The sequence below is a fragment of the Danio rerio genome, chromosome 1, assembly GCF_049306965.1.
Source record: "Danio rerio strain Tuebingen ecotype United States chromosome 1, GRCz12tu, whole genome shotgun sequence".
NCBI lineage: Eukaryota > Metazoa > Chordata > Actinopteri > Cypriniformes > Danionidae > Danio > Danio rerio.
Window position 1 is genome coordinate 55620203 of NC_133176.1, and position 108648 is coordinate 55728850.

The 108648-nt window shown below is 38.4% G+C and overlaps 1 protein-coding gene across 1 annotated transcript; it reads left to right on the forward strand.

The window, feature by feature from the left end:
* Window positions 1-45014: 45014 nt before the first annotated feature.
* On the forward strand, window positions 45015-102536 carry LOC108185957 (uncharacterized). Its single transcript, XM_073905896.1, has 39 exons — window positions 45015-45124; window positions 47533-47604; window positions 50184-53818; window positions 53955-54013; window positions 54189-54340; window positions 54568-55949; window positions 56086-56144; window positions 56321-56472; window positions 56700-59305; window positions 59441-59499; window positions 59677-59828; window positions 60056-62325; window positions 62499-62557; window positions 62722-62873; window positions 63083-65700; window positions 65874-65932; window positions 66104-66255; window positions 66451-68978; window positions 69162-69223; window positions 69395-69546; window positions 69756-72805; window positions 72989-73050; window positions 73222-73373; window positions 73541-76767; window positions 76957-77018; window positions 77190-77341; window positions 77508-81478; window positions 81629-81690; window positions 81866-82017; window positions 82177-86516; window positions 86703-86764; window positions 86929-87080; window positions 87330-96007; window positions 96097-96158; window positions 96237-96394; window positions 98170-100394; window positions 100518-100579; window positions 102101-102264; window positions 102375-102536. The coding sequence occupies exons 2-39, from the start codon at window positions 47565-47567 to the stop codon at window positions 102500-102502; spliced, it is 43269 nt and encodes a 14422-aa protein (XP_073761997.1). The 5' UTR covers window positions 45015-45124; window positions 47533-47564; the 3' UTR covers window positions 102503-102536.
* The last annotated feature ends 6112 nt before the right edge of the window (window positions 102537-108648 follow it).

The following is a 108648-nucleotide window of genomic DNA, read 5'->3' on the forward strand; positions in this document are numbered from 1 at the left end:
TTTTAGTCGACGTCATGCTCGCTCGAGAAAATGTCTACAATAAAGCTGCATATCATCAGAAAAGCACTTCTCACAAAACAGACGCTTTACACACATAAATACTTCTGTATAAATGTTTATTACTAACTTTTCTATAAACATGAGTTGATTATAACGGCAGATCAATGACAGTGCAAAATAGCCTACTGTAACATCTGTAATTATTTTAAATAAATAAATAAATGAACATATATGAACACATACAGACCCTTACAGTCTCTGATATGTTACCAACTACAAAAAAAGGACACACAGCAGACATTTCGTCCTTAATTAGGTTCAAAACAACACAAAGTATATCCTACAGTCAGGGAAAAACCTCTCATCTGTGTCTGTAATCTTCAGCAGTACATGTAGCCTCTGTTAGAGAGTCATTCCATCATTCCCAGTTCATATTAGTCCAAAAGGTGATGATACAAATTAAAACAAGGCAGTTTGTTCACGTTTGCTGAAGAAATAACGTGCTCCTTGGCTTTCCATTTTTTTTCCGCGCTCCACTCTCGCGTTTGTCCTTTTCTTTATGAATGTGTCATTCTCGGGTTTGTCAGCTTTTTATAGAATCGAGTTTCCAAAGCTTGTCAATAATCAAGCGCAGGTTATTATCATCAGCTCAAGAAGTTAGTTATTTCAGATATAGACGCGCGGCGAGCGCAAGTAATCTTACGCTTTGTATTTCAAACATATATTACATTCTGGCTTATTGCGTAAGCGAATGACGTATCTCTGTAAACTAATAGCGTTCAGCTGAGCGTCTAGCTCCGCCTTTTGGTACCCTTTCTTGTGTTTGGGACCCTTTCGAAAGGGTGCAGAAAAAGTGGTACGGTACGGTTTGGTTCGGTACGCCTTTTGACAGTGGAAACGGCCATAAAAGCGTACCAAACCGAACCGTACCGTACCACTTATTGGAAATGGGCCATTAGATGTCACTCATCAAACTCGAGTTATTAAACTGATTCTTTAACTATATTAGACTTGACACGATACTTATTAACAAAAAACGTCCATTTCCCGCTAACATTTGAGGCACTGTTGATGGTTTTTTAAAACAGCGCTGATTTGCCATTGTGTTCACGTGCTCGACAGAAACGCTTGTGATTGGCCGAGAAGGTCATCAGTTCACCCTCCTCTGTTTACCGAGCACAAACACAGACGAGCGATCTGCTTGATGACTCGACTGATCTTCATGGCTGCTCCGTGCTCCAGTCTCCGTGTATCTGTGTTTGCACGGGGTGAAGAGAGGAAAACTGAGTGCAAACACTGATACATGGAGACTGGAGCGCGAAGCAGCCGTGAAGATCAGTTGAGTCATTTGCGCTCAGCAGCGCTCCAATGTAAGTGGGAAATGGACGGTTTTAAAACTTCAGTACCGGGATAACAGGGTGTGCTACAGAGGACTGCAGTGTTTTATCACTCACCAGGTTACATAGACTGAAGCAGGAAAGCTTCCCCATGGTGTTTCACTAGTGCCATGAACTAAAGCCCAGGAGGACACTTAAGAGTATTACTCTTAAAGAGATTGTGATGTTGTTTGATGCTAAATTACTTTTAATTGTTTAAATTAAACTTACTGAATGATATTAAAGTGATTTTTACATCATATCTGCATTTTGAAATCTCTGCAATAGCTGGAGGTTTGAAGTGCACAGCATGTTACTGCAATGTTTACAGTGCTGGTCCTATACTTCCGGGTTTCTTCCCACCACAGTCTCGCTTTGGTTCTTTAAAACGGCGGCCGCGTGAAATAAGCGTATAAGACTCGAGACGTGTTTGGTGCAATTTGTTGATATTTTCAGACCAGTGCAACCCTAATTTTCAGATTTTGTGCCACGTTGTTTAAATAGCAAATCCATTTGCAACACTTTGTGGACTCAAGGGTGTGCTAAGGCACATTGTTGGCACAATGCTATTTTAAAGAACTGCAATAGATAGCATCATTGACCAACTTAAAGCTGGTCTAAAGTCCAGCACAAAGCATTTTAGTTATGCGCCTATGCGGGTCCAAAAAGCTTACACAATGCTCAATACACACATGTACAGCAATACACATATATAATGAGACCAGGGCCGGAGTGTTACTCCTTTTTAGCTCTGGAGTTTCAAGCCTTATGCTGTGTTCACACCAGACGCGGAACGCGCGGATAAATCGCGCTATTCGCGCGTAAATAGCCGCGTGAACATTTGAGTTTACTTGCTTCATACGCGCGTCAAACCCCGCTTCATTCGCGTGTCAAATTCACATCAGAAGAGACACGGATTCGCGTGATGGGCAGGGCTTCTGTCTGCCGGAAGACTCTAGCTTCATAGCTAAATGGCTAACATGGATTTTGAGAAGAAAATAACAGTGTTTATGTGCTTTATGAAGACTGAAAAACAGCGTTGATACGTTTAGGGTCGTGTCTGAGTCCACTATATTCTTTCAGAGGTGCATCCAGCTCTGTGAGCTCATAAACTCCTCTAGAAACTTAACCTGGATGACGGAGGCTTTCAGCGGTGCTTCTGACTGAGCCAAGCCGAGTTTGATGAACTGTTGTCGGTGAAGGCTGGAGGATTTCCCTCGGAGCACCAACAACGTGTTCTACGTCACAATCACACCCCCACAAGAGCAAGCTTCTGATTGGTTATTGCGGCGCGAATGTCCGCTGAAGTTCAGATTTTCGAAATCGAGAGATTCGCGCGAAACGCTCGTTAAGCGCGTCAAACACGCAAAACGCTCAATTCGCCCCGCGCCATTCGCGCAGTTTGCGTTTGCATTGACTTAACATGTAAATCACTCGCGCTTGACGCGTGTTCTGCGTCTGGTGTGAACGCAGCATTAGACCGGCCCACCTCAGTCGACGACTGACTATATTAAAATAACGTCATTTACAAATTTAGTTTCAAATGACACTAACACGTCTTTTTCAAGGACACAGCTCCTTTAGAACTTCAAATGTTTTTCATAAATATGAAAACATTAATTCTTTATAGATATCCAGTTCTTTGTAATGGTCGTCACACACACACACACACACACACACACACACACACACACACACACACACACACACACACACACACACACACACACACACACACACACACACAAAAGCACCCCTACATAAGTAACCCAAACAGTATTATATGTCTTAACACTAAAAATGAAAAAATAAAAATAAAAAAAGTATCCTGGTGAGGTTCAAACTCGGATTGGAGGCAATGTAATGCAACGTGCTAACCACTAGACCAAGATGGCAATTATAAAGTGATGTGTTCGGGATTAAAATATAAGTATTGCACTATTATCTGCTGCTATTGATGTCTACTCCTTTTCTCCCCTTTTTAGATTTCTGATCAAGTTATGTCAAATTTATTAATGTAGTGAATCATCTGATTTTCATTGAGCAGGTGTAATATTCTTTAATATTAATTAATATTCACTAACGTGCCGCCGTTTGAGGTGGAATGATAGTTACAACATTATTAACCAGCGGGCGGCATTTTGATCACAGGGCTGCGAGAAAATAAATAAAAAGAGCGAGGCTGCGGCAAAATAATGAATAAAAATGGTGTGGCTAGGTCAAATAAATAAATAAATGAAAAAAAGTGCAACTGCTGAGAGTGCAAGCAGCTAGGGACACCAGCCCTCGTGGCCAAAAAACGGACCGGCCCACCGGGAATTCTCCCGGTGCTCCCGATTAGCCAATCCGGGCCTGAATGAGACTAATAAAGTGGCCGGTGAGTGCATATTGCAAATGAAATTAATTATTGCAATGTCAGAATTCACAGCATTGCATGATGACATTGTGTTTATCATCAGCGATTACGTCATCCTTCAGATGCTCGAGCTGCGAGGATTGTGGTTGGTTGTAAAAGTTTTTATTGTTCAGAAATGTGCATTGCATTGTACGGTGCAGATTAACTTTTGTATAAGCTTGACAGCTGAACTCACACCCTAACTTTTTCTGATTGATTGTTATATAATAGCACGCTTCATTTGTAAAGCTGCTTTGGAACAACAGATCTTTTGAAAAGCATTATAAAAATAAACTCGCATTGAATTGAAACATTGTGTCTTTGGCATGATTGAACCTTAACAAGCAAATCAAGTTAGATTGTTTGAACACAAACACTTCTTAAAGCTACTCAAATCCAAAGTGACAAAGCAAAAATAAACACAGAAACAGAGAATTATATTTCACTCTTTCATTTTCTTTTCAGCTTAGTCCCTTTATTAATCTATACATAGACCCATTTCAAACCTGTATTAGCTTGTACACCCTGAAAATAATGGCGATTTTGTTTGATTTAAACATTTAGAAATGAAACTTATGAGACAGCTGTTGCTTAATTTTATTGGTGATACCAAATAAACGATGCAATCGTAAGCTAACAGTTTTAGAGGATTTGATGTTTCCACATTCAGACAGAATGCCCAAACATACTGCCTAAGAGGCGTTTCAAAGATGGCAGCCGAGGGAAATGACTTGCTTTAATGCTTTGAATGCTTGCTCAACCAAATGGTTGACCATATTTAGACTGTTTTAAATAATGACTGTAAATTCATTTAAATGATGACTGTTTTAAATAATAGTTTACACACACACACATCACTGTTGGTTCACACACAAAAAAAAAAAAAAATCAAACAAACATAATCCTGTTACACTACTACACCTGATTTTGGTTTTATTGTAAAAAAAAACAAACAACAACAACAACAGCAAAAAAAAACAACAAAAAAAAAACATGTTAAATGAGAATCCGATTTATTTTATGGCGTAAACCAGGGGTTTTCAAAGTGTGAGGCGCGCCTCCCCAGGGGGGCGCCAGAGCATGTCAGGGGAGGCGCGGGAAAAATATTATATAATAAAAATATAATGATTAAGTTTAATTATTATATGTGTTTTTTATTATTTTTAAACGTTTTAATTAAACAAAGCTTAAAAAATATTACGTCAAAAATAAGAAAACCTTTTTTACCCAGAAGGCCATAGCTGTGAATTCGCTTCTGTTTGGCAAGCCTGCCAATACAGGTATAAGCCTGCTAATCATGCTGCTAATATCGGTTTCTGAGACCGATCCATGATGAGGTAGCAGAAAAACCTCCAGAATTTTTTGTGTGTGTGTGTGTGTGTGTGTGTGTGCGCGTGCGTGTTTGGGAGGAGGGGGGCGCCAATGGATAAGTTGTGTCAAAAGGGAGGCCCACTGTCTTAGACTTTAAAAAACCCTGGCGTAAACCAAAAGTAAAGATAATTTAGTATTCAAAAATGTTTTATTTTTAATATATATATTTGTAATAATTTGGCCTTATGTTTCATATTTTCAGATTTTTCATAGTATATGTGTTAATTACGGTACTTTTACCATAAACCGACAAATCAACCATTTGGTAAAGGTTGATGTTTTAGAAATTATGGGATGTGTTGAACAAAAAATGCATTGAGTGCGTTAACTAGCGACATTAAGAGTTAAGTCTTGGTGGGGTACTTAAAGGCACTTTGATTATGTTTCTATATGTTTTCATTCAAATCTGAAAATCACTGCAGTCAACAAGACAATGAATGAACACAATGTACAATGAATGTTGAACACACATCTCTATACTGGTCGTTGAATATAATTTGTGGTGTGAAATATGCATAACTGCCAATCTCTAATTGTCAATAAAGCTGGACTCTGAACACACAAACTCTTTCTGACAATTGACACTCATGTTAACGCTACGGGACAGGTGTCATTACAGCCCAGACTCCACGGAGCCTGAAGAAAGGCTAAAAACAACACGGTCTGACTGTGGCCAAACACTCTCTCCACAGAACCCTGTAAAACAGCTACATTAAGACACACAGCAATGCTGGATTGTACAGTGCTTTTTACATGTTCTGTAAAATTCCTTCTGCATGCTGATTTTGCCTTCAAACACAATGAAAATGAAAAAATAACACTAAATTTGCTCTAAAGTATGTTTGTTTACATGCATAAGAACTAGTTATGCGCTATAATAACAACAATGCATGATAATATTAAACTACAATTCCATTAGGCTGTTGAGCTTGGACTAAATATCTCAGCTTTGCTTTAATGTTCTCATTTAATGACATTTCCGCAATAAACTCACAATCAGTGAATCACTGAATGAAGACTTGCTCTTTACAAATCAATTGAATCTGTGATTTGTTGACTGGATCGTTTTGGAAATGAGAAATCCAATTCAAATGATTCGGTCAGAGCAAGTCTCTATGTCCAAGTGATTCACCAGAAAATAACTCACTGATTCAAAAGATTCAGTTATAATGAATCTTGTTCAGGTTTAACTGATCCAGTCAGAACAAGTCTTGGGTTGCAAACTCTCTGTTTGAAATGATCTGGTCAGAGTGATTCTCTATGTAACACTTCAGTGATTCAATCTATCCGATCAAAGTGAGTCTTTAGGAAATGACTCACTGATTCAAATGATCCAATCAGAGGTAAACTGTTCACCATTTCAACTGATTCAGTCACAGCGAGTCTTAAGTTAATTATCAACTGATTCAACTGATCCACTCTGAACAAGTCTTGAGTTACAAACTCACTGATTTAAATGATCCAGTCAAAATGAGTCTATGTGCAACTCAAGGATTCAAATGATCTGGTCAGAGTGAGTCTTCAGAAAATGACTCACAGATTCAAATGATCCAGTCAGAGTTGATCTGTTCACTGTTTCTATTGATTCAGTCAGAGGGAGTCTTAAGTAAATTGTTTACTGATTCAATTGATCCACTCTAAACAAGTCTTGAGTTACAAACTCACTTATTCAAATGATCCAGTCAGAATGAGTCTATGTACAACTCAAGTTTTCAGGAAATGACTCACAGATTTAAAGGATCCAGTCAGAGTTAATCTGTTCACAGTTTCAATTGATTCAGTCAGAGAGAGTCTTAAGTAAAATTATTAAGTGATTCAACTGATCCACTCTGAACGAGTCTTGGCTTACAACTCACCAATTCAAATGATCTGGTCAGATCGAGTCTCTATGTCCAAGTGAGTCTCCAGAAAATAACTAACTAATACAAAAGATTTGGTTATAGTGAATCTGTTCAGTTTCACCTGATCCAGTCAGAACAAGTCTTTGGGTTACAAACTCACTGATTCATATGATCCGGTCACAGTGATTCTCGATGTAACACCTCAGTGATTCAAATGATCCGGTCAAAGTGAGTCGTTAGGAAATGACTCATTGATTTAAATGATCCAGTCGGAGTTGATCTGTTCACAGTTTTAATTGATTCAGTCAGAGTGAGTCTTAAAGTAATTGTTAACTGATTCAACTGATCCACTCCGAACAAGTCAAGTTACAAACTCACTGATTCCAATGATCTGGTCAGAGTAAGTCTTCAGGAAATGACTCACAGATTCAAATGATCCAGTAAGAGTTAATCTGCTTACTGTTTCAATCAATTCAGTCTGGATGAGTCTGAAGTTGATGGCTAAAGGATTTAACTGATCCAGTCAGGACAAGCCTTGGGTTACAAACTCACTGATTCAAATGATCCGGTCAGAGTAAGTGATCAGCAAATGGCTCCCTCATTCAAATGATCCAATCAGAGGGAGTCTCCAGTTTATGTTTTAGAGATTCAAATAATAAAGACAGAACGAGTGTCTATGTAACAGCTCAGAGATTCAAATCATCCAGTCAGAGTGAGTCTCCTGTAAACGTCTATTCAATAAGCATTTGAAAACACAATATGCAGCAATGGATTCCCTGCCCTTATTGATGACAAATGTACATCATGGAAATATCAAAACAACTGGGGCTCATTTAACTTTGACCAAATAAGTAACCAACTGTGTCACAGTCTGTAGTAAAGTTTGGTAAACAGTAATGTCAAATGAGGCTCCCAGGATACCATTCTTAATCAGTGAAGAACCTGAGTGATATAATGATTTTCTGCACTGTGATGATGGCAGTGCTGTGGAAGAATCGAGAAGCGTGGCTGCATATTTGAGGAAGACCACCAAGGTGCTGCCACCCACAAACACATATGACTGATGACCTGGCAACCTCTCCACTCAGCGTCTACGCTTCCAGCCAAAATTATATCATTATTACATGGTGCAAATGTCACATAAAATGAACTCATGAAAAGACAACAGTATTAAAACCCATCGTACTATTATAATATGCAGTAGAGTTAAAGACAGCTTGTTAGAGTTCCAGTGAAAATGTAATTCTTATTCAGTTATTTGTGTGCTGTTTAAAAGAGCAAGGACTGTTCATCTCTTTTAAAATAATAAGACAGGATGCTTTACAGTAATATATTTGTGCATAAACATTAGCCAGTACCAAAGCCAAAACTGCAACTAATCTAGCAAGAAAACGTAAGATCTCAGTCCAAAAACTAGTAAACATGAAATGATTATGTTAAGGAAAAATATTAAGTTCAGTAATGAAGTCTGCACTCGGTTTTTAAAACATTGGTGTATTAATCTTGTTAATAATGCCATTCGGGATGTGATTTGAGCTCGTTATTTTACATTCTTAGGAGATATAACAATAATAACAATAGAAATAAAAATAATAATAATAATTCTCATCATCATAATTCCTGACATTTATACGGAGCTTTTCTGGACACTCAAATGCTTTACACATTTTTGGAGTGAATCTCCTCATCCATCACTAGTGTGCAGCATCCACGTGAACGTGGGAACGGTGGGCGGGGATGACTAGCCTTAAAGGCCCAGTGCAAAAAACAGCAACAACCTTTTCCCAGCTATAATACAGACACTACAAACAGCTATAATAAATACTCTGATGGGTGTTTTGAGCTGAAACTTTACAGACACATTCTGGGGACACAAAAGACTTATAATAAATATGAAAAAAGGGGTAACCTATGTGCCCTTTAAGATCAATATTATTAGCCTCATATGCAGAATTATTTCAATAGTCTACAGATCAAACCATCATTGTACAATTAACCTAACTACCCTAGTTAAGCCTTTAAGTGTCTTGAAAAAGATCTAGTCAAATATTATGTGCTGTTATCATGGCAAAGATAAAATAAATCAGTTATTAAAACTATTATGTTTAGAAATGTGTCTGTGAAACAAAATCTGGTCCCACTTTATATTGTGGCCTTAACTAATATGTACTTACACATGAATTAATAGTTTGTTACAATGTACTTATTGTGTAAATACATGTATTTACTGTGTATTTATGCATGATTAAATACCTGTATATATATATACATCTTTTGTAATTACATTTGTAAATACACTGTTGACCATCCCTTACACCTTAACCCATCCTTAAACCTACCCATGCCACCAAACCTGTCCATAACCCAACCCCTATCCCAACTCAAAAGCACCACAAGTGTTCTTAAATACATTATGCACACAGTAAGTACATTGTATTTATTTTTTGATGTAAGTACATAGTAGTTAAGGACACCTAATATAAAGTGGGACCCAAAATCTTCTTTCCCTTTAACATAAATTGGGGGAAATATACAGGGGGATAATAATTCTGACTTAATATACCTCATAGATATACATCTCACAGATAAGCAATACTGATCAAATAGTAAGAGCTGCCATTGATATAATCATTTTCGTCAGAATATAACCAGAAGCTCCCAAACCGGTTCTTTTACTCTAAACTTGGAGGAACTCTCTGTGTTATCTGTGAGTCATGTTCAGAGCTATGCACCACTGCAGGTCAAACTGGTTACACTAGACCAAAACTCCTTTTAAACGGTGCATTTAGTTGAACAAAATTTATTGAAGGCATATGGTATTTTCCCGCATTTATGAGCATGTTTGAGATTTCTGGATTGGTTACCTGTTTACATGCCATTTAGCAGATGCTTGTCATTCATAAAGACCTCTCGTATCATCTGATAATTGAAGTGTTGGCTGGAGACACCTGAAGTTATGCGCTTCCTCTTTGGCCAAAGCTGTAATTTCAGAAAATCTTCCTTTCCTGACTCACATTAAATGCTTAAGCAGACTTTAAAAAGGCACATGACAAAATCCAATAACGGTAAAAGTTGTTGAACCGGGTCTTACGTCAGAAATGCAACCCGTCTAACAGTGAAAATGATTCATTGCAAATTGTTGCAAACAATTATTATAAGCTGAATTTAAACAAACAAGTAAAGTTGAACATTAATAACTTGATTTTATTAGTTTAATTTCAGCCCATATAAATTGTTTACAACCACTTACCTTTATAACATTTATATAAAATAAGCGCAAATGCATGCGAGTATTAGGATAAAAACTAAATGAGTTGTGGTTTGTTAATGTTATGACCCACATTGTTTTATAAAATAATAAAGGAAATTAAAGAGTAGTGCTGCCAAATGATTGATCATCCAAAACGTTTATTTGTGCAAATAGTACATATACTATGGTACTATGGCAAATGGTACATATATATATATATATATATATATATATATATATATATATATATATATATATATATATATATATATATATATATATATATATATATATATATATATATATATATATATATATGCATAACTACATTGTATAGAATGCAAATTTATGTGCATGTATGTGTGCATATATACATATATATATATATATATATATATATATATATATATATATATAACTAAAAATCGGCAGTGCCCCTGTAAATGTTTTGACATAGAATTTACTTTATATGCAAGTGTATTTATTAAGAGTGGTAATCCCGCGATAAAAGCGTTATTCTTTATGTGCAACCAAACCAACGCTGGTGAAAGCAATTTAGCTTAATCTAAAAGTAATCTGACGCATCTCTGCACGTGCGTGGAAAACCATACCTGCGCACCTCACACACTGCTCCTGTTGGACCCTGACGTGCTGCTTTTCTCCAGGGAAAGTGCCGGTTGTTTACCTACGCCAACACGGGGAGAACATGCAAACTCCACACAGAAATGCCACTGACCCAGCCAGGACTCGAACAAGCGACCTTCTTGCTGTGAGGCAACTGCTAACCACTGAGCCACTGTGTCACCTTACACAAACACACAAAAATATTCTTAAACAGCAGTTGTCTAAAGTAAAATTTAAAAAGTGAAAAAAGAGAAACTGCCACAAACTTTCCTGTGAAACGTATTTACCAAGTGATGTTTAACAAAGCAAAGAATAGTATTTCCACCCAAAAAAATGTCTTCTGGAAATTGTTTTTTTTTTTTTATTTGTCTGAAATTAAAGCATTTTATTGAAGATCTAGCCCGTTAAGATTTTTTTGTTTGATTTTGATTGTTTGATTTATTTATTTTATTTTATTTTATATACATTTGAAGTTAGAATTATTAGCCCCCCTCAATTATAAGACCGCTCGTTTAATTTTCCCCCAATTTCTGCTTAATGGAGAGCAAATTTTTTCAACACATTTCTAAACATAATAAACTGTTTTTATTCTAGCCAAAATAAAACAAATAAGACTTTTTCCAAAGAAAAAATATTATCAGACATACTGTAAACATCCGTTGGAAAACATTAAAAAAATTCAAAGGGAACTAATAATTCTGACTTCATTTGTATATATATATATATATATATATATATATATATATATATATATATATATATATATATATATATATATATATATATAATTTGTTTATTTATTAATTTATTTATTTTTGACTGGCTACAGAATCCAACTGCTGTCCAATGGTTTGTCCAAATTTACTTGGTTAGCCCAATTAACAACATTTAAATGTCACTTTAAGCTGAATACTAGCTACTATATAATATTACTTTACTACTATAACATATCATGTACTGTAATCATGCCAAAGAAATTAGTTATTAAAACTATAATACTTAAAAATGTGTTGAAAAAAACAATTCCACTAATAATTTTGCTTTCAACCATACACTATCTGACAATTGTCTTCCCGGTTGTATAAGCAACAAATAATAATAACTTCACTTCTAGTTGATCATCTGGAAAAGTGATTTTTCAGATGAATCATCTGCTGAACAGCATCCCAATCATCACAAATACTGCAGAAGATCTACTGGAACCCACACGGACTCAAAATTTTCAGAGAAATCAGTCAAAATTGGTGAAGGAAAAATCATGGTTTGGGGTTACATTCAGTATGGGGGCACGCGAGAGATCTGCAGAATGGATGGCAACATCAACAGCCTGAGGTATCAAGACATTTGTGCTGCTCATTACATCACAAACCACAGGAGAGGGCAAATTCTTCAGCACGATAGCAAGAAGGTCAAGGTGCTCCAGGATTGGCCAGCCCAGTCACCAAACATGAACATAATTGAGCATGATGGAGACTTTTATCTAAGCAAAGTCAGAGCTTACTGTCCTAATGAAATAATTAAAAATCAATGTATGATCCTATTATATTTTGGTAAAATAAGACTAGAGTCTTTTGGCTTTCACTTCTGATACCAAATGATCAACTAGAAGTCAAGTTTTTATTTGTTTTCCTAAAACTTGGATAGACCACAAGACTGTAGTCAGGCAGTGTACATATGCATATGTGTTTTTGCCTGAAGCACTTTGAAATATCATCAAACAGCTGTGTATCTGTGCTATCTGCATCAACTAATCCCACCTTATATTAAATGTTTTTTTGCCAATGTCCTTGATCACCTTCAACCAGATGTGGCATTTGTTTTCACAGCTGGAGAGGTGTTTCTTTAATATTGCACAAACACTTGAGCACGCATTCATACTGACACTCAAACACCGTTTAATCTGTGCTCGATCGCTAAACGGTAAATGAGGGCAGATCGCATCGCGCTAATGGTTCATAAACAACAGCACGTTCGCACAACTTTCCAAAGTCACCTGCCTCCCAACGCAGAGGAGCGTGAGATAAACACATCTACTGCTCAACACCTGGATTCGGTGGCATTTCAGGCACTCAAATTAGCCTGAAAAGCACTGCGCCCTTAAGCGTGCATTTTTTTGGCACTCGACACAGTGTTTGCACATGAAAGCTGCTGGAGTCTACGGTGGCAAAGCCAGGCTCTCTACACTGCATGGTATGGGAGGCCTGTGGTTAGTCTTAAGTATAGGGAAGGCATGAATTACATTACAGTGAATGGGTGTAGCAGTCGAGAAGAAGAGGGAAAAGCAAAAAATGGCAGAAGGAGACAGACTCAAAGGGGTTTTCGATGGGCTTGTCGGGACAGGACGTCTTCCAAAGTGCTTTGAAAACCTTAAAGGTGAACTGTGTAATTTCTGTGGTGGAAAAAAAAAATCTAAAGTAATCACTTTTTAAGTTTGGTGCCACTAGTAGCACAGAAATTACATGCTGAACCTTCAGAGTCATTAGCTGTTTCCATCCACCTATTTTATGTGCATTTTGCAAATGCGCATAAAAAAACCAGCATACATTTTGAAAATGTGCATAAAAAACTTATGCGCCTAACTGGGTAAGATAAACTTTTTATTTAATAAGAAAAGATGTGCATAAACTGCCATGGAAACACTTTTACCGCACAAACTCCAGCATGCGCATTAAAAAAGGTCATGTGATTTTGTTAAAAGAGATCATGTGATGCTTAAAATGTGTGAATGGATAAAACGTCAGGCTGCACTGCAAAGATTTTTTGTCTTGTTTCTTGTCCAAATATCTAAAATTTCTTATATCAAGAAGCATTTTCTAGACAAGCAAAACATATTGTCTTGTTTTGAGAAATAATATGCCAATATTAAGTGAGTTTTTCCTTAAAACAAGCAAAATAATCTGCCAATGGGGTAAGCAAATTAATCTAGTTTTTTCTTTTGACGAAAGATTATTTTGCTTACCCCATTGGCAGATTATTTTGCTTGTTTTAAGGAAAAACTCACTTAATATTGGCATATTATTTCTCAAAACAAGGCAATATGTTTTACTTGTCTAGAAAATTCCTCTTGATTTAGGAAGTTTTAGATTTTTGGACTAGAAACAAGACAAAAAATCTAAGTAAGAAAAGCATTTTTTGCAGTGTGAGCACATTATAAAACATCTGAAATGTTGTTTTGGTCATTATAAAACGTCTAACCATTTCAGTATTAATGTTATTATATTATTAATGACCTCCAGAAGAGCGCCTGTGCTCCGCGTCTGACACCTTCAAACGCCACTGCGCGCTCACTGCTTGTCAGGATTGTCCTCTGAGGCGCATTCATTTAGAAAAGACTGATGCAGCTTCTCCTACTGCAGCAAATGCAGTTTTTACTGTTGATATTTGCCGCCAGTTAATCAGGAAGTGACGATTTTGTTCGCTTTGACTCGTTGGATGGAAACGATGCTTCATTCGCACAACTTTTTTGCGATAATCCAGTTTTGCGCATAAAGTGTATTCGCATTTTTGGATGGAAACATAGCTAATGTGAAATAGTGTTCATACAAGTGAAACAAGATTCGCAACAATTAAAAACATTATAACTTTATCGGAAATTGACTGGGAAAAGTGGGAGAGTCCAGATTAGGGCACAGGTACAGTATAAGACGAATAAGCAGTGTTATCTCAAGTCATTTTAGAGCTGAAGGAGATTGTAGTAAGTTCAACTGTCGTGTTTATATGTGACCAAAGGTCTATTGCACAGAATGAATCATTTTTAAGGCAAGTCTCTTCACTCGGTGTTCATCTTTGAAACGCCTCTCGGGCAGTATGATCGGGCATTCTGTCTGAATAAGGAAACATCAAATTCTTTAAAACCGTTTGGCAGACTTGCGATTACATTATATATTTGGGACCTTCAATAAAATTAAACAACAACTGTCTCATAAGTTTTGTTTCTAAACATTTGTATCAAACAAAATCTGTATATTTTCAGGGTGTCCAGGCTATTGCGCATGAAGAAAGAAACGAGATCACGACACCAACCTCATTTATGGTCGTGTTATACATTGTCATCCTCTGGATATTGATCGTTAGATTGTGCTGATCTTCTAAAGTAAGTCACAACTTGGTCATGATGGTGAATCTCCTCCACAAATGACCGAGACTCTTTGTTTATAAGTTTGTGGGCATTTGAGTAGTGTCTGTCGTGTGATGTGCGTTCGACAAGACTAACTGCTCCTCGTGTTCGTTTCATACAGATTACAAAACCGAAAAAAACTTTTGTTTTCAAGTGTAGTTGGTTCATTTAAAAGTACAGATGTTAAGCTTCTTATGTCCCTGAAACAAAGTATTTTTTGAGATTCCAGTGTGTTTGTTGACCACCAAACTGTTGTAAAAGCACACGCCTGGTCTGAGCTACTCCACTGGAGAAACGTTTTATATATATATATATATATATATATATATATATATATATATATATATATTTGCTTAATATATTTATAAGTCATAATTTAATAGTAAAACGCTGTCAAACACACATGTTTGAGTAATATGGTAGGGTTGTATGCTAAACTAGCAGTATTCCGCTGTATTGTATAGACAAGCATAGTCATTTGAGTTCTGAATGACCCAAATAGGCTCAACAAACCTGCTTACTGTAGTAAAAGCGCTTTGTATGTTGAAGTACATTTTTTGTGTCTATTAAATGGTATAAATATAAATGTATATATTTTTTAAACCTACAGTCTAATTCACATATTTCATTGCCTGAATCATAATATTAAAATACGAAGTATTTTTTTATACTAGACAACACATGGGGCTCTATTTTGACAATCCATGTGCATAATTAAACAAATATAAATTTGAATATAATAAATAAAACTGCTAATAATAATAATAACATTATACAAAAGCAAATTGTCATGAATAAACTGAAAAGCCTCTTGAGATGAAGAAGACATTAAAGTATGTTTAATTTTTGTTTAAGATTTATGTAGGCTAGAAAATAATGTTTTGTAATATTTTAATTCTTTATATTTATATCCTATTTATATCCTTATTATATCATATATATATATATATATATATATATATATATATATATATATATATATATATATATATATATATATATATATATATATATATATATATATATATATATATGTGTGTGTGTGTCCTTAATATTTTAATTTTTTTTTAGGTTTAGGAAAGTGGGTGGCCGCTGGTCAATCTGTGCTTTTAAAAAACACCCTCGGCTGGGTTTAGGGACAGGGGTGGGTGAAGGAGATCGGTCAGTCAGTCAGTCAACAGCGGACTCTGGTGGATTTACAAAAAGCACTCGTGAGAGAAAAGCATACACAGTGACCTCTGGTAAATTTGAGAACACAAAAAAATGCCTAAGTATGTAGCTCCTGAGACTCTTACTATGAGTGCTCGAAGCAGTCAGCGACTAACCAAGAAACTAAAGATAAGTAGGCAAGGCAAGGCAAGTTTATTTATATAGCACATTTCATACACATTGGCAATTCAAAGCGATTTACATAAACAAGAATAAAAGAGACAAGTATAAGAAAATGAAAACAAATCATAAGAATTATAAAAAATCGGAATAAAAAATAGATAAAACAGATAAAAAATGTGTTAAAATATGTAATAAGATAATGAAAAAGAAGAAGAAAAAACACAATAGTGTGATCTGTAACAAAAGATACAATTAAATATACCTTGTGACTGTTCAGTGGGGCATTGAGAAATGTATAATCTGTATATCCTGCATTTTGCCATTCTCTTAAGTCGTTGCATAGTAATGGTGTGGTCACACAAGAGTTTGAGGATGCATATTTATGACATACGGTGCTGTGAAAATTGGCGGCATTGATTTGCAAGCAAGCGATTGGTCCATGTTTTACATTTATGTAAAAGAGGCCATGTTTTGATCTTCGTTTCGTCTTACGCAATCATGTATAATCACTGTTGTAATCTCAAAACAAAGCCTGGGGCAAAATTTATGATCCCTTGTTCAACACATCAGTTTGTCTTTTGGCTGACAATCTCCTTAGAATGTTCTTCAGGTCTTTATATGCAAATTTTTATGGTGTGCACCGTGAGCAATGCAACTATGTATTGATGGGCCTGCTTTTCTTTGGGGGTTTTACACTTGTGGAGTTTACATAAGAATGAGGAAACAATGGTGTTTGAGGCTCGCGGTTTGGCTATTTCTATGTACTGAACCCTTATTATTCAACTATGCCTATGGTATATCCAAATTTGATTATAGGGCACCTTTAAAGAAGGCAACAAAAAAAAAAAAACCTTTTTGATCTACATTTTTTATTCATCATAATGTAAAAAAAAAATGTTGTTGGACTTAAAAATCTGAATTTAGCTCTAGCCAAAGCAATTTAAATGCATCTGACATCATAATAACAGCTTGCCTACTTGTAAATACGTATTTAAATACTCATAAATACTTGCTAGAAGGACATGAACGCCCTATTATTTCATGTTTAAAGATTAAAGGGGCATTTACACAACACCTTTTTATCTAAAGAGTTTTTATGAGCTTTGGCTGTTTCTTCTGTGTTTCTTGAAGAAAACCTTTTGGGCAATTTATACAGATCAGTGTGAACGGAGACAGCTTTGACAGCCCTGACGTCTGTATGAGAAACGTTTCAAAAATGCAGGGAAAACGTTTCCATTTTTAGACCATTACCGTCATGAGAACTCACCCTAACATTTACCAAAGCATTTTCTTTTGAATATTTCTTGTAGACTTGTCAAAAATGACTTGTTTAAACCACTAAAAAGAGTTAAACAACACAATTCTTAAGGTTTTTTTAGGGGACAACTTAATTGTTTTATGTTCAATCCAATTAAATTTGTATAAAACAATCAAGCTAACTTGACAGCTTGAAGGAAATGTGTCAACATAGGCTCATTCTGAAAATGTACCCCTATATGCATTTCTGGAGATTGTGAATTATGTAACAAGAAGTACGTATGGCAGCCTTTTGTTTTTCAAAGGAACGCTACGGGGCAGTAAATATGCCGTTTCTTTTTGCACTAACCGGTGGCCCGCCATGTCGGTGGACTTAAGACACAGAGAGGAGTTAACCACAACGACGGAATTTGGCGAAGAACAGTTCCAGAAAGCAGTTAAAACAAAATCAAAAGCCAAAACACAAAATAAACAAGTAAATAACAGGGTGGAAATGTGGTTAAAATCAGGCAAGAGCTTTTCTTTTTCTGGATTGCTTTTTAAAACTGCTGGTTAAGTTTAGGGAAGTTGGTGATCTGGTCAATCGGTGTTTTTGAAAAAAACACTATTGGTTGGGTCAGTGATCTTTAGTGGATTTATGCAAGAATGGCAGGCGCGAATGGCACTCACGAGAGAAATTTGAGATCTGAAAAAGAGTACACAGCGCCCTCTGGTGTCTTCATGAAAACGAAAACTACAAAAAAAGTAACTTCTGGGATGTATTTGGCGCTCTCCAGAAATGTATATAGGGGTACATTTTTATAATGAACCTGGTTGAATTGTGGAACCCAGCATTTTTTACAGTGTACTAAAAAAGGAAAGGGTCGGTTCTGATTTCACTTTGATTCTAAGGTGCAAGGATAGCACACATTGAAACAGGCACGGACAGTAGAAGCATAAATCTCCAACTCCATTAAACATTTTTTATTGCAGTTAGTAAAGTGCTTTTATTATCCAATAAAGGCCAGTTGTTTAAACAGCTTTAATAATCATCAAAGCATATGACACACGGTTTCTCTTTTGCGCTGCCGTCTCAATGCTTTTCAAAGCAGCTTTTTTGTGAGTTGATTTAGTGTGTAAAGGCAGACATATGTTGCTTTGAGATCTTTATAAAAGAAAATACATGAATGCGTTTTTTCCCTCAGATAAATCAGGTTATTGCGATTTGAACAGTACAACTTTTAACCAATCAAACAGGAATTTATTTAGCTTTGCTATAAACATAATTACTCATCAACTAATTATGCATGTTTACTTAATATAGATTCATTCTTCTTTAACTGATTATATCTTTTCTCATTTTTAAACTACATTTAAAAACATTATGTTTGCTATCTGTTCAAACTACTTATTTAAAATGAGTTGAACACAATTCTTGAGTTTCTTTGAGACAACTTTTTTATGCTCAGTTTACTTTGTAAAAAATGTGCAAGCTAACTTCCTTCCTTCATGTTGTCCCAACACAAATCGCTTGTGGAACCCAGCATTTTTTACAGTGCATTAACAAAAGATAACTCCCTAAAATGAACACTGACATTTTTTTATTATAAGAAAGTAATAAAAAGGCAAAAAAAACAACAACTAGCTATTAAATATAAAGCATACAGCAACACCGCTCACAAATCTATGTTTTAAAATTATATTTAGCTCTACAATATTATATTTGTGCATATACAGTAGATTAGTCAGTACTGAAGCCAAATCTGGAGTTTATATAACAAAATACCTGATGATAACAGTCCAAAAACTACAGCCAAATTTAAATGTTAGAAAAAAAATTATTAAATAGAAATTTTAAAAAGAAGAAGCAAAAAAGAGAAGCAAAAAATAAATAAATAAAAAAAAGCAAAAAAATATTTATTTTTGCAATATTTTGCTTGAGTTTAATTGTATTATCTTTCAATATATAGATATGTTTGGTGACTAAAATATTATTTGAATAATTATATAAATCTAAATATATAAATCTGTTTTGCTTAAATGCACCAAAATACATTGCCTATATTTACAGAGAAATGGAGAAAAATATTCAGTTTCAAATAGCCAATTAATTCCAAACACTGACTAATAATATATATTTAAATGTTAAACTCTTAGTATTTCCATATGCGCAAGTGCCTCAAGAGATGAGACTTTATCCAATTTGATGGCACATTTAAAGATTGACAAAACAGTTTTCTTTTTGGCACTCCTTTCCTGTTATCATTCTCAGAGAGCGTTTGTTGTATTCTTGTCTTTGCTGAAATGTGCTTATCTATCTAAGATTCACATCTGCGGCAGGTGCAGACAGATAAAACTCTTCTCTCAAGCACATCTTTGAAGTGCAATATACACAAAAATACAAGTGTGTTTGTGCCTGTGTTGAGAGAGCGCGGATGTACCTGTATTGTCTCATCGCATGCCATGATCTTTGATCTTCAGCCTTAAAGGTGATGTTTACCTTTGTACTTGGGTGCCCAAAAAGGAGAAATAACTTTTGATGATAAATATGTATACTGCAAAATATGTTTATAAAGAGATTCATTTATTAATATATTTTTTGTATCAGTTAAATGTAAGTTTTTTTATATAGCACTTTACATACAATTTACAAGTAGACTGTGTCAAGCCGCTTCACATAGGATTACTAATAAAATCCAGAGTTCAGAATTGAATTTAAGAGTTAGTTATCAGTTACAACATATTCATTCTGTTTATTTAGACTTTTGTATTGTACAATGGGTCTATAACCTTTGCTTTGAGAACTTTTAAAGTAAAACAAAACTTTTATTGCCATTTTATTATATATATATATATATATATATATATATATATATATATATATATATATATATATATATATATATATATATATATATATATATATATGTATGTGTGTGTGTGTGTGTGTGTGTATACACACACACACACACACACACACACACACACACACACACACACACACACACACACACACACACACACACACACACACTTACTGGCCACCTTATTTTTTTAATTACATGGCAGCAACTCAATGCATTTAGGCATGTAAGCATGTAGACATGGTCAAGACGATCTGCTGCAGTTCAAACCGAGCTGCTTTGAGTATTTCAGAAACTGCTGATCTACTGGGATTTTCACGCACAACCATCTCTAGGGTTTACAGATTCTATGGGCACAAATGCCTTGTTGATGGCAGAGGTCAGAGGAGAATGGCCTGTCTGAGTCCAGCTGATAAAAAGGCAACAGTAACTCAAATGACCACTCATTACAACTGAGGTCTGCAGAAGAGCACCACTGAACACTCAACAGAAGACGACACCGGGTGCCACTCCGGTCAGCTAATAACAGGAAAATTAGGCTATAATTTGCACAGGCTCACCAAAATTGTACAATAGAAGATTGGAAAAACGTTCCTGGTCTGATGAGTCTCGATTTCTGCTGCAACATTCGGATTTTAGGGTCAGAATTTGGCCTCAACAACATGAAAGCATGGCTGGTGGTGGTGGTGTCTGGGGGATATTTCCTTGGGCCCATTAGTGCCAATTGATCGTGTCAGCGCTACAGCCTACCTGAGTATTGTTGCTGACCATGTCCATACCTTTATAACCACAGTGTACCCATCTTCTGATGGCTACTTCCTGCAGGATAATGCACCATGTCATAAAGCGTGAATCATCTCAGACTGGTTTGTTGAACATGACAATGAGTTCACTGTACTCAAATGGCCTCCACAGTCACCAGAGCTCAATCCAATAGAGCACCTTTGGGATGTGGTGGAACGGGAGATTCGCATCATGGATGTGCAGCCGACAAGTCTGCAGCAACTGCGTGATGCTATCGTGTCAATATGGACCAATTTTCCCTGAGGAATATTTCCTGGATCTTGTTGAATCTATGCCACGAAGGATTAAGGCAAAAGGGGGTCCAACCTGGTACTAGTAAGGTGTACCTAATAAAGTGGCCGGTGTATATAAACAAATTCAATTTGTATTTATTTATTTGCAAGGGTTCACCTACGACCCTGGAAAAGTGTTTTTTGGCTTTAGAATTTTTAAGGTTTAAAAGCTCAAATGATCACTAGGTGCTGACAGAGATATCCTCATGAGAGGATTCACAAAGTAACAAAGAGCAGAAAAATAAACGCCTACAGAGCCTGAATGTCATGATGAAAGGAATGTCACAAGGTTCCCCGAGTTGCATTCTTTGCTGGCATAACATTGCACAACCTACAGTATCGCGTTGACACCAATTTACTCCTGGATCATTTCACATCAATAGACGTGACGCATTCCCTCTGAATGCCACTACAAAGTAAGCAGAAATGTTGGTATTGTGATTATTACAAGTGTTTAGGGCAAAACTATTTATGTTAGTACAAGGAAAGAGCTGTCATTTTCATGTGAGAAGTCACATGGATTGAGTTAATCTGCTATCAATATTATTACATACCATATTACAGAGCAATCAAGCCTGCCCTCTTCTGGACAAATCCAAACGTGTTTGACAAGCTCAAATGAGGCACACACATGCATCCCAATTCACGTGCTTACTTGACACCCCAAAGGTTTGCATTCCTTAGTGCATAAAAATAGCTGACTTCGAGTATGAAAGCAAAATAATAGACTAGTCTTAGGACAAACATTATAAAATCTTCCACATACATACTTTCCATATACGACACACCAGTTGATTTAATAAAATGCAAGTGGTGCTCGCTGCAGAGCCATTTGGGCGAGCTGAGCTCCAGCGAGGGGGAGCTTGAGCTTGAGCTCCACCTTTTTTTTGCACTTCTTCTACTAGTGATGTCACTGGGGGTAGGGTTAGGGGTGGGGTTGGTGTACGCATTAAAACAGCTTACAGGAGGCAGAGCGAGAGCTCATGCTCTGCTCAAATGGCTCTGCAGCGAGCACCCTCTCATAAAATGTCCACCATTCAAGCCATTCTTCCTAATGCCCGTTGACTATTCATGTGAAGAACTCATGGTCTTACAAAAAAAGCAGATGAAATATAAAAACACTTTATCATCTGGTTAGATATTATAACTAACATTATACTGCTAATGTTATCAGTTGATATTTTTAACCAATATAATTACCAAAGAGTTAACTATTCCTAAATATTAAACAGTAATCAAAGCATCTCTAAAACATCTACTTGCCTTGTAGTTCTTTTATTTTTGTGTTTGGGGTTCTGAACCAAATGTTCTTCAAAGCAAAATGGAAGCAGAGTTGACTATTCAAATGTCTCGACTTTAAACTGTTTATGAACTAAACATCCATCATGTTTGTCGTTCTGTTTGAGTTAGCAAAAAACTAATGTTGCTGGTGAAAGGAATCAGCTTATATGAGCCTAAGGAGCAGGAAGGCGCATTATTAGTCCACCACGCTGTTTGTTTGTTGTTAAATGGTGTGGTTTGACCAACGTTGATTGGGCAGACTGAGACTGTGCTCATTCAGTTAGCTAGTAAGCCTGTCATTCAGGCACTTACTCTTGGCTGCATATTTCTGTTATATTATTTATATTGCGGTTTTGAAACTTCAGCTCTATTCTCCACCTCTACTGATCTACTGAGAGGATCTCAGGGTATCTATAATCCTGGACCAGGCCGTATCCCGAGCTGATGCTGTTGTCGACATGGAGGAAAGAAGTCCCTGCATTGATCTTGTGGCCCAGCCTGACCTCCTGCTGGAGTCCTGCTCACACCTGCAGCTTCTCCATGATAGACGTCCAGCAGTTTAAAGCTGCTCGCCTAGACAGGAAGTTTGGCCAAAAGAATAATGATCATGCCCAACAGAGCCTAGTCTCTGTCAAGGTTTTTTTTCCCCTTCACTTCATCAATTGGTGAAGCTTTTTTTTTTTGTCCTTGCCACTGTCACGACTGGCTTGCTTGGATCAGGACTTGTGAAGCTGTGCTTCGATGGATTTGCTCTTTGGTGTTTGAAGTTTCATCAATGAAACATAAACCACACTGAACTAAACGTAACTGAACGTCAGCTCTGAAATCTGGACTTTACTAGAACTATATTGAGCTGCTTTGACACAATCTACATCATGAAAGCGCTATAGAAATAAACATGAATTGAATTGAATACTGGAAAAGAAGCAGCAGTTTCTCACCAACACTGTTAATTGTGAAGGTGGGGAGCTGTTGACCTAAAATGGGGATGTTGTCAGACAATGGAAGAGATACTTATCCTGAAGAATAAAAGACGGGGTTGGCACATATTTTGACTTCACCATACCCCGAGCTGAAGCCTGTGAGGTAAGCGGCAAGGCATTGGGTGTGGATCAGATCTTGAGTATCTCAAGTCGAATGTGTGTTGGGGCTCTCTTGGGTGACATCCCTTTATAACATTGCGTGGGGGTCGGGGACAGTGCCTCTGGATTGAGCAACTGTTTATTTTTAAGAAGGGGGACTGGAGAATGTGTTCCAACTATAGGGGCATCTATGTCAGATCCATGCCAGTGTACTGGAGAGCAGAAACTGGCTGATAGCACAACCTCAAATTTAGGAGAAATCATATGGTGTTCACTTGGGCCGTGGAACATTGTAGCAGCTAAATACACACAGCTCTTGACAGCTCTACACCCTTAGGGTGCTTGAAGAATAATAGGAGTTTATCCGACTAGTCCAGATTTGTTTCATGGACCAAGAGAAAGTGTTGATTGTGTTCCTCATGGCATTCTGTGGGTGGCACTCTGGAAGCATGGGGTCGGAGGTTCTCTGTTAAGGGCTGTAAGGTTTATGTGTTAGTCCAACACAATCTCACGGCAATTCGTAACTTTTTCATTTAGTGGCTAATTCGTATGAATTCGTACGATCTAATTCGTACAATTTAGTATGATTTGCTCATCCCCCAATGACGGTTGGGGTTAGGGGTGGGGTCAGGTGCCACGCCTCCTTTTTAAAATCGTACCATTTCGTACGACTGAACTCGTACGAATTCATACGAATTTGCCACTAAACTGGCAAAACGTAAAATACTTACGTTTTCTCGTGAGATCAGGCTGGTTAGTCAATATTAGGTCAGTAATAAGTCAGACTTGTTCACAGTGCATCTTGAACTCTGGCAGGGCTGCCCTCTTTTCATTGGTTCTGTTCATTTTATTTTTGGACAGAATTTCTTGGCACATCCTGGGGGCTGGAGGCGGACTGATTCAGGGACCATATTTTGATCTCTGCAATATGCAGATGGTGTGGTCCTGTTGGCTTAATGGCCCGTTTCCACTGAGTGGTACAGTATGGGTCGGTACAGGTCACCTTTATCAGGCTTGCATTTCCACTGCCAAAATGGTACCAATGGCAGGGCCGGAGTGGGACTCCTTTTCAGCCCTGGAGTTTCAAGCCTCAGACCGGCCCACCTCAGTTCACGACTGACTATATTGAAATAAGGTAATTTCCAATTCAGTTTCTAATTACACTATCACATCTTTTTTTTTTTTGAGAAAACAGCTGCTTTAGAACTTCAAATGTTCAACAACCCTAACAGTATTATATGTCTTAACAATAAAAATGTACTCAGACGAGGGTCGGTGGCGTCAAAACTTAACGTGCTAACCACTCAACCACAACAGTTATATGATCATTAACCTGCAGGCTGCATGTTGTTCACGAGGCTGCGAGAAAATTGATAAAAAGAACAGAGCTGCGGTAAAATAATGAATAAGAAGACTGTCGTCAAGTAAATAAATACATTAATTTAAAAAGCGAGACTGCTGAGAGCAACAAATTCTGGACGGACCGGCGGACCGGCCCACTGGGAATTCTCCCGGTCCTCCTGATTAGCCAATCCGGGCCTGACCAATGGTGTACGACAGAGTTTGCAAAGGGTACCCAAAAAGTGGAATGTTATGGTTCGCTTTTAGATACCTTTTGACAGTGGAAACCATACCGCACCATTCAGTGGAAACAGGCCTTAATCGGACCTGGGTGGTCCAGTATACTCTAGAATGGTTTGTAGCCAAGTGTAACGTGGACAAGAATCAGTCCCTCCAAGTCTTAGGCCATGGTGCTCAATGGAAAAAAGGTGTCTTGCCCTCTCAAGATAGGAGAAGAATTTGTGCCTCAGGTGTTCAAGAGATCAAGTGGCTTGAGGTCTTGGTCATGAGTGAAGGAAGGATGGAATGTGAGACTAACTGACAGATCTGTGCAGCGGTATCAGCAATGCGCTCAGTGTACTGGTCTGTTGAGTTAAAGACGGCGCCGAGCTGAATGAAGATACACCGGTCAGTCGATGTTTCTACTCTCACCTATGGTCATGAGCTTGGATACAAACAGCTTAATTGAGCTTCCTTCACAGAGGGGACAGAGAGGGAGTAGATCCAGAGACAGAAAGTAGAGCCACTGCTCCTCTGCATCTAGAGGACGTAGATAAGGAGGCTCAGGCATAGATTTTAGATAAGTCCTGAGGAGCGTTCTGGTCTTGTCTAAATTGGAATAGGCCTGAAGGAAGACCCAGGACACCCTGGAAGGCTTGCCTGGGGATTTCCTAGAGGAGCTGGAGAAAGTGTCTAGAGAGAGGAAAGTCTGAGGCTTCCCGCTGAGACTGCTGATCCTACCACTGTAGTTAATAATGTAAGAATGAATGCATGTTATTTCCAGTAGGATGGACAGTATGGACATTGGAAAATAAGGGATGGTCAGTAAACAGGATATACTTGTATCTCTCTAAATTTGTAAATGTGCAGCAGCAATGAAATGCTTTTACAACGTAATTACAGTCGAACGCAGGTGTGATTTTTTTCAAAACTACTGCTACAAGAACTATAATTACCATTGAGGATGTGAGTTTACACCCTTGACGAATGACAACTGCAGTTGGAAGGGTTGCCAAAAGGTCAAAGACGAAAATAAATGTCTTTCTTAATTTCTTCATAATAGTACATATGTCTTTTCAGATGAAGTAAACCAATGGCACCAGGTAAATAAAAATGCTAAACAGCCCCAGTGAGCAGTGAAGCTACACGTTTTTTATGTTAAGTATATTTGTGTTGTAATTTATTTGTACGCAATTCAATAAAATAACAAACACAAACTGGTTTGGTTAACATATTGGTGGTCTTCACTTGCTGTAATACAGGGGTGACAAACTCAATTCCCGGAGGCCCGAAGCCCTGCACAGTTTAGTTCCAACCCTGCTCCAACACACTTACCTGTAGGTTTCAAACAAGCCTGAAGGACTCAATTAGTTTGATCAGGTGTGTTTAATTAGGGTTGAAACTAAACTGTGCAGAGCTGCGGCCCTTTTGGAACTGAGTTTGACACCTGTGCTGTAATACAAATAAAAATAAACTGAATGTGTGTGTGTGTGTGTGTGTGTGTGTGTGTGAATTCATATCTAAACCAAATGCATTCATTTTGAAACACACAGTGGGTTAGATATTATATTAGTATTATCCATATTGCAGTAATTGACAGATGCATAAATATGAAAACACCTGGATTTATTCAGTGCACATCCTTTGACATCAATAACAAAAAGGTTATGACAAGCTTTATCTCCACCCTTTTGAAGCTGATTTGCCTGTTTATGATGTTATGTCAGCTATGCTGAATGCAAATTATAAAAAGAACTAACCATAGAATGTGCAGAATCTGTCATCTATTTTCCTGCAGTTTGTAGCCATTTTCAGTTCATGACACACCGTTTGAGAAACAGTAGGCTACAACAGATGACCTCTGAATGTATAAATTTAGCCTTGATCATTATCTTCATTTTAATATTCATTTTGTTTATCACTTGTCTGCCAGGTTAAGAAGGGTGGAGTGGGCGTAGTGGACTGAGCTGGTAACCACAAGGTTGAATGGAACTTTTTCTGTGGGATTTTAAAGGTTACGAACCAGACAGAATGTGTTTTGACACATACACTCCTTAAAAATATTTATTTTTAGACACCACTAGAGGTGACTCAGTGGTTAGCACTGTTGCCTAACAGCAAGAAGGTCACTGGATCGAGTCCCAGCTGATTCAATTAGCATTTCTATGTGGAGTTTGCATGTTCTCCCACAGTTGGTGCGGGTTTCCTCCATGTGCTCCGGTTTCCCCCACAGTCCAAAGACATGCACTAGGTCAGTGATGTCCAGACTAGGTCAGTGATGTCCAGGTGTCCTCCAAAGTTTAGTTCCAACCCCAATCAGACACCTGGGCTAGCTAATCAAGCTCTTACTAGGCATTCTAGAAACATGCTTGCAGGTGTGTTTAAGCAAACTGGAGCTAAAATCTGCAGGACGCCGGCTCTCCAGGACCGAGTTTGGACACCCTTGCACGAGGTGAAGTGGATAAACTAAACTGGCTGCAGAGTATGAGTGTGCATGGGTGTTTCCACATATTGAGTTGCAGCTGAAAAGCATGTGCTAAAATGTATGCTGGATTAGTTGGCGGTTCATTCCGCTGTGGCGAACCATGATAAACAAAGAGACTAAGCCGAAAGAAAAGGAATGAACAGATAGCACTATTCAATCCAACAGAAGACTTTTGCTGCTTGTTAAAAATGAGTTGAAACATCACAATTCTTAAGGTGTTTTTAAACAACTTAATTTTTTATGTTCAATAGACTGCAATTTATAAAAATGCATTTTTTTTTTACAGTGTGTGTTTTGTAATGTTTCATCTTTCAGTCTAATTCAGCTTCTGTATACCGAATAAACACTGTGGGGAAACTTGCTGGTTATGTGACTCTGGGATTCCAGCTGTATTTATTTAAAGATGTATGCTGCTCATCAAGTTTGTTGACCTTTTTGAGTGACGCTAAAGACAGATTTTATTATTCATTCAAAGCGAAACAGAAAGTGGCTTCATGCCATTTAATTAAATTTATCATTAGTTCAAGGACAATACACAGATCACACCCATGCAATTATAATGCACAGTGTTGTGTCAGGTGGTATAAAAATGTATTGCAATTATTTGTGACACAACAAAGGACGGTCAATAGTGACTATACAACAACCTTCCAGTAAGCTTGCTTAAACTTGACATGACATAAAGACCAATTATGAAAACCCAAATCTAAAGGCATATAATAGCTAAAAAGCTTTTAGAACATGCATTTTGCAACAGTTCATGATAGCTCGCCCATCTTCTACTCATCCTCCACATTTTCTAAGCCTGTTTGGGTTTCATTCTTCTGTTGAACACTAAAGGAGATGTTTACAAAACATTTAAAAAGCAGAATATCCATAATATCTATGGAAGTCAATGGCTGCTGATGTCCAACATTCTTCTGAATGTCTTGTTTGTTTTCAACAGAAGAACAAATCTTACAGTTTAGAACCACTTGAATGCAAATAAATAGTGAAATATTTTGTCATGCTTTTCATTGGTTGTGCATAAACAACATGACTAAAGTCTTGTCGCCTATCTAAGTTTTAGGAAGTTGACCTCTAGTTGATCATTTGGAATCAGAAGTGGCTTATATGAAAGGTAAAGGCCTCTAGATTACGCTTATTTTACCAAAATTAAATATGATCATGCCTTGATTTTTAATGATTTCAATAAGACAGTAAGTTCGGACTTTGCTTAGACTAAAGTCTTGTCACTTAACAGAAATAATGTCCAGTATAGAATATAAACTCATGCTGCAGTGGAAAAAGAATGACTATTGTGTCTGACTCCATCATGAGCTTGTAGGACTGCATCCTTACATCTGCAACGACTCAAATCACTTATTAATAAAGTCATCTGGAATGGCAAAGAAAGCGTTCTTGCAGGACTTCCAGAGTTCATCAAGATTCTTTGGATTCATTTTTAATGTCTCCTCCTGTGTCTTAAGGCAGATTTATACTTCTGCGTCAAGAGCATGTGTATGCTTTGGCGCGGCCTACTCGTGGACGCAAAGCCCTCGCCGTGGCCATCGCTGACATGCACCTCTTAAAAAAATTTACCTACACGTCGCAACGACTCATAGCGCAAGCTCTGTGATTGGTCGGCTTGGTAGGGGTGATGAGTGTGGGCGGGACCGAGAGCCATACGAGCCCGATGGAGCGAATGTTTACAAGTGTGGAGTCCCGTGAGAGAGCTCTGGATGGAAAGTGTTTACCTCATGTTTAAAGTGGTTGCATGTCCGCCGGTTCCTGCTTCAAAATGAGCAAGTTTGAACCACTTGTACATCTAGGAAGTGTTCAGAAAAAACAAAACCCCAGCGAAGAAACTCGACACAGTGGAAAATAAACACTTCACTGCCAACTAGCGTTTCGGAAGTGTTATTGCAGAGCAACAGAATCAGCGTGCAGAAGTATCAATGCACAGCAACGCGCGTTGCATGCGCTATGAGTCACGTCAATCACTTGACGCAGAAGTATAAACCAGGCTTTACCTTAAACATGCTCAATTATGTTCATTTCTGGTGACTGGGCTGGCCAATCCTAGAGCACCTTGACCTTCTTTTGTTTTCAGGAGCTTTGATGTGGAGGCTGAAGTATAAAAAGGAGCGCTATCCTACTGAAGAATTTGCCCTCTCTTGTGGTTTGTAATGTAATGAGCAGCACAAATGTCTTGATACCTCAGGCTGTTGCTGCTGCCATCCACTCTGCAGATCTCTCGCACACCACTATACTTAATGTAACCCCAAACCATGACTTTTACTTCACCAAACTTGACTGATTTCTGAGAGAGTCCTGGGTGGAGGTGGGTTCCAGTAGGTCTTCTGCAGTATATGATTGATGATGATTGGGATGGATTTATCAGAAAGATCTACCTTCTGACACTTTTTCAAATCATCAACTAGAAGCCAAGTTATTTTTTGTTGCTCTTACAACTGGGATCGACCACAAGACTTTTGTCAGAAAGTGTATGTGTTATGGTAATTTTAGCACATGACAACTCCTGAAAAGCTTGTTTAGGAATAAAAAAAGTCCCAAGAACACCATCAAGAAATAGCATTTCCAAGACTTGCAAAGGTCAAAATTATGATTATAATGAGGAATGGTTGAATTCGGTGTCAACCTCGACTTTTTTTGGTTCCTCCATCTGATTGTTTGCTGTCCATCAAAGTTGAATGGCAGCATTCACTCATATTCAAATTATCCTCAATAAGAGAGCAATCACACCAATGTTAGTTCAAATCAAGCCAAACCTGCTTGGGTGTGAACACTCAGAAGCACTCCATTGGACTATTTTTACCAATGCATTCACCCACTCACCTGCTCTCACGACATAAGAGTCACTTGAATGTAAAAGCCCAACCTACGGTTCACTTATGGTCTAATCACCAACTCTGATTGCTCATCGTTTCTACTGAATTGTGGTAACTTGCCCATTATACAAGGCCTATGTTCTCTATTGCTCATTGGAAACAAATTTCCTCACAGTTTTCAAAGTCTCCTGTAAAAGTCTACAGTGATCTCCAGTGACATTTAGTGATTTTCAATGCACATCTTCACTGATTACTGCTCTCTATTCACCACCTTTTGTATTCACTGCCACTGTATTGCTCACATATCCAAAACTGTCTCCTACACATAATTACAAAACGATAGTCATATGACCGTCATTCAGACCTAGCATTAGGATGGTGAAGAAAGGTCATTAAAGGGATTCAGAGGGTGTAATGATTGTTGTTGTCAAGTCAAGTGATCTTTAGTGCTTTTACAATGTACAATAGATTGTGTCAAAGCTTCTTAACATAAATAAAAAGCCATAACATCGTAAAAACATTCCAGCATATCAAGCAGGCATGAGAGTTGTGGTGGAATGCTGCTGTAGTTGTAGTTAAATTAAAACTGATTCAGTTCAATTTAATACAAACGTCATTGTTGAAGTTGGGTTTAGTTTGATTCAGTTCAGCTTAATGCACATGTCGCTGTTAAAGAACATTCCATTGAAGCATAGCTCCAACCAACATGGGCTCATTCTGGAAACATAGCTCTATATACGTTTCTGAAAATCACGAATTATGTAGCCAGAGCTACATATGGCTGCATTGAGTCTTTAAAACGAATGCTACAGGGCGGTATAACACGGTTCCTTTTCTAACTTACCAGCTGACCACTTGTCTGCATGTGGATGGCTTTTCTGCTGTTATCAGTTTGTCCAGTAGCTCGACATGTACATCAGCGGAGTTGAGGTACAAAGCGGAGTTGAACGCAGTGAAAGAATTAGAGTTTGGAGGCTACTTTTAGCAGGATTATGAACCATATCAAGCTTAAACAATCCCAAACTAGCTTCGTGAAAATGACAGTGATTTTCTTCATATCATTCAGTGATTTTCCTACTGGGACGTGGTTGGGAAACACTGATATAGGGGATATTTTCTTGGCTCAACTTGAGTGCCTTAATACCACATTAGCATTGTTTACACCACAGCTGAACATGGTCATCCTTTTACGATCACAATACTAATCTTGTGATGGATATTTTTAGCAGGATAATGAACCATATCAAGCTTAAACAATCCCAAGCTAGCTTCTTGAAAATGACAGTGATTTTTTTATATCATTCAGTGATTTTTTACACCACAGTTGAACATGGTCATCCTTTCACAATCACAATAATAATCGTGTGATAGCTACTATTAGCAGGATAAAAAAAACATATCAAGCTTAAACAATCCCAAGTAAGCTTCTGGTAAATGACAGTGATTTTCTTCACATCATTCAGTGATTTTCCTACAGGGACGTGGCTGGGAAACACTGATATAGGGGATATTTTCTTGGCTCAACTTGAGCGCCTTAATACCACATGAGCATTGTTTAAATCACAGCTGAACATGGTCATCCTTTTACGATCACGATGCTAATCTTGTGTTGGCTACATTTAGCAGGATAATGAACCATATCAAGCTTAAACAATCCCAAGCTAGCTTCTTGAATATGACAGTGATTTTCTTATATTCAAATCACTCCACTTTGGATCTTACATTATAATCGGTTCTTGGATGTGTATGCCATAAACCTTCAATAACTGCACAATGCTCTGATGTCAATATGGATCAAAATCTCTGATTAATATGTTCAGAATTAAAACAGTTCTGAAGGTTAAAAATAGCCCAATGTGGTGAAGTCAGCAATTCACTTTAAACTTAATAAGTACTGACAGTAAATCTGTGCCCTCGAGATTTGAATCACATGATGCAAATAAAGGCATAGAGGATTTTTAACAATTTTTACTACCATCTTTTGGTATCATGTTAAACACAAGCACTTTATTTGAATTATGCTTGTATTATGAGCTTTGAGAGATTCAAGGAATGTCACTTTACAAAGTGCGCTATGAAACATAATGTACGTGACTCTGTCAATCAAGACGTTTAGTTAGGCCAGTCTGTCTACTTCTCTGCATTGAATCGAACAAGTAACAATTATGAGTGTCAAACTTCTTTGTAAGATGGCACGTTTTATAAGACACATTTTTTTGTCTTCTGTATGTACAGTACACGCAGTACACCCAAAGTGACCTACAGTAACTGCGAAAGTTCAGGCTTTATAAAACAACAAGCTAGTTCTCAAAGTTGTTATCTGCAATGCCCCCACCTTCACCCACATCTCAAAATGAAGTTTCAGGTTATATTCATTCATTCATTTTCTGCCACTTTTCTGGGGCTGAGTCACGGGGGCAGCAGGCAAAGAAGAGAACCCCTGACTTCCCTCTCCCCAGACACTTCCTCCAGCTCCTCCGGGGGAATCCCCAGGCGTTCCCAGGCCGGCCGAGAGACATAGTCCCTCCAGCGTGTCCTGGGTCTTCCCTGAGGCCTCCTCCTGGTGGGACATGCCTGGAACACCTTCCTAGGTAGCCGTCAGGAGGCATCCGAAACAGATACCCGAGCCACCTCAGCTGACTTCTCTCGATGTGGAGGAGCAGCGGCTCTACTCCGAGCTCCTCCCGGGTGACAGAGCTCCTCACCCTATCCATAAGAGAGCGCCCTGCCACCCTTCGAAGGAAACTCATTTCAGCTGCTGGTATCCGAGATCTTGTCCATTCGGTCATGACCCAAAGCTCATGACCATAGGTGAGAGTAGGAACAAAGATTGACAGGTTATATGTTTCAGGTTATATTGTATACAAAAAGCCAAAGATACGTACAGTTTTGCTATTCGAGCAGTGCGTCACGATGCAAGAAGGATGCTAGTTCGAGCCCCTGCTGAATCAGTTATCATTTCTGTGTGGAGTTTGCGTGGGTTTCCTCCGGGTGCTCATCCACAGTTCAAAAACATGCGCTATAGGTGAATTGAATAAGCTAAGTTGGGCATAGTGTATGTGTGTGAATGCAAGAGTGTATGGATGTTTCCCAGTGTTGAGTTGCAGCTGGAAGGGCATATGCTAGATATATGCTACAAAACATATGCTAGATAAGTTGGTGGTTCATTCCACTGTGGTGACCCCTGATGAATAAGCAGAAAAGAAAATGAAGGAAAGAATGTATTTGGCCAGCATTTTTGTTATCTATTGTAAAAGGTACAATATTGGACACCTCTTCATTGGCATGCATCATTGGAGGCCTATGTGTGTGTGTCATCTATTCAAAGTCGATCTGAAAACAAATATCTGTTTCTGATATGCCTGTTAACAATACAAGTATCCTGCTTGTCAAGTGTAATAGTTTCTGGCTATTATAAATAATAACAGCAGCAACAATACAATAGAACTGAACTTCCTGATGACAGTGCATGCAAATGAGCCATTCTTGTGAAAATGCGTCATGACATAATGGCGGCAAACAGTATGCGTGTCTTTGCAGTGAGTTTCTGCGTGGGTTTGTGGTGGTATTGACCATGGGTAAATCTGATTTAGAGGTGCTGTATATAAGTTTTTGACTCTTCTGAAGTATATAGTATTCACGGCGCTTCACTTTTTCCACTTTTTAATGTTACAGCCTTTTTCCAAAATAGATTAAATTAATTAGTTTCCTCAAAATTCTACACACAATACCCCTAAATAAAAATATGAAAAAAAATAGTTTTTTAAACTGTTGCAAATTTATTACGAATAAAAACCTGAAAAATCGCATGTACATCAGTATTTACAGCCTTTGCTCAATACTTGTGCACCTTTGGCAACAATTACAGCCTCAAGTCTTTTTGAATATGACGCCACAAGCTTGGCACACCTGTCTTTAGGAATTTTTGCCCATTACTCTTTGCAGTATCTCTCAAGCTCTATCAGGTTGTATGGGAAGCGACAGTGTACAGCCACTTTCAGATCTCTCCAGAGATGTTCAATAGGATTTAGGTCTGGGCTCTGGCTGGGCCGCTCAAGAACATACACAGAGTTGTTGTGAAGCCACTCCACTGATATTTTGACGATGTGCTTAGGGTCATTGTCCTGCTGGAAGATAAACCGTCGTCCCATTCTGAGGTCACGAGCACCCTGAAGCAGGTTTTCATTCAGGATATCTCTGTACATTGCTGTATTCATCTTTCCCTCTACCCTGACTAGTCTTCCAGTTCCTGCTGCTGAAACACATCCCTACAGCATGATGCATCCACCACGGTGCTTCACTGTAGGGATGGTATTAGCCTGGTAATGAGCGACGCCTGGTTTTCTCCAAACGCAACGCCTGGCATTCACTCCAAAGAGTTCAATTTTAGTCTCATCAGACCAGGGAATTTTGTTTTTTATGGTCTGAGAGTCCCTCAGATGCCTTTTGGCAAATTCCAGTTGGTGAGAGGCTTCCGTCTGGCCACTCTACCATACAGGCCTGATTGGTGGATTGCTGCACAAATGGTTGTCCTTCTTTAAGGGTCTCCTCTCTCCACAGAACAACGCTGGAGCTCAGACGAAGTGACAATCGGGTTATTAATCACCTCTCTAACTAAAGCCCTCCTCCCCTGATCACTCAGCTAAGATGGCCGGCCAGCTCTAGGAAGAGTCCTGGTGGTTCCAAACATCTTCCACTTACGGATGATAAAGGCCATTGTGCACATTGGAACTTTCAGAGCAGCAGAAATTTTTCTATAACCATCCCCATCCTTGTGCCTCGAGACAATCCTGTCTCTGAGGTCTACAGACAATTCCTTTGTCTTCATGCTTGGTTTGTGCTTTGACATGCACTGTCAACCCTGGAACCTATCCAATCAACTGAATTTACCACAGGTGAACTCTAATTAAGCTGCTGAAACATCTCAAGAATGATCAGTGGAAACAGAATGTACCTGAGCTTAATTTAGAGCTTCACGGCAAAGGCTGTGAATACTAATGTACATGTGATTTTTCAGCTTTTTGATTTTTAATAAATTTGTAACAATTAAAAATATTCTTTTTTTTTTTGTTCACCTTGTCATTGTGGGGTATTGTGTGTAGAGTTCTGAGGTAATAAATTAATTGAATCCATTTCGGAATAAGGCTGTAACAAAACAAAAAAAAAAAAAAAAACTTTCCGGATGCACTGTAAAAAATACCCAAATGTGTTTGCAGATATTTTAGAAAAATACTAAGTGAAACATTCTTGATTATCTGAAAAACAATGCCAAAGTCAGATATTCTGCTTTGAAAATGTGTGTTACCTGCCTGGGACGTCTGTTTTTGTTTTGGTAATTTAACCCGCCCACTGCCAATTATATTTCAGCACCCAGGGTCGTCTTTGTTGCCTTTTCATTCATTCAGTCAGGAAGGCTCTCTAAGTGTGCGTCTGCGACCAAAATGCAAACTCCGGCTGACAGTAGCAGATTCCAAGAAGAGATGCAGATTCAGAGTTCCACATGAGGTGGTTATTAATTAGCAAATAGTACAAATATTACGAATGTAAATATTAGGTGAGCAGGTTACATTGTAACCCCATGTCCTAACAACACATGACGTGACAAGATTTGCAGTGATTTGGCTGTTTGCATTAGACGAAACATGACAGAAATTCAAATACAGCAATTCAGAAGCACAGAACAGTGCCCTCACTGCACTTCAACGAAATGGTAAGGTTTATAATCTAATTAATACATATTAAACCTGTTTAACATTATTAAATGTAGATGCTGAATCACTGATGTGTGTTATTTAGCACTGAGTCACAGTTCTAAAGTTCAATTTCAGATGGTTTATTTTATTTACAAGATCAAAGATGAACTATCTGCTGCTGCTTTCAGGAGTATGGCAATAAATGTCATGTTAAATGCCATTCAAACTCACATCATTAGCATTTTATACTGAATAAAGCACATGAGGTGTACCTGAGGTGGTCGTTGTCTGTTGTTCAGCTGCAAAAAAAATAGTTTCTAAAATATAAATTTTAGACTTTGGTTAGGACAAGAACTCCTTTTAATATGGAAAATATTCCTTTTATCGCGTGCCGTTGCTTTTATGTAGAACGTGGTTTATATCAGGCATAAGACTCGATAGTCAGGCACACTGCTGTTAGTGTCGTCGATCTGGCAACCTGCACTTGCATGTGTTTTAAACCAGGTGAGCAATACCTAATTCCACCACTGGGTGTCAACTTACATACTGCACCCTTTAAGTCAAATTCCTAACCACTTTGCCTTTTCTGTGATGAATAAACCTGGAGGAAAAGATGAATAACAGCGTTCAGTGAAAAAAACTGTATCTTTTATGGGTCAGGGCTGTTTCTCAATGTGTGTTCTTAATCTGTCCTGCGTCATTGTGTTCTTGGATAAAATAATCAGCATCCACCGCCAAATATCAGATCCAATATTTAAAACAGCAAGAACAGAGGACATGTGACAGAACCCTGATGTGTTTATGATATTGCAGATGCATCTAATGCAGTCATTCCAAGTTCCAGAAATCATAACAGCTTAAGGGAAGCGCAATATTTTATATTCACTATTATGTGCAATTCAGAGATACAAGTCATTAAGCTCAGGAGTCTGTCTACCCTATGTTGTGCTTATGTTATGCCATGTAATTTCTTTGTTTCCCTTCCCATCAGTATTGGTGTTCATTAGTTTTACTTGTGTTCTTCCTAATGTTTGTTATCACTTAATCATGCCTTGTGTATAAGACATTTATTGTTTCTACTCTGTCTCCTTTGCTTTATGTATGCAACCATGACATTATTTATAGGTCAGATGACAAAAAGATAGCAACAACGAACACAATGTGAAATATGCTGGAAGGAAATACAGTATAATAAACTACGCTGCACCCACCCTAAATAACCATCTTAGTGAGTTGGCTCGTCAAACATGCCATAAGCTATGAGGAATAAAAGCGTTAAGTAACTTAGACTTGTCTTAGCATTTATATACTCACCGGCCACTTTATTAGGTATACCTGCCTAGTACAGGGTTGGACCCCCTTTTGCCTTCAGAACTGCCTGGATTCTTTGTGGCATAGATTCAATAAGGTACTAGAAATATTCCTCAGAGATTTTGCTCCATATTGACATGACAGCATCATGCAGTTTCTGCAGGTTTGTCAGCTGCAAGTCCATGATGCGAATCTCCTGTTCCACCACATCCCAAAGGTGCTCTATTGGATTGAAATCTGGTGACTGTGGAGGCCATTTGAGTACAGTGAACTCATTGTCATGTTCAAGAAATCAGTCTGAAATGATTCATGCTTTATGATTCATAGGTTTTACGCCACCACCACTAGCCTGAACTGTTAATACATGGCAGGATGGATCCATGCTTTCATGTTGTTGACACCAAATTCTGACCCGACCATCCAAATGTCGCAGCAGAAATCGAGACTCAACAGACCAGTCAACGTTTTTTTTAGATCAGCAGTTTCTGAAATACTAAGACTAGCCCGTCTAGCACCAACAATCATGCCACGTTCAAAGTCACTTAAATCCCCTTTCTTCCCCATTCTGATGCTCAGTTTGAACTGCAGCAGATCGTCTTGACCATGCATGCCTAAATGCTTTAAGTTGCTGCTATGTGATTGGCTGATTAGAAATTTGCATTAATGAGCAGTTAGACAGGTGTACCTAATAAAGTGGCCTCTCATCCTGTCTTGCAAGTCGCTTTGGATAAGTGGAAAAGTCTGGAAAGTGTCTGCTAAAAAAGTAAATGTAAATTTTACGGTTACTTCCTCAGTGGCATGTGCTGAACTAATGAAGGTACAGTTTTTTGGCTCATTTTTTTGGCACCCCCTTAGTATAGCCTTGAATTGGTTCTTGTCATATCTGAAGGATAGAACTTAAGCTTCGGTCACACTAGAGTTTGAGCTTGCGAAATTCTCTCGTACGGCTCTGCAAAAAGGGGCGGGATTAAACAAGATGATCAGACATTTAAAAAGCGAGCGATTGCTCCATATTTCAGGTCAGAGTTCACCAAGCTTGAACTTTGCACCGTAGCAACCTGCGAAACTTGACGCATGACTCTGCATTTCTGGTCTGATGCATTCGTATGAATGGAAGTCTATGGGAGGAAAAGCCCAGTGTGACCGCAGCTTAACTCAGTCAGTTTGGGCAACTCTTCTTCATCTGTCTTATAATAATTTGTGGGGATTTTGAAAAGCATGGCATAAATTACCATCTATATGCTGAAAAATCTCAAATCTACTTCCCTATAAAATCTAGGGATCAATTCTCCCTTCAGGCTTTGTGTTATTGTTGGCTGATGTGAAGTGTTGGTTAGCAAATAACCTTCACCAACTGAATGAGGACAAGTGTGAATTCATAGTTTTTGGTCAAAAAGGTTCAGATTGTAATGTTAAACTGTCATTGCTATCTGGAAAAATACATTCCTCTGCAAAAAGTCTTGGTTTCATCTTTGACTCTGAGCTTGAATTTGATCGGCAAATTAATGCGGTTATCAAAAATAGTTTATTTGATTTTATATATATTTCCAAGCTAAAATCTGTCCTCTCTTTCAGTGACTTGGAGAAGGTTGTTCATGCTTTCATCTCTTATTGTCTGGATTATTGTAATGCATTGTAATGGTGTGAGTCAGGCCTCTCTCTCATGACTCTTAGGCTCTTAAAAGGCACAACAAAACAAGAACACATTACACCTGTACTGGTTTCTCTACACTGGATGCCAATCCAGTTTAGAATTCTCTACAAAGTACTTCTGTATGTTTATAAATCCCTCCATTGCCTGGCCCCTTAGTATATTACTGAGCTAAATAATATATACCAACCTGTGAGATCTCTTCGCTCTAAGGATCGTATCTATTTGACAGTCTCACGATCGCACTTAAAATGTTGAGGTGATAGAGCTTTTTCAGAAGCAGCTCCAAGACTCTGGAAGGATCTTCCACTCTCCTTAAGAACAGCTCCATCTTTTGAGTCTTTTCAGAGGTCACTGACAACACACTTATTTTCTTTAGCTTTTAATCATGTGATGTGAGCTTATGTATTTTGGTTTTGTCTATATTTGCATGTGTTTTTAAGTGTTTTATGTACAGCACTTTGGTACCCATTGTGGTTTGTTGAAAGTGCTCCAGAGTTGTACAGTTTAACATGCAAAGTACAATACAGAATGCTAATTTCTTTCTTTGACTCAAAAAGATATTAAACAAAACAAGATATGTTTAAGAATATATGCTGGGTATAACTGAAAAACATCAGTTGGCATTTCTTTGGGAAATTTGCATGTTCTCCCAGTTTTGGCGTGGGTTTCCTCCGGGTGCTCCGGTTTCCCCCACGGTTCAAACACATGCGGTATAGGAGAATTGAATAAACTAAATTGGCTTTAGTGTATGAGTGTGTGTGTGTGAATGTGAGAGTGAATGGGTGTTTTCCAGTGATGAGTTGCATCTGGAAGGGCATCCATTGCATAAAACCCATGCTGGAGTAGTTGGCGGTTCATTCCGCTGTGGCGACTTCTGAAATAGAGACTAACTGACACAAAATGAATGTTGTCAATGCCACTTTTACAGTTAAAAATGACCTGCTTAAGGCAATGACCTGCTAAACTAGAGCTGTACACATAGCTCAAAAACAGCAAGTTAAAAGTTTCAAGCTAGACAGGCAACATCAGCTTTATTTTTGATGAGTAGATCTTGCCTTTCAGCAAAGGCAAGGTCAGCGATCTTGGGCTTAAAAAGGTTGGGTACCGCTAGAACTGAGGTTTGGAACAAGTAAATCATGAGAATTTTCATTTTTGGGTCAAACTCAAACACCAAGGCTGCAGGAGATAGGGGAAGATTGATTTTTTGGTCTCACGGTTTAGCTATCAGAGTAGAGCAATTCTTTGACTCATTATTCGGACATCTCACATCACTAATATTGTGAAATGGTTTTCTGTTGACATTGACTGGAGCATCTGTAATAGGAATGTCAATTGTATTATATGATATTTGTCAAAAATACTCCTCACAGTACTGTTTAAAAGAAGTATATTAAACCAATTTTTAAACACGGCTAAACATTTCTTTTCATTGCAGATCCACTACGCAGAGAATAAAAATGCAGTTCAAGATTTGTAAGGTAAAGTAAATAGTGAAGATTACTATATTATATTACTGATATTGAGTGAAATCTGTCTGTCCACACTTACTGAATACTTTCAGCAAGCATTTGCTTTGATGTTTTGTGACGTTCACTTCTCAGTTCTCAGGGCAAGTTAATGTCTCTATGGTTACTAACACACCCTGAAAATTAGCTTGCCTGATGTCAACATCTACGTGCTCTGCAAACGCAAATATGCACACACACACACAAACACACACACAGTGTAAAACAACCTAAGTATTCCTACATTTTGAGGTCATGTAGTCTCATTTGCAAGACTAACAGTAACAAGAGACCAGCTTTAAGTATAAATCAGTAGTTACATGTAATCTATAGACAATACTAATACAAATATAATTGACAGAGATCAACGCTAAAAATAGAGAAGTTAATAGCTATTTTAGCCACATATTTTAATGTGTCAAAATAATGTCTGTGAATTTAAGTATTCTAAAAGTGTTAATAAATGTATAATGAGCACCAATATTCTAAGAGTTATGCAAACAAAAAGAGCAGTAAGGAAAATGTGCAGGAGTTTTAAAGCAATTCAAAATAATTTAACAATTGGTGGCCGACTTGTCATACTGACAGCAAATTGTGCAAAACATCACTTCATTTTTTTGTTGTGTTGTACCCATGTAAATGTCTGCTTCTAAGACATTAGAAGCAAATGTTTTCTTGTACCCTTATAATTTGAGTTTGCCATCCCTTACTGGTTGTTACCAGGTCACAAAAAATAGCATACTCAAAACTTAAGTGACAAGGCAGCACTGTCCCCAGAAATGATCCTCTCTACTGTCCCAAGCGCCTCTCACACTGGTCACAGGCTTTATGCAACTCTTCAACTTGTGCCTAATTTATATATATATTTATATATATATATATATATATATATATATATATATATATATATATATATATACTAGGGGTGTAACGCTTTACAAAAATCACGGTTTGTTCGATACGACACAGTGGTGTCACAGTTCAGTATGTTTTCGATACAGCAAAAAAAGAAAAAAGCCAGAGGATTTTTCTGAATTAATTTTTTTTAATGTATTAAAACTAACATCATGTAACGGGGAGACTGACACGGAGGGATCCATTATGCAGTATTTATTAGTCACACTTTCACTCAAACAATCAACACGCACAAAGGTGCGAACATACAACAATAACAGCAATAGAGGTCTTAGGGCTGGTGGCTGACAGACACAGAGTGATTTACCAGGCATGGGTCAGAGGCAGGCGGCGTGATTCAGAGTCCGTGTAACAAGCTTGGGTCGAGGGCAGGCAGCGAGTTTCAGAGTCCGTGTAACAGGCTTAAGTCGTGGGCAGGCAGAAGGCGGAGCAGGGTCAGGAATGGGCTGGAGTAATACACAGGAGATCAGGCAGGATAGAACGCTCAGTAATGCTGGCCGGGGCTGAACAAGACTTCGCAAAGACTGAGTGTTTGAGTGCGGCTTATAAAGGGTACGTGGGTCATTAGCGGGATTCAGTTCAGGTGTGCTGGATCAGTGTAAGTGGATGATGTAATGCTTAGAAGTCCGGAGATGGTGGCCTCTGCTGGCCAGCGAGGGGAGTGACTGGGACCGAGTCGGTGACACATCATTAAAGTATGATCCTGTTTTTTTTTTTTGTTTTTAAACAGGGATAGAGCTATACTTCCGGGGTTTCTGCTTAGCAGCAAATAAAACAAATCCTTCTTTATACTCAAAACTAAAAAGCTGCTAATAAAAAAATAACTGTAATATTGTAGTAGTTAAACAAATAAAAAGAAAAGAATTTAGTTTCATATGGAACTCAGTTTCAATCAATTTTGAGGTAACTTTTTTATTTTCAGATGAGTGTCCACCTTTTCTTCAGACAGCACAGATCTGCTTGATTTGACTGTCGCCTGCCATTTTAGTGGATCTGAAAGCAGGAATTATCTGACTGAAATTGGCTCTTGATGGAATTATTTAATGGGGCTATTACATCTAACATTTTCTTAAAACTCGAAATTTCCACTACCGATTAAGGTCTCTACACACACACACACACACACACACACACACACAATATTAATAAATAGCATTATATTATAAATATTACATTTATTTGAAGCCCTGTTTTCACACCAACACTGTCCACAACATCAATTATTCAACAGGTAGATTTAAGAAGCGGTGGGTGGTTGAAAGTAACACCCACCACACCCATCTATTCATTTTAAAAACTTGATTGTAATGGCAAGAATGACAGCTGCTTTACATCACTTCAGAAGCAAAGTGTCACTTAGTACAAAAAGACTTGAAGGCTAAACGTTTTAACTGCATTGATTTACTGTAACCGCTTGTAATGGATCTGCTTGCTTGTCTTTAATTTACATTCAATACCTTATTTCAGCACTAGTCGTTTCTGTTTTTGGTTTTATTCTATATTTAATTGAACACATTTAACAACATGTTGACTACATCTATAGTATCTCATAATAATAAACTGTCAGCTCACTTTAATGATATCAGGTCAAAATGCTACATTTGATCATGCCAGTAAATATATTGTGGCTCATTCATTCATTCATTTTCTTGTCGGCTTAGTCCCTTTATTAATCCGGGGTCGCCACAGCGGAATGAACCGCCAACTTACCCAGCAAGTTTTTACGCAGCGGATGCCCTTCCAGCCTCAACCCATCTCTGGGAAATGTGGCTCATTATGAAACTGTGAAATCAAAAGAGTCTAATACACTGGAAGAGGAATGTTTGAATAAATGTCAGCTCGCATTGTGCTAAAACTTGATTCACCAAATGACGACTGACACAATTTCAAGATGTGTTGTGTAGGAAAGTTTGCCAGAAGCAGTGAATGTGAAGAATGTGTTGGTTAACCAGTTGCCTTTTGGCGGCTAGCATGTGCACCCCGCATGAACATTTGACAAAGGAATAAATAAACAAACACATTTAAAATGTGCTGCATGGTGACCTAAATAAGAACATGCACGCAGTTTTGTGAAGCACCTTAAACTATAATTTAAATATAGTTGCATATTTTTTAGTTTCACTCCCAATTTTCAGAATAAAAAATAATCAGTATCTTTTTTTTTTCAACGCAATCTCACGGCAATTCGAAACTTTTTCATTTAGTGGTTAAAGCGTACGAATTCGTACGATCTAATTCGTACACTTTAGTACGATTTGCTCATCCCTCAATGACGGTTGGGTTTAGGGGTGGAGTTAGGAGCCACGTCTCCTTTTTAAAATCGTACAATTTTGTCCGACTGAACTTGTACGAATTCATTCGTATTCGCAACTAAACAGGCAAAACGTAAAATACTTACGTTTTCTTCGTGAGATCAGGCTGTTTTTTTCACGCAGATGATTTGTAATGTTGCTGTAATTATCGCTGAGTTTATTCATTTACACTCTTGTAAACATTTAATTATATTAATTTTGATTACTGTTTGCTAAAACGCAGCAAGCATTGTTTGTTTTTAAAAGACGTCTAATAGATGTCTAATAGACATCGAAATATAGTCGTCTTGGCTAAAGCTAGGCTAAATGTGGGCTGTCAGTGAAAATCTAAAAGAATAGGTTAAATCTAGATTAGTCATTATTAGTCAAATAAACCAAAATGAATGACTACACATATACATGTCTAATCTGTCTATTTTTGGGCTATTCTTGGATATATATCAGATTTTCACTGGCAGCCCAAGTTTAGCCTTGTTTCAACCAAGCTGTCTACATTTAGATGTCTATTAGACGTCTGTTACACACAAAATTGTTTGAGTCTCAACAATATAACCAAAAACCGAAGTGAAAGCATCATGAAAAATGGCAACAATAGAAAACCCACACAATAACTTGAAACAGTACTATTTCATATTATATTATTCAATATCTATATTATTATCAATCTTTTGAACGCAGAGCTTGTTTAAAAGCCTATTTATCTGAACCTGGCCTTGTTCTTTAGCATAATATTACATTGATATATTGGAGTGCAAACAGCAGATGCTATTGACAGACACAATACAAAAATCACAGCCTTCTGCATTCCTTTGCTCATTTGTGCAGTTCAATACAGAAGAAAGAAAAAAAACTCACAGGACGTCACTGCTTTGTATTTAAGACCAAGTATTGCCACAGGTGAGTGAAGAAGAGGTAAAACCTGTACCCTAGCCATTACTAGTACTTGTGTGGATTATCAAGTTAACACAGTATTTTTGGCAGTTTGGGATAAAAACAAGTCTGCTGAAAGATTGGTAAGTACAGTTTTATGTTTATATGTTTAATTAATAGGTCAAATGTTTAATTGATAGGTCAATTTGAATTTTTATGAAGACATTTGTATAAATTTGAAAAAAAAAAGTGTAAAATAAGACATTTTATTCAAGAAAAACATCAGAAATCAGTTAAATAGATGCAATCAAGCCTGAATTATTAGAAACTCTTCAAAAAGTTTGTGTTCAAATGAAAATAAAAGCGGAGTTATTTTTTTCCACAATGATGCCTTATTGTCTTATTATTTTTAGGAGAATTGGCCTGTGACTTTTCCAGTAAAGAAAAAAAAAAAAAAAACTAAACTTGATGCTTGAATAATGTTACTTTAAGTAAAAATTTGCCAAAATTTGTGCAACCTAATTATTTCTGCTGATTAGCTTTTATTTTAGTAGTAGTAGTAGTAGTAGTAGTAGTGGTATTTGACAAGTTATTTTCTGTGATCTACCTCATGTTTTATCTGATTATGCAATAGATATTATATTATATTATATTATATTATATTATATTATATTATATTATATTATTTAAATTATATTATATTATATTATATTATATTATATATATATATATATATATATATATATATATATATATATATATATATATATATATATATATATATATTTATATATTATTTATATTATATTATTTTATATTATATTATATTATTTTATATTATAATAATAATAAAAATAATTAAAAATAATTTAAATTATGATTATATTATATTATTTTATATTATATTATATTATATTATATTATATTATATTATATTATATTATATTATATTAATGGTATGTTATGTTATGTTATATTATATTACATTATTTTATATTATATAATTGAACATCTGAAATGTTAAGAAATTATGATATGTGTAGAAATCAAATTAAAGTGTGGGGGGAAGCGTGATGAAATGCTAATTATTTTATGAAATTGTAGTAATGGTGTGATGTATAATGCAATGGGGTATATGCACAGTTAGTGTTTGTCAGCTGATGATACCGGTGAAAGCTTAAATGTGACTATTTTCAATTTCATAAGGTTCTTTTTACAGCATCGATTTTGTAATGTAATTAAAATACATTCAGTTAAATAGACTTAAGCATTTATTTAGTTGTTCAAGCGTAAAAGGAGGTGAAAAACTGCAGACAACCAGCAGGCAAGCACAGAAACTCCTTTGAAAATACTGGGGTACGATGAATTATCATATTTTAAATGGCGGGGGAAATTAAATTTAATGCAGTGCTTCTTGCCCAGTCTGAGAACCACTTTAATTGTATATCTATCAAGCAGTGAAAAATCACTGATTTTTAAAGAAATCAGATCTGAAACGTGGCTATTTTATAATGGAAAGACAGTTCACCGGAAGCGGCTGATGCTGACAAGCTGAACTCAAAAGTTTGTGTGCATAAACCTCATTCGAATGTGATTTTTTCAGTTTACAAATGATCCTGTTAGGTGTTTTATTTACACTATTTTACTTCTGATGGATGGGTAACAATTAAAAAATTTTCATAAAGTGAAAGCATTGTTTGTAGTGTTATTCTATAAAATACTGGTTATTCCTCCAGGTTCACTGATGCTTTAATTTATAAACTTTATATTTAAATGCATCTACACTGTTAGAAAATCCCTAAAATTAGCAGTTTTCCAAATTTTGTGATTCATACTTTAATTTGTTTATGCTTTTGAATTGCATTATAGCACCTCAAGCTTTCTTCCAACAACTTTTTACGTTGAAAAAATTGTAAAAGTGACTTTTATTATAGTTTTTAATAGTTTAAAGTGATATATTGTCTGGATTGGCTTTTTATATTTTTGTACAAGACCTTGTAATAAACTGCCAGCACATTTTCTGTTACTTTACAGACTTATTTCTCAATGTATTATAACTTATACAGTACAATGCAAAACAGTCTTTTTTATCTAGTAAAATGAGTGTAGTTTGAAAAGACTCATTTGAAAAGAGTTTTAAACTCTGTGTTTAAGATAAAGAGGTAACTAAATACCTCATTACTTCTACCTAAATGGAGTAACTTTACAGTACTCATATAGATGAGTTTTTTAACTCAAATGGTTTGTTGCAATTGGTTTCCTCAAACGGTTTGAGTTGCCTTAACTTATTGGGTTTTACAGTGTACATTATGTTATTTAAAATTACTAAATGTCAATAAAAGTCATTTTGTTAAAGTGTGGAGATGAATTTTCAACATAACTGAGCAGAAATCAACACCCACTAATGCAATTCACAACCATGAATTAACGGAAAACACTTGTGAAACGCAAAATATGGAAACTGTTCATAACAGATTTTTTTATACTGTATGTCATTGTGTGTATGTTTGTGTGAAAAAAAAACTCAGTTGAAGTATTACTTTCTTTGCAGATTTACCTCTTCGTTGCTTTACCTTTTCCAGAATGGAGAGGAAAGCATTTATTATACTATGGATTTTTATCTGTAAGTATATCATTACTAGTCTCACTATTCAGATATATTTGTATTTATTTTATATTAAAATCAAAGTAATTTTGCTCAGTTGTTGTTTTGTTACTTCAATATCTGAAGTGAGAGTATAGAAGTTTTGATGATAATTTGACCTCATAGCGCCCTCTATTGGTGCAAATGTAAGAATGTATACAGATATTTTTACACTATACTCTTGTCTATGTAAAGCAAGCGTGATAGTATGACCAAAGTGTACATGCATGTAATAGACTCAGACAGTCTTATGTTTAGAATAGATGGTAAAAGCATTTTGTTTGTAATATTTATAGGGGAGTGCTGTGTGATAATTTATAAGGCCTTAAAGATGATGCCAATTAGAAATACAAATATAATATTTGACAATTTTTACTATAAATGTATATACAGTTGAAGTCAGAATTATTAGCCCCATTTATTTTTTCCCCCAATTTCTGTTTAACAGAGAGCAGATTTTTTCAACACATTTCTAAACATAATAGTTTTAATAACTCATCTCTAATCACTGATTTATTTTATCTTTGTCATGATGACAGTACATAATATTTGACTAGATATTTTTCAAGACACTTCTATACAGCTCAATTTGACATTTAAATGCTTAACTAGGTTAATTAGGTTAACTAGGCAGGTTAGAGTAATTAGGCAAGTTATTGTATAACAATGGTTTGTTCTGTAGACTATTGAAAAAATACAGCTTAAAGGGGCTAATAATTTTGACCTTAAATTTGTTTTTTTTTTTAATTAAAAACTGCTTTTATTCTAGTTGAAATAAAACAAATTAGACTTTTTCCAGACGAAAAAAATATTATCAGACATACTGTGAAAATTTCCTTGCTCATTTAGAATTTTTTTTTTAAAAGGGCGCTATAGGGTAGGGGGGTAATAATTCTGACTTCAACTGTAAATAAATATACATATTATATTGAGTTTATAATTATAGCATCTCATTGAAATAAATAAATGAAAAAATAAATAAATAAATAAAAATCTTTGCTTTAATTGACCCTTCGCTAAGCCCCGCCCTCCTTAGTTACTGTTGCTACGCCTGTCAAGCTTTCATGCCTGGCTCGTCTATTACAATACGTATGCGCCAGTGTCAGACATTGCCAGGGATATAATAAGTCATTTTTGGCGAACAGGTAAGATATCAGAGAAAGCCAGATAAAAAAAAGGACTGCAGTCTGCATTACAGGAGTATATTCACAAAATAACAGGCGACCGATTAGAAAATAACTTAATCAAAATTGAAGCTAAAGCCTAGCCGCCTCATACGCTGACCATTCAACAGTTTAGTTCATGCACAGCAGGAGAGAGGAAAATTTGAAGTAATCGAATAATACCTGATTAAAACGTGATTTCACTTCTTTAGCCAAAAAGCCTGATAGATTAATGTTGTGCAATGAAAAATAGCGTTACTAACCGACCAGGAAACACGCATGGACAGTGCTTCTACATCATTCATTCATATACAGAGAAGCCAGAAAGGGGAAACTGGTGGATTTGTGCTGAATATTAGCATCATTGACCCATAACAATGTACATTAACTATATCTGTCAGTATGTTTGTCTGCTCTTTATACCGTTTCTATTCTAATTTGCAGTTAAGTGGAATAAATAAATAAATTAAACTGCAAATCAAAGTATAAATAGCAGAAGTGAACAAATAGATTTTCCCTACCAGCAAATATTTACCAGACACCAAATATAACTAACCCGCTACAACACCGTCATCAATGACTAAATCTCCAAAAAACAGACGAAAACATCAGTGATTTGTAGCTTGTAGCTTTGTAACATGGACATCGAGGCTTATAAATTACTAAAAAACAGCTGCAGATGAAGTATAGTGATTGCAAGTTTGAGATCATATCTCTGTTTTGTTCTGTTAATATTGAATTTAAAATATTTGTAGCTTGAAACAGATGGAAATATGATTGCTATTAATATGACTACTATGGCGAGGACTTAAACGAAGCAGTGCTCATAATATCGAGTGAAAAAACAAAAGCACAGCTGGGAAACATAACCTACTTTGTATTTTTGTAGGAAACACAGTTTAGATCTTTTTAAGGGTAAGAGGTGTGTGAGTTATTGCTGTCTTTGACTATGTCAGGAATATAGAACCAAAACCAACTTAGCTCCGCTCCTTTAGCGCCCCTCACACAGCTTGATCCATGCTGGCATTTCTCCTCTTGGGTTTTTGGTTTTGAAAAGGGAAAACATTCCACCACCCTGTCCAAACTTTTAGGATATCGGGTGTCAGATTTGCACAATCCATATGCACAACGCTTTGGTCAGTTTACCTCGCTCGAAAGCTTGACAGAGCTCCTGCGCGTAGCTACGGTTGCTAAGCCACGATTGGTGGGTGGAGGTTTTTGGGTGTGGCTTAGCGAAGGGTCAATTTGCTCCAGGTAAAACTTTTACCAATTTTACATAATTTAGATAAAAGCCTAGAGATAAAAGTGTAAAAACAATTGTGGGGCTTGCTTTTGCAATTTGCTCTTAAATATGTACAGTACAGTACTTTCTTTCTGCCTTATTTACAACAACAGACCTCTCTAAGACAACGGCTCAAACATATAGCACGACAGAAGCAGTGTCAACAACTACAACAACTGAGCCCTCAACGACCGCTGCTGAAACATCCACCTCTGCTGCAGAAGCAATATCTACAACAACAGAGGCCTCCACAGCACCAGCTGAACCATCCACCAGTACAGCAGCAATAACATCTACAACAATAGAACACTTAACAAAATCTCCGCCTGAGACATCCACTAATGCTGCAGAGGTAACATCTACAACTGCAACAGAGGCCTCCACAACAACAGCTGAACCACCCACCACTACAGCAGCAGCAACATCGGCTACAACAACAGGGCCCTCAACAAGAACTCCTACTGATACATCTACCACTGCTGCAGAAGAAACATCTACTGCAACATCAGAGCCCTCCACAACAACAACTGAACCATCCACCACAACAACAGAACTCTCCACAACAACAGCTGAACCATCCACCACTGCGGTAGAATTAACATCTACTACAACAACTCCTACTGAAACATCTACCACTGCTGCAGAAGAAACATCTACTGCAACACCAGAGCCCCCCACAACATCAACTGAACCATCCACCACAACAGCAGAGTCCACCACAATAACAGCGAAATTATCCACCACGACAACAGAAACTTCCACAACAGCTGAACCATCCACCACTACAACAGAACTCTCCACAACAACACCTGAACCATCCACCACTACAGCAGCAACATCTGCCACAACAGCAGAGCCCTCAACAACAACTCCTACTGAAACATCCACCACTGCTGCAGAAGAAACATCTACTACAACATTAGAGCCCCCCAAAACAACAACTGAACCATCCACCACAACAACAGAACTCTCCACAACAACAGTTGAACCATCCACTGCAACAACAGAGTCTTCCACCATAACAGCTGAACCATCCACCACTGCGGTAGAATTAATATCTACTACAACAACTTCTACTGAAACATCTACCACTGCTGCAGAAGAAACATCTACTACAACATCAGAGCCCCCCACAAAAACAACTGAACCATCCACCACAACAACAGAAGCCTCCACAACAGCTGAACCATCCACAACTACAGCAGAACTCTCCACAACATCAGAGCCCCCCACAACAACAACTGAAACATCCACCACAACAACAGAAGCCTCCACAGCAGCTGAACCATCCACCACTACAGCAGAACTCTCCACAACATCAGAGCCCCGCACAACAACAACTGAACCATCCACTACAACAACAGAAGCCTCCACATCAACAGCTGAACCATCCACCACTACAGCAGAACTCTCCACAACATCAGAGCCCCGCACAACAACAACTGAACCATCCACTACAACAACAAAAGCCTCCACATCAACAGCTGAACCATCCACCACTACAGCAGAACTCTCCACAACATCAGAGCCCCCCACAACAACAACTGAACCATCCACCACAACAACAGAACTCTCCACAACAGCTGAACCATCCACCACTACAGCAGCAGTAACATCTGCCACAACAGCAGAGCCCTCAACAACAATTCATACTGAAATATCTACCACTGCTGCAGAAGAAACATCTACTACAACATTAGAGCCCCCCACAACGACAACTGAACCATCCACCACAACAACAGAACCCTCCACAACAACAGTTGAACCATCCACTGCAACAACAGAGTCTTCCACCATAACAGCTGAACCATCCACCACTGCGGTAGAATTAATATCTACTACAACAACTTCTACTGAAACATCTACCACTGCTGCAGAAGAAACATCTACTACAACATCAGAGCCCCCCACAACCACAACTGAACCATCCACCACAACAACAGAAGCCTCCACAACAGCTGAACCATCCACCACTACAGCAGAACTCTCCACAACATCAGAGCCCCGCACAACAACAACTGAACCATCCACTACAACAACAGAGGCCTCCACATCAACAGCTGAACCATCCACCACTACAGCAGAACTCTCCACAACATCAGAGCCCCCCACAACAACAACTGAACCATCCACCACAACAACAGAAGCCTCCACAACAGCTGAACCATCCACCACTACACCAGAACTCTCCACAACATCAGAGCCCCGCACAACAACAACTGAACCATCCACTACAACAACAGAGGCCTCCACATCAACAGCTGAACCATCCACCACTACAGCAGAACTCTCCACAACATCAGAGCCCCCCACAACAACAGCTGAACCATCCACCACTACAGCAGCAGTAATATCTGCCACAACAGCAGAGCCCTCAACAACAATTCATACTGAAACATCTACCACTGCTGCAGAAGAAACATCTACAACAACATCAGAGCCCCCCACAACGACAACTGAACCATCCACCACAACAACAGAAGCCTCCAAAACAACACCTGAACAATCCACCACTACAGCAGGAGAAACATCTGCCACAACAACAACTGAACCATCCACTGCAACAGAAGAACTCTCCACAATAGCAGCTGAACCATCCACCAACACGGTAGAATTAACATCTACTACAACAACTCGTACTGAAACCTCCACCATCGCAATAGAAGAAACATCTACTACAACATCACAGCCCCTCACAACAACTGAACCATCAACCACTACAACAGAGGCCTCCACAACAACAGAGACTTCCACAACAACACCTGAACCATCCACCACTACAGCAGGAGAAACATCTGCCAAAACGACAGAGCTCTTAACAACAACTCCTACTGAAATATCAACCACTGCTATCGAAGAAACATCTACTGCAACATCAGAGCCCCCCACAACAACAACTGAACCATCCACCACAACAACTGAACTCTCCACAACAACAGCTGAACCATCCACCAGTGCGGTAGAATTAACATCTACTACAACAACTTCTACTGAACCATCCACCACAACAGAAGCCTCCACAACAACTGAACCATCCACCACAACAACAGAAGCCTCCACAACAACACCTGAACAATCGACCACTACGGCAGGAGAAACATCTGCCACAACAACAGAGCCCTCAACAACAATTTATACTGAAACATCTACCACTGCTGCAGAAGAAACATCTACTGCAACATCAGAGCCCCCCACAACAACAACTGAACCATCCACTGCAACAACAGAACTCTCCACAACAACAGCTGAACAATCCACCAGTGCGGTAGAATTAACATCTACTACAACAACTCCTACTAAAACATCTACCACAGCTGCAGAAGAAACATCTACTACAACATCAGAGCCCCCCACAACAACATCTGAACCATTCACCACTACACCAGCAGTACCATCTGCTACAACAACAGAGCCCTCAACAACAACTCCTGCTGAAACATCTACAATTGCAGCAGAAGAAACATCTACTACAACATCAGAGCCCCCCACAACAACAGCTGAACCATCCACCACTACAACAGAGCCCTCCATAACAACTCTTGAAGAAACATCCACCACTACTGCAGCAGTAACATCTACTGCAACAACAGAGCCCTCCACTACATTATTCACAACTAATTCCAATAGAACACCTGGAAATGAAGTATCAATAACTCTTGTGTTTCGCTCTGAAGAAACATTTATAGATGAACTCAGTGATAAAACTTCTACTGCTTTCAAAGAAAGGGCTAGACGTGTTCAAGACCTCGTGAGTATAAACTGATATTCTGAATTCTTTGTATAATCCTTGAGGGATTAAGCTGTAATTGCAATTATTTTTAACACTTAAAATCTGTTCAACAAACGTTTAGATGTTTATTGTAACTGCCTGTATTTTGTTACAGCTTAAAAATGGTTACAAATCCTACACATCTTTGGTAGATGTCATTGTTGTAGAATTCAGGTAAATATACTATATTGCGATACAATTAATAAATGTCCCATTCATGTGTGTTTGAAACTGTGAGACAAAAAAGAGAAAGAGGCCATTAATGCACTGTTTTCAGTAAAATATATTAAGATAAGAATCAGATTATGTTGTAATACTAATATAATGTTTCCAAAATATATTTTTTCAGGAAGGGGTCAACCATTAATATAGCAGACCTGGTTTTCAATAGTTCGCAGAGTGTGCCTTCAAATAAAGAAATTACCAACACGCTACTAAACGACCCAAATATTGTCAGTGCCCTGAACGTAACTTCTGCTTCTGTTGAAGTTAATGGCACAGGTAAGGCTTACAACAACTGAAATAAAAATATCTTTTAAAATGTTATCCCATATAAATGTATAAGAATGTAAACAATGACAAAAATACATTTTTAAAAAAGAACTAATACTATATTAAAGTAAGCTTGTTTAGTACTTACTACATGACATACATATGCAAATACGTAATTTTATTCATCCTTTCCATCTGAAATATGTAACTAATTAAAAAACTTTTTTTCTATCAAGTAACAACTGCTCAACCAACAAATGAGTACTCAACAGCCAAATCAAATCCTGCTGAGACGATAATTAGTACTGCAGAACTAACATCCACTACAACAACAGAGCCCTCCACAACAACAGCTGAAACATCCACCACAACAGCAGAAATAACATCTACTACAACAACTGAGCCCACCACAACAACTCCTCCTGAAACATCAACCACTATAGCAACAGAAACGTCAACAACAACAGAGCCATCGACAACAACAGCGAAACCATCCACCAGTACCGCAGAAGTAACATCAACTACAACAGAGGCCTTCACAACCACCCCTCCTGAATCATCCACCACTGCTATAGCATTAACATCTACAACAACAGCAGAGGCCTCCACAACAACAACTGAAATATCCACCACTGCTGTAGAAGTAACATCTACTAGAACAACAGAGCCCTCCACAACAACTCTTGCTGAAATATCTACCAGTAATGCTGCAGTAACATCTACAACAACAGCATTTACAACTACAACAGAGCCATCCACAACAATTCCCGTGGAAACATCCACAACTGCTGCAGAAGTAACATCTACTACAACAGAGCCCACAACAACTCTTGCTGAAGAATCCACCAGTACTGCAGTAGTAACATCTACAAAAACAACATCAACTACAACAACAGAGCCCTACACAACAACTCCTCCAGAGACATCCACTAGTACTGTAGCAATAACATCTTCTACGACAACAGAGTCAGCAACAACAACAACAACAGCTGAAACATCCACCACTGCAGCAGAAGTAACATCTACAACAACGACAGAGTACACCACAACTACTCCTGCTGAAACATCCACCACTACTGCAGCAGTAACATCTACAAAAACTACAACAGAGGCCTTCACAACAATTGAAACATCCATCATTACTGCGGCAGTAACATCTACTAGAACAACAGAGCTCTCTACAACAACTCCTGCTGAAACATTCACCAGTAATGCAGCAGAAACATCTACAACAACTACAACAGAGCCCTCCACAACAACTTCTGAAACATCCACCACTGCTGCAGCAGTAACATCTACTACGAAAACAGAGCCGTACACAACAACAAGTGCTGAAACCTCTACCACTAATGGTGCAGTAACATATACAACAACAACATTTACTACAACAACAGAGCCCTCAACAACTCTTGCTGAAACTTCCACCACTACTGCAGCAGTAACATCTACTGCAACAACACAGCCCTCCACTACATTATTTACAACGAATGCCAATAGAACACCTGGAAATGAAGTATCAAAAACTCTTGTGTTTCGCTCTGAAGAAACATTTATAGATGAACTCAGTGATAAAACTTCTACTGCTTTCAAAGAAAGGGCTACACGTGTTCAAGACCTCGTGAGTAACAACTGATATTCTGAATTCTTTTTATAATCCTTGAGGGATTAAGCTGTAATTGCAATTATTTTTAACACTTAAAATCTGTTCAACAAACGTTTAGGTGTTTATTGTAACTGCCTGTATTTTGTTACAGCTTAAAAATGGTTACAAATCCTACACATCTTTGGTAGATGTCATTGTTGTAGAATTCAGGTAAATATACTATATTGCAATACAATTAATAAATGTCCCATTCATGTGTGTTTGAAACTGTGAGACAAAAAAAGAGAAAGAAGCCATTAATGCAATGTTTTTAGTAAAATATATTAAGATAAGAATCAGATTATGTTGTAATACTAATATAATGTTTCCAAAATATATTTTTTCAGGAAGGGGTCAACCATTAATATAGCAGACCTGGTTTTCAATAGTTCTCAGAGTGTGCCTTCAAATGATGAAATTACCAACACGCTACTAAACGACCCAAATATTGTCAGTGCCCTGAACGTAACTTCTGCTTCTGTTGAAGTTATTGGCACAGGTAAGGCTTACAACAACTGAAATAAAAATATCTTTTAAAATGTTATCCCATATAAATGTATAAGAATGTAAACAATGACAAAAATACATTTTTAAAAAAGAACTAATACTATATTAAAGTAAGCTTGTTTAGTACTTACTACATGACATACATATGCAAATACGAAATTTTATTCATCATTTCCATTTGAAATATGTAACTAATTAAAAAACTTTTTTTCTATCAAGAAACAACTGCTCAACCAACAAATGAGTACTCAACAGCCAAATCAAATCCTGCTGAGACGATAATCACTACTGCAGAACTAACATCCACTACAACAACAGAGCCCTCCACAACAACAGCTGAAACATCCACCACAACTGCAGAAGAAATATCTACAACAACAGCTGAAACCTCAACCACTGCTGCAGAAATTACATCTACTACAACAACTGAGCCCACCACAACAACTCCTTCTGAAACATCAACCACCATTGCAACAGAAACATTGACAACAACAGAGCCTTCGACAACAACAGCAAAACCATCCACCAGTACTGCAGAAGTAACATCAACTACAACAGAGGCCTTCACAACCACCCCTCCTGAATCATCCACCACTGCTATAACATTAACATCTACAACAACAGTAGAGGCCTCCACAACAACAACTGAAACATCCACGACTATTGTAGCAATACCATCTACTACGCCAACAGAGCCGTCAACAACAACAGCTGAAACATCCACCACTGCTGTAGAAGTAACACCTACTACAACAGAGCCCACAACAACTCTTGCTGAAGAATCCACCAGTACTGAAGTAGTAACATCTACTACAACAACAGAGCCTTCGACAACCACTCCTGCTGAAACATCCACCAGTAATGCAGCAGAAACATCTACAACAGCTACAACAGAGCCCTCCACAACAACTTCTGGAACTTTAACCACTGCAGCAGCATTACCATCTACAACAACAGCATTTACAATTACAACAGAGCCATCAACAACTCTTGCTGAAATATCCACCACTGCTGTAGAAGTAACATCTACTAGAACAACAGAGCCCTCCACATCAACTCTTTCTGAAATATCCACCAGTAATGCTGCAGTAAAATCTACAACAACAGCATTTACTACTACAACAGAGCCATTCACAACAAATCCTGTGGAAACACCCACAACTGCTGCAGAAGTAGCATCTACAACAACAGAGCCAACAACAACTTTTGATGAAGCATCTACCAGTACTGCAGTAGTAACATCTGCAACAACTACAACAGAGCCCTCCACAACAACTTCTGGAACCTCCACCACTGCTGCAGCATTAACAACTACAACAGAATTGTCCACAACATTTACCATGGAAACATCCACCACTACTGCAACAGAAACATCTACACCAACAAAGACCTCCACAACAACTCCTCCTGAAACATCCACAACTGCTGTAGCAATAACATCTACTACGACAACAGAGCCATCAACAACAACAGCAGAAACATCAACCACTGCTACAGAAGTAACATCTACTAGAACAACAGAGCTCTCTACAACAACTGTTGCTGAAACATCCACCAGTAATGCAGCAGAAACGTCTACAACAGCTACAACAGAGCCCTCCACAACAACTTCTGGAACATCCACCACTGCTGCAGCATTACCATCTACAACAACAGCATTTACAACAACAACAGAACCATCAACAACTCTTGCTGAAACATCCACAACTGCTGTAGAAGTAACATCTACAACAACAGAGCCAACATCAACTTTTGCTGAAACATCCACCAGTATTGCAGTAGTAACATCTGCAACAACTACAACAGAGCCCTCCACAACAACTTCTGGAACCTCCACCACTGCTGCAGCATTAACAACTACAACAGAATTGTCCACAACATTTCCCATGGAAACATCCACCACTACTGCAACAGAAACATCTACACCAACAAAGACCTCCACAACAACTCCTCCAGAAACTTCCACAACTGCTGTAGCAATAACATCTACTACAACAACAGAGCCCTTCACATCAACTCTTGCTGAAACATCCACCAGTAATGCACCAGTAACATCAACAACAACCGCATTTACAACTACAACAGAGCCATCCACAACAATTACCATGGAAACATCCACAACTGCTGCAGAAGAAACATCTACAATAACAACATCAACTACAACAACAGAGCCTTTGACAACCACTCCTGCTAAAACATCCACCACTGCTACAGAAGTAACATCTACTACAACAACAGAGCCCTCCACAACAACTCCTCCAGAGACATCCACTAGTACTGTAGCAATAACATCTTCTACGACAACAGAGCCAGCAACAACAACAACAACAGCTGAAACATCCACCACTGCTGCAGAAGAAACATCTACTAAAACAACAGAGCCCTCCACAACAACTCTTGCTGAAACATCCACCAGTAATGGGGCAGAAACATCTACAACAGCTACAACAGAGCCCTCCACAACAACTTCTGAAACATTTACCACTGCTGCAGCATTACCGTCTACAACAACAGCATTTACAACTACAACAGAACCATCAACAACAATTCCCATGGAAACATCCACCACTACTGCAGAAGTCACATCTACAACAACAACAGAGCCCTCAACAACTCTTGCTGAAACATCCACCACTACTGCAGCAGTAACATCTACTGCAACAACACAGCCCTCCACTACATTATTCACAACTAATGCCAATAGAACACCTGGAAATGTAGTATCAAAAACTCTTGTGTTTCGCTCTGAAGATACATTTATAGATGAACTCAGTGATAAAACTTCTACTGCTTTCAAAGAAAGGGCTACACGTGTTCAAGACCTCGTAAGTAAAAACTGATATTCTAATTTTCTTAATAATCCTTGAGAGATTAAGCTGTAATTGCAATTATTTTTAACACTTAAAATCTGTTCAACAAACATTTAGGTGTTTATTGTAACTGCCTGTGTTTTGTTACAGCTTAAAAATGGTTACAAATCCTACACATCTTTGGTAGATGTCATTGTTGTAGAATTCAGGTAAATATACTATATTGCGATACAATTAATAAATGTCCCATTCATGTGTGTTTGAAACTGTGAGACAAAAAAAGAGAAAGAGGCCATTAATGCACTGTTTTCAGTAAAACATATTAAGATAAGAATTAGATTATGTTGTAATACTAATATAATGTTTCCAAAATATATTTTTTTCAGGAAGGGGTCAACCATTAATATAGCAGACCTGGTTTTCAATAGTTCTCAGAGTGTGCCTTCAAATGATGAAATTACCAACACGCTACTAAACGACCCAAATATTGTCAGTGCCCTGAACGTAACTTCTGCTTCTGTTGAAGTTAATGGCACAGGTAAGGCTTACAACAACTGAAATAAAAATATCTTTTAAAATTTTATCCCATATAACTGTATAAGAATGTAAACAATGACAAATATACATTTTCAAAATAGAACTAATGCTATATTAAAGTAAGCTTGTTTAGTACTTACTACATGACATACATATGCAAATACGAAATTTTATTCATCCTTTCCATCTGAAATATGTAACTAATTAAAAAACTTTTTTTCTATCAAGTAACAACTGCTCAACCAACAAATGAGTACTCAACAGCCAAATCAAATCCTGCTGAGACGATAATTAGTACTGCAGAACTAACATCCACTACAACAACAGAGCCCTCCACAACAACAGCTGAAACATCCACCACTACAGCAGAAATAACATCTACTACAACAACTGAGCCCACCACAACAACTCCTCCTGAAACATCAACCACTATAGCAACAGAAACGTCAACAACAACAGAGCCATCGACAACAACAGCGAAACCATCCACCAGTACCGCAGAAGTAACATCAACTACAACAGAGGCCTTCACAACCACCCCTCCTGAATCATCCACCACTGCTATAGCATTAACATCTACAACAACAGCAGAGGCCTCCACAACAACAGCTGAAATATCCACCACTGCTGTAGAAGTAACATCTACTAGAACAACAGAGCCCTCCACAACAACTCTTGCTGAAATATCTACCAGTAATGCTGCAGTAACATCTACAACAACAGCATTTACAACTACAACAGAGCCATCCACAACAATTCCCGTGGAAACATCCACAACTGCTGCAGAAGTAACATCTACTACAACAGAGCCAACATCAACTTTTGCTGAAGCATCCACCAGTACTGCAGTAGTAACATCTGCAACAACTACAACAGAGCCCACCACAACAACTTCTGGAACATCCACCACTGTTGCAGCAATAACATCTACCACGACAACAGAGCCATCAACAACAACAGCTGAAACATCTACCACTGCTGTAGAAGTAACATCTACTACAACAACAGAGCCCTCCACAACAACTCTTGCTGAAACATCCACCAGTAATGCACCAGTAACATCTACAACAACCGCATTTACAACTACAACAGAGCCATCCACAACAATTACTATGGAAACATCCACAACTGCTGCAGAAGTAACATCTACTACAACAGAGCCCACAACAACTCTTGCTGAAGAATCCACCAGTACGGCAGTAGTAACATCTAAAATAACAACATCAACTACAACAACAGAGCCTTCGACAACCACTCCTGCCAAAACATCCACCACTGCTACAGAAGTAACATCTACTACAACAACAGAGCCCTACACAACAACTCCTCCAGAGACATCCACTAGTACTGTAGCAATAACATCCTCAACGAAAACAGAGCCAGCAACAACAACAACAACAGCTGAAACATCCACCACTGCTGCAGAAGAAACATCTACAACAACCGAGCCCTCCACAACAACTCTTAAAGAATCATCCACCACGACAACAGAGCCCTCCACAACAACTATTGAAGAAACATCCTTGATAACTGCAGAAAAAACATCTACTACAACAACAGAGCCCTCAACCACTACAGCAGAAATAATATCTACCACATCAGAGCGCTTAACAACTCTTTATGAAACATCCACAAGTAATGCAGCAGAAACATCTACAACAAGTACAACAGAGCCCTCCACAACTCTTGCTGAAACATCCGCCACTACTGCAGCAGTAACATCTACTTCAAAAACAGAGCCATACACAACAACAATTGCTGAAACATCTACCACTACTGGTGCAGTAACATATACAACATTTACTACAACAACAGAGCCCTCAACAACTCTTGTTGAAACATCCACTACTGCAGCAGAAAGGTCTACTACAACAAGAGAGTTATCCACAACGACTCTTGAAGAAACAAACACAACTGAATACTCAACATCCACCGCTACTGCAGCAACATCCACAACAACAGAGCCCTTCACAACAACTCTTGATGAAATGTCTACTACTACCATAACAGTAACATCTACTACAGCAACAGAATCCTCTACAACAACTCCAGTTGAAACATCAACCAGTACTAAAGCAGTAACATATTCTATGACAACAGAGCCCTCCACAAGAACCCTTGAGGAAACATCCACCACTAATGCAGAAGTAAAGTCAACAACAAACTTTGAAGAAACATCAACTATTACAGTAGATTTGACATCTACCACTGTAACAGAGCCCTCAACAACAACTTACACTGAAATATCCACCACAACCACAGCAGTAACATCTACTACAATAGAGTCCTCAACAACTCCTGCTGAAACAGCCACCACTACTGCAGCAGTAACATCCACAACAACAGAGACAACATCTCTCTCTACTACTGCAAATACAGTATCTGAAAATGTAGTGGTAACAACACTGTTTTTCACCTCCCAAGACACATTTACAGATGACTTATATGATAAGAGTTCTCCCGCTTTCAAGAAAAGGGCATCATTTGTGCAAGGACTTGTGAGTAAAGACATAAATTATCTTTTCACTATAGTGTATTTGTTTTTAGTGTATAGTTTTCTGTTGTGTACAGTGAATTCTGCTGAATGAAAGTCATTGGGATGTTTTAAAGGCCTTTACATATGAACAACAAACGCATGTGGCTTAGTTGTAATAATTTGTATTGGTTACAGTTTGTCAACATTTTCAAACGGTTTGATGCCTTCCTACAAGCCATTGTCAAGAGATTCAGGTGAATACACTATATTTCAATGTGGCTTATTTTATTCACACAGCTGATAAATATTTTGTGAAACAAATTTGTAATTAATGGATTATTGGACAGGTTGCAATATTGAGAAATTGTTCTTAATATTTCATAACACTAATATGATATTTCTGAACTATATTTTTCAGCAAAGGATCAGTCAAGACTGAAGTTGATCTGCTTTTCAACAGTACAAATGTTGTGCCATCAAATAATGAAATTGGCAATGCAATATTGAACAACGTACAATTTCTAAATGACCTAAACGCAACTGCTAATTCAGTTGACATTAATGGAACACGTAAGTCTTTTATTTCAATGTGAACAAAATTACATGTCTTACAGGGAAACCAGTATGAAGGAAAAAACTGACGAATAAAACCTTGTTTCACAGTAATGATTATTTGAAATGAGTATTTGAGAAAATGTAAAATCATTGTTTACATTTTTGGTCAAAAACAGCACAAACTCAAAACAACTCAATATTTATTTATTTATTTTTTCTCTTAGAAATATCATCAATTACTGAACCAACAACTGAATACTCAACACCCACAACAACACCTGCTCAAACATCCACCACTACTGCAGCAGAAACATCTACAACAGAGGCCTCCACAACAGAGGCCTCCACAACAGAGGCTTCCACAACAACTCCTGTGGAAACGTCTACTACTACCACAGCAGTAACATCTACTACAGAAACAGAATCCTCCACTGCTCCTCTTGTGGAAACGTCTACTACAACCACAGTAATAACATCTACTATAGAAACAGACCCCTCCACAACAACTCCTGTTGAAACATCAACCACTACTGAATCAATAACATCTACTATGACAACAGAGTCTTCCACAGCAACTCTTAAAGAAACAGTCACAACTGAATACTCAACACTCACAACAACACCTGCTCAGACATCCACCTCTACTGTAGCAGAAACATCTACAACAACAGAGCCCTCCACAACAGAGTCCCCCACAACAACTCCTGTGGAAACGTCTACTACTACCATAGCAGTAACATCTACTACAGCAACAGAATTCTCCACAACTACTCCTGCTGATACATCCACCACTACTTCAGCTGTAACATCTACTACACCAACAGAGTCCTCTACAACAACTCTAGGAGAAACATCCACAACTGAATACTCAACACCCACAACAATGCCTGCTCAAACATCCACTACTACTGCAGCAGAACCATCTACAACAACAGAGCCCTCCACAACAACTACTGTAGAAATGTCTACTACTAACATAGCAGTAACATCTACTACACAAACAGAGTCCTCCACGACTACTCTTGAAGATACATCTACTACTACAATAGAATTAACATCTACTACTATAACAGAGCCCTCAACAACCACTCCTGCTGAAATATCCACTGCTACTGTTGCAGAAACATCTACAACAGCAACAACAGAATCCTCCACAACAACTGCTGCTGAAACATCCACCAGTACTTCAGCTGTAATGTCTACTACAACCACAGAGCCCTCAACAACTGTTGTTGAAACATCTACCACTACTGCAGCAGAAACATCTACTACAACCAGAGAGTCAGCCACAACAACTATTGAAGAAACATTCACAACAACAGAGCCCTCCACAACAACTCCTGTGGAAACATCCACTACTACCATAGAAGTAACATCTACTACACCAACAGAGTCCTCCACAACAACTCTTGGAGAAACATCCACTACTACAGTAGAATTAACATCTACTACTATAACAGAGCTCTCAACAACAACTCCTGCTGCAACATCCACAACTTCAGTTGTAACATCTACAATGCCAGAGTCCTCCACAACAACTCTTGAAGAAACATCCACTACTACAGTAGAGTTAACATCTACAACAACAGAGCCCTCCACAACAACTCCTGTGGAAACGTCTACTACTACTATAGCAGTCAAATCCACTACAGCAGCAGAATCCTCCACGACAACTCTTGAAGAAACATCCACAACAGAACAGTCAACACTCACAACAACTCCTGCTGAAATATCCACCACTAATCCAGCAGTAACATCTACAACAACAACAGAGCCCTCCACGACTACTCCTGAAGAAACGTCTACAACTACAATAAAAGTAACATCTACTACACCAACAGAGCCCTCAACAACCATTTCTGCAGAAACACCCACCACTTCAGTTGTAACATCTACTACATCGGAGTCCTCGACAACAACTCTTGAAGAAACACCCACAACTACAGTAGAGTTAACATCTACTATTATAACAGAGCCCTCCACATCAACTCCTATGGAAACGTCTACTACTACCACTGCAGTAACATCTACAACAACAACAGAATCCTCCACAACAACTCCAGTTGAAACATCCACCACTGAATACTCAACACCCACAACACATGCTCAGACATCCACCACTACTGAAGCCGTAGCATCTACTACAGCAACAGACTCCTCCACAACAAGTTTTGAAGAAACAGCCACTTCTACAGTAGAACTAACATCTACTACTATAACAGAGCCATCAACAACAACTCTAGCTGAAATATCTACCACTACTGCAGCTGTAACTTCTACAACAACAACAACAACAACAACAACAGAGCCCTCCACAACAACTCTTGATGAAATGTCTACTACTACCATAACAGTAACATCTACTACAGCAACAGAATCCTCTACAACAACTCCAGTTGAAACATCAACCAGTACTAAAGCAGTAACATCTTCTATGACAACAGAGCCCTCCACAAGAACCCTTGAGGAAACATCCACCACTAATGCAGAAGTAAAGTCAACAACAAACTTTGAAGAAACATCAACTATTACAGTAGATTTGACATCTACCACTGTAACAGAGCCCTCAACAACAACTTACACTGAAATATCCACCACAACCACAGCAGTAACATCTACTACAATAGAGTCCTCAACAACTCCTGCTGAAACAGCCACCACTACTGCAGCAGTAACATCCACAACAACAGAGACAACATCTCTCTCTACTACTGCAAATGCAGTATCTGAAAATGTAGTGGTAACAACACTGTTTTTCACCTCCCAAGACACATTTACAGATGACTTATATGATAAGAGTTCTCCCGCTTTCAAGAAAAGGGCATCATTTGTGCAAGGACTTGTGAGTAAAGACATAAATTATCTTTTCACTATAGTGTATTTGTTTTTAGTGTATAGTTTTCTGTTGTGTACAGTGAATTCTGCTGAATGAAAGTCATTGTGCTGTTTTAAAGGCCTTTACATATGAACGACAAACGCATGTGGCTTAATTGTAATAATTTGTATTGGTTACAGTTTGTCAACATTTTCAAACGGTTTGATGCCTTCCTACAAGCCATTGTCAAGAGATTCAGGTGAATACACTATATTTCAATGTGGCTTATTTTATTTACACTGCTTATAAATATTTTCTGAAACAACATAAAATCTTGTGATTAATGGATTATTGGACAGGTTGCAATATTGAGAAAGTGTTCTGAATATTTCATAACACTAATATGATATTTCTGAACTATTTTTTTCAGCAAAGGATCAGTCAAGACTGAAGTTGATCTGCTTTTCAACAGTACAAATGTTGTGCCATCAAATAATGAAATTGGCAATGCAATATTGAACAACACACAATTTCTAAATGACCTAAACGCAACTGCTAATTCAGTTGACATTAATGGAACACGTAAGTCTTTTATTTCAATGTGATCAAAATTACATGTCTTACAGGGAAACCAGTATGAAGGAAAAAACAGACAAATAAAACCTTGTTTCACAGTAATGATTATTTGAAATGAGTATTTGAGAAAATCATTCTTTACATTTTTGGTCAAAAACAGCATAAACTCAAAACAAGTCAATATTTTTTTTTCTCTATTAGAAATATCATCCATTACTGAACCAACAACTGAATATTCAACACCCACAACAACACCTGCTCAAACATCCACCACTACTGCAGCAGAAACATCTACAACAACAGAGTCCTCCACAACAGAATCCTCCACTGCTCCTCCTGTGGAAACGTCTACTACAACCATAGTAGTAACATCTACTATAGAAACAGACTCCTCCACAACAACTCCTGTTGAAACATCAACCACTACTGAATCAATAACATCTACTATGACAACAGAGTCTTCCACAGCAACTCTTGAAGAAACAGTCACAACTGAATACTCAACACTCACAACACCTGCTCAGACATCCACCTCTACTGTAGCAGAAACATCTACAACAACAGAGCCCACAACAACTCCTGTGGAAACGTCTACTACTACCATAGCAGTAACATCTACTACAGCAACAGAGTCCTCCACAACTACTCCTGCTGATACATCCACCACTACTTCAGCTGTAACATCTACTACACCAACAGAGTCCTCTACAACAACTCTGGAAGAAACATCAACAACTGAATACTCAACACTCACAACAATGCCTGCTCAAACATCCACTACTACTGCAGCAGAACCATCTACAACAACAGAGCCCTCCACAACAACTACTGTAGAAATGTCTACTACTAACCTAGCAGTAACATCTACTACGCAAACAGAGTCCTCCACGACAACTCTTGAAGATACAGCTACTACTACAACAGAATTAACATCTACTACTATAACAGAGCCCTCAACAACCACTCCTGCTGAAATATCCACTGCTACTGTTGCAGAAACATCTACAACAACAACAACAACAGAATCCTACACAACAACTGCTGCTGAAACATCCACCAGTACTTCAGCTGTAATGTCTACTACAACCACAGAGCCCTCAACAACTGTTGTTGAAACATCTACCACTACTGCAGCAGAAACATCTACTACAACCAGAGAGTCAGCCACAACAACTATTGAAGAAACATTCACAACAACAGAGCCCTCCACAACAACTCCTGTGGAAACGTCCACTACTACCATAGCAGTAACATCTACTACACCAACAGAGTCCTCCACAACTACTCCTGAAGAAACGTCTTCCACTACCATAGAAGTAACATCTACTACACTAACAGAGTCCTCCACAACAACTCTTGGAGAAACATCCACTACTAAAGTAGAGTTAACATCTACTACTATAACAGAGCTCTCAACAACAACTCCTGCTGCAACATCCACAACTTCAGTTGTAACATCTACAATGCCAGAGTCCTCCAAAACAACTCTTGAAGAAACATCCACTACTACAGTAGAGTTAACATCTACAACAACAGAGCCCTCCACAACAACTCCTGTGGAAACGTCTACTACTACAATAGCAGTCACATCTACTACAGCAGCAGAATCCTCCACAACAACTCTTGAAGAAACATCCACAACTGAACAGTCAACACCCACAACAACTCCTGCTGAAATATCCACCACTAATGCAGCAGAAACATCTACAACAACAGAGCCCTCCACAACAACTCCTGAAGAAACTTCTACTACTACAATAAAAGTAACATCTACTACACCAACAGAGCCCTCAACAACCACTTCTGCTGAAACATCCACCACTTCAGTTGTAACATCTACTACATCAGAGTCCTCGACAACAACTCTTGAAGAAACATCCACTACTACAGTAGAGTTAACATCTACTATTATAACAGAGCCCTCCACATCAACTCCTATGGAAACGTCTACTACTACCACTGCAGTAACATCTACAACAACAACAGAATCCTCCACAACAACTCCAGTTGAAACATCCACCACTGAATACTCAACACCCGCAACACCTGCTCAGACATCCACCACTACTGAAGCCGTTGCATCTACTACAGCAACAGACTCCTCCACAACAAGTTTTGAAGAAACAGCCACTTCTACAGTAGAATTAACATCTACTACTATAACAGAGCCATCAACAACAACTCTAGCTGAAATATCTACCACTACTGCAGCTGTAACTTCTACAACAACAACAACAGAGCCCTCCACAACAACTCTTGATGACACATCCACCACTACTGCAGAAGTAACATCTATTATAACAACAGAGCCCTCAACGATTCCTGTTGAGAAATCCACCAGTACAGCAGAAATAACATACACTACTACAGCAGAGCCCTCAACAACAACATTTGAAGACACATCCACCACTACTGAAACAGTAACATCTATTTCAACAACAGAGACACCCACAACTACTCTTGAAGAAACATCCACCATTACTGCAACAGTAACATCTACTGCAACAACAGAGTTCACCACAACTACTTCTGCTGAAACATCCTCCACATCTGCAGCAGTAACATCTACAACAACAAAGACAACATCTCTCTCTACTACTGCAAATGCAGTATCTGGAAACGTAGTAGTAATAACACTGTTTTTCAAATCCCAAGACACATTTATAGATGACTTCAATGATAACAGTTCTCCCGCTTTCAAGAAAAGGGCATCATTTGTTGAGCAACTTGTGAGTAAAGACAAAAATTCTCCATTCACTTTTGCGTATTTGTTTTTAGAGTATAGTGTATATAGCGTTCTGTTGTATATAATGTAATCAAGTGAATAAAAGTCATTGTGCTTTTTTTTAAAGACCTTACGTATGAACAAAATATGTATTTGGCCTAACTGTAATAATTTGTATTGGTTACAGTTTCATGAGCTTTTGAAAGGGTGGTTTAAGTCTTTCCTAGGAGCCATCGTCAAGAAATTCAGGTAAATACACTATATGTATTAATTTAACGCTGCTTATTTCATATAGAATGTGTATGGAAAATTAAATTAAACTACTTTAAATATTTTTAATAATGTTTTAATGATCAGGTTGTGATATTGAGAATTTAAATATTTCATAACACTAATATGATTTTAACCGATATTTTTCAGCAAAGGATCAGTCAACACTGAAGTTGGTCTTCTTTTTAACAGTACAGATGTTGTACCATCAAATAATGAAATTGGCAATGCAATATTGAACAACGCACAATTTCTAAATGACCTAAACGCAACTGCTAATTCAGTTGACATTAATGGAACACGTAAGTCTTTTATTTCAATGTGATCAAAATTACATGTCTTACAGGGAAACCAGTATAAAGGAATAAATTGACAAATAAAAACTTGTTTCACAGTAATGATTATTTGAAATGAGTATTTGAGAAAATGTAAAATCATTGTTTACATTTTTGGTCAAAAACAGCATAAGCTCAAAACAACTCAATATTTATTTACTTATTTTGTCTATTAGAAATATCATCAATTACTGAACCAACAACGGAATACTCAACACCCACAACAACACCTGCTCAAACATCCACCCTTACTGCAGCAGAAACATCTACAACAACAGAGTCCTCCACAACAGAGGCCTCCACTGCTCCTCCTGTGGAAACGTCTACTACTACCATAGTAGTAACATCTACTATAGAAACAGACTCCTCCACAACAACTCCTGTTGAAACATCCACCACTACTGAATCAATAACATCTACTATGACAACAGAGTCTTCCACAGCAACTCTTGAAGAAACAGTCACAACTGAATACTCAACACTCACAACAACACCTGCTCAGACGTCCACCTCTACTGTAGCAGAAACATCTACAACAACAGAGCCCTCCACAACAGAGTCCTCCACAACATCTCCTGTGGAAACATCTACTACTACCATAGCAGTAACATCTACTACAGAAACAGAATCCTCCACAACTACTCCTGCTGATATATCCACCACTACTTCAGCTGTAACATCTACTACACAAACAGAGTCCTCTACAACAACTCTAGGAGAAACATCCATAACTGAATACTCAACACCCACAACAACGCCTCAAACATCCACTACTACTGCAGCAGAAATATCTACAACAACAGAGCCCTCCACAACAACTACTGTAGAAATGTCTACTACTAACATAGCAGTAACATCTACTACACAAACAGAGTCCTCCACGACAACTCTTGAAGATACATCTACTACTACAATAGAATTAACATCTACTACTATAACAGAGCCCTCAACAACCACTCCTGCTGAAATATCCACTGCTACTGTTGCAGAAACATCTACAACAGCAACAACAGAATCCTCCACAACAACTGCTGCTGAAACATCCACCAGTACTTCAGCTGTAATGTCTACTACAACCACAGAGCCCTCAACAACTGTAATTGAAACATCTACCACTACTGCAGCAGAAACATCTTCTACAACCGGAGAGTCAGCCACAACAACTATTGAAGAAACATCCACAACAACAGAGCCCTCCACAACAACTCCTGTGGAAACATCCACTACTACCATAGCAGTAACATCTACTACACCAACAGAGTCCTCCACAACAACTGTTGAAGAATCATCCACAGCTGAATACTCAACAACACCTGCTCAAACACCCACCACTACAGCAGCAGAAACATCTACAACAACAGAACCCTTCACAACAACTTCTGTAGAAACATCTACTACTACCTTAGCAGTAAAGTCTACTACAGCAATAGAATCCTCCACAACAATTTTTGAGGAAATATCTACTACTACAGTAGAATTAACATCTACTACGATAACAGAGCCCTCAACAACTCTCAATGAAATGTCCACCACTACTGCAGCAGAAACATCTACAACAGCAACAACAGAATCCTTCACGACAACTTTTGCTGAAACATCCACCACTTCAGTAGAAACCTCTACTACACCAACAGAGTCCTCGACAACAACTCTTGAAGAAACATCCACTGCAATAGTTGAGTTAACATCTACTAGTATAACAGAGCACTCAACAACAACTCCTTCTGAAACATCCACCACTACTGAAGCAGAAACATCTACAACAACAAAGCCCTCTACAACAACTCTTGAAGAAACGTCTTCTACTACCATAGAAGTAACATCTACTACACCAACAGAGTCCTCCACAACAACTCTTGGAGAAACATCCACTACTACAGTAGAATTAACATCTACTTCTATAACAGAGCCCTCAACAACAACTCCTGCTGAAACATCCACAACTTCAGTTGTAACATCTACTATGCCAGAGTCCTCCACAACAACTCTTGAAGAAACATCCACAACTACAGTACAGTTAACATCTACAACAACAGAGCCCTCCACAACAACTCCTGTGGAAACGTCTACTACTACAATAGCAGTCACATCTACTACAGCAGCAGAATCCTCCACAACAACTCTTGAAGAAACATCCACAACTGAACAGTCAACACCCACAACAACTCCTGCTGAAATATCCACCACTAATGCAGCAGAAACATCTACAACAACAGAGCCTTCTACAACAACTCCTGAAGAAACGTCTACTACTACAATAAAAGTAACATCTACTACACCAACAGAGCCCTCAACAACCACTTCTGCTGAAACATCCACTACTTCAGTTGTAACATCTACTACATCAGAGTCCTCGACAACAACTCTTGAAGAAACATCCACTACTACAGTAGAGTTAACATCTACTATTATAACAGAGCCCTCCACATCAACTCCTATGGAAACGTCTACTACTACCACTGCAGTAACATCTACAACAACAACAGAATCCTCCACAACAACTCCAGTTGAAACATCCACCACTGAATACTCAACACCCGCAACACCTGCTCAGACATCCACCACTACTGAAGCCGTTGCTTCTACTACAGCAACAGACTCCTCCACAACAAGTTTTGAAGAAACAGCCACTTCTACAGTAGAACTAACATCTACTACTATAACAGAGCCATCAACAACAACTCTAGCTGAAATATCTACCACTACTGCAGCTGTAACTTCTACAACAACAACAGAGCCCTCCACAACAACTCTTGATGACACATCCACCACTACTGCAGAAGTAACATCTATTATAACAACAGAGCCCTCAACGATTCCTGTTGAGAAATCCACCAGTACAGCAGAAATAACATACACTACTACAGCAGAGCCCTCAACAACAACATTTGAAGACACATCCACCACTACTGAAACAGTAACATCTATTTCAACAACAGAGACACCCACAACTACTCTTGAAGAAACATCCACCATTACTGCAACAGTAACATCTACTGCAACAACAGAGTTCACCACAACTACTTCTGCTGAAACATCCTCCACATCTGCAGCAGTAACATCTACAACAACAAAGACAACATCTCTCTCTACTACTGCAAATGCAGTATCTGGAAACGTAGTAGTAATAACACTGTTTTTCAAATCCCAAGACACATTTATAGATGACTTCAATGATAACAGTTCTCCCGCTTTCAAGAAAAGGGCATCATTTGTTGAGCAACTTGTGAGTAAAGACAAAAATTCTCCATTCACTTTTGCGTATTTGTTTTTAGAGTATAGTGTATACAGCGTTCTGTTGTATATAATGTAATCAAGTGAATAAAAGTCATTGTGCTTTTTTTTAAAGACCTTACGTATGAACAAAATATGTATTTGGCCTAACTGTAATAATTTGTATTGGTTACAGTTTCATGAGCTTTTGAAAGGGTGGTTTAAGTCTTTCCTAGGAGCCATCGTCAAGAAATTCAGGTAAATATACTATATGTATTAATTTAACGCTGCTTATTTTATATAGAATGTGTATGGAAAATTAAATTGAACTACTTTAAATATTTTTATTAATGTTTTAATCATCAGATTGTGATATTGGGAACTTAAATATTTCATAACACTAATATGATTTTAACCGATATTTTTCAGCAAAGGATCAGTCAACACTGAAGTTGGTCTTCTTTTCAACAGTACAGATGTTGTACCATCAAATAATGAAATTGGCAATGCAATATTGAACAACACACAATTTCTAAATGACCTAAACGCCACTGCTAATTCAGTTGACATTAATGGAACACGTAAGTCTTATTTCAATGTGAAAAAAATTACATGTCTTAGATGGAAACCAGTATGAAGGAATGAACTGACTAATAAAACTGAAATTAGTATTTCAGAAAATTTGCTTATTTTTTTGTCAATGCCATCCTAAATTCATAACAACTCAATATCATTTTTTGTCTATCAGAAATATCATCCATTACTGAGCCAACAACTGAATACTCAACACCCACAACAACACCTGCTCAAACATTCACCACTACTGCAGCAGAAACATCTACAACAGAACCCTTCACAACAACTCTTGAAGAAACATCCACTACTACATTAGAGTTAACATCTACAACAACAGAGCCCTCCACAACAACTTCTGAAGAGACGTTTGCTACTACCAAAGAAGTAACCTCTACACCAACAGAGTCCTTCACAACAACTCTAGAGGAAACATCCACGACTGAATACTCAACAGCCACAACAATGCCTGCTCAAACATCCACCACAACTACAGTAGAAACATCTACAACAGCAGAGCCCTCCACATCAACTCCTGAAGAAACGTCTTCTACTACCATAGAAGTAACCTCTACTACACCAACAGAGTCCTCCACGACAACTCTTGAAGAAACAACCACTACTACATTAGAGTTAACATCTACAACAACAGAGCCCTCCACAACCACTCCTTTGGAGAAGTCTACTACTACCATAGAAGTAACATCTACAGCAGCAGAGTCCTCCACAACAACTCTTGAAGAAACATCCACCACTACTGAAGCAGAAACATCTACAACAACAAAGCCCTCTACAACAACTCCTGTAGAAACGTCTTCTACTACCATAGAAGTAACATCTACTACACCAACAGAGTCCTCCACAACAACTCTTGGAGAAACATCCACTACTACAGTAGAATTAACATCTTCTTCTATAACAGAGCCCTCAACAACATCCACAACTTCACTTGTAACATCTACTACGCCAGAGTTCTCCACTACAACACTTGAAGAAACATCCACTTCTACAGTAGAGTTAACATCTACAACAACAGAGCCATCAACAACAACTCCTTTGGAAAAGTCTACTACTACCATAGAAGTAACATCTACTACAACAACAGAGCCCTCGACAACAACTCTTGAAGAAACATCTACAACTGAACACTCAACACCAACAACAACTCCTTCTGAAATATCCACTACTACTGAAGCAGAAACATCTACAACAACAGAGCCCTATACAATAACTCCTGAAGAAACGTCTTCTACTACCATAGCAGTTACATCTACTACAGCAGCAGAATACTCCACAACAACTCTTGAAGAAACGTCTACTACTACAATAGAAGTAACATCTACTACTATAACAGAGCCCTCAACAACAACCCCTTCTGAAATATCCACCACTACTGAAGCAGAAACATCTACAACAACAGAGCCTTATTCAACAACTTCTGAAGAAACGTCTTCTACTACCATAGCAGTCACATCTACTACGGCAGCAGAATCCTCCACAACAACTCTTGAAGAAACATCTACAATTGAACACTCAACACCCACAACAACTCCTGCTGAAATATCCACCACTAATGCAGCAGAAGTATCTACAACAACAACAGAACCCTCCACAACAACTCCTTTGGAAAAGTCTACTACTACCATAGAAGTAACATCTACTACAGCAGCAAAATCCTCTACAACAGCTCTTGAAGAAACATCCACCACTACTGAAGCAGAAACATCTACAACAGCAGAGCCCTCTACAACAACTCCTGAAGAAACGTCTTCTACTACCATAGAGGTAACATCTACTACACCAACAGAGTCCTCCACAACAACTCTTGAAGAAACATCCACTACTACAGTAGAATTAACAACTACAACAACAGAGCCCTCCACAACAACTCCTGTGGAAACGTCTACTACTACCATAGCAGTCACATCTACTACAGCAGCAGAATCATCCATGACAACTCTTGAAGAAACATCCACAACTGAACAATCGACACTCACAACTCCTGCTGAAATATCCACCACTAATGCAGCAGAAACATCTACAACAACAGAGCCTTCTACAACAACTCCTGAAGAAACGTCTACTACGACAATAGAAGTAACATCTACTACTATAACAGAGCCCTCAACAACAACTCCTGCTGCAACATCCACCAATTCACTTGTAACATCTACTACGCTAGAGTCCTCCACAACAACTCTTGAAGAAACATCCACAACTGAACAATCAACACTCACAACTCCTGCTGAAATATCCACCACTATTGAAGCAGAAACATCTACAACAACAGAGCCTTCTACAACAACTCCTGAAGAAACGTCTTCTAGTACCATAGAAGTAATATCTACTACACCAACAGAACCCTTAACAACCACTTCTGCTGAAACATCCACCACTTCAGTTGTAACATCTACTACATCAGAGTCCTCCACAACCTCTCTTGAAGAAACATCCACTACTACAGTAGAGTTAACATCTACAACAACAGAGCCCTCAACAACAACTCTTGAAGAAACATCCACAACTGAACAATCAACACTCACAACAACTCCTGCTGAAATATCCACCACTACTGAAGCAGAAACATCTACAACAACAGAGCCCTCTACAACAACTCCAGTGGAAAAGTCTACTACTACCATAGAAGTAACATCTACTACAACAACAGAGCCCACCACAACAAATCCTGAAGAAATGTCTACTACTACAATAGAAGTAACATCTACTACACCAACAGAGCCCTCAACAACCACTCCTGCTGAAACATCCACCCCTTCAGTTGTAACATCTACTACATCAGAGCCCTCCACAACAACTCTTGAAGAAACATCCATTACTACAGTAGAGTTAACATCTACTACTATGACAGAGCCCTCCACAACAACTCCTTTGGAAACCTCTACTACTACTACTGCAGTTACATCTACTACAACAGAATCTTCCACAACAGCTCTTAAAGAAACATCCACCACTGAATACTCAACACCCACAACAATGCCTGCTCAAACACCCACCACTACTGAAGCCGTAGCATCTACTACAACAGATTCCTCCACAACAAGTTTTGAAGAAACAGCCACTACTACAGTACAATTAACATCTACTACTATAGCAGAGCCCTCAACAACAACATTTGAAGACACATCCACCACTACTGAAGCTGTAACATCTACTTCAACAACAGAGACACCCACAACTAGTTCTGCTGAAACATCCACCAACTCTGCTGCAGTAACATCTACAACAACAGAGACAACATCTCTCTCTACTACTGCAAATGCAGTATCTGGAAACGTAGTAGTAATAAAACTGTTTTTCACCTCCCAAGACACATTTATAGATGACTTCAATGATAACAGTTCTCCCGCTTTCAAGAAAAGGGCATCATTTGTTGAGCAACTTGTGAGTAAAGACAAAAATTCTCCATTCACTATTGTGCATTTGTTTTTAGAGTATAGTGTATATAGTTTACTGTGTACTGTTGTTCATAGTGTATTTAAGTGAATAAAAATCACTGTATTATTTTAAAAGACTTTCCGTATGACCAAAATATGTATTTGGCTTAACTGTAATAATTTGTATTGGTTACAGTTTCATGAGCTTTTGAAAGGGTGGTTTAAGTCTTTCCTTGAAGCCATCGTCAAGAAATTCAGGTAAATACAATAAATTTTAATGCTGCTTATTTTATATACACTAATTATGGATATTTTACCAAGCTACTTTAAATCTTGTGAACAATGTATTAATGGTCAGGTTAGCACATTGAGAAAGTGTTCTCAATATTTTATAACACTAATAAGATATTTCTAAACAATATTTTTCAGGAAAGGATCAGTCGGCACTGAAGTTGATCTTCTATTCAACAGTACAGATGTTGTACCATCAAATAATGAAATTGGCAATGCAATATTGAACAACACACAATTTCTAAACCAACTGAACATAACGTCTAATTCGGTTGACATTAATGGAACACGTAAGTTTTTTGACAAAAATGTAATATTAAAAGAAAATGTTTTTATGTCTTACATGGAACGACTGTTTGTAATCAATATTTCTGAAAATAATAAATCATTGTTTACCTTTTTGTTTAAGTCATCTTAAATTAAAAAAAAGTTTAACAAATATATATTTTCCATTAGAAATATCATCGATTACTGAACCAACAACGGAATACTCAACACCCACAACAACATCTGCTCAAACATTCACCCCTACTGCAGCAGAAACATCTACAACAACAGAGTCCTCCACAGCAGAGGCCTCCACAACAACTCCTGTGGAAACGTCTACTACTACCATAGCAGTAACATCTACTACAGCAACAGAAGCTTCCACAGCTCCGGCTGAAACACCAGTGACCTCCACAACAACTGGTGATGAAACGTCCACAACTACCAGTGGAGTGAAATCTTCTACGACAACAGAGTATTTAACAACAACTGTGGAAACATTCACCACTATAACAGATATTCTATCTACCACAACAGAGCCCTTAACAACTCTTAATGAAGCATCTACCACCACTGAAGCAGAAACATCTACTATAAATACAGAGCCCTCCACAACAACTCCTGCTGAAACATCTTCCACTGCTGCAGAAGAAACATCTACTACAACAGAGGCCTCCACAACTCTTGAAGAAACATCGACCACCACTGAAGCAGTAACATCAACCACAACAACAGAGGCCCCCACAACAACTTTTGCTGAAACATCTACCACTGCTGCAGAAGAAACATCTACTACAACAACAGAGGCCTCTACAACAACTTTTGCTGAAACATCTACAACTGCTGTAGAAGAAACATCTACCACAACAACAGAGGCCTCCACAACTCTAGAAGAAACATCCACCACCACTGAAGCAGTAACATCAACCACAACAACAGAGGCATCCACAACTTCTGCTGAAACATCTACAACTGCTGCAGAAGAAACATCTACCACAACAACAGTGGCCTCCACAACTCTTGAGGAAACATCCACCACCACTGAAGCAGTAACATCAACCACAACAACAGAGCCCTCCACAACAACTTCTGCTAAAACATCTACCACTGCTGAAGAAACGTCTACTACGACAACAGAGGCCTCCACAACAACTTCTGCTGAAACATCTACCACTGCTGCAGTAGAAACATCTTCTACAACAACAGAGGCCTCCACAACAACTTCTGCTGAAATATCTACCACTGCTGAAGAAACATCTACTACGACAACAGAGGCCTCCACAACTCTTGAAGAAACATCCACCACCACTGAAGCAGTAACATCAACCACAACCACAGAGCCCTCCACAACAACTTCGGCTGAAACATCTACCACTGCTGAAGAAACATCTACTACGAGAACAGAGGCCTCCACAACTCTTGAAAAAACATCCACCACCCCTGAAGCAGTAACATCAACCACAACAACAGAGCCCTCCACAACAACTTCGGCTGAAACATCTACAACTGCTGCAGAAGAAACATCTACCACAACAACAGTGGCCTCCACAAGTCCTGAGGAAACATCCACCACCACTGAAGCAGTAACATCAACCACAACAACAGAGGCCTCCACAACTCCTGAGGAAAAATCCACAACCACTGAAGCAGAAACATCAACAACAACAACAGAGGCCTCCACAACAGCTGCTGAAACATCTACAACTGCTGCAGAAGAAACATCTACCACAACAACAGTGGCCTCCACAACTCTTGAGGAAACATCCACCACCACTGAAGCAGTAACATCAACCACAACAACAGAGCCCTCCACAACAACTTCTGCTGAAACATCTACCACTGCTGAAGAAACATCTAATACGACAACAGAGGCCTCCACAACTCTTGAGGAAACATTCACCACGACTGAAGCAGTAACATCAACCACAACAACAGAGGCCTCCACAACTTCTGCTGATACATCTACCACTGCTGAAGAAACGTCTACTACGACAACAGAGGCCTCCACAACTTTTGAAGAAACACCCACCACCACTGAAGCAGTAACATCAACCACAACAACAGAGGCCTCCACAACTTCTACTGAAACATCTACAACTGCTGCAGAAGAAACATCTACCACAACAACAGTGGCCTCCACAACTCTTGAGGAAACATCCACCACTACTGAAGCAGTATTATCAACCACAACAACAGAGCCCTCCACAACAACTTCTGCTGAAACATCTACCACTGCTGAAGAAACGTCTACTACGACAACAGAGGCCTCCACAACAACATCTGCTGAAACATCTACCACTGCAGAAGAAACATCTACTACAACAACAGAGGCCTCCACAACTCTTGAGGAAACATCCACCACCACTGAAGCAGTAACATCAACCACAACAACAGAGCCCTCCACAACAACTTCTGCTGAAACATCTACCACTGCTGCAGAAGAAACATCTACCACAACAACAGTGGCCTCCACAACTCTTGAGGAAACATCCACCACCACTGAAGCAGTATTATCAACCACAACAACAGAGCCCTCCACAACAACTTCTGCTGAAACATCTACCACTGCTGAAGAAACGTCTACTACGACAACAGAGGCCTCCACAACAACATCTGCTGAAACATCTTCAACTGCTGCAGAAGAAACATCTACTACGACAACAGAGGCCTCCACAACTCTTGAAGAAACATCCACCACCACTAAAGCAGTAACATCAACCACAACAACAGAGGCCTCCACAACAACTTCTGCTGAAACATCTAAAACTGCTGCAGAAGAAACATCTACCACAACAACAGTGGCCTCCACAACTCTTGAGGAAACATCGACCACCACTGAATTAGTAACATCAACCACAACAACAGAGGCCTCCACAACTTCTGCTGATACATCTACCACTGCTGAAGAAACGTCTACTACGACAACAGAGGCCTCCACAACAACTTCTGCTGAAACATCTACCACTGCTGAAGAAACATCTACTACGAGAACAGAGGCCTCCACAACTTTTGAAGAAACACCCACCACCACTGAAGCAGTAACATCAACCACAACAACAGAGGCCTCCACAACTTCTACTGAAACATCTACAACTGCTGCAGAAGAAACATCTACTACAACAACAGAGGCCTCCACAACTCTTGAGGAAACATCCACCACCACTGAAGCAGTAACATCAACCACAACAACAGAGCCCTCCACAACAACTTCTGCTGAAACATCTACCACTGCTGAAGAAACATCTACTACGAGAACAGAGGCCTCCACAACTTTTGAAGAAACACGCACCACCACTGAAGCAGTAACATCAACCACAACACCAGAGGCCTCCACAACTTCTACTGAAACATCCACAACTGCTGCAGAAGAAACATCTACCACAACAACAGTGGCCTCTACAACTCTTGAGGAAACATCCACCACCACTAAAGCAGTATTATCAACCACAACAACAGAGCCCTCCACAACAACTTCTGCTGAAACATCTACCACTGCTGAAGAAACGTCTACTACGACAACAGAGGCCTCTACAACAACATCTGCTGAAACATCTACAACTGCTGCAGAAGAAACATCTACCACAACAACAGTGGCCTCTACAACTCTTGAGGAAACATCCACCACCACTGAAGCAGTAACATCAACCACAACAACAGAGCCCTCCACAACAACTTCGGCTGAAACATCTACCACTGCTGAAGAAACATCTACTACGAGAACAGAGGCCTCCACAACTCTTGAAGAAACATCCACCACCACTGAAGCAGTAACATCAACCACAACAACAGAGCCCTCCACAACAACTTCGGCTGAAACATCTACCACTGCTGCAGTAGAAACATCAACCACAACAACAGAGTCCTCCACAACAACTATAAAAGAAACATCTTTGACTACTGCAGAAGTAACATCTATTTCAACAACAGAGCCTTCCACAACAACTTCTGTTGAAACATCTACCACAGCTGCAGAAGAAACATCGGCTACAACAACAGAGGCCTCCACAACCACAACATCCCCCACTACTACTGCAATTGCAGTATCAAAAAATGTAGTAGTAATAACCTTGACTTTCAGCTCACAGGACACATTTATCAATGACTTCAGTAATAACAGTTCTCCGGCCTTCAAGGAAAGGGCATCATTTATTGAACAACTTGTGAGTAAAGACTAAAAGTTTAAGTGTTTTAAGTGAATAATTTGTATGCATTATCAGTGTATGTAATAAATAATGTATTATTTTTAAACAATTTACATATAAACAGCAATCTTGTTAGACTTAACTGTATTTCTTTATGTTATATTACAGCTTGGCATCATTTTCAAACGACATTTTAAGGCTTTCCTAATAGCCATTGTCAAAAGATTCAGGTAAACACACTATTTTTCAATGCTTATTTTATTCACACTACTCATTGATATTTTGTCAAATTACTTAAAATGTTGTGATAATTGCTTATTGATTATTGCACAGGTTGCCATATTGAGAAAGTGTTCCTAATATTTTATAAGACTGACGTGATACCTCTAAACATACTTTTTTCAGCAAAGGATCAGTTGAAACACAGGTTGAAGTGATTTTTGACATAACAGAAGGGGTCCCATCAGAATTTGACATTGGAAGTGTATTATTAAATGACCAGCAAACTCTAAATGCCCTAAACATAACTTCTAATTCAGTTGACATCAATGGAAAAGGTAGGTCTTATGACAAAACTTCTAAATGAAAAAGTCTTTTACAAACAAATGTATATTTTTAAAGTATCGATCATTTGGAATTATTATGTCAACACACACAATTATTGTAAAAGCCATCAGAAATTCAAAACAGCCTGATGAACATTTTTTTCCCACCAGTAATATCTACATCTAGTACAGCAGAACCCTCCACAACAACTCCTGAAGAAATGTCTTCAACTACTGCAGAAGTAACATCTACAACAACAACAGAAGCCTTTACAACAACAGTTGAAACATCCACCACTACTGCAGAAGTAACAAGTACAACAACAGAACCCTCCACGACAACTCTTGAAGAAACAATCACCACTTCTGCAGAAGTAACATCTACAACAACAACAGAGTCCTCTACGACAACTCTTGAAGAAACATCTACAATAACAACAGAACCCTCCACAACAACTCTTGAAGAAACATCCACCACCACTGCAGAAGTATCATCTACAAAAACAACAGAGCCTTCCACAACAACTAATGAAGAAACATCCACCACTAGTGCAGAAGTAACATCTACAACAACAACAACAGAGCCCTCAACGATAACTCTTGAAGAAACTTCTACAACAACAACAGAGCCCTCTACAACAACTCTTGAAGAAACAACAACAACAGAGCCCTCAACGACAACTCTTGAAGAAACAACAACAACAACAGAGCCCTCCACGACAACTCTTGAAGAAACAACAACAACAACAGAGCCCTCCACGACAACTCTTGAAGAAACAACAACAACAACAGAGCCCTCCACAACAACTCTTGAAGATACAACAACAACAACAGAGCCCTCTACAATAACTCTTGAAGAAACAACAACAACAACAGAGCCCTCAACGATAACTCTTGAAGAAACAACAACAACAGAGCCCTCCACAACAACTCTTGAAGAAACAACAACAACAACAGAGCCCTCAACGATAACTCTTGAAGAAACTTCTACAACAACAACAGAGCCCTCCACGACAACTCTTGAAGAAACAACAACAACAGAGCCCTCAACGATAACTCTTGAAGAAACAACAACAACAACAGAGCCCTCTACAACAACTCTTGAAGAAACAACAACAACAACAGAGCCCTCTACAACAACTCTTGAAGAAACAACAACAACAACAGAGCCCTCTACAACAACTCTTGAAGAAACAACAACAACAACAGAGCCCTCTACAACAACTCTTGAAGAAACAACAACAACAACAGAGCCCTTAACGACAACTCTTGAAGAAACAACAACAACAGAGCCCTCCACAACAACACTTGAAGAAACAACAACAACAGAGCTCTCCACAACAACTCTAACAACAACAACAACAGAGCCCTCCACGACAACTCTTGAAGAAACAACAACAGAGCCCTCAACAACAACTCTTGAAGATACAACAACAACAGAGCCCTCCACGAAGACTTTTGAAGAAACATCCACCACTCCTGCAGAAGTAACATCTACAACAACAACAACAACAGAGCCCTCAACAATAACTCTTGAAGAAACTTCTACAACAACAACAGAGCCCTCTACAACAACTCTTGAAGATACAACAACAACAACAGAGCCCTCCACGACAACTTTTGAAGAAACAACAATAACAACAACAGAGCCCTCCACGACAATTCTTGAAGAAACATCTACAACAACAACAGAGCCCTCAACGACAACTTTTGAAGATACAACAACAACAAAGTCCTCAACGACGACTCTTGTAGAAACATCTACAACAACAACAGAGCCCTCAACGACAACTATTGAAGATACAACAACAACAGAGCCCTCCACGACAACTCTTGAAGAAACAACAACAACAACAAAGCCCTCCACGACAACTCTTGAAGAAACAACAACAACAACAGAGCCCTCCACAACAACTCTTGAAGAAACAACAACAACAACAGTGCCCTCTACAACAACTCTTGAAGAAACAACAACAACAGAGCCCTCAACGACAACTCTTGAAGAAACAACAACAACAACAGAGCCCTCCACGACAACTCTTAAAGAAACAACAACAGAGCTCTCAACGATAACTCTTGAAGAAACAACAACAACAACAGAGCCCTCTACAACAACTCTTGAAGAAACAACAACAACAGAGCCCTCTACAACAACTCTTGAAGAAGCAACAACAACAACAGAGCCCTCCACGACAACTCTTGAAGAAACAACAACAACAGAGCCCTCCACAACAACTCTTGAAGAAACAACAACAACAACAGAGCCCTCTACAACAACTCTTGAAGAAACAACAACAACAACAGAGCCCTCCACGACAACTCTTGAAGAAACAACAACAACAGAGCCCTCCACTACAATTCTTGAAGAAACAACAACAACAACGGAGCCCTCTACAACAACTCTTGTAGAAACATCTACAACAACAACAGAGCCCTCCACAACAACTCTTGAAGAAACAACAACAACAACAGAGCCCTCCACGACAACTCTTGAAGAAACAACAACAACAACAGAGCCCTCCACAACAACTCTTGAAGAAACAACAACAACAACAGAGCCCTCAACGACAACTCTTGAAGAAACAACAACAACAGAGCCCTCCACGACAACTCTTGAAGAAACAACAACAACAGAGCCCTCCACGACAACTTTTGAAGAAACATCCACCACTACTGCAGAAGTAACATCTACAATAACAACAGAGCCCTCCACGACAACTCTTGATGACACAACAACAACAGAGCACTCAACGACAACTCTTGAAGATACAACAACAACAACAGAGCCCTCCACGACAACTCTTGAAGAAACAACAACAACAACAAAGCCCTCCACGACAACTCTTGAGGAAACAACAACAACAACAGAGCCCTCCACAACAACTCTTGAAGAAACAACAACAACAACAGAGCCCTCAACGATAACTCTTGAAGAAACAACAACAACAGAGCCCTCCACGACAACTCTTGAAGAAACAACAACAACAACAGAGCCCTCCACGACAACTCTTGAAGAAACAACAACAACAACAGAGCCCTCTACAACAACTCTTGAAGAAACAACAACAACAACAGAGCCCTCTACAACAACTCTTGAAGAAACAACAACAACAACAGAGCCCTCCACGACAACTCTTGAAGAAACAACAACAACAGAGCCCTCCACGACAACTCTTGAAGAAACAACAACAACAGAGCCCTCCACTACAATTCTTGAAGATACAACAACAACAACAGAGCCCTCAACAACAACTCTTGTAGACACATCTACAACAACAACAGAGCCCTCTACAACAACTCTTGAAGAAACAACAACAACAACGGAGCCCTCTACAACAACTCTTGTAGAAACATCTACAACAACAACAGAGCCCTCCACAACAACTCTTGAAGAAACAACAACAACAACAGAGCCCTCCACAACAACTCTTGAAGAAACAACAACAACAACAGAGCCCTCAACGATAACTCTTGAAGAAACTTCTACAACAACAGAGCCCTCCACGACAACTCTTGAAGAAACAACAACAACAGAGCCCTCCACGACAACTTTTGAAGAAACATCCACCACTACTGCAGAAGTAACATCTACAATAACAACAGAGCCCTCCACGACAACTCTTGATGACACAACAACAACAGAGCCCTCAACGACAACTCTTGAAGAAACAACAACAACAACAGAGCCCTCCACGACAACTCTTGAAGAAACATCCACCACTACTGCAGAAGTAACATCTACAATAACATCAGAGCCCTCCACGACAACTCTTGATGACACAACAACAACAGAGCCCTCAACGACAACTCTTGAAGATACAACAACAACAACAGAGCCCTCCACAACAATTCTTGAAGATACAACAACAGCAACAGAGCCCTCCACGACAACTCTTGAAGAAACAACAACAACAGAGCCCTCCACAACAATTCTTGAAGAAACAACAACAACAAAGCCCTCCACTACAATTCTTGAAGATACAACCACAACAGAGCCCTCCACAACAACTCTTGAAGAAACAACAACAACAACAACAGAGCCCTCTACAACAACTCTTGAAGATACAACAACAACAACAGAGCCCTCAACAACAACTCTTGTAGAAACATCTACAACAACAACAGAGCCCTCAACGACAACTTTTGAAGAAACAACAACAACAGAGCCCTCCACAACAATTCTTGAAGAAACAACAACAACAGAGCCCTCCACGACAACTCTTGAAGAAACATCCACCACTACTGCAGAAGTAACATCTACAAAGACAACAGAGCCCTCCACAACAACTTTTGCTGAAACATCTACCACTACTGAAGAAGAAACAACTACTACAACAGCAGAATTAACTACTACAACAAATACAAGATTTCTTCCTACTACTGCAAATACAGTATCTGAAAATGTAGTAGTAGTAACGCTGTATTTCCGTTCCCAAGATTTATTTATAGACGACTTCAAAGATAACAGTTCTCCTGCTTTCAAAAATAGAGCTTCATTTATTGAAAAACTTGTGAGTATAGACTAAAATGCTTCATTCACCATAGTGTATTTGTTTCTAATGTAGTGTATGTTATATAGAGTGTACTATACTATATTATATATGTAAGTGAATAATATTTCTGCATTATTTTTTAACATTCTAGTATGAACAACAAGCCTATATGTGCTTAATGTAAATATTTGTATTTTGTTACAGCTTGACATCATTTTCAAACGGTGGTTTAAGTCTTACCAAAGAGCCATTGTCAAAAAATTCTGGTAAAAACACTATATTTCAATGCTGCTTATTTTATAAATACTTATCATAAATATTTTGTGAAACTACATAAAATCTTGCAAACATTGTGGGCTATTGGTCAGGTTGGCATATTATCTTAATGTTTTCTAATGCTAATATGATGTTTCTAAATAATATTTTCCAGGAAAGGATCAGTCGATACAGACGCCGATCTTTTTTTCAACAGTACAGATGTTGTACCATCAAATTATGAAATTGGCAATGCATTATTGAACGACACACAAACTCTAAGTGACCTAAACATAACTTCTAATTCTGTTTACGTTAATGGAACAGGTAGGTCTTATGGCACTTTGTAAATCTTAATATGAAAAATATGTTGGTTTGTTTTTGTCTAAAACAGAAAACAGTGTAATGAATAACTATTAAATAAAAATCATGTTTTAGAGTAAAAATTACTACTTAAATAATGATTTTTTTAATGTAAATTGTTATAATGTTATTAAAAGTTTATCCAAAATTATTATTACTTTGTCAAAGCCTTGTTAAATTCAAACGAATCTAATCAACATGTCCTTTTATCAGAAATATCATCAAATGCTACAACAACAACAACAGAGCCCTCCACAACAACTCTTGAGGAAATATCCACCACAACTGCAGAAGAAACATCTACAACAACAACAGAGCCCTCAACGACAACTCTTGAAGAAACAACAACAACAGAGCCCTCCACAACAATTCATGAAGATACAACAACAACAAACGAGCCGTCCACGACAACTCTTGAAGATACATCTACAATAACAATAGAGCCCTCCACAACAACTTTTAAAGAAACAACAACAACAGAGCCCTTCACAACAATACTTGAAGAAACAACAACCACAGAGCCCTACACGACAACTCTTGAAGAAACAACAACAACAACAGAGCCCTCCACAACAACTCTTGAAGAAACATCCACCACTACTGCAGAAGGAGCATCTATAACAACAACAGAGCCCTCCACAACAACTCTTGAAGAAACAACAACAACAGAGCCCTCCACGACAACTCTTGAAGAAACAACAACAACCATAGAGCCTTCCACGACAACTCTTGAAGAAACAACAACAACAGAGCCCTCCACAACAACTCTTGAAGAAACAACAACAACAACAGAGCCCTCCACAACAATTCTTGAGGAAACAACAACAACCATAGAGCCTTTCACGACAACTCTTGAAGAAACAACAACAACAACAGAGCCCTCCACAACAACTCTTGAAGAAACAACAACAACAACAGAGCCCTCCACAACAATTATTGAAAATACAACAACAACAACAGAGCCCTCCACAACAACTCTTGAAGAAACAACAACAACCATAGAGCCCTCCACAACAACTCTTGAAGAAACAACAACAACAACAGAGCCCTCCACAACAATTCTTGAAGATACAACAACAACAACAGAGCCCTCCACGACAACTCTTGAAGAAACAACAACAACAACAGAGCCCTCCACGACAACTCTTGAAGAAACAACAACAACAGAGCCCTCCACAACAACTCTTGAAGAAACAACAACAACCATAGAGCCTTCCACGACAACTCTTGAAGAAACAACAACAACAACAACAGAGCCCTCCACAACAACTCTTGAAGAAACAACAACAACAACAGAGCCCTCCACAACAACTGTTGAAGAAACAACAACAACAGAGCCATCCACAACAACTCTTGAAGAAACAACAAAGACAGAGCCATCCACAACAACTCTTGAAGAAACAACAACAACAACAGAGCCCTCCACAACAACTCTTGAAGAAACAACAACAACCATAGATCCTTCCACGACAACACTTGAAGAAACAACAACAACAGAGCCCTCCACAATAACTCTTGAAGAAACAACAACAACCATAGAGCCTTCCACGACAACTCTTGAAGAAACAACAACAACAGAGCCCTCCACAACAACTGTTGAAGAAACAACAACAACAACAGAGCCCTCCACAACAACTCTTGAAGAAACAACAACAACAGAGCCATCCACGACAACTCTTGAAGAAACAACAACAACAGAGCCATCCACGACAACTCTTGAAGAAACAACAACAACAGAGCCCTCAACGACAACTCTTGAAGAAACAACAACAACAACAGAGCCCTCCACAACAACTCTTGAAGAAACAACAACAACAGAGCCCTCCACAACAACTCTTGAAGAAACAACAGAGCCCTCTACAACAATTCTTGAAGATGCAACAACAACAACAGAGCCCTCCACAACAAATCTTGAAGAAACAACAACAACCACAGAGCCCTCCACAACAACTCTTGAAGAAACAACAACAACAACAGAGCCCTCCACAACAACTCTTGAAGAAACAACAACAACAGAGCCCTCCATAACAATTCTTGAAAATACAACAACAACAACAGAGCCCTCCACAACAACTCTTGAAGAAACAACAACAGAGCCCGCCACAACAACTCTTGAAGAAACAACAACAACAACAGAGCCCTCCACAACAATTCTTGAAGATACAACAACAACAACAGAGCCCTCCACAACAACTCTTGAAGAAACAACAACAACCACAGAGCCCTCCACGACAACTCTTGAAGACACAACAACAACAACAACAGAGCCCTCCACAACAACTCTTGAAAAAACAACAACAACAGAGCCCTCCACAACAACTCTTGAGGAAACAACAACAACAACAGAGCCCTCCACAACAACTCTTGAAGAAACAACAACAACCACAGAGCCCTCCACAACAACTCTTGAAGAAACAACAACAACCATAGAGCCTTCCACGACAACTCTTGAAGAAACAACAACAGAGCCCTCTACAACAATTCTTGAAGATACAACAACAACAACAGAGCCCTCCACAACAACTCTTGAAGAAACAACAACAACCACAGAGCCCTCCACAACAACTCTTGAAGAAACAACAACAACAACAGAGCCCTCCACAACAATTCTTGAAAATACAACAACAACAGAGCCCTCCACAACAACTCTTGAAGAAACAACAACAACCATAGAGCCTTCCACGACAACTCTTGAAGAAACAACAACAACAGAGCCCTCCACAACAACTCTTGAAGAAACAACAACAGAGCCCTCCACAACAATTCTTGAAGATACAACAACAACAACAGAGCCCTCCACAACAACTCTTGAAGAAACAACAACAACCATAGAGCCTTCCACAACAAATCTTGAAGAAACAACAACAACCACAGAGCCCTCCACGACAACTCTTGAAGAAACAACAACAACAACAACAGAGCCCTCCACAACAACTCTTGAAAAAACAACAACAACAACAGAGCCCTCCACAACAACTCTTGAAGAAACAACAACAACAGAGCCCTCAACGACAACTCTTGAAGAAACAACAACAACAACAGAGCCCTCCACAACAATTTTTGAAGAAACAAACACAACCACAGAGCCCTCCACAACAACTCTTGAAGAAACAACAACAACAACAGAGCCCTCCACAACAACTCTTGAAGAAACAACAACAACCACAGAGCCCTCCACAACAACTCTTGAAGAAACAACTACAACAACAACAGAGCCCTCCACAACAATTTTTGAAGAAACAACAACAACCACAGAGCCCTCCACAACAACTCTTGAAGAAACAACAACAACAACAGAGCCCTCCACAACAACTCTTGAAGAAACAACAACAACAACAGAGCCCTCCACAACAACTCTTGAAGAAACAACAACAACCACAGAGCCCTCCACAACAACTCTTGAAGAAACAACAACAACAACAGAGCCCTCCACAACAACTCTTGAAGAAACAACAACAACCACAGAGCCATCCACAACAACTCTTAAAGAAACAACAACAACCACAGAGCCCTCCACAACAACTCTTGAAGAAACAACTACAACAGAGCAATCCACAACAACTCTTGAAGAAACAAAAACAACCACAGAGCCCTCCACAACAACTCTTGAAGAAACAACAACAACAGAGCCCTCCACAACAATTCTTGAAGATACAACAATAACAACAGAGCCCTCCACAACAACTCTTGAAGAAACAACAACAACCACAGAGCCCTCCACGACAACTCTTGAAGAAACAACAACAACAACAGAGCCCTCCACAACAACTCTTGAAGAAACAACAACAACAACAGAGCCCTCCACAACGACTCTTGAAGAAACAACAACAACAACAGAGCCCTCCACAACAATTCTTGAAGATACAACAACAACAACAGAGCCCTCCACAACAACTCTTGAAGAAACAACAACAACCGAGCCATCCACAACAACTCTTGAAGAAACAACAACAACCACAGAGCCCTCCACAACAACTCTTGAAGAAACAACAACAACAGAGCCATCCACAACAACTCTTGAAGAAACAACAACAACAACAGAGCCCTCCACAACGACTCTTGAAGAAACAACAACAACAGAGCCCTCCACGACAACTCTTGAGGAAACAACAACAACAACAGAGCCCTCCACAACAACTCTTGAAGAAACAACAACAACAACAGAGCCCTCCACAACGACTCTTGAAGAAACAACAACAACAGAGCCCTCCACGACAACTCTTGAGGAAACAACAACAACAACAGAGCCCTCCACAACAACTCTTGAAGAAACAACAACAGAGCCCTCCACAACAATTCTTGAAGATACAACAACAACAACAGAGCCCTCCACAACAACTCTTGAAGAAACAACAACAACAGAGCCCTCCACAACAATTCTTGAAGAAACAACAACAACAACAGAGCCCTCCACAACAACTCTTGAAGAAACAACAACAACAACAGAGCCCTCCACAACAACTCTTGAAGAAACAACAACAACCATAGAGCTTTCCACGACAACTCTTGAAGAAACAACAACAGAGCCCTCCACAACAACTCTTGATAAAACAACAACAACAACAGAGCCCTCCACAACAACTCATGAAGAAACAACAACAACAACAGAGCCCTTCACAACAACTCTTGAAGAAACAACAACAACAACAGAGCCCTCCACAACAATCCTTGAAGAAACAACAACAACAGAGCCCTCCACAACAACTCTTGAAGAAACAACAACAACAGAGCCCTCCATAACAACTCTTGAAGAAACAACAACAACCATAGAGCCTTCCACGACAACTCTTGAAGAAACAACAACAACCATAGAGCCTTCCACAACAACTCTTGAAGAAACAACAACAACAACAGAGCCCTCCACAACAACTCTTGAAGAAACAGCAACAACAACAGAGCCCTCCACAACAACTCTTGAAGAAACAACAACAACAACAGAGCCCTCCACAACAATTCTTAAAGAAACAACAACAACAGAGCCTTCCACGACAACTCTTGAAGAAACAACAACAACAACAGAGCCCTCCACAACAACTCTTGAAGAAACAACAACAACAACAGAGCCCTCCACAACAACTCTTGAAGAAACTTCTACAACAACAGAGCCATCCACAACAACTCTTGAAGAAACAACAACAACCATAGAGCCCTCCACAACAACTCTTGAAGAAACAACAACAACAACAGAGCCCTCCACAACAACTCTTGAAGAAACAACAACAACCATAGAGCCTTCCACGACAACTCTTGAAGAAACAACAACAACAACAGAGCCCTCCACGACAACTCTTGAAGAAACAACAACAACAACAGAGCCCTCCACAACAATTCTTGAAGAAACAACAACAACAACAGAGCCCTCCACAACAACTCTTGAAGAAACTTCTACAACAACAGAGCCATCCACAACAACTCTTGAAGAAACAACAACAACCACAGAGCCCTCCACAACAACTCTTGAAGAAACAACAACAACAACAGAGCCCTCCACAACAACTCTTGAAGAAACAACAACAACAGAGCCCTCCACAACAACTCTTGAAGAAACAACAACAACCATAGAGCCTTCCACGACAACTCTTGAAGAAACAACAACAACAGAGCCCTCCACAACAACTCTTGATAAAACAACAACAACAACAGAGCCCTCTATAACAACTCTTGAAGAAACAACAACAACAACAGAGCCCTCCACAACAACTCTTGAAGAAACAACAACAACAACAGAGCCCTCCACAACAATTCTTGAAGAAACAACAACAACAACAGAGCCCTCCACAACAACTCTTGAAGAAACAACAACAACAGAGCCCTCCACAACAACTCTAGAAGAAACAACAACAACCATAGAGCCTTCCACGACAACTCTTGAAGAAACAACAACAACCATAGAGCCTTCCACAACAACTCTTGAAGAAACAACAACAACAACAGAGCCCTCCACAACAACTCTTGAAGAAACAACAACAACAGAGCCCTCCACAACAACTCTTGAAGAAACAACAACAACAGAGCCTTCCACGACAACTCTTGAAGAAACAACAACAACAACAGAGCCCTCCACAACAACTCTTGAAGAAACAACAACAACAACAGAGCCCTCCACAACAACTCTTGAAGAAACAACAACAACAACAGAGCCCTCCACAACAACTCTTGAAGAAACTTCTACAACAAAAGAGCCATCCACAACAACTCTTGAAGAAACAACAACAACCATAGAGCCCTCCACAACAATTCTTGAAGATACAACAACAACAACAGAGCCCTCCACAACAACTCTTGAAAATACAACAACAACAACAGAGTCCTCCACAACAATTCTTGAAGATAAAACAACAACAACCACAGAGCCTTCCACGACAACTCTTGAAGAAACAACAACAGAGCCCTCTACAACAACTCTTGTACAAACAAAAACAACAGAGCCCTCAACGACAACTCTTGAAGAAACAACAACAACAGAGCCCTCTACGACAACTCTTGAAGAAACAACAACAACAACAGAGCCCTCAACGACAACTTTTGAAGAAACAACAACAACAACAGAGCCCTCCACAACAACTCTTGAACAAACAACAACAACCACAGAGCCCTCCACGACAACTCTTGAAGAAACAACAACAACCACAGAGCCCTCCACGACAACTCTTAAAGAAACAACAACAACAGAGCCCTCCACAACAACTCTTGAAGAAACAAAAACAACAGAGCCCTCAACGACAACTCTTGAATACACAACAACAACAGAGCCCTCTACAACGACTCTTGAAGAAACAACAACAACAGAGCCCTCAACAACAACTCTTGAAGAAACAACAACAACAACAGAGCCCTCCACGTCAACTTTTGAAGAAACAACAACAACAGAGCTATCCACGACAACTCTTGGAGAAACAACAACAACAATAGAGCCCTCCACAACAACTTTTGAAGAAACAACAACATCAGAGCCCTCCAAGACAACTCTTGTAGAAACAGCTACAACAACAGCGCCCTCCACGACAACTCTTGTAGAAACAGCTACAACAACAGCGCCCTCCACGACAACTCTTGAAGAAACATCCACCACCATTGCAGAAGTAACCTCTATGACAACAACAGAGCCCTCCACGAAAACCTTTGAAGAAACAACAACAACAGAGCCCTCCACAACAATTCTTGAAGATACAACAACAACAACAAAGCCCTCAACAACAACTATTGAAGATACAACAACAACAGAGCCCTCCACAACAACTTTTGAAGAAACAACAACATCAGAGCCCTCCACAACAACTCTTAAAGAAACATCCACCACTACTGCAGAAGTAACATCTATTACAACAACAGAGCCCTCCACAACAACTCTTGAAGAAACAACAACAACAACAGAGCCCTCCACGACAACCATTAAAGAAACATCTACAACAACAACAGAGCCCTCAACAACAACTCTTGAAGAAACTACAACAACAACAGAGCCTTCCACAACAACTCTTGAAGAAACAACAACAACAACAACAGAGCCCTCAACGACAACTCTTGAAGAAACATCCACCACTACTGCAGAAGTAACATCTACAACAATAACAGAGCCCTCCACAACAACTCTTGAAGAAACAACAACAAAGCCATCAACAACAACTCTTGAAGAAACATCTATCACCACTGCAGAAGAAACATCTACAACAAGAACAGAGCCCTCCACGACAACTCTTGAGGAAACATCTACAACAACAACAGAGCCCTCCACGACAACTTTTCAAGAAACATCCACCACTGCTGCAGAAGAAACATCTACAACAACAACAGAGCCCTCTACGACAACTCTTGAAGAAACATTTACAACAATAACAGAGCCCTCCACAACAACTCTTGAAGAAACATCCAGCACTGCTGCAGAAGTAACATCTACAACAACATTAGAGGCCTCCACAACATCTCTTACAGAAATGTCCAAAACTACTGAAAAAGATACATTAACAACAACAGAGCTCTCCACAACAACAGTTGCTGAAACATCCACCACCACTGTATATGTAACATCATCCATGACAACACTTGAGGAAACATACACAACTACTGCAGAAGAAACGACTACTATAAAAACAGAGCCATTCACAACTCCTGCTGAAACATCAACCACTACTGAAGCAGTAACATCTACTATGACAACAGAACCCTCGACAACAATTTTCGAAGAAACATCTACTACATCAACAAAGCCCTCCACAATAACTCCTGCTGAATCATCCACCACTTCTCAAGAATTAACATCTACTACAACAACAACAACGGATTCGTCCACCACAACTCCTGCTGAAACACCCACCACTACTGAAGAAGTAACATTTGCAAAATCAACACAGGCCTCTATGACATTTTCTGCTGAAACATACACCCCTACCGAAGTAGCATCTACAACAACAACAGAGTCCTCCACGGTTGAAACATATACCACTACTGTAAAAGTATCTTCTTTAACAACAACACAGCCCTCCCCATCCATTACTGGTGAAACACTTGCCACAACTCTTCTGACCTTGGCCGCTTTGTCCACAACAGCCTTTGAAAATAAAACTCTTACAACAGCTACAATGCCCACATCACCAACTAAGGAACTGTCAGCAGCCACCTCAACTATCACAAGTGGTGGAATAGGCACAGAATCAAGTAGAACAACTTCTGTTTTCGCTTCAGTGACTCCCTCTTTAAACACTGCTTCAATCTCTGATGTAACAACAATAATCACAAGACTATTCCCAACTAAAGCACCCATTACCACAACTACAAAAATACCTGCGTATCTAACGGATCTAGTGTTCCACTCTTATGACACATTTACAGCTGACCTCAATGATTCAAACTCTCAGAATTACAGGGACAGAGTTCATCTTGTTAAAACCCAGGTGAGATACCATCCCTAAGACAAGGTTTTGCTAGAGTACATTAAACATCCGCGTTTATGGTTGTGACCACCAATTTTCCTCTGTTACAGCTTACCCCAGTCTTCAGACCCAAATATCCATCCTTCATTGAAGTGATTGTCTTAGGTTTCAGGTAAATATGCAATGTTGCAGTGCTGAATGTTTCCATTTAGTTCATTAAGAAATCTTAACAATCTTTTATGTATTCTAGGCCAGGCTCAGTCGTCACAAAAACACAACTAGCTTTCAACTCCTCACAATCGGGTCCATCAGTGGTGGAGATTTTAGACACTCTTATGACAGCCGTGACAAATGGGAGTGTGAACCCACTGAACATAAATCCTCAGACAATTTCAGTCAATGGTTCAGGTGAGTTTTAAACATGCATAAATACTGACAAAACGGTGCATTATTTGTTCAGTAGCCTTGTTCGTATATACCAGGGCTCGAAATTGCGACCATTTTGGTCGCATATGCGCCCGAAATTTTACCTATGCGACTTCAAAATATATTTGGGAGCATGTGTGCGAGTGCAAAAAATTGTTGTATGCGACCAGTTTTTACTGCAAAATGTTCACCACATTCGGGAGACATTCACGCAGACTGCATCTCTGCACTTGAAACACAAAACGCAGCGTTCAGGAATGGTTTAAAACAGTTGTCATGTCAACTTGCTGCAGTAAACAAAGCCAAGTCCGCAATGCTTGCCCCGCCTTCGCGCTCTTCTTATTGGCCCACCACTGCTCTAGCACTGAAATATCAGCTGTCAATCACTCAGTCAATGCCTTCTGGCTTGGGATGACAGAGAGAGCTACTACCGCGAAAAACTGTAAAGCGCTGAAGATGAGAATGAAGATAACACTGACAGATTTTCTTTCAGAAACCATGGCATCAATGACACATCTTACTAGTGATCATGAGCTAAATTTGAATCCACCATCTACACTTTAAAAGACTTCTATTGGCTTCAAGTCCGCTATGAAAAGTCTGTGGGATGGAATTTTTAGGTAACTGTTTGCCACATCTAGCACGAGAGCTTCTGTTTAATCCTTCATTCAATCGCCAGATGCTGTCCGCCATGAAAGTGGCAGTTATATGTAAAATTTAACACCACGTACACCAACGCAAACGGGCTTACACTGAGTAAATTAATATTGCTACTCATAAAAAAGTACTGCTATTAACATGACATATGCATATAATAAGTTACAGTATATGTCAAAAACATCAGTGCAATATCAGACAGCACCCGTGAGAACAGCACAGTTATACCGTTAACAGATTCATTCATGTCAAGCAGTGTGTGCAGGGCCAATGTGCGTCCTGTGTACCTTTTGGTCACTCAGTTATGTTATAAAAATCTATTTTCTTGTGATAACGGGATTTCGTTGAGACATATTTTCCTCACGCTTGCATATAAATATATATTTTTTGCTTGTTAGCTTGATTAGTGTTGATTTCAAATGCAATTAACATGTTTGTAAAAAAACTTGTAGTAACAGTGCTTATAAGTGTGACTAAATTTTGGCTGATGCGCCTAAATTTCTTAAGTTAGGAGGACCGGTGATACCAAGCAAAAAGGTTAATTTCGAGCCCTGTATAATGTATAGGCTAATCTTATCTAGCTCTTGTCTTATGAATATAAGTATGATGCCACACACAAGAATAACACGTCTATTACAATTGCATCATGTGACAATGAGGATTCAATCATCTTTACATTTTTTCAAAACAGCATTGATAACTCAAAACAGAGGAACAGCTGATCATAGCAATAGGAATAACCAGAAATGTATGATTTGTCAAACACCAGCTATTTCATCTCTAGCTGGAGAAAACACTTGAATATAAATCGGGGTCTACGATAACTAGAGTTAATCAAGTACAAGACTATCCTATACTATATATCTTAGTCATAGGATCACACCACATTGCAAATTTTGTCTTTTTATTTTATTTTTTACACCTTAAGATAGTAAGCAGATAGCTACCCAAATACTGAAGTTAGCAACCACTGTGTTAGCTAAGTGTATTTTACTTAGCAAAATGTTACATATTTAACTCTGCTTATTAAAGTTGCTATTAATATGAATGGGGAATATGGCTTATAGCTTCCTAATTAATTTGATTGTTTTTTCTTACAGTTATAAATGCAACAACAGCACCAACAACAGTTACAACAGCAGCAACAGCACCTACACCAACAACAGAAGCAACAACAAATACAACAGCAGCAACAACAACAACAACAACAAATACACCAACAGCAACAATAGCTATGATATCAGCAATAACAAATACAACAGCAACAACAACACATACACCAACAACAACACCTACGACATCAGCAACAACAAACACAACAGCAACAACACATACACTAACAACAACAACAACCGCGGTAACAACAACACATACACCAACAACACCTGCAACAACAACACCTATGACATCAGCAACAACCAATACAACACCTACAACAACAGCAACAACAACAAATACAACAGAAGCAACAACACATACAACAACAGCAATTACAACAGAAGCAACAACACATACACCAACAGCAACATCACTTCTGACATCAGCAATAACAAATACAACAGCAACAACACATTCACTAACAACAACAACACTTGCAACACCAGCAACAAATACAACAGTAGTAACAACAACACATACACCAACAGCATCAACACCTTTGACATCAGCAATAACAAATACAACAGCAACAACAACACAGTCACTAACAACAACAACACTTGCAACACCAGCAACAAATACAACAACAGTAACAACAACACATACACCAACAGCAACAACACCTATGATATTAGCAACAAATACAACAGCAACAACAACACATACACCAACAACAACACCTACAACATTAGCAACAACAACAAATACAACAACAACACATACCCCAACAGCAACAACACCTACGACACCAGCAATAACAAATACAACATCAGTAACAACAACCCATACACCAACAGCAACAACACCTACAACATCAGCAACAACAAATACAACAACAGTAACAACAACACAAACACCAACAGCAACAACACCTATGACATCAGCAACAACAAATATAACAGCAGTAACAACAACACATACACCAACAGCAACAACACCTATGACATCAGCTACAACACATACAACAACAGTAACAACAACACAAATACCAACAGCAACAACACCTATGACATCAGCAACAACAAATACAACAACAACAACAACACATACACCAACAACAGAACCTATGACATCAGCAACAACAAATACAACAGCAACAACAACACATACACCAACAACAGAACCTATGGCATCAGCAACAACAAATACAACAGCAACAACAACAACACTTTCACTAACAACAACACCTTCAGCACCAGCAACAAATATTTTAGCAGGAACAACACCACACATACCACCAGCAACAATGCCTGTGACATCAGCAACAACAAATACGACAGCAACAACAACACATTTACCAACAACAACACCTACGGCATCGGCAGCAGCAACAACAACACCTTCACTAACAACAACACCTTCAGCACCAGCAACAAATATTTTAGCAGGAACAACACCACACATACCACCAGCAACAATGCCTGTGATATCAGCAACGACAAATACATCAGCAACAACAACACATACAACAACAACACCTACGACATCAGCAACAACAACAAATACAACAGCAACTACATCACATACACCAACAGCAACAACACCTACAGCAACAGCAAGAACAACAAATACAGCAGCAACAACACCTACGACATCAGCAAGAACAACAAATATAACAACAACACTTACACTAACAGTAACAACACCTACGACACCAGCAAGAACAACAAATACAACTGTAACAACACCTACACCAACACCAACAACAACTACAACATTAGCAGCAACAACAAATACAACAGCAACAACACCTACAACAACAGAAACAGCAACAACACCTACAACAACAGAAACAGCAACAACACCTACAACAACAGAAACAGCAAATACAACAACAGCAACAACACCAGCAACATCAACAAATAAAACAGCAGCAACGCCAACAACTAAAACAGCAGCAACAACACCAACAACAACAGCTACAACAACTACATCAGCAACCACAACAACAACTAAAACAACACCCTCAACGACTTCCACAACTAAAGTGACATCATCAACTTCAACATCTACTACTACAACTACTACTACAACAACTACATCTATACCAAAAATACCGGTGTATATAACATTTTTGGTGTTCCACTCTTATGATGTATATACAGTGGAACTCGATGATCAAACCTCTCAGGTTTACAAGAAGAGAGTTCAGCTGGTCACAGCAGAGGTAAGTTCAAGTACAATGACATAAATGGTTTTCCCCTATAATAGATAGGGAAATCAACAGCAATCAATGCAATTTCATAAAAAAATGTATGAATTCTCATTAAGGTCTCATTCTCTGTTACAGCTTGACCCAATCTACAGAGCCAAATATCCTGGTTTCATCGAAGTGATTGTGTTGGGTTTCAGGTAAATGCAGAATTATGCTGTCGTAATAATTTTTCTTAAAATAAATACTCCACTTTTTTTTTTTTTTTGTAAATAGACTAATTTTACAACTGCACTTCAGTTTAATAGAAGAGATTTGACATTTTTGGAGTTTTGGCCTGTTTAGGCAAATCTCCAGGCCCAGCAGGAGCACTTTTAGCTTAGTTTAGCATAGCTCATTGAATCACTGAACGACAAATCAGAAAAATATTATCGCAATAATCGTATATGCAATATCCATATACAGAGAACGTTTTATAAACTAATAGGATCATTTGCTTATGATTGGCCATGGCTGGTCTCGCATTAACAATAAAGGGTTCATACATATTTTTTTCTACAAAAAATCCTTGACTTTTCCAGGACTTGAGTAAATTTTTATGACCTAATATTTCATGTAATTTTTCTGTATATTCCATTTATCTGATTGGTTTATGATGTGATGGGCTGCAGCTGGAAGGGCATCCGCTGCGTAAAACATATGCTGGACAAGTTGGCGGTTCATTCTGCTGTGGCGACGCCTAATTAATAAAGGGGCTAAGCTGAAAAGAAAATAAATTAATGAATGATAGCTATGTGACTGTTAATACGGCACAATCTACATCCCAAGCGTGTGATCCTTTTGAAATTAGTTTATAAAAACTCTGGATATAGCATATGCTATTATTGCGATAATGATTTTTTCTTATATGTCAAACAGTGATTTAATAATATATATATATATATATATATATATATATATATATATATATATATATATATATATATATATATATATATATATATAATATAAAAATATATAAATAATATAAATATATATTATAATAAATAGTTAATAAATTGAAAAAACCCCACAATCGATACTGATATTTTAAAAACATCCATTTCCCGCTAACATTTAAGCGTGTTCTTAAATAGCGCTGATTTGCCATTGTGTTCATGTGCGCAACAGAAATGACTGTGAAGGTCATCAGTTCACCAAACTCACCACTGTGTTTACTGTGCGAAACCACAGATACAGGGACACTGGAGAGTTTCAAAGCCACAAAGATCAGCTGGTTTGTCTATAAGCTGACATACAAGTGATTCGCTGATGAATCGTGGCTTTCTTTTTTTTTAATACCAATTTTTTGACTGTATTTTTAAATTATTTATTCATTTTAAATATTTTGTTTCCAAAATTCTTTAGTTTTAAGATGCTCTGTGGTTAAATGTGAATGAAACAATTATGCTTGAGAATAATAGTAACTATACTTTCATTCACATTTAATATTTAATTAACTTTGCTGCCATACCATGGTTGTAGCCAGAACAATGATATTACACAGTGCCTGAGTATCAGCAATATAAGCAACATTGCAACCACAAAGACATTTAAAAGTTACATAACTCGGGGCTATTTTCAGGCGCTGCAAATTATCATTGCACCTGCTGTGATATTGAGCCTATTTCTAAAGCAAGTCCTTTAAGGAATCCTGTTTGACACTCTTTTATGTTTTCCAGCCGAGGGTCAGTCGTCACAAAGACACAACTCCTCTTCAACACCACAGTAGTTGAGCAATCCCCAACAGTTCAAGAGATATCAGAAACTCTACTGGCAGCAGTGGGAACAGGAGTGGTCAGTCCACTCAACATAAATCCTCAAACGGTTTCAGTCAACGGTTCAGGTATGTTTGAACCTCTAAACATACATGGCATTTGGGCTGGAATGAAAGGAAAGCAGACCTTACATTTTGTCTAATGAGTCTAATCTAATGTGTTCATCTTTTTCTTACAGTCATTGCTACAACCGCAGCTCCTACAACTCTTATAACCACAGCGTCAAGCGGATTAAAGATTGAATCAAGCTTGCAACAAGTAACATGGTTCATTATTTTGGCGAAAATATTAAGGTTTTTCTTTTAGATGCCATAAGAATAAATCAACTATGTTCAGGAAGGATTTCAGTAGCATGTTATATTCTTTCTCTCTATGTATTAATTACAGTTCTTAGCATGCTATAAAAATAAGGCAATTGCAATATAAATGTAAGCTTAAAACTTGAATTGATTGTCAAGAGCACAATTTATTTATTTAACAGCAGCTTGTTAAAATTAATGCTACTGTTGTCCTTTTCAGGAAAGTATTTTAGATGTAACGCTTTTAATCATCTGTCTGCTGGTTAAAGACTATTTATAACTCTTCTTTGTCTAGTATGTGTTAATAATAAGAGATGGTATTATAATCAGGTCAATATATTTATTGAGATGGCATGAATTGTGTAAAACGGAGATTATTTATAAACAAATAAAGGATTTAATATATATTTGCACAAGAAATTTGGAGATGACGTTGGTGTTAAGCTACAAAAAGTATGTATATTTATTCAAAATGTACAAGATATTTATGTTAATTTAAATAAAATCTTAATGTTATTAAAAAAAACTGTGTATGATGTTTTCCTTTGCAAACATACTTTGTCAGGGCTTCTTATAGCTTAATTTTAAGGTTTCAATGAATTTCAATGTAATTGATTGATCTATTTAGGTGGCACGGTGGCTCAGTGCTTAGCACTGTCGCCTCAAAGCGAGAAGGTTTCTGGTTTGAGCCCCGGCTGGACCTTTTGGCATTTCTTTTTGAAGTTCGCATGTTCTCCCCGTGTTGGTGCGAGTTTCCTCCAGGTGCTCCGCTTTTCCCCTAAGTCCAAACACAGGCGGTAAAAGTGAATTAAATTAGCTATGAATGAATGATTGATCTATTTAAATGGAAGGAATATTTTAGATACTATATAAATAAGAATTACATTTAGTATTGGGTTGTGTCGATTCTGGAATTCAGTACCCTTTGGTACTGAAATGTAAAAACCGTCAACATCGCTCAAATGCTAGCGTGAAATTAACGTTTTTAAAATTTCAGTATTGATTGGTAGCGAATTCCAGTTTCATGACGACCTTAATTTAGCATTTTTTGTTAATCAAATTGCATGATAATCATTAAAAAACTTAAAACAGGAAACATTCTAATTTATTAAAAATTTAAAGAATATGAAATATGGAGCCATTAATTTCGAAAAGGAACTTGTTTAAGTGTAATTTAATATATTTCAAATAAAAAAAATTTATGAAGGCTAGAATAATATTCACATCACAAAGATATCCAATGTTGAGTCTGAATTATAGTTGGGGAGGAGCTACGGATTAATTTAATCTTTGTATCTGTACAGAATTATATAATTTATGCAAAATTCAAACTTAAATTTTTGCCCTGTTTCTAGTCCAAATATCTACATTTTAAAGTAAAAACCAGATTATTTTACTTACCCACCAACAAATAATTTTGATTGTTTTAAGGAAAGTCTCTTAATTGTGACTTATTTCTTCTGATGGTGAACACCAAGCTATATTTCTACTTGCTCTAAGAATTTGTTAATATTTGGATTGAAAACAAGATGACACATTTTTTTTTCGATTGTGGTTATTCACTTTCTATACATGAACACTGCTAGACTCCCCAGAAAGCAATCGCTATTAAAATTAACTTGTGAAACGGTATTCATATCGCAATATTTATCGCAGAAAAAATTTAATACCACAATATCAGATTTTTACAATATCATGCAGCCCTAGCTGAAACCCTCTTTTTGACATACTTGACATATCATTCTGAGTAAAATATGTTTAATGTCATGTTTAATGTATTTTATAGTGACTTACTTTGTTTTAAAAGCATTATCTTCAACAAACAGAATCAAATAGTGTTTCTTTTAATATTATCTTCGCTAAGTACTGTCAATCCTAAACTTACTCTCTGTAGGGCTTAAGTTGTTAGAAGCTGAACATCTGCCATGACCAGTCTTTCTTGCTTGCTTGCATTACAAACTTGACTCGAAACTTAAAGATTTGTCATTTGTGATTTATGACATGCAATTTGGTCTTGTCAGTGGTAAATATAAGTTATGGAACAAACCTTTAAATGTCACCTTTTATAATCACAATCATAACATATAATCAAAATAAGCTATTAAATGCTGCAAACATTATAATGAAAGTGATTATTTTACTTCAGTTTTAAATCACTTTGAATTTTTGATTGACTTTCATAAGAGGTTTAAACACAATTGTGTGGCAACAGTGCGTGAATATAACCAGCTTTTAATAATTAAAATATATATTAATTCCATTTTTTATTACACCTCATAAAAACAGTCTGCAGAAACAGGTTGACTGACATTCTCCCTTTGTAAGTTTCATCAGAAGGGGAAATCCCCGGCATCCATTATTAACAATCTCTCCCTCATAATTATAAATAGCCCTAAGTGAAAAGCAGCCATCCGCCATTCTAATTTTTTACAATATTTCTGCTGAAGATAGTAGCCCCTTTCACACAGTGATACCGGTAAATATCCGGAAAATTTCTGGAACGACTTTACCGGTATATTCAAAAAAGCGCTGTTCTCACAGGCACGGACGTTACGGAAATTTTCCGGAAAAGAGCATTCACACATCCATTCCAAAATACCGGTAAATTCTGACATCATTAACCAGAAATGAGCTTTAAACGGCTGCGCTTGTATTTGTAAACATTTGACTAAATTACAAACTCTGCGGATGATCAATATTGTGAACAACTTTCGCAGGATCACTTTCGCATGTCGAGATGTTCATAATATGTGCGTGTGCAGGCGCTCACAGGCTGTTTCGCAGGCACACACAAAGCTTTAAGGTAAACAAACAACGGCTTGTCATAAGCATCTCATCGATGATTATTTACACGGTTGGCATTAAGAAGAACATATAAACGTGATCTGACTAACTTCTAGCAGCTAAATGTGTCTGGAAAAATATTCAAAGGCTTTTATTCTCATAAACCGCGCGGACGTAAATGCATCTGACAGTTGTGATTGGCTAAAGCAGACGTCTCACGTCAGCACGTTCTAGACGCGCACGCGCTTATTACGGCAATCTTCCTTCTGCATTCACACAGCGCAGCATTCCGGCAAATTGCCGGTAATGTTACAACTTCTCTTTCCGGAAAATAGCCAGAACGAATTTACCGGTATTTTCAAAAAGGACCTGTTCACACATACAACCTTTCCGGAAAATTGCCGGTAATTTTCCGGAAAGGTCTGTATGTGTGAAAGGGGCTAGTGTCAGGAGTTTTAGGACACACAACTTAACTCTGTAGTCACAAAATGTCAAAAAAGCACTTTAGTTAATATAAAACAACATTTTCTAGTTATTTTTAAATATTAAAGTGCTCACACTTGGCTGATGATTGGTAGTAAAGCTTGTTTAGCATGGTGGAGAGAGCCTTGAGGTCATACGATCCTCGAGCCCGAGGCTCCCTCCTGTTTGCAGGGCAAGAGGGAAGTTTGAGCTCAGAGAGATCTCGAGAACCCAAACCACCACCATGTTTTGGATTGTGGGAGGAAACTGGAGAACCTAAGGAAAACCCACACGAGCACAGGGAGAACATGAACTTTACACTAAAATGTCAACTGACAAGGTTAAGACCCGAACCAGAGACATTCTTGTTGTGAGGCAACAGTGATAGCCACTGGGCCACCGTGCAGCCCAATAGAGGAAATCCTAATATCAATCATATGTCAATCATAAGCACGTGATACTCTCGAAATTAGTTTATAAATAAACTTCACTTACAAAATAATTGAAAATATACCAATGACAGCTATATTTACTCTCTGCCCACTAGCATCGATCAAGTTTGCTTTTTGGCCTTTCATAAGAAAAAGTTTGTGCACCCCTCTAGTATAGGACATTGATTTTAATTGGCTAAACTGTTTATTCTAATGGTGACAAAGTGGTGCAGTAGGTAGTGCTGTCGCCTCACAGCAAGAAGGTTGCTGGGTCGCTAGTTCGAGCCTCGGCTCATATGGCATTTCTGTGAGGAGTTTGCATGTTCTTCCTGCGTTTGCGTGGGTTTCCTCCGGGTGCTCCGGTTTCCCCCACAGCCCAAAGACATGCGGTACAAGCGAAATGGGTAGGCTCTTGTCCATAGTGTACGAGTGTGTGTGTGTGTGTGGATGTTTCCCAAAGATGGGTTGTGGCTGGAAGGGCACCCGCTGTGTAAAAATGTGCTGGATAAGTTGGCGGTTCATTCAGCTGTGGCGACCCCGGATTAATAAAGGGACTAAGCCGATAAGAAAAGGAATGAATGAATGCTTATTTTAATGTCGATATTGTCTATTGTTTCCTATGTATTCATTTGAAGCTAATTGTTGTCCCATATTTTTACATCCCAATGTTGACATGCTCTAGCGATATCAGAGACTTCTTTTACATCTTGTAAAAAGGGGCATAATAGATCTCCTTCAATAATCATGCACGTGTTCTAAAATGACTGGAGATTTAATTTGAAGGTATACAGGAGACATCTTACATAACCGTGTTGCTTTTTATAACTACGCACGTCCTCTTATTGTTCAAGAGTGAAATAAATTCTGCCTGTAACATTATGCAGGGTTTTTTTTTTGCCAAAGCATTTCTTTTTAATAAAACTTAGTATTGTTGACACAAGCAACTTTTTAAATCACTATGAGGGATACTGCTATTTTAACATTCTTCCGATTTCACGTCTCTGTATTATTCGGTGCTGACAGATTGCTTTATAAAAACGATTTAAGTTGAAGAAGATACAATCAGTGGTAAATAAAACACCCATTTTCAGAATGTCGCGCAGTCACATTCCTTGCTGTTGAATAACATTGCGCAACCAATCATGTTTTCAGCAGATAATTTTAGAATCCCTTTATCTCTCTCTGAATGCTCTTTAAATGGGGCTTCTATGTGATCTTTTTAGTCTTTTCTTATTACAAATGATAATTTATTATACTAAGAAGAGACTATAATAGTATAATAGAGTATATATTGAGAGAGTATAATAAAGCTTGTGATCAGCTAAAATAAATTTTTAATGAAATTGGTATGCTTTTACTAGCTCTATGAAATTTATTTTTCTGGATTTATTGGAATATAATTTCTCGAAAAATCTGATTTTAATCACTGTACTTAAACGCTGTACTGTTTAATTAATGGATCTGATAAAAGTGTAAAGTCCTCCATAAAAAAAGTTATATATTTTTGGAAAGAAATTACAGATGTTGAGTTAACAACGTGTTATAGTGTCATTATTTTAAGTGTATACAGGTGCATATTGTCACGTTGATGTGAGAAACTAAACTTAGAGGCGTATTCAACTCATAGTAAATTCAATCCTGCCCTCTGCTGGTTATATATAAGTATATCTCTTAAAAGAGCTCAAAAGAATGGGTCACATTAGGTCGGAAAAGATTTACAGTCCTTTCTATTTCATTAACTGACTTTTGTTCTCTAATTCAGTGTCCAAGAAAAAACTTGCATGGACTCAACCATGTTAAATTAAAAATGCCTTTTATACTTAATTAGAATTTTCAATATGCCATGAGAGAAAAATGACTGAAGATAAATAAAATAATATAATCATTAATCCTGCTATAATATGCTATTGTATTAATAATAATCGATAAAATGATAAAGAAAAAAGAAAAAATATATATTTTGTGCATGCATATATAAGCAGCACGGTGGTTCAGTGCAAGAAGGTTGCTGGTTTGAGTCCCAGCTGGGTCAGTTGGCATTTCTGTGTGGAGTTTTCCCCGTGTTTATATACACAGCGTGTGTGAATGAGAGTATATGGGTGTTTCCCATTGGGTTGCTGCTGAAAGGGCATTTGCTGTGTAAAACATATGCTGGAAAAGTTGGCAGTTCATACCACTGTGGTGACCCCTGATTAATAAAGGAACTAAGCCAAAGGAAAATGAATGAATATAAATAATTTTATGGGAACAAAACTATTTTATGGGTTATAACCATTACAGACTGCTTAAGCAGCATCACTAATAAACTATTTTATATGGATATAGTAATGTGAATAAATTATTAACCCTAAGATTTACAGTTGAAATGAAAATACTACTGTATTGAGCAAATATGTACTGTATATCACCTGAGGAGTAATATAACAGCAATTTAAAAAAAATGGTTTGGTAAAGAAGTAACACTAAGTCATTTTAT

Coding starts and splice junctions, on each gene's coding strand:
- LOC108185957 (XM_073905896.1), top strand. CDS start 47,565: ATGGAGAGGAAAGCATTTATTATACTATGGATTTTTATCT. Junction 47,605..50,183: donor TATACTATGGATTTTTATCT/GTAAGTATATCA, acceptor TTACAACAACAG/ACCTCTCTAAGACAACGGCT. Junction 62,874..63,082: donor AGTTGACATTAATGGAACAC/GTAAGTCTTTTA, acceptor TTTTTCTCTTAG/AAATATCATCAATTACTGAA.